At 38.8% G+C, this 144,179-nt stretch overlaps 1 protein-coding gene across 2 annotated transcripts; it reads left to right on the top strand.

Moving 5' to 3' along the window:
- Positions 1-38,939: 38,939 nt before the first annotated feature.
- On the top strand, positions 38,940-141,062 carry CTDP1 (CTD phosphatase subunit 1). Of its 2 annotated transcripts, XM_058832878.1 has the most exons (13): positions 38,945-39,452; positions 54,136-54,219; positions 56,934-57,027; positions 58,500-58,628; positions 59,951-60,101; positions 65,281-65,371; positions 66,474-66,640; positions 68,195-69,277; positions 76,427-76,568; positions 78,837-79,067; positions 85,254-85,419; positions 108,983-109,161; positions 140,024-141,062. In XM_058832878.1, the coding sequence occupies exons 1-13, from the start codon at positions 39,121-39,123 to the stop codon at positions 140,163-140,165; spliced, it is 2,991 nt and encodes a 996-aa protein (XP_058688861.1). In that variant the 5' UTR covers positions 38,945-39,120; the 3' UTR covers positions 140,166-141,062. The 2 variants fall into 2 exon arrangements, with proteins under 2 accessions (XP_058688862.1, XP_058688861.1); XM_058832879.1 differs by lacking the exons at positions 108,983-109,161; positions 140,024-141,062 and adding an exon at positions 88,385-88,415 and having other exon boundaries at positions 38,940-39,452; positions 85,254-85,354.
- Positions 141,063-144,179: the final 3,117 nt, after the last annotated feature.

Below are 144,179 nucleotides of genomic sequence, written 5' to 3'. Positions count from 1 at the left end.
ATTCTGGCATAATTTCATAGACTTCACAGAAATCACATTGGATATAAAAGTGAGAAGCACAGAAAACTCACACCCTGTCAAACCAAAATGTACCATCCCTTTTGGCCAAATGTCCTCTTTCCCCTGCCTATTTAGTGCAGTTCAGAGGCTGGTTTGGAAGCCAATGCCCCCTGTTAATAGGGAGCAGGGAGATAAAGGGCCACATTTTATTCCCACTCAGCTACTTCGGGGTGTCTGAGCAATGAGGCACCTTCTTTCTTTGGCTGTGTGTTTCAAATTGACTGAGGAGATCAGTTCAGTTGGCCAGAGCATGGTGCTGATAATGCGAAGGTCATGGGTTCAATGCCTGTATGGGCCATTCACTAAAAATTGGACTAGATGACCCTTGTGGGTCTCTTCCAACTTAGAATATTCTGTGGTTCTGTGAGGATCAAGTCCACTGTTCCTCTTCTAGATTCACTTTGGGCCATTTAGCCTCCCTGGCTTTCTGTTTCTGTGATTTTCTCTGTTTCCTTGAGGACAACCTGCCAGCCAGCCCTGCCTGCAGCACACAAGGGACATCATTGTCACTCTGCCCCATCTAACTGCTGTTTGCCTCAACAGCACCTGTGAGCCCTGTTTGCTGTTTAGACACCGAGCAGGGCACCTCTAGGGCTGCCAAGAGTGCTTGGTAAAACCTTCCCTGCTATTCATTTAAATACTTGTTGAACAGGAAGCTGCTGCTGGAAAGTTGAGTGCTGGTTTATATTTAAACAAATAGTGGGAACAGGCATGAGTGTCATTTTGTGATGTAGTGGAAAATTAGAATGACTTGCATTATCCCACAAGTAACCCCTTGAAAACAAACCTGAGAGGCTGTTAAGGGCCCTACTCAAACCTGTAAGCTTTTGCCTTGGTAGCAGCACTGAAAGGGTTAACTTGCACAGTTCTTTCACTGCAGACGTAGGCGTTAAAGGAAAAGTGATGCACACGGTGTAACATTGGTGTTTCCCTTGTGATTGAAGGAAAGTAGTTATTAAGGTCAGCCATGCTTATTTTTGGCAGATGTGGAGCCCCTTTCAGCCCGAACACTCCTAAGGAGTGTACTTAAGGTCAAGAAAGTTGCATATTTTGTGAGTGAAGCAAACAAGGGCAGCAAATGTTGGTGTGTTGAGCACCTCCTTTTAGTAGCTGTGGACTATCAAGACGATTATGACTACTTTATGATTTTGATCTAGCCTCTGTCTCCTGCAAAGTATGACATCAGTATTGTCAGGGATGACAGTGAGGTCAGATACAGCTCTGGGGTCTCCTGAAAGTTTGAGGTGTCCAGCATGATGCCAGGATGCAGAGGTGTGGCAAGGTGTGAGAAGCCAAAGTGCACGTGGGTCAGAGTGTTTGAGTCTTTAAATGTTCTGTGAGGGCACAGCTTTGCATTTGTAGGGATTTTCCATCTCCTTCTGTTCTGCAGGGGATTTTTGACTCCTCTGGTCTCCCTGCATACGTTCAATGAGCTGTCCATCAGCAGAAAGTGTATGAACTCTCAGAAGGCAGACGTCTCCACGCCTGTCACCCAGCAATGGGCCATGTGACAGCTACCACAGCATCACTGTGTCTGTTTTACTCACTGCAGGGTTACTCCTCAACAGTGACAGTCACGGCTGTTTACACATCATGGTTGTTTACACAGCCGACAGTTCCTGCCACACTTCACAGCGTAGCCAGGAGAGTTTTCCTGAGAATGCATTTGGAGACATGCATTGGGCTGTCACAGGGACACGTGGTAAGGTGAAAGTGATGGAGAGCCTTACAGTTTTCCTGGGTGACCAAAATGGTTAGGAGCTCTAGTCAGCTTCCCAGATATATCACCATGTTTTTCTAGTCATCATCAGACTTCATTCTTCAAGCTCTCCTATTTGCCTCTCTCACTTCATGGTGACAAGTGCCACATAAACAATCCCATTATTAATAGAAGTAATGTATTATAATTATCTATCTTGATGATTCATACATTGTATAATTACCATGTGAATTCTTTTTTCTAGTTCATGCTTCACGAATGAAGGTGGTTATTGATGACCTAATGGCAAGAAAATACTTTCAGTTCCAATCATTTTCTCATGACGTTTTCTAATAATGTTTCTTATGCTTAGAGATGGACAAGCATTACAATATTTTGAAAGGATGCACTTTTTCTTCAGTGTTAAAAGTCCTCTCCATTTAACATTTAATATATTCATGTCTGTTGGCATGTTAGAGCACAAAAATGCATTGCAAACTACAGGCCAAGTTATTTTTCCTGTGCATGCTTTAAAGCACCAAAATAATTTTCTGGTCTTAGAAATGTATCCTGAAGAGAATGCAAAGTGAATCTCCACACAGTGGGTGAGATGCTGCTAAAACTCCACAGCCAGCCAGCATCTGTGGCTGTACATGACGTGCTTCCTCCCAGCATCCCGAGCAAGCACTGATCCCTTTTCTCTCCAGAGCCCACCCTGATCCCAAGATAGGTGGGTGAGGTCATGCAGCTGCCTTTCATGACTGTGACCCAAGAGGGTGGGGGTGGTTTTGGGTTTTTGGTAAGATTTTGCCAAAACAGAAAGTCAGAATTAGCATGTGCAAAACACATCTAAACAATGGAACACATACAAATTAGAGTACCCACCCACAACGCCTAATACATAACCAGTGAGTCATGCCCAGTGTGAGAAATCTGTGTAGGTGGGTTTTATTTGGCTTTCTTTTTGATTGCAGTGGTGCTTCTCTCTAGCTAATAATTATTGCACTCTGAACTAATAAACATAAGGATACAAGCTTTCCAAGATGTCCTAGTGGTACAACATGTCATTTGTTAGACTTAAAAGCTTGATCCCTGTGGAAAGGCAAATGAGTCTTAGGACCCTAAATTCTTTGGTGCTCATTTGAGTCCAGAGATTAAAACTGAGATAGTAAAGAAGTGGGATGAACTGAGCTCAAGGTAGTAGTGACCAAAACAGTTGCCATCAGCAAGTTACTCAATCACCAAAGGAAAATGTGAAAAGAAATGAACCTGTGATAGTCTCCTGGGGATAAAAAAGACACATGAGAAACATCACTGGCAGCACTGGCTGCATTCTCATGAGGCTCAGCAGGGATGCCAAAGGTTTCAAAGGTGTGGAGCCTGAGCTGCCTTCTCACGCCCAGCGATGGCCCCTCCAGGTCAGGGCTGGGGCTTGCTGGCAGGGCAGCGCCGGGAAGCGCACAGTGCCGCTCCCTCCTCTCTGATCACCCTCTGATAAACAGGGAGAAGCCAGTCCACAGAGACATAAACTTGGCACTTTTCCTGAGTGCTACACTTCAGAAACACGAATAATGAAAGGGCGCATAGAAGCATAAGAAGTTTGTAAATGTAATTTGACTTTCAGGGGTTTCATTTTAATTATCCTGAGAAACAGATTTTTCTGTGCTCCACAATAATGAATATTTTTACATTATGTAGAGTAAGTGAGTTTTCCAAGCAGCCTCTGAGGGCCTCAAGAAATTCCTGTGTGGTAAGTGCTGCTGGGTGTCTTAATGCCACAGACATCTGAGGTTTCCCAGAATATCTAAGTGGACACTAGATGTAATTTAGTAGCCATGAATGTTGTGTGATGCCATTGTTGCAGGCAAACGTTGAAAGAAGGCAACAAAATTCTAAGCTGAGGTTTTTTTAAAGTGTTCATTGCTAGCCTGACATTGCCACCAACATTCATTTTTGTTGCAAGCATCAATGGGAAAGTAATTACAACTTTTTAGGATAGTAAGGCACTTTTGAAAATCCTATCCTGTCCTGCAGTGCTTCCATTTAATTTTCTCCCTTTCTTCTTTATTTCTAATGTTTCCACTTTCACTTTGTCCATCTCCACTTTGATATCATGCTTGCCTTTGATTTTAGTATCTTCTTGCTTTTTTTCTTACTGTCTCTTGGGGTATTCTCCCAGGGTTGTTTTCCTATTACACTCATAACTGTCCATAGATGAGGTGACCGTGAGCCATCCTCACTTTGTGACATGCCACAAAAATCAGTAGTTCCCCCCACCTCGGTTGGAATCTCCTATCCACATGCTTGCTTAACCTTACCTTTTTGATCTTATTTAATTGTTCATTTGATCAACTCAGCCATAAACAGCAATGCATAACGAAGAAGATTTATTTCTAAAGTAACTCTAGAAGTGCAGTTGTGTTCTCAACCAGCTCTTACTCCAGGAAACTTCAGTGAATGGATAGACTTGCTCACATCTACTGTTGCACCAGTTCAGTATTCAATGAGATCAGGCTGTTTGGTGTTTTCTGACCTATGGAAATGTTCATGCAAGACACACAAATATGTTTAGGACCCCTGCAGTTCATGCTTAAGGTCATGGTAAGAACAGCCCAGCTTATCTAGTGGCATGACAAATGCTAAATGGTATGAGTCACTTAGACCCCTGACACCTGCAAAAATGCACATTAGAGGGAAGCCTTTATTCAATCTCTTGGGTTTGTGCAGCTTTTGTTTCTTCCATCCTGAATAGGAACACAGCCAGGGCTGGCTAGTGTTTCCACACAGCCTCCTTAAGTCATGGTCTAGACTCAGCAGTTTTGGAATGGACTGTAGATTATCCTCTGCTACACAGCCCAGCAGATACCACAGCAAGGAACTTGCTGTGTCTTTTAGTTCCTAGCGAGATTTTGGTATTCCAGATGGATTAAAATTCTTCTGAAGCCATAGATCTGTACATCTTCAAACATTTATTCAGAGCATATAAATTCAATGGAAATCTGATAATTCATTACAAGCTATGGAAGCCCCCTTTCATTTGGACATGCTTCACAGTCATGCATTTCCTTTCCTCATTCCACTCTAAGTGTTGTATGCTTTTTAGTCTTTTCTTGGAAAGAAGAGTCACTTGAAAGAAGATAAGTACTTAGCAGTTTTTTCCTCAGGCCATGATAGCTCTTCTGTCCTCATGCAGCTTGTTTACTCATGACCTGCTATACTTCACATATTCAGAGCTCTGTCTATTGTAAAACAGAAAACTGAGATCTCTGTTGAACTGAAAACTTTTAATTTTTTTTCTGTTTAACTACTATTTACTTGGAGAGGAGAAAACCCTAGTGCTGCCTGGAAATCAGAAAGGCATAGGAAAAAACCTCACATGTGTAGCTACACGTGCCAGATGCAGTCCACAAGTAGCTCCATTATTCTTACTTGTCCTCTCAGTAACCTCTTCCTCTTGTGCATAGAAGCACCTGCTTCTCTGACAACAGCAGGCAATTTAGCCTCCAAGGGGGTATAAGAAACTCCCCAGACACTAAGTGGGGACTTACAGTCCCAAGAGCCATTTTCATCTGGAGCACAGTTCCCCTTAAAATAAGGTGATAAGTTTAATGCAATGGTGTATTAGACAGGAGAAAATGAAAATCTACCTTTTTCCCTACATTTGAGGTTTTCCAATTGACCACAGGAGCAAATGCAGGGAATAGGGCTCAATGAAATTATGGAGCGCTACCAAACTATTCCAGTGAAGTGTTTTCAAGATGTGCTGAGTAAGACTTTCATTGCCATTAGCTGAACTCAGAGTTCAGCAGATTGTAAAGGTTCAGATACTACAAGTAGAAAAGTTTAGAGAAGTTTTGACAGTGATGTACAAGGAAAGAGAGCAGGTCCCATATTTGCAAATCACATTCTACTTTTACTCCGCTCAGAAACATTATCAGGGTTTGGAAGTGGTGTGTCACCTGAAAAAATGCTTGGTCTGAGCTTAATTTCTCACATGAACTCCAGCAAGGCCCAGAGCACCCAATCTAGCAGTGTGGGTCTCTCTAATGTGGAGCAGCTCCCCAAAACAGCAGCCAGCTAAAAGGAATTTAGCAGTATCACGTGCCTGTCTGGGCTGCAGTGTCTGAAAACGAGGTGTGCAGAAAAGGACCCGTGGTTTTAGTAATATCACTAGGGATGTGTGATTGAATACCTCACTGTGGACAAATACAGCTGAACCATCCATTTACAGTTGCAAACTATCTTTTCCCAAACCACCCTACAAATTTCTTGGCCTTTCTTGTACGCTGCTATTCATTCCTGTTGTTACCTGGGTTTTATACCTTCCCTGAGCCTGCTTAGAGCCATTTGTTACCACCATGATGACTGCTGGAAGGGACCAGCACAACTTTCTTGACATCTCTTTACAAGATGCCTATTTTGGTCCCTCCCAGTGGGCAGGCTTGGCTACATGCACTGCTGAAGTGTGGAACCCCCAAGTACTTTGCACACTGGTTCACTGGCAGCAGAATAGATGTCACTCGGGTGTTTCAGCCACTTTAACATTGGAAATCCTGTGTTCTGCCACTGTAGTCTGTCAGTATCTGAAACAGCTGGATGTCACTTGTATTTTGATCTTTAAATCACATAAGTTATTTACATAAGTAAATAATAAAGAATTATCATTTAATTGAAGCAGATTTCAAAAAGGCAGGGACAGAAAGTCTGAAGTCAAGAAATGTTACTTTGAGTCCTTCACAGTTTAGATTTTATGGCTTCTTGGTAGTACATGAAGTACTACTTAGTCCAGTAGGGTTACTCAGTTTGTGTCTCTCTGGTTGTTTTCAGAAGGAGCTGAGCCAAAGCCCTGATCATAGGATCTGGGCACCAATCTGTCATTCCTGATGTTCAAGGTCAACATCTGAGCTAGATAACTGGCATCATCAGCTACAAGAATACTTCTGTAAACCAAGATGATGATGTTACTCTGGTAGGGAGAGAATGTGTTGTGCTGCTTCCCACCATCCTACAGAAGCCTTTCATCCTACCAGTGCCAAAACACTGTCTCAGCTCCAAAACACTAGCAAAGTTTAGTAAGCAGAGGTTCACCACAATGCTCAAGCACATTATTTCAGCAAGGTCACATCTTTGGAACCTCCAAACCTGTTGCATCTCCTGAAGAGAAAACCTTAAGGAAATTCTGAGATAAATTTCTTTGATTTTTCAGTCTGCTACCCTTACCTGAGAGCAACCCTTGATGGAAGAAAACTGGAGTTAGGCCTCAGGACTTAGTATGCCCCCTGTGAAAGTCTACCAAGACACTTAGTGCCTCTTATAATGTTTCTCCAGCTGTTAGCCCTCAGGCTCACATTTGGCTAGTCCTGCACAGAGGAACCTCCTACTTCCCTAATTTTCCTCCTTCCTGGGTCCAGCCAGAAGATATTTATTAGGAGATATTTATTAGTAGTCTCTTGTTGCACATCTATATGAAGACTGCTAATCTCATAGGAGGGAAGGATTTACAGTTCCCATCTTTAGGATAAAAATAGAATGAAATAAGGAAAATGCACAAACTGAAGTAGGAGTGCTCAGTGAAAGGGTTTCTTGTCCATTGTCAGTCAAATGCAGACTAAGAGAAAAAACCATGTCAGCTCTGTGCTCACAAATCAACGCTGAGCTGCCACAGTCAGCTACAATTACCCCTATCACCATGGCATGAGGTCTCTCACCTTGGTTTGTTCTGTCTCTTATGACATCTCAGAATTTTCAGAAATACAGTAGATTCAAGGTTCTTTATTTTTCTCCTGTTGCAAGTTAATTAAACTTCCTGCTACCTCTCCTGCAATCCAAGTTAAAATATGAAACAAATGTTAGACACTTCCTGGAAATTTTTAGCTCATAATTTGTTCTGAGTTGCACTTTGCTCTTCACTGGCTACTTCAATGTCATTTCTTGCAGACCATGGCAGGTGGTGTTAAAACATCTTGGTTAAAGCACAATGACAGGTGTATTCTCATGTTTTTTTAGTGTTTGTTTGTTTGCTTGCTCCTTTTCATGGCTGCTACTTTCCAAAATGAATATTCTTTTAAAATGATGGGGGAAAATGACACTTTGGGTAACCACTGAGGACAGGAAGCTTCCTATTTGAACAGAGCTCCCATTCAGTGGAATTTTATTTAATCATGATATACAGTCTCAGATGTGCAAAGAAATGTAAATACCAGCATGATTCTGCAATTAGGGCAAAACTTACATTGACCTGAGATGAATTTTTACCTTCAGAGAAGCTGTAGGGTTTTAGTCTGTCTGTAAAACACATATGGCAGCCCTTTCTTCTTCCCACTTAATTAAAACTAACACAGTGGTCTGAATTCCTTTTAGCTGCCTGTTCCTTCACTTGAATTCAGAATTTTATACATTTTTCAATGGAGATGCTTTAGGCTACCCGACACAGATCTCTCATATTTTACTGTTCCTATAAAAAATACCCGTCTCAGGGATGTTTTGGTTTTTAGAACTGTGATCAGATAAAGCAGTATTGTTCAGAAACTGTTGCTAAATAAAAAAGAATGGGTGGTACCCTGTTTGGCATCTATGCAGCAAGTGATGTGTGATTTACAATTAGCGAGCCAAGTATAAGAGAAGATTATTATATGAAGGAGTCCCAGGCTATGAGCTCTGTCATGCATTTTATTTGCTGCTGCTCCCACATTCTGGAGGGATGTGCAATCCAAGTCCTGGAGCAATTTTGCTTACGCCATGATGAAGTGACCAAAGTGCCCCAGGAATGTGGAGCAGAGAATTTCTTCCTGCCACAGCCCAGGCTGTTTTTCCCTCAGAAATGGGTAACCAGCCCTTCATGTTGTGCAAGTGCATGCAACAAGAAGCATGGAAGGCATATATATGCTAGCTTATTTCCATCAGAGCTCAATCCATCCCCACATTAGCTAAAGTGGGCTTATTAAAAGTCCTCTTAACAGTTATGGTAAGCTTCCTACTGATTTTAATGGGATATGGATCAAGCACGGAGGCCACCAGGATCTGGAGCTAGCAGTAATGCAATGATACATTTTTAGTCTGAGTTTGTGTGCATGCGTGCAAACACGAGCCAGCAGAGAAAGCTGCTAGTGGCACAAGATTAACGCAAGCTTTACCAGTGGGTGAAACATGGAAGTAGTGTCCCGTGGTGATGAGTGTTATTGAAAACTCTAAGACAGGCAGAATGAAAGAAAACACAAATATAGAAAAACAAAGTCTCAGTCTGTGCAATTACTGAATACGTGTTAAGAACAACCACAGAGAGCTGGAGACCAGAGCTGACCCAAAGCCGAGGAGGAAAACACAGAGGCATGGATAAGTGCCATAAATCACTCTGACAGGCCTATCATTACATCTGAGGGAAAGACCACCTAGAAGGCCAGAGAGAGCGACTCACCACGGCTGTCTTCTGCTGGAAAGCATTACTGCTGGAGATACACTCCCTGCTGTAGAACCGCAGCTTTTTTGTACAGTCAATAATAGTGCTTTCCAGTTAGCATAAAGCAGAAATTGTTTTCCATGTGATAGCAGAACTATTTAACTTTGTTGACTGACCTGTCATAACTCAAGAGCAAAGAGTTACAAGATCATTTCATTATCACTTCGGTATTTAACTATCCTGATGAGCTACTAAAAAATTATTAGATGTGTTTTCTCACACCTTGGAAACATAGTGCCTTTTTTCCACTTAAGGAGTGGTTATGACCTCCAGAACGATAAGAGTTTTCCCTGATGGGGATAAAACAACTTTGCTGTATCATGTATCTCAACAGAATTTAAACAGGGCATTTTGTCAGAGAGAAAGACAGAGAATCTGCCTTTTGTCCCAGTGGCAAAAAGTGTATGTGACAAAAATGTCTTTTAATTTTAAAATTCTCTTTTACTCTTTGTAAAAGTTGTATTTCTAAATAATATCTATTGTAACCTCAGTTTGTTTATTTATTTTTTCATTGGGAGGAGGAAGCATTTCTTAAAAGTTCACTTGGGAAAATTGAAACTATCATAATTTGTTTACAGATGGTCTACTGACAACTGGCCAGGCTTAAATTTCATGATTCATCCTAATATGCCATAAATGACACACTAGAGTGTGCAAGGAGACTATCAAACATGGGCTACTCTTGGTCTTTCTTCTTGAGGTGGTTGATAAACCTGGTGTTGGTTTTTCATGATTCTTGAAGGTGAACTATGCTTACTTATGAGCATCTTGCCTCTTTTTAAAAAAGAAAACAAACTGCAAAATGCAGCCAAGAAGTGTCAAAATGAATATTAACCTGATGTTTGAAAAGTTTAATCAGATTCCTTGTGTGTGGGCCATTCCTGATGCCTGGCAATAAAGCTCCAGGCTGGGCTGTATGTGGTTAAGCTGAGTAACTCTCAATTCGGGTGCACAGCAAATGATGAGGCAGAGCTGAGTATTTCCAACTTCCTCATGTGCACATTACCCAGCAGTGGCTTGTTCTGGAGTCTTGTACTAATTGTGACCTGAAAGAAAGGGTAAAGTGGTGTGTGCTGGGTTTCTGAAGCATCAGACCATCAGTTCCTTGGCCAGTTTTTCACTGTACTAAATTCTCTATTTCCAGACTCAAAAAGGAAGTGCACATGACATGCATCCAGTTTTATCTAGCTGTACTAAGTATAATGAGATCTGAAGGACAGTGTTTTATAAAACAGAGATATAAATTTCATGTTCCTTTTACCACAAGTATTGAGAGCTCCATTCCATACCAAACACAAGCCTCCCAGCCAGAGCTGAGCCGTGTGTTGGTGCAGTGCATGTGCTAATGCTGTCACACTCAGCTAATTTAAAGCCAGCTCAGGTGTTGCTGTGCTACACCAGACACCCACAGAGAGATTAAGTGACTGGCAGTTTTTCATGCAGGAATAGAACTGCACCCTGTAGTCTATAACACTCCATTTAACATTGGTATTGCTTCTGCCACTGGTTTCTGCTGAAACTGGGACACTGGATTCGTTGAAAAACCTTGTCAATCAGCACAAAAAGACCCAAACAATAGACACTCTGAAGAGCTGACTAAAACAACTTCCAGCTTAAAGAGACAAATCAGTACGTGAAGTAACTTCTGGTTTTGTCCCTTAATGCTTAGTGTGATGTTGGAGAAAAATGGGCAAAATGCACTAGCTAGGGGGCTGTAAGATCACAATAAAATGAACAGAAAAGGTGGTTTAGGCCACCTAAGTGAACTGGGATGCTGTTTTTACTGCCTATCTTTGCTACTAAATTGTTGTGTGACCCTAAAGAAGTCATATCTCTGAGCTAATAGCTTGAAAAAAAATTGTTAAAGCCTTATTTCAGAGATATAGAAACACATTTAAAGGACCTCTATAGCTAACAGTGATAACATGCTTGAAGTATTTTAAAACTGCTGTCCAGTTTTCTGCTGTGCAAACTGAGTTGTGTCTGTCTCAAGCACTGAAAAGCACCATTTCTATTTGATCAAAGGTGAAAATATTTCCTCATTATGACAGTCCTTGAATTTCATCAGGAGTTACTTTTCCCATTTCATATTAGCATTCCTTTAAAGTAGATGGCAGGGTTTATTCCATGGCTTTTTATCCATGCCTCTTTATCAATGCAGCAATTTCAGCTAAAGACAGACTGCTCTGTCTTGGACAAGCTATAATGTTTTTCCATAGCACGTGATGCCTTGAATCAGATTAAATCCTCCTGTTCCATGAAAGTTGTACCTTAAGACTGTGCATGAAAAATCTCCTGTCATATGGATGATGGTTCTGTTTTCCCTCTGAGTTTCCAGAAAATCCCAGGAAAACAGGATTTATCTATTTGGAGTGTTCGAGGGCAATAAGATCAATGTGTCTGCCCTGCCATCTGCAGTGGTCCTCACAGTTGTACACACCTGATCTGTTCAGCAATAGTACCTCTCCACTGACAGTGGGCCTGTATCTGACTGGAAAGCAGATTCTTGGACACAAGTCAAATCACTCCTCAAAGTAATAGCTACTTCCCTTAATCCCTGTAATACATTAATAATTCTGAAATTATCTTTGTCAGTTACAAAATGGTACTGTCTGGGCTGCAGCTCTGGAGCAAAGCAATGGAGAGTGCTATTAAGCTGAGTGCCCATCAGTTTTAACAGCAGGGAAGCAGTTAAAACACCAAACTTACGCTTCAGGGGGAAGTTGTAGGGGTTTTGTAACCCAGAGAATATCTGTTGCCAGTCACCACTTCTACATGAGGAAAGCTAAGCTGAAACTGTCCACAGTTGTGAAACTGTGTGTTAGTGTCAACAGGTAAATCAAGATGAAAAGAAAAAAACCACAAACCATCAAACAAAAAAGAAAGAAATTAAAAACAGAGATGGCCCAGAAAGTCTGATTTTGGCTGCAGGAGCCATCTGATCTATCAGCTATGGAGCATCTTGGCTACACTTCCTCACCATGTCACCTGCATTCAGCCTCTTCTGCTGGAGCACCCAGACTTCAAACCAGCACCAAACAGCACGTTCTCTTTTCCTCCAATCAATCTGTTGCAAGAACTCTTGTTCTTTTAACCAGATTCAACACCTTCCTTCTCAAAATAATAGCAACTTGAGATTTGGGCAGGACAGTACTGACACTTGGAGAAGAATGACAAAGCTAAGACCTGCCATCTAGAAGTAGATACTAAACAATGAAAAATACCTCTAGTGAGTACAAAGCAAAGCTCCTCTTTCCCCATAAATATGAAGCATTTCATTCTATTTGTAGACTACAATATCATAGAGAGGAGAAAAAAAATATCTTTTTTTTCCTCTTTTGCCCTCAGAGTGTCATCTTTATGGCATTTGTGCCACTTTTCCTTCCTGGACTTTTGACACACCACATTAACCCTAAATCTTGATTTTCAGCTCCAAGAAGCCAAGGGAAGAAGCTCACAATGATGTGGTATTCAGGCACAGTTGGTTCTTGTGCAGAGGCTATTTGTGGTTCCAGCATTCTTGAACCACATGGGCTTTCCCAAGCTTCTGCCAGGAATCCTTGCACCATCCCTTCCTGGATCTGTACACACCACTTCTGTTCCCTTCCCTCACACACATGCCTCTGTCACTTATATATGTTGTAGGGCATGCAGCTGCAAGCGTTTATTGCTGATGTTTATCTCTGTGTACTGATTGTTGCTCTCTTCTCATGTAATTTTATTGTTTTTCTATCCTTAATGCCTGTTATTTGTTGGCAAAGGAAAGCTACTGAAAGAGCAACAAAAAGTGGTCCAGAGGAGAGAAGCATGCAGTGAAAAGAGAGATTGGATGGAGCCTCTTGTTTCCACTCCATGGACAATGGCTTGCAGTCATTTGAAGTGGGGAATTTTTCCCATAGCTCTTTTTCAAAAGCACATCTCGTCAGGAGCCAGGCATGGGTACACTGGCCACTCCGGGCTGAGGGGCAAGTGGGCGGGCACCCTGGTGGCAGTGACACTTGGTGGGAGAGGGTGGCTGGTGGCAGCAACATCCCCCCCAGCACACATAATGCATGTTATTTTCCTAGTGCTTTAATATGTGGGCTTACTCTCTGAATGGCCTGGATTCAGAAATCAACTCCCAACAATTCTTTGTGAGGTCTCACCTCCAGAAAGTCATCAACACCAAAAAGGAAAGAAATTGAGGGCAAAGAATAGTGCATCACCTGACAGAAAGGGAAAATGTACTGCCACACAGCTGAGACTGGTGCTTCTGATAAGGAGTGACAGACACAACACCTCACTGCAGGTATTCTTTTGAATAGCCCTAGGTTACAACGTTTGACCTCAAGCCTGGTCTTTTTTGACATTTAGAGGCAATGTGCTCAAGACCATCTTTGATGTCTCAAGCCTCACTGATATTTTCATCAATGATGTGTTCAAAAATTTTGGTTTAATCTCACCACTGCTGATCGCCCCAGCCACAACCAGTAAATCCTCTCATTGTATGTGTGCTTAAGGGCAAAATAATACACTGACCCACACCCTGCAGAAAGAGTATCTGACTGCATTGCAGGTTTGACGTGTTGGTAGATCAGAGAGTTTCTTGTAGAAGTGGTGGAAGACAGAAAAAGAAAGTTAGAAAAGGGTACTGGAAATTAATATGCAGTGACAGACACTGTAAATCTACTTTATTTCCATTACTTTATACCATGAGATTTAGCTTGCCTCTAATGGAAACGTCTTTAGGTGATGGACACAAAAGGATGGAAATCAGTCTATACCAATAAAGATGACACACTTCCCATAAAATTCCTAAAAAATTTCTGTTCAATGGAAAGCAAATTTCAGAATGAATAGTAACACCACAGCAGAGAGTACTGAACTTTGAAGTTGTCAATAGCAGCATAGTTGTCTAGAAAATTCTTGCCCTGGCTCATTCCACAATTTCCTGCTATAGTTAGGCTTTATGTTTTCTAACAATTTTACTCATTGACTTTATTCTGAATCCCTGATTCAGCCCGATGCTCTTTCAGAGGATGAACCAGAAGCCCTGAAAAAGTCTATTCCCCTTTAACAATGCATTTAAGTACAGGGTTGATATTGAGCATATTAGTAATTTCACGGGTAACAGTACATCAATTTAAAAAGTCTTGGCCATGATTCAGCAACATATCCCTATTCAGCAAAACACTTAAGCACTTTAAATTCTATGGACTTCAATAAGATTTAAGCCTGTACTTAGGAACATAAACATTTACATAGGGTTTTTTTCCTTCTTTTCACAGCAGGAATGACTTACTTAGCCTTTTAGTAATTTAAGATGGAAAAGACTGTATAGCTCATCATAGTCCATCCCCATGCAGGCATGAGAGATTAAACTGGTAGGGGACACAGAGCTGGGATCTAAGTGCACTCACCTTTATTTCACTGTGCTCCAGGGGCAGGAGTCTGAAGCGTCTCTTCCTGAGTCTTCAAGTCATCTCTTCATCATCCAAACACCCCATTTGTCACAAAGCTTCATGTGTCTCCCAAGACCTTGATATAAGCAGAATTTTATTGTCAAAGCCATTTGAAGTTGAGGAGAAGCCATTTCTCACTTTTTTAATAAATAGAGATACTGTTTATATGAATAAAAGTGAAAAGTACTTTCCCTGGATACTTTCGAAGCTTCCAAAAATAGTCCTAACTCTCAGCCAAAGTTACTGCTGCTGAGCTTCCCCAGGAGAGCATCAGTACATGGTACTGCTGTGTGAAATATTCTTGCTGCCAGTTAAATTGGTGAGAAATCACGTTTTGGTGGTTTTGTAATAAAACAGAATATTTTGTGGCCTGGCCCCTAATTCTTGGCTTATTTCAAAAGAAACAAAAGCCTGTTTCCATAGCTACAAAAATAGCGAAACATCTCTGTAAAAAATTAGGCTGCAGTCTAGAACTGAGAAATTTCACAATTTTGTCCATAGCTGAGTAGTGATTCCATCTGCAAATAGAGAACCTTGTTCTGTTTGCAGTAAAGCACTGCACTGTTTGACAGATGTGTTCTCCTCTTGATCAGGTTTGAGATGGGTAGGTGGGACGTGTTCAGACAAGCTCCTCTTACTGCAGAAGCACTCTCTATCACAGGACCTAATTCTGCAGGGTAGGCAGAGTGCTCTCACTTCCCAGTAGTCACACAGAACTTTCTTTTTTAACATTTTTTTATTATTTTGTAAAGAGCTAGGTTTTGGACTTGCTGCTGCATTCCTTACCTACTTGAATAATCCCAGAGGGCAACCAGATAAGGCAGTAAAAGCTGTGGTAATGTTTCTTTTACTTTTGACATAGTGATAACTGTGAATAGGAAAGCCATTCAGACAAGCACTAAGGACCAGGGGACGCAGTCACTGATTCCTGCTTATTATTTTCTGCAATGGAGAGGCTATTTACACACGGTCTTTAAGGCTGGGTACAATGTGGAAAAATATAAAGTAGATCAATATAGCGAAGTAGAAGATCTGCCAGGCACCAGTGTCACTGCCACCAATTTGTTTACAATGACAGAACTTCTAGTGGTAGATAGTCTTTGAAAAAATGACCTCTGTATGGCTTTATTTTCAAATATTTTCAAATATCATACTTATCCAGTCTGTGAAAAATACAGTTTAAGGAATGCACACTCATGTGGGAGTACATTACTTATAGAGCAATAATTTTAAAAATTATTACTACATTCCAGTGTTTTAAATTTTGTCTTAAACATAGCAATGTGTGCTTCTATGAATGGGTAAGAGGCACAAAAGCTATCAAACAATAGCACCTTCATGAAGCCCCAGAGCACTGCAAAGAACAGCGGTGATTCCCCTGTAGAGAGAATCCATGATTACTTTTTCACAGCTCTGATAGTCGCTTAGGGCAGAACAGGAGCTGCCTACTTGAGCCTTCACAAAAGACAGCCTGAGATGATGGGAACCATCTCCTCCAAACCATCCAAAGAGCTTATGAAATAATTTCACACTTCAATTCTGCTTCATTACAAATGGGATTTTGTTACAGCTGCATCACCATAAGTCAGTCCCCGTGCGTGCTTTGGCACGCGACTGCCACTGCACTTCACTTGTCACTTAAGAGAAGCCCCTTTCAGGGAGCAGAAGCCTCCGTTATTGCTATCAGTTCCTGCCTTGTACAATGGCCTGAGGATTGGTTCTAAATCTATTGCTACTTCATATTCAGGACTCTCCTCCAGTAATATGCATCAGTGCATTTTCTATTAGCACTGTGGATGGTAAAATCCGGTGTTGTAGCCAGGGTCACTTACACAATTCATTTACTGCCAACATACAGAGGCTTGAATGTTCAGCTGCTTCTAGCACCCAAGAGAAAACACTGTGTTATAACTGGACTTTAGGTTAACTAGCTTAGGTCCTGTTTTTCCACGGGCCAGGTTTGGAACCAGCACTCAACGCCTGTCTCTTGTGTCCCATCGACACAATACAGACATTTCTCATTGAAGCACAGTAATTAGATTTGCTCTTTAGTACTTTGTAAGGTAAAACAGAGGTTCCGCTGAGATGGGTACATCGAGCTTGCAAGTAAAGTAAGCCTTCATCTTGGGTGCTAACTGCAAGTGCATTTTAATCTGTTTCAGGGGTTTTTATAAGGTATACCCATACTACCCTTTGGAATCAGCTTGTTAAAAAGACAGTCCATCCCTTAGATGATCTTTCTCTAAATTCTTAAAATTAGGAAAAAAAAGAGCTCAAGCAGCGTGTCTGGAAATTTAGTGCAGTTGAAGACCCAAGGTGGCTTTGGCAAATGTTGTCCTGTTGGCAGTCCTTGCTATCAAGCAGAGCTGCCTCCCAAATGCCTCCACTGATGGCTGTCTAGTAGTGTGCTTTGAGGAGAGAGCCTGAATCCAAAGTTTTAAAGGTCAGTACCAATACCTTGAATCCTGCTGGCAGCCAAGGCAGCTCAGAGAGCACTGGTGTGACATGCTGCGAATTTAAGATCTGATTAATATGAGACTGCTGCATTCCTGACTTCCTTCAGGCTCTGAATGATCTCAAGCAATAGCCAAAAGGAAAGCATATTACAGGAGGCTAATCTTGAGGTGACAAGACTGTGAACAAGCATAGCAAGTTTTATTTAGAGGAATTTTTTTTATTCCAGGTAGATCAAAAATTGTGGAATGGAAATTAAAATGCTTATGCACCTTCTGAACTGTAGCATGTGAGCTACGGCTGCTAAGCACATTGAAGTGATTTGATGTTAGGTATTCTGGGGATGGAACGAGTAGCATTTCATTTTTCTACTAGGAGTTTGCTCTGACTGCCTGTATGTACCCTCACACTGTCCAAGGGATTCTAATTTCTGCCCTGGACTGGTAGTGAATGTTCTTTTTCATCTCTCCTGTTTGCAAGATGGTTGCAGAGACATTTGGATGGGTCTCAATTGCAGATTACTGCTATTGTTCCAGCCAGTTAGAACAGACACTCAGAAAATAATATTTTATGCTAACTGACATGTATGTTGCCCACAGCAGTAGATAAGTTTTGTATAGAAAGGTGAACCTTAGGTGACATGCATCCTTTTTGGAATATAATGTCCCACTGATGCTGGCTCAATTCATATATTCATCAAAGGCCTTAATTGTTACAAGATAAATGAGGATTTAAATTTTAGGAAGTAATTTGCTGTCTTGAATGAAAATTAATGAAAATCTTGCTGCTCCAAAAGTGGTAGACAGAATGGTGGAAAAAATATTTAGGTCTGGGACCAATTAATAAACCAAGGGATTATAATGCACTGGATAGAACTGAGCCAGAGATTAATTTGGTCCATATTGCACATATTTTGTGTAATGAAGGATATTAAGCTCCCTTATAATGCAGTGTTGTAGGATTCCTACACATTCAATACTAGCTGCACCAGTTTCCACTTACCCAAAACTGAGACTTTGACAGAGACAGTAGCAGAGTTATGGTGTGTCACTTTTGCTTTGTATTGAATTTTGCCTGTGGCTTTATTTTCCTCTGTAACATAACACTTTATGGCTACAAGCTCCTATCCTTCCTAACAATGAGCAGTATCTTTCTTTATTGCTTTTAACAGATGATTGCACACAGGTGCTGTTTCAAGACCGTACAGGTGACAGAATCCAGTCCTTATATAGGAACTCCAGTTGATCATAACTCAAATGTTGGTAGAAACATCTGCAAAATGCCAAATTATTGCTAAGGCTCTCTGCCCTGTTAGAGATAAGCCTGTTGGAAGGAAGCATGCTTGTTTGCTCTGGAGACCTGCCCCCCAGTGGCAACACACCCTAGCCAGGCTGGAAGAGGAGGAGAACAACAGTGGCAGAGGCAGAAGTCAGATTTCACAGAAGCAAAAGACGATGCCACAATTAAGTACAGCAACATAGCTGTTACATAGCACTAGGTAAAATCCTTTGGTTAGGTCTGTACTCACGTGTACAAGCCATGTGCCAGGGCACACTGGGAAATTACTTGTAGCACATTTTGATCCAAGCAAGTCTCTTGTAGACTTGCAGGCATGTTTTTCGGCCCTAAACACAGACTAGGAACCATTCCTGGTAGGCAATTTGAGAGTGGCCAACCTGTTTTGACTGAAGTATTTCACCATCATATGTTGCAGCATGTTGCATCAGTCATGTTGGTGTCAGGGAATTGGGAATAGCCCATTTTATTATAATTTTCTATTAATATAGAATTATTGTATACTAATTATTCTATGTTTGTACTAATAGGATAATTAGTACAGACACATCCTCAGAGACCTCTCTGCCTCACTTCATTCATTCTCTAATATAAGGATAATAATGTTTGTCTCCCCCCACTGCCTAACAAGAATGCTGTAAAAAAATTATGTTCTATAAATGGTAAAGCTTTGAGGATTTGGGGAAAGGATGAGGGGATGCACATTAAATAGAATTTATACTTTTAATCTAACTTTGTCATTCCTTCTAAGCACGCTAGCAGCTGCTTTTCCAATCTAGTACCCAGTAATTTATATTTTCTGATATGGGGTGAAGGGGAAGAGTCCTGGTTAAACTTATTATGCTGTCTAAGTGAGAATTAATCAATCTAAGAATTAGTCTTTTTACTCTGCTGGACAGCTGCTACAGAATTGACTGTCTTCAAAGGAAGGATGTGGTATACCATTTGCCTTTATGAAGGATTTAACACATAGGCCATGAGCAGAGGGAGAGGCACACGTATTTTATATATAAATACGTGTATATATATAATATATATATATATATAGACACACACATATGCTGTTGTATATACAGTAAGACCTGCTCATGTAAAGGTCACATAAAAACTATCAGCTATACAAAATAACAAGTTGGCTATCAACTGTCCCTAGGGTTGACATTCTCTAAGACCCAATGAAATCAAGTTGGCAGGATGTGAAAGGTATGTTGTTGCTCCCACACGTCTCATGCAAAACTTCAGGAAATTGCATTCATGTTTCTTACACCAACACTCGCAAATGAGATTCACTTTTTCAGTGCAAGGACACTCAGAAAGACATATTAAAGAACTGCTATCCTCATCCACTCTGAAATTTCACTATATTAAGTACTGTCTGGAACAGTGAAACCAAGTATATTGGAAAAACACCAGGAAGATGAAGAAGAGGACAGAGCAATTTCTTTGCTGATGTTGAGAAAAAGAGGAAAGAGGCAGCAGGTCAGTCTGTGCAGACAGGCCCAGCAGAAAAGCCCTGGTGTTGCTCTGTGTCAGAGGACAGGCCTTCTCCAGGAAAAAGAAGGCAGGAGGAGAGCCAACAGGAGCGTGGTCTGTGCCCATTCTGTGTGTAGAAGCTGAGGAGAAGAAATATGAGGTGTTAACATTCTAAACAGGCATCTACATTTCCTAGCATTGCTAGAGTGCTTAAATGTACTGTTGGCTTTGCTTTCTTTTTTTTTTTTTTTCCTTTACAAAACCTCTTATCTAGCTCTACTAGGACTTAAAGGAAGAGCAAGTTGAACATTTCCCCTTCCCAGACTCCACAGATACCTCAGAGGAAGAGCACCCTGTGCAGAGGAGATTATGTAGAGTAGAAGAAAACTCAGGCAATCTGTTGTATGTCCCTCCATTCCTCAGGTCAGGAAATTGTTGATTTCATTAATTCCACAATCACAATTTAACAAATCCCCCTAATGTTGATGCTGCCTTTCTTATGTTTTTATTTTATTCTTTTAATCTAACCTCTTCAGGTAACTTTGATGATCCAGAGGGTAAGTTATGTTACTGAAAAGCACTGTCTGGAAATTATTAGTGGTATGATCCTGTTCACCCTTGGTGGTTTTCTCTTTTGCACTGAAGCAGACACAGTTCTCATATTGCCAGTGATGTCAGATACAGAGTAGTAACAAACCAGTGAAGCTGAGAGATCAAGTTAATCTTCATTGATGATGCACATCCCGTTCCACTACATGGAGGAGGGGTCTTTGCCATGTGAAGTTCCCTTAGTATATGGTTAGCACATGGTTAGCATATACCCCACTGAAACTGCTCTCTCAGTCCAAGGGCTGCTTACACATGGGAGAAGTTTAAGTCTGAAACTATAATGTTTAAGGTTGTGACTGCACAGAGGCAGCAGCTGAGTGCTCCTTGCTCCTCTGCAGATGCCCATAAAGTGCTACAGACAAAGTCCCAGCTGCTTGAACACTCAAGTTCAGCTTCAGTGACAAGGTCCAACACAGAGTATAGGCGAAAACTGTGGCTTAGAGGCCACATGAGATGATGATACTTGTTCCACTTACCTTTCAAAAATTTATTAAATGTAAAATGTTTGTGACCCTAGAAATGCTTTAGGAGATTGACTTGTCATGGAGACTCTGCCTTATGTACATGAGGTAACCTGTGTCTCTTGTTGCTGCCATATATTGATAACTCAGCTCAACCTCTGTCCTAATGGAGCACGTGAGTTGGGACAGCCAGGCTCAGAAACTTTGTGTTCTGTGGCTGAGGTTTTGGGGTTTGGGATTTCTAGGGATGCTAATTTGGAAAAAAAAAATCTTACTGATTGAAATACTAGGTTTCCAGTCTTGGGCAAGCACCTGAAGAGCAAGCTGAAAAAGCTGGTTTATAATTGTCATTTACTGATGCAAAGCTATGAAACAAAACGACAGTGCTGTGTGTTCAGCCAACTGCTAACTACAGCCATGCTGAAAAGAGGCTGAACCACAAGAGCCACGCTTAATTTGCACACCGAAGGAGGCCACTGAGAATGGACTGGGGGAAAATTGAGAAAACAAAACACTATTATTTCCTTTCACAGCTCCATTGTAAAGAAACCGAAAAAGTCACTGCTAAAAGTCAGCTTTGCCTGGTGATTTTTCTCCTGTTGAACTGAGGGTGATGCAGTATAGGGGCTAAGTGACAGGAAGAGGAAGGTTTGGAAGGTGATTCACTACAGTTTTCACAAGCAGAGGCGAGCACTTGGTAATTATGGGGAATATGAAATTAATACTTAGACAGCCTCATAGCTGCCTTTTAATAAAAGTAAGAGTACTTCCTCTGGTGGCATAACACTTTTTGAATGAGCTGTCCTACAAGGAGACTGCATTTTCCTCAGCATTGGGAAAGACGCTGAATAGTCATCACATAGCAATATATACTCTGAGCTTCTGTGCTTCCTGCTCATAACAGACATGAAAAGCAACAATCAGCTAATTACAAGTTAGTAAAGAAGGGATTCCTGCCTTAAGGCCTCTGAGAGCTTAGCTCAAATATAATTAAAAACAAGAATTTAAAGGAAGAAAACCAGCCTTGTCCAGTAAGCAGAACAATCATAAATTTATCCTGTTCATCTAGGTAGATAGAACCTTTCCAGAGTATCTGAATATGCTTAAAGTAAGCACCTAGCAGCCCTACACACACTTAAATATGCTTGGCCACTATCTCCAAGCAGTTCATATTTCAGGAGAAAGGAGTCTGGGCTTCTTGTACATGTATGTGGAAAATTTTCACATGTATGTGGAAACAGTTAAAAATCACTGGAAGTCAGCACTCATCTTTTCAGGGTGACACCATGCCAGTGTTGACTCTTCTTTCAACTTATCTGATCTTAGTCACCACAGTAACAGGGAGGTCAACAGGCAACACCACAGATTTGCCTGATACTTTTTCAGTTCTGCATGCTACAATGGTTCTGTATTTGCTGCCAGCCCTATCAGAGGCCAGTGGTGAGCACAGCTTTCCAAGCAGTGTGGCACTGCTGATTCACAGCCAGAGTGCTGCATGCTGTCCTCCTACCATGCTAGGCACAACCCACACTCTGCCTGGCAGCCCCATACAGCAGCCTGCTGGTTGCCTGGGGAAGTTGTGGATGCCCCCATCCCTGGAAGTGTTCAAGGCCAGGTTGGACAGGGCCCTGAGAAACCTGATCTAGTGGGTGGAATCCCTGATTATGGCAGGGGGTTGGAACTAAATGATGTTTAAGGATCCTTCCAACCCAAAGCATTTCATTATTCCATGATTCTATGATTTACACATCTACACATCTAGTAATGCTAGATGTGAACCCCTGCAATGTGATGTGAAGGCCACATCTTCCAAAATTTTCAAGTTGAAAGAAGTAGTTTTTGATCATGCATTAAATTTGTTCCCATATTCAATTGGCTGATAGGGGAAGGAAGACAGAGGCAACTCCTTAGATACCTGGAAACCCCCTTGCCTCAAACCAGTTGCAACAGGATGGATGCCATTATACAGGTGACAGCCTTTAGAAATGTTTTACCTATTCCTCAGATGCTTCTCATTGACTTCAACTGCTTGATGCCCACTGCTGGGTGCCAAGCAAGTGGCAGAACACTGCAGAGAGGAACTGATCCTGCCCAGCCTGGTTGATTGATGCAGTCAGGTCATCAATATCTTATAGGCATCAAAAGCTATGTAATAGATATGGCAGTGCCTCTATTGAAAGTTGGGTCTCAAAATTACTCTAGTCATCAGTTTTTCTCTGTTAGACTGTGATCTGGTAACAAAGAAGCCCACAAGACTCACTCTCTTTTGTTCACACATGTATGGGAATTCATAGAATCATGGAATGGTTTAGGCTTGAAAAGACTTTTAAGGCCACTAAGTCCAAATACTAACTCAGCACTGCCAGATACCCTACTAAACCATGTCCCTAAGCATCACATCTGCACATTTTTTGAACAGTTCCAGGGACAGCAATTCCACCGCTTGCCTGGGAAGCCTGTTCCTATGCTTGACAACCTTTTCTGTGACGAAATTTTTCCTCATATCCAATCTAAACCTGCTCTGGCACAATTTGAGGCCATTTCCTTTTGTCTTATTGCTTGCTATTTGGAGAAGAGACCAACCCCCACGTGGCTGCAGCCTCCTTTCAGGCAGCTGTAGAGGGCAATAAGGTCCCCCCTAAGCCTCTTTTACTCCAGGCTAAACATTCCCAGCTCCCTCAGCCACTCCTTATCAGACATGTGCTCCAGACCCTTCCCTATCTCCATTGTTCTTCCCTGGACATGTTTCAATACCATATATGCCTTCTGCTTCCTGATTGAAAAAGTAATCCAGAGCTACCACCAATGAACCTGGTCATGATTTGTACAGTAAAAAGTGGCATTGTTTAGATAATCTGACCTCCTGTCTTATCTGGAGGAAACATGGCTTGACAGAATTCGCCCACCCATTGGAAGATGTTTTTCAATTTACAAAATGAACACTAGAGATTTTGTGTAAAGATTTTGTATGTAAAGATGCATCACTGTGATCTTTAATGAGTGTGTCTGCTCTGTCAGAGCCTTTGTCTACTATCACCAACATCTTGAGGTCCTCCCCAATATTATGGAGGGTTTGGTACAATACTGTGAATGCATTTGGTAGGGAAAAATCCTTTTTCTTGTTCTTCCAAATTTCTTTCCAAGGGTCTGCCAAAAATTCTTGAGAATAATACATGGTGATATAGAAAGATCGTCAAATATTGTTATCTGTGTTGTACCTACCCGTACTGGGCACAGACTAAATCTAAGTCTTTGGAGCTGTCAGCTTTAATCACTAGAAGATTATTTATAGAAATTGATGTACAAGGAGAAAACATTTGGAAGAAAGGAAGGAGAAAACATTTGAAAGAAAGGCCTGTTTCTTGAAGCTAATCAATCATTTGCTGGTGTCCTTGTATGCGTGTACGTTCTTTTCCTGTGATAACTGTGCACATGAAACAATTTGAAGTTACACACCTAAATGGTCATCTGCATGGCTGATCTCATTGCCTAATCAATACACTTTCAGACCTAATTTTTCTGCACATAAAAATATTTCCTTCAGCATGTACCTTCCCAAATCACTTTAGATACCTCCAGAGACAACCCATGGCATAGAAGTAATGTTTGTTATTCTTCATAATACTTAAACAGTAGTCATGATGATAAGGGGTTTCAATGGCTCGTGTGCTTATTATATCTTCCCTTTTTAAATTAAAAAAATCTTAATAAAAATGGTGTTTAAAAACCACCAGGGACTTTCCTTGTATGAGTATTGTAGCTTTTCTTACAAAGATGTTTCAGCAACCACATAAAAAACTATTTAGGGAAAAAAAGGAAACAGCATGTTTAAAGCAAGATTAAAATAAGAGTGTGATTGATCTGAACTTCTCTCTTTTTTTATTTTTTTTTTTTAATTCAAAGTTTGTTCTTCCCATATTGTTCAGGAAAATGTGCCCATGTGCAAAAGTATATGATGCCTAATTGGTTCTGAAAGTAGAGTTCATATGTAAATATGTGGTGTGAGAAGACAATGACAAATCTCCCCCATTACTCATCAGGACAGAGCTCTTGCTGATTGTCAGGGCAGTTTCCTGAGCTATCACAATTCTGTTGCTCGAAGCCATATTTCCAGAGTACCATGTATCTGTTTCAGTACTTAATTTAGTACAGAATATTTAGAGCTAGCAGCTGAGTTAAGTCTGAGAATGCATTTTCTCCTCCTGGCATTTAGGCTAGACCAGAAGAAGTGGGGGGAGGAAAGCATAAAAAAGAAACCTTAACCTTTTAATATTTAATTCTGTATTTTAAAAGCAAAACTAGGGAAACACAGCTAACAGAAATAACCAAAGGAATGTAACATTTAAAATGAGCTAAAGAAAGTGGATTTAGTAATATCGTTCAAAGACACTGTAAAGTCAACAGAGTTGAGTATGTATCTCAGTATTGCATTTTTTAAAAATATTTTTAATAGGTTTTCTTATGGCTGAGTCTCTCTCATTTTTGCCCAAATTCCCCAGGGAAGAGTCAGGGCAGTAGGGTGCTGACAGATAGAGATTAAACTCAAAAAGTATTAAGTTCTACTCAATCAAAAAATTGTGTTTGATCCAAACTCTTGTCTGTCTAAAGATACTTCTTGCTTCCAAACACTTTCTCTCAACTCTCTCCTTAGTGGGATAACTTGGGGATGATATAGCTACCAACAGGTTGGTTTCTTTCCATCTATACTTTTTGTAAATGTTCCATTTCATGTAAATTATGAACTATCACCGGTCTAGAAATTGAAGTAGAGGGAAGATAGCAGGGAGAGAGAAGACACTTTGCCTTTCTAGCTCACTAGTCAGGAAACACGGCAAAGTTCAGAGTTCAAAGACCTTCTCAAATAAGTATTTAAATATTGATATTAAGTGGAGCATCCCTCAGAAGAGAGGATGACAGATTCTTCCCATATTAGCCAGTAGACTGGTCACTCAGGCAGTCACCTAGAATACAAGAGACTAAGTGTAAGTCCTAAGTTATGGCTAAATTAGAAAAACCTAGGTTAGAAGGTACCCTTGAGAAGTTCATCTGTTGGCTTATGTTAAGATGGATCTTGGTGTTTTCCTAAACTCTTGTTAACTAGGGAAATGTTACTTAGACAAATTGTGCAGTTCTAGAAACCCACATTTTAAGACATATATTTCATGAAATATATGCAACATTAAAAATCTTTAAAAGAATAGAAATCTCCTCTGAAAAAATAAAGGTTCAATGGGTCAGACAATTTTCCTGCAACTGACAACTATTAATGCTGTTCTGGGTATTCCCCTGGCATGAGGAAGTAACTGTCATCTTGCCACTAAGGATGTATTCATCATACTCACTGACCACAAGGAATGAATGCAAGATACCACTTGGCTACCTATATGAGGAATCTTTATCTGGAAACAACCTGAGATAGATATATGCATATATATAGATAAATCTATATAGATATATACATCCACTAAGAATTAGAAACTCACCGAAGTACTTCCATGACATCATACTTAGCATATGCAGTAGGTGTAGATATTAATTCAGCCCACTACATGCAGATTTGAACCTGGGAATATTTATCAGGAAGGTCTGCTCACTGGTTAATTGTGTCCTGCCAAATGCTGTTAAAACATTTTCGATAATGTATGTAAAGCAAAAAAATGGGGGATGTAATAAAGTTATGTTTAGATTCCAATACTGAAACAAATGACAGGTACAGAAGACTCCTACCATTCCACTCAATGTGTTTGAAATTTAAGGTTAATGTAAAGAATCAAATTGCTATTGGAAGAAGACAAGAAATATACATGTTTCAGCTGATCTACACTTCCACATAAGAAGAAAGATGAGCCAATGATAGGGAAGGGAATGAAGCTATTAGTGGATTGTCAAAGAAAAGAAAGTGCTGGAGAAGAGGTTTTGGAATTAGGAGACTGATAAACATAAGTTCTGGTCAGAAAATCTGGAGGATAGATTTCCTGCTGGAAAACTGACATCTTTCAACAGAGGAGTAATAACTTCAAAACTGTGATCTATAAATGTGACTTTTGTATCTCATTTTGGGCCAGAAGTCCCATCTGCCTGAGGAAGTCACCCCATCAGCCCCCACCTCCTATGGCACAGTACAGCTTCCCCAGCAAAAACATGGCTCCTCTGGCACTATGGGAGTCGAAGCCAGGATGAAAAACTTGCTCATAGAACAGGGAAACCAAGTCACTGCACTACATTTTCTAAATGGTACCACTGTGCCACATTCAAATGATTTTGTCTGGAATACACTGGCTGAAATATTGCATTCCCTTATGTTTTCAGGTATATTTCCTTATTTTTACAGGCATTCTCTACAGTCAGCACTTTCCATGGTAATAAACAAATATTGTTCTAAGGTCTATACTGCACATGCATAAAACCAAAACCTTAGTCTTCCACTGCAAATACATTTTTTTAAAAATCAAGCAACAATCAGATTTAAAAACTACACTCAATAGTAAATATTTAAACACTTCAACTTTTGAAATAATTTCTAAAATGTTGGTTAAGGAGGTAGCAGACTTCATGGGCAGTTGAATCAAGGACATTTCTTGTCTTTCTAAAAAGCTGCAATCTCCATGATGGATCCTTAAGGTTAATCAGTGAAACCAACTTTCTCCCTGATTATCTATCTACCTGCCTGGCATTGACAGAGAGAAGACAAGCCAGAATGTGGCCTCTGAACATCTTCAGTAAATCATGTGCTTAACCCTTAGGCATCACTCTAGCTACTTTGGAAAAATCTTGAAAAAACAGTACAGAAAAGGCAAACCTACTTTTGTTCTATTGACTCAAGCACTTGTACATATGCTACCTCAGCACTGAATATCGTGAATTTGTCATTAAATCACTTCATCTGATACTTGTTTTTCATTGGTTGGAGCTGAAAGCCTCAGTAAGAAAAAGCTTTCTTGCAGAGGTGAGCCTTGCCATTGGATCATCACATGCTGCATAGTGTGTTTTGCAAACATGTGGCTAATGCACAGGCGACAGGAAGCAGAAGCAAAGCTGATATTTGTTTCTTTAATTTCTTACCCAGTTCCATCAGAGAAGCCATCTTGCTCAAAGGTTTCCTCTGGTGTTAATCTCCTGACAGCGTGGTCTTCCCTCACCCATTGATTCATTGGTCCGATTTTCTTCAAATTTAAACAAAGAGAAAAAAGAAAAAAAAAAGTGCTTTCCCATTTCCAATAGAATTCCCTATGCTAGTTCTCTGCCTTTTCCTGTCAGAGGCCTATGGGTTAATACTTGATAAAAGGAAAAAGGTAGGTATTTGTCTCCTGCCTGGACAGAAATTCTTTGCCTCTTTGCCAGGGAAAACATCGGATCCTGTTGCAATGATTTTTCTTTTAATTGGAATGCAAAGATCTTATCTTTTTATTACTCTTTTATTGTTGATAACCACTCCACTTGCTCACTCTCCACAAATGTCCAGCTTATATATACAACCAGGGAAACAGTTCATTTTTCCTCCTTTTTAGCTTTAATCATTTGCCTAACAACTGAATTGTGCCAGAGTGGTTCATATATCCCTTCCTGCACCACCGTCTCTTTCTCAGATGCCTGGTCTGTGTCTGTCTCTCTCTAATTTTCAGGCACAGATTGGCCCAGTGACTGCCTCCTGCTCTATCAACTGCCTGAGGTGTGGGAGACCACTTTATGGGAATCCAGTCACACGGGCCAATGCAAAAATAACAGTAAACGAGAAATTTGCAGTGAAAGGGAAACATTGCATGCAAGTCATACGCCTACTACTCTCCTAATTTAGTTTCTTTGTGGCTTTGCATCGCCATACGTTCTGTAATGTCAGATTAGTGCGTGGGGAAGCAGCGGCCTCATGGATGGAGCTGAGGCGCAGGAAATCTGGGGTTTATTCTCAGCTCTGCCCAGCTCCCGCAGAAGCACGGCTTGACCCATCTGCTTGCCAGCACACAGGGAGAGCCCTGCTGCCAGCTGCCCACCTGCCCAGCTGCCCGGCTGAAGGCTGCTCTCAGAGACATGCCCCAGGAGAGCAGCTGTGGGCACCTCCACAGCCTCAGGGTGTTCACAGCAGCTCCCACTGCATGCAGAGCAGGAGGCATTTGGGGACTTCTTGTAATCAGGACAGCCACAGATGTCTTAACCCTGCCTTTTTCTGTGTGAGACAGTCCCTCTCCTCCTAATACCAATTTTCTGTCAATTCTGACATATGTGTGAGCATGTGTTTGCGTACAAGCAATACTACTTCATCTGTTGCTCTCTGATGACTTGTTTTTTTTAAGAACCTCTCCCACCATTGTAGGTTCTCAGCTGCTACTTTAAGTGTCTTAATGCACTCTGTGTTTCCTGCCCTCCTCCATCTTTCTTCCTCCTTCTCATACTCCTCTTCCCTAAGCACATTTTCAGTTCTGGTTTTTACCATCTCCTCCCCTCTCCAGCCCCAAACTGCCCCTGCCAAAGGAATGTGTTCAGAGTGTGGCACTGCGAAGAGCACACATGAACACACCATTACAGGATTAGTGCTCCTGATAACTGTGCTGCAGCCATGCTACTGGTCTGGTCTTGAAATATTGCAAACCCTCCTGAAGAAAAAATGTCTTACATGGTCTCATAGGACAATAAGCCTACTGGGACTCCCATCCTAGCAGTGATTACAGGGATGCTGTCCCCTTCCTCTTCTGCCCCTAATCCCCCTAACACACAGCACGTCACACCAGCCCACAGCTCATACCAAAGCTGCAGCTGGACCTGCCCACTGCCTGACATGGAAATAGACATCATGACCATCTCTGTGCCACAGGGATTTGGCAAAGTTTCATTCCTTAATTAAGGAATGGGTGTGTGTGGGTGTGGGTGTGGGTGTGGGTGTGGGTGTAGGTGTAGGGGAGTGGGTGGGTGGGTGTGTGACATGCTCAGGGTCTGTGCAGTTCTGAATTTGCAGTATCTCTGGTTTGGGATGCTACATCTGTAAACATAGAATATTAAACGAATATTAGCTGCAACGTTTGTTCTTGAAGAGTTACTGCAGTTGGACACACACATTTACTATGTATTACTGTTTTTATCTGTGCAAGAAGAAAACCCAGATTATACGCCTGGAAAAGATGACAGAACTTTTGTATAGTTCTGAGTGAACAGGTAGATGTTTTTTCTCAGTTCAATTTAAGGAATGTAGCTATATCTCATACTAAATAGCTGTTTCTCTCCATATTTCAGTTATCACTATATCACTAGAACAGACAGAGAAAAATACATATTCTGAAAAAATTAAAAAACAAGAATAAGCTTCTCTTCAGATAAAATGGATATTTTCCTGAAGTTATACTGTAAAGAAAAATACTGGGTTTCAGAAATGTTATGGGTATAGGATGAAGTCTAACTCTCAGTGTAAGAGTAGCACTTCTCTCAGATATGGCTAAGAGTGCTAAGTGCTAACTACAGAAAATGCATTTTTCCTCCATAAAGTCTTCCAGTGCAGGCTGGTTCTGTATCAGATCATATTAGTCATCCCAGAAAACTTCTGAAACATAAAACTGCCCTTTATTGGGAAGGGGAGAAAACAGAACTGCTGTTCTGCTGCATTTATGTGGAGCCTTTATTCAGCATTGCTGAACTCTACTTTTTGTTTATCTCTCAGTGGACAACTGGGACTACTAAACACAGGCACATAAGCTTTAAAAAAGTGGCATCCCTAACTGATAGACACCACCTGAAGAACCCTTTAGCTTTTGTTTATCAAACTCTCTCCAGCAAGAGCAACACTCTTTAGCCATGCAGTCAGTGCAATGCACTAGCACAGAAATTACAAGTATCAGTAAGATGTTGAGAATAAGCGTGTGTGTGTGTATCAGCAGCAGTTCAAAGCAGGATGTGTTGTTTAAAACTTGAATTGCCTGCACCAATGATATAGATCTGATAAGACTTTACTGTATTGCATCCTGACAAAAATGTCATGGAACAAGAAACACCATCAGCATCTCACTGTGAAGACCAAACCAGAAAATAGCACCAGTGATGGCAAGCCAGTTGAATACACAGCCAGCAGAGCCCAGGCCTGAGAGCTTTCTTCAACTCTGCCATCACGTAAAACAGCTTGGGCATGAGGTGCAGCCAGAATGATGATCCCAGGCTCCTTGCTGCCTCCTCTCGCCCGTGCTGGCACACAGGCTGCAAGCCAGACAGGGGACCTAATTAACAACTGTTTGGTTTTGTCAGGTACATTTTCAGACGAAACGATTCCTGATTTGACATGCAAAAAGAAAATGGGAAGGTGAAACTGGAGAGAGAGAGAAGGAAGGCTGAACTGACCTTCAGACAATCGCTTCTAGCTGTGTTGGCAGGACATGCTCTGGGACCACACCGGTAGGGTGTGCCTTAGCACAGAGGCCAAAAGATGCAATATCAGGGCAAGAGCTCCCTAAAGTCAAGAGCCACTTAGAATACATCATGTAAACAATCTTTGCAATACATATTTTATACTGAGGGAGAAGGTGTAAATTAATTAAATAAATAGTCAGCATACAAAGAAAGCTGAGGTTCATTTCTGAAATATGGCAGCATCTCACGTGCAGCAGCAGCATTGTTTTCTTATTGTTTCTGTGTTTTTACAATCCACTCTATTTTAAAGGAAACTAGTATAACTTTGTTTTCAAAATGGAAAAAAGCAGTGCTGGTTTTAATTTTCTGTCTAACTATGCTGTCACACGCACAAGGCACATACACATAAAATTGAAACAGGTTGACAATTAAAATCTTGCACTGCCATCCTGTGGTGAATGTCAGTAAAACATGAGGTTGTTCTGCTCATAGATACAGGGATGATCCTCTCGGAGATCAGGAGGCTATGCAGCAGAGCCAGCTCAAGCACCGAGTTAGCTCCGTGTTAACCTGGAAAGCAGAGTAGAATCTCCAATGACATTATTTCTCATCATTCCTCCAGCAATGCAGTATCTTCTAGAGACCTCTCAGAAGACACACAGTCCATCTCCAAGAACATAGGTTTTTTTAAGGGAAAGTATTCTGGATTAGCAGTGAATAGCACCTATGACAGGCCAGGTGAGGTAAGCACAGATGGGCTGGAAGGGAAACATCAGAAGTCACTAAGAACTTGACAGGGCTTTAACAGGCAGTCTGGCAGTACTTTGGGATTGACTTTGACCTATGAAAAGTATAGTGAAGTTCACTTGTAAATAGGGCAGAAATTCCTGCTCACTGGCTAGATGAATTTTTTTCCAGTGAATCACTTCTAGGCTTAAGAAGAAAAAAAAAAAGGGGGACAAGCCAAAAGGGCACAAAGTCAGCCAACAAGGGAAAGAGAGAAAAGGAGATGTCATGCAAATAGTGTGCAAAATATGCAGTTGAAAAGTAAAATGTTTACCAGATCTTGACCACAATTGAATTCTGTGTGAGGATAGTTCTGACTTGTGCTATTGCACCTGATGCTAGTTTTTCTACTAGACTATGATTTAGCTCCTATAAAAATGTGCATTTAGTATGCTGAACGCTGCCCCAGATACATAACCTGTTTGCTTACTTTTCTAAGTCTAACACATATTTCTCCAAGAACCAGTGATGGGGTGGTTCATCAGTACAATATGGCTTCTTAGCTTACTATATCTCCGTCAGAGAACAAACCTTGTAAACATTTCCATTGTCTAGGACTGCGCACAACAAGAGCTGGCCTCTCCACCTGTGTGATGTAACAAAAGCCATAGAAAGCTGGCAGCTGGAGCAGAGAGGATCCTGACTGAGGATCGCTCCTAACAGTTTCCTCTGTTTTAAAAGTGCCCATCAGCAAGATCAGGGGGAGTCTAAACTTTGTCTTCCTGAGAATAGATTATAAAAATGTCTCCTGCAAAATATCCCTGAATGAGAAAACAAAAACCCTCAGTACCATCAATACAGCAAGTTTTCAGATGAAGTAAAAGGGGGAAAAAGATTTAGCTCTCAGTTTGTGCAGACGCCCACATTGCTTCTACATGTTTCAACATATGATTATGGGTTTATTAGTAATATGTATGGAACCCCACTTTTTCCAGTTCAGAGGCTCACAATTAATGCTACTGCCATAATTTATGGCTGTTAAGATCAGCTTATGAAGCTGCCATGATTGTCTCTTACATGGTATATGCTATGTCTTCTTTGATCATTTATTGTCCTGTCTTCCCCCTTCTTCTTCAGATGTTCTTCTTTTCATCCCTGCTTTGAATTTAAAAAATGGTGCTTGCCTCACTCTCCTCACCTGGCAATGACTTCTGTCTCCAGAATGTCTTTCCTCAGCAAGCCACCAGACCAAATGACTTTTTTGTTGGCCCTTCTATCAGCAGCTCCATGATGGATCATTCTGTTTATCTTCTTTGCAGTACTATGACTTTTTTCTTTGCTTAAAAATCATAATTGACAGTTTCTTTCTTCCCCCTCCCCCTACATAACTGGTTAGTTTTCTGAATTTTTCCTGACCCACAATAAGCAGGGAAGTATTACCTTCAATCTTCTTCTGAACTTTAAATTTATCTGTCCAATTTTGCCTGTGTGGAAGAAACAATATTATTTTTTTCCCCAGTTTAGTAAATTATTTTTCCCTATTGCTCTAAATAAACATTTTCTTTCTTGATTACGTAAGAGTTATCTTACTCAGTATTTTCAATATTTGTTTCTTCTTAAGAACCACCCTAGGGCACTCTGCTGGAACAAGGCAGTGGAGAAAGGCAAGTCCTGCTGGGTTGAGGGAGCACTTCAGCCCCACCACCTGCCAGAAACAGTGCAAAAATTCAGATCTGATAAAAACTTAACTCTTTTTCTTCTTCTTCTTCTTCTTTTCTTTTTCTTTTTTCTTTTTTCTTTTTTCTTTTTCTCTTTCTTTTTCTTTTTCTTTTTCTTTTTCTTTTTCTTTTTCTTTTTTTCTTTTTCTTTTTCTTTTTCTTTTTCTTTTTCTTTTTCTTTTTCTTTTTCTTTTTCTTTTTCTTTTTCTTTTTCTTTTTCTTTTTCTTTTCTTTCTCTTTTTCTCTTTTTCTTTTTTTTTTCTCCCCCAGTTTTGGCCTTCCATAAAGGGAGGGGCAGGTGAAAGTTGAAAAATTTGGACTCAATAAACCTTTCATACAAGTCTGATAAGAAGAGCAGATGTTTCATTATGGCAGGGCTTTTTGGCTGGTTTTCATCTCTATACATTTTCCAGTGGATGTGAGGGGAAAAAAATTTCCCAGCTGTAGACTACTAGACAGCAAAGTGTCTTTCTTAATCACCATCCGTGGACTCAGCAGTCCCAAAAGCCTGCAGAGCACAGGCTGTAAATCACTGCTCTAACATTTTGCAGTCACAAACAGCCTAGGTTATAAAAATTCCCCATCCTGTCTGGTCGATGGCCCAGTCTAGCACTTGAATGAACTTCTGTTGTGATGGCACAGGAAACTTGTGTCATCAGCTTCTCTTCTGAAATGAAAATGTTTAGACATGTCCCTCTTCTGCAGAGGAGGAAGGGATGTTAAGTTGTATGCATCCCTGCTAAGGAAAGAGAGAAGTGCTCATTCACGCTTCCGAGTCATGCACTTGAAAATTATGTGGGCTTCAAACTGTGAAGCGTGACTGTGAAGGCATCGTGGGAGTAGCCCTAACCTAGTAAATAATGGTTTACTTTATGACTAAGGCAACAACCTGTAGGGTTTCCAAGTGCAGGACCAGAAGGATGTGTCTGTGCTGGGGTGTGTTTGGGTAGACAGCCACATACCTGATGATGTACATGCAGTAATCTCCTGTGCAGCTGATTTGGCATGATCCAGTCTTGATGCTGCTATACAGAAAAATGTCCATGCACAAGTATTTGCACTGCTGAAATGCACCTGTGCAGATCTATCAGTGCAATACTAACCCCACTCACAGAAAAGAAACTGCAGGGAAAATGTAACACTAACATTCACAAATGGTTATTTTTTTATATCTTTTTCTTTCAGGTTGCCCAAGAAAAAGAAAAACTGAGAAGCTAAATTAGTCTCTGCTATATTTCCACTGAGGAGCACAGAGCTTTGCTGAAGATATTATCTGGGAAAAAAAGAGATCCTCTGTTAACTGAGTATGAAGATCACATTTTCAGACATTAAGAGACAGCTGACAGAAAAGCTGGTGACAGTGCAATTTAAACTGCCTGTTAATTTATTATTGCAATGCTAAGAATTTGCATTGTCTTTTTTTGAAGGCAATTGACAACATTTCTGATAGTTCAGCAGGAGTGGGATCAAGCTGCAGATATGCATTTTATTGTACTCTGTGTGTTAAAGTCATTCCCTGGGTTGCTTCTGTAAAAGCCAGGAGAAACCCTGGCAGAAGGTCTTTGGCTAAGAAGTCAAGAATCTAGAGTCAGGAAAGGATTGCCACAATGGAAACTACCCAAACCTCTTTTACACGGGGTGCTCACATACAGCACAAGCTGCCTTAATTTCTGATAGCAAGCCCTGCCAAGCTTTTGAGGAGGGTAAAACTTCCCTTCCTACTGGAACTGCTCAAAATACAGGATGAGGTTATTTAGCTTCCTCAACTGGAATCTGTCACTGGTTATCCCAGTGGATACAATGAGGTGTCTGGGCACAGAAGAGATGTGATACCTTTTGAATGTCTCCATAATTTTTCATAATATTTAAATGTGATACCACCTTGCAGACTTCTTGTACTGAGGTATTATATATAAACAGCTATAAACTCCCTGCCATGGGGACTGGCCAATCTGTGACTCCTGAACAACTTCTGCATCACTTCTGAGTAGTTCAGCAACAGCTCTCATAATAACATTACATCACATAATTGGCAATGGGGCTGTCTAGCACCAGGGCGGCTGGCCCATTCAAATCCCCAGCCACAGGGGAAGCCGTGAGTGACTTTGCCCAGACACCCTGCGCTACAGCTGCATGCCTGGGCTTCAGGCTGGAGCAGGGTCTGTGGGTTGCTGGTGAGCTGCTGTCACGCCCTGTCTGCAAACCACCCCACAGCTCTCCCGGGAGAAATTAGGTATGGAGTGAGAGCCTTGTGGCTCTCCCCCATTTGCAGATCTCTGTAAGCCACTTGGAGATTTTGGGAGGTTGACCACCTTGTGTTCTACACACTCCCAAGAATTACTATGGAACAGGTATTAGTGAGGATTAAGTATGCTGCGACAGGCTTACAGCATCAGTCATCAGTCTGAACAGGAAAATACTCAGCCAAGTCATCTTTAAGAGGCGTTATATAATACATTTTGAATTTTCATTAAAGCTACAACACATAAAGCAGGATAACACATCTTTTATTTTAAAAGAAGTCTTAGCTAAGCATGTTTCAACCTTAAGTAACTGCACTGCAGATTATCTTGTTTATCTTCTTGGAAGGCAGCCGTATTTTTTCAATGCATGTATTTTCTTAAATCTATCATTTTCAAGAAGTGCTTTGCCACAAGGCTGTATCTACCACCCCAGTCCTTTCACCTAACAGTTCTATGAAGCTGATTTCTACACCATATGCTTTTGTTCATGCTATGTATTCAAATACAAAGGCGTGGTTAAATTCTGATGTCCTTTTTGAGGGGAAGACTGGGGAAAACATCTGCCTCTTGATGGAAGCCATCTGGTATAACCAGACATGAAGTCAAGCATCCTAATACGGTGTGTTCCTTATGATCCTACTGCTTAATAGAATTACAGATTCTTCCCCTAATGCTCTCATCACATGCATCTCAGGGATTTTCCCTCGCACCTACCTAGGATTGATTGGTGCAATTATTTTGTAAACTTTTATCTCAGTGCAATCAAAGTAACCAGAAACAATAATAATTATTATGTAGATTTCTGTTTTTATTCTCCCATCTGAGCTGTTCATCTGCACAATTACAGGTGCAGAGCAAATCACAAAATAGTTACTGTGGAAGGAGGGGCTGCAGGCTCAGGCTTCCTGAGGTCAGTAGTACTGCAGCATACCTTTAGTTTGTTCCAGAGATAAGAGTTAATGTATCAGAATTGGTAAGGGCAAGTGAGCTCTTGTCACTTCATCCCTTACTTAAAGTGTCAGACTTCTGTCACTCCATCATACCCACCGGTGAGGGATCAAATATTGTCTATCCTTACCCCTCCAAGGAGGTCTGGTATGACAGATATGACACTGAAACATATAAAAGCTGTGTGATAGGCCAGCTTTCAAGAAAATGGCAGGTGTTAATAAAGCTGCATGACCTTAATGTGGGTTTTTGACTGAGGGGGATTAGCAGACAAAAGGCAAACAGAGTAACCATCAGCTTGAGATATGTGTAGGGCAAACAAAGCCAGATTATTTTTGTGCCATGTTTCTGCTCTGCTGCCAAGATTATCTTCTCCACATACAATAATGGGACATTCAGCACCAACAGAGTTTGTTTACCTGAGCTAATCTTCAAACACACAAGGCAAGATTACACTCAGGGAATCTGGATGAAATTGACAGTCTTTCCTGGTTTTCTTAAAGAGGTCAATACCCTGCCATGTGGCTGCCATGGGTAAGAAGCATGTCCATGGCATGTTTTGATGGAGACACACACATACCCTTAGGGACATCTCTGACCTCAGCTCCAGCCAGTTTTTCTCCTCCTTGCCCTGCCAGTGTACTGTGGTGTGGGGCCAGAGCCCAGGGAAGGTGGCTGCTCTGCCAGGCAAGGGTGCTCTCCTTTTCTTCCTGCCCACTGACCCAAGGGAGACCTGGAGAGTGCTGCAGAACTTCCACAGGCTCCTCAAGGCCCAGGCCTTGGGCGGCACCAGAGCAAAGTGAGGTGACTGTCCAAATGTGCTCTGCAAAGGTGCAGCCTCACCTTATGTGCTGTGCGCAGTTTTGGGCACCATAATATAAAATAAAGATATAAAGTTATTAGAGAGTGTCCAAAGGAGGGCCATGAGGATGGTGAAGGGTCTTGAGGGGAAGCTGTATGAGGAGCAGCTGAGGTCACTTGGGCTGTTCAGCTTGGAGGAGACTAAGGGGAGACCTCATTGCAGTCCACAGCTTTCTCCCAACAGGAAGAGGAGGAGAAGCTACTGATCTCTTCTCTGTGGTGACCAGAGACAGAACCAAGGAAATGGCCAGAAACTTTGTCAGGGGAGATTTAGATTGGTATTCTGGTTTTTGCTACGGTAGAGTTAACTTTATTTACAGTTGCTGGTATGGGACTGTGTTTTAGATTTGTGCTGAGCACAGGCTTGATAATTTAGAGATGTTTTTGTTATTGCTGAGCAGGACTTGCACACAGCCAAGGCCTTTTCTGCTTTCCATATTGCCACGCTGGCAAGGAATGGGGGGAGTGCCTGGGAGGAGACCCAGCCTGGACAAGTGACCCCAAATGACCAAGGGATATTCCAGACTACAAGACATCATGTCAAATAAAGTGGGGGGAGGAAGGAGGAATATTTGGAGTGATGGTGTTTGTCTTCCCAACTTGTTACGTGTGATGGGGCCCTTTGTCCTGGGGATGGCTGAACACCTGCCTGCCCATGGGAAGCAGTGAATCAATTCCTCGTTTTGCTTTGCTTGTGTGCATGGTTTTGTTTTTCCTATTAAACTGTCTTCATTTCAACCCACGAGTTTTCCAGCTTTTACCCTTCCAAATCTCTCCCAGTTTCGCTGGAGGGGGAGTGAGAAAGTGGCTGCGTAGGGCCTGGCTGCTGGCTGGGGCTAAACCAAGACAGCTGGTGAAACAGAAAAGGGCTCTTCACCCAGAGGATGCCTGAGCAATAGAATTAGACTCCCGAGGGACGTGGTCACAGCACCAAGCCTGACGGAGTTCAAGAGAGTCTCGGACAACGCTCTCAGGCACATGATATGATTCTCGGGGTGTCCTGTGCAGGGCCAGGAGTCGGACTCGATGATCCCCGCGGGTCCCAACCCGGAATATTCTCCAAGTCCGGTTCTGTGACGTCAACGGGGCCGGCGGGCGGGGCCGCGGGGGTTGCCGGGAGCTGTAGTTCCTCCCCGCGCCGCCCCGCGGGCCGGGCCGCCCGTGCCTGTGCCTTTAAGCGCGGCCGGACGCGCAGCGCGGCGCCTGCGCGGAGCCGCCGTGACCCCGCTTCTGTCGGCGCCACCGGTGACTATCAGGGCGCCCCAAACCACCCCCCCCGGCGGCGGCAGCAGCACCAGGTTCGGCCCCACTGCCGGGCACCTCTGACCGACCCTCCGCCCCCGGCCGGGGCGATGGAGGAGCGGCCGGAGCGGGGCGGCGGGCCCGGCGTGGAGGCCCCGGCGTCGGAGATCCGCGCTCCCGGCCCGCGGCCGCTGCGTCTGCTGGAGTGGAAGGTGTCGGTGGGGGCGGCGGTGCAGATCGGGTCGGTGCTGGCGCTCTGCGCCCCGCTGCCGTCGCCGTCCGCCCCGCGCCCCGCCGGCCCCGCCGCCGCCCCGCTGCCGCCCGTGGCCAGCGGCGCCTCCGCCCGCCCGCAGCGCGGCGGCCCCGAGCGCAGGCTGCGCGCGGAGCGGCCCGGCGTGGTGCGCGAGCTCTGCGCGCGGCCCGGCCAGGTCATCGCGCCCGGGTGAGTGCGGGCCGGGGGCGGCCTTGGCGGGACGCGGCTTTCGCGCCTCTTCCGAGGGGGCCGGGCCGGGCCCTGCTCACAAAGGCCCTTCCTCCGGAGCTCTGCGCTGGGAGGCTGCCGTGCGAGGGGAAGGAGGAGGAAGCGGCTGGGGAGGTGCCGAGGGATCGTGCTCCACTCCCGTGTTTCAGAGCTGAGCCCCTTCGCTGTGAGCTCTGTCTCAGAGAGCTGAGCGTCCCTCCTGCTATGTCGGGGTTCTCCAAACGCTGCTCTTACTGGAAACACTACTTGGAAATCCCCATATCACAGAATGAGTTAGGGTGAAAGGGATCACCGTGAGTTATCTGGTCCAGCCTCGCTGCTCGTGTGAGGTCGCCCTACGGCGTGTTGAACGGGATTGCATCCAGACGGTTCTGGGGTATCTGCAGTGAGGGAGGCTCCACAGTGTGGGGAACCACTTCCAGTGCAGCACAATAAAGAAGTTTTTCCCCGTGTTCAGGTGAAACTGCTGTGCATCAGTTTCTGCTACTGCCCCTTCTCCTAATATACTCTTTCTAGTTAGGCGGTTAGGTTGGTGCAAAACTCGGGGAGCAAAGAGAGAGAGAGCATTTGTGCTCAATAGAAGGAATTTTAATGGGAAACAACAGTGCAGCAAGGCATTTTAAAATTACTGAGTACCTTACACATAATATTGGCAGCCTAAATGTTTTCAATACTGTAGCTGTTTTAATGTAGAAGGCTGCTGCACAAATATAACCAAGATGTTGTAATTGTAACTTTCAGGAGAGCAAGGGACTAAAAACCCTTTTTTTTTCCTGTAGTTTAGCAATGGGTTTGTCTTAATGTTCATCTTGAATGTTCATTGACTTTTAAATTCTTAAATACCTGATAGATAGTGGGCCACTCAGATTTCTATGTTAAATTGGGCGAATAACCTGCTAGCCTGTACTTAGGGAGATTTATTCTTTTTCAACAGGAAACTAGTTAAACAATCTACTTCCTCTGTTTCATGAGAGCAAGCTATTTTCTTTGATTGCAGTTCTCTTGATTTTTAGGTGGGAACAGCCAGGCCTAAATTTTCTTGACTGAAATTCATTAGTATATGCAAAACATCTCTGTATGGGGGTGCTCTCTACGGTTCAAGAAAAAAAAACAGTCTGATGCAGTCTTGTGTATTAGTCAGTCATATAATGTGCTATTGAGGAGGTGCAAGCTGTGTATTCCTTGCTGTAGAGATACCTCTTTCTGAGATAAGACGGTGGTTTTCCTTTTGTGCCCCATCAGCATTCTGCTGTTGCATCTGGTGCAGCATGGACAATTTTTAATACCTGATGTAGAACAAAGGTACTGTAAATGCTAGGTCAGACTAAAGAAGATCTTAAAAGTACAGACTGAAATTTTAAAACACCATATGCATGATGAAATTTGTGTTGCTATCACTGCATAGAAGGGGAGATAACTTTATCTGGTCTTATCATTGTGTTAGCTAAGCACTTGGAAGGAAAACTAAAGTAAAAATATTCTAAGTGAAAAATGTAATCAATTTAAAGTAGTCTGGGTCTCCTGCTGATGTAGCAGCATTTTTGTTTTAGCTTTGCTCAATGTTAATAGACTGGAGTGCACTAATTGATTTGAATTAGTAAGTCCTTGCTTTGAGACAATTAGAAAATAAATGGTGTTCTTTATTACCATTGGTCTTGGCTTCTGGAATATTTGTATCTCACACGACTGAAAGATTGTATTTGATATTGACCATTGCTAGGTGTTACACTAAAGGAATTCTGACTTTTCAGTTAGGTTCCTCTGTTGCATGTTGCAGTGTATTTACTGGATGAGTGCAAGGGAGAAGTTCAAGTAAAGAGGTAGAATAAGCATGACCTAAGGGTAGTAGAACTGGTCAGTAATTGAAGACAAAACTGCATTCTACTGGTCACTTAAAGGCTTTTTTTGGCAAGCATTTAATATCTTGCCTGTGGCTTCCCATTTTGTGGAATTGAAATAATAACATTTCACTAACTATCAACAATATTTCAGTGTTTTAAGATTTTGCAATATTAAAACACAGTTGTGATTAAAGTGTGTAATATAGCTGAAGTTTATTCATCATCTGCAGAAGATGCCCTTTTTGTGATCCAAAGTATCGAGAATGGTAGGTGCCATGCTGGCTTCAGAAAAATGAACTTGGCTGATTTAGCACAGAATTCTTTATGAACCAAAGATATTTACAAGTATTTTTCAGACCCTGAAACGCTGTAGAAGTACTGTTTCTATTCAAAATATTTTTACTTCTCATTAGAACATGAGAAGATAAGCTGATCAAACCTTTTTATTTGAGGATAAACAATACGAGTGGCTAAATTTTCTTCTATGTCAGTTAGGTCATAATAATTCTGGAAATAAAGCCATTGTTTAGCAAAAGTCTATCCCAATTAAGAAGGCACATTTTTAACTTCTTATTATTTTTCTTTCATATCAAGCATGAAGTTCTTTTGCTGCATGATAGTAATTTTGCACATTTATAGCACTTAATTTTTTTGTAGTGTTATTACCTGCTTTTTAGCATTGACAGGGATGCAAACTTCCCCCTGGAGACATCTAAAGGCAGGCAGGCAGTAGGTAGCTTTTGCTTATTCTTGTAGAGGTAGGCTTGCATCATATGTCAGTCTGGAACTTGAGAGAGAAAGGTGTCTAACCTTTTAGGTCTGTAAATAACAGGGATTGCAGGAAGCAGTTAATGAAAGGCCTTTGATGTTAATGAAGCGTCATTTTGATGGGTAGCAGGAGCAACAAATGAAATGCCAAAAATCCTGCACTGGTCTGTGTATTATTAGTGCCAATTATCCATCAAAGTTAATCATTCTGAAGGTGCTGCAGGTATGGCAGGATTCTGGGTTGAGTCAGTATTAATGCTTTATGCAAATATTTACATAAGTGTTTCTGATATAAAATGATACATAAAATGATTTCCCTACTGATGGGACAGACTATTGCAAGGGTATTGTTTGGTTCACTTTAGAAGAGTCTTCTGAAATATTTATTACCTGCATATTTAACCTGGGTATCTTTGTGTCTTACCATATACCTTTAATACCAAAAATTCACATTCTTCTACAGAGTATATTTGTGTTGTAATAAAAGTCTTGTTTAAACTATCTGCATCCTAGTGAAGCAAAACTTCTCATTTTTGGAGAAGATATCAGGAAAGAGGTAGGGATGTGTTCTCTGAAACTGTAGATTTTTGTGTCATGGCTTGATATTTTTTTTGTGCCAGAAACTTGATTATATATTTTTGAAAGAATATCTTCTTTTGGTTATCTAATGTCACATAGGCTCAGGGCCTAGTTTACTGTCCACTTAACCTCAAACCCCAGTACCATGCATTTTACAGTCTTCCAAGGGGAATAAAATGCTAATAAATTGCAGTTTATTTTAAAGTGGTGACACTTTTAACAAACTACAGGAAAAACACCTTGCTCTTTGTTAGATACGAATGTTTTCATAATAGCCTGGCAAATATTTAATGAAGTTATGAGTCTAAAAAAATCCCTCAGTGCCAAACATTGAGGATTGTTGAATAATACGTAACAATCCCAACTTATTTTATCTCTTGTCTAATTCCTTTTTATGGAATTCATCCCATTATTTTTTTAATAAGTTTCGGTTTGCATGTTTTTGACTTGTCTATTTTTTTAAAAAATCTCCCCCTCTCCTTTTTGCCATATACTGTGGTACCAAGAAACACTGAAAGAAGACTCTCTCTAGTGTTCTGTTGAACTGGATAGTGAAAGAGATGCAAGTTCTATATGAGGGGTTTTGTCTTTCATTGCCTTTTCTTTCTCCTATTCCTAGGCACCTAACAAGTTGGAAGCTCATAAGATAGCTCATAGTACTGAATGGTAGAGGACAGAGTTCCTTTTCTTTACCTGGCCATGTTTTCACAAAACTTGTAGAAGCTTCTTTATCTGAGAGCTTAATTGGTTTGGTTGGAAATGGGCATCAGCCTTAGAGTTTAGCAGTAGTGTGGTTGTGGCAACCTCGTGTATGCAGTTTTTGTCAATGTGGCTTTCTTAGACTAAGGTTTCCTGATTGCTTCATGCTACTATGAGAGTTGGCTGGAAGGGTTGCTCAAACTTGAGTGCCTTCAGCTTGCATTGAATAGGGTGTTGGAAATCATGTGATTAAAGATGGCTTGGTTTCTCATCCTTTTTTCTTTCTCTCCTTCCCGCCCAATCTCCTGGAAAATGGTCTGTAGTAATCTATTCCCTCATTTTGTTCAGTTGCTTCAACAGGAGTATGGTGTAGGGAAAGGGGGAGTAATTTATCCTTTCAGCAGTAGCCCATAGACGGGTCAGAGCAAGTGATTGTGTAGATGTCAGTAGAGTCATCAAGGGAATAAATGACATGTCAACACAGGAGAATAACATTTTTGAGGTTGTGTATGTTCCATTTGGCATTTTGTATGATAGTCTTTAGTAACATCCTTATCTTTACAAGATTTCTCCCAAACCATGGCATTTTCGTCTCTTAATTTGTACTGTGAGTTGCTCATCTTACTTGAGCTCTAGGACTTTTTGCTGTGTGAGTGTATGGGCCAGCAGACAGAATGAGATGGCTTGCAGTACTGTTGTATGCATCCCATTGTAGAACTACAAGCAGGTTGTAGCAGGTTTTAAAAAATGTTGGTTTGTAGATGTCTGTGGTGGAAATAGATTGTATTTTTACCCAAATGGTAATGGATTTTCTTTTTTCGTTATTGCTGTTTAGTTTCTTTAGGGTATTTTTGAGCTTTACTTTAATGCTTGAGTTGTTTAGAAAACCAGACTTTTTCAAAGGCAAATGTGCATGTTGTTTCTTCTCAGCAACTGCCACATGGTTTTCTGTAATTGTTCTGTTCTGAAGACAAAACGTATGGACAAAAATGCTCATGGGGAGACTGCAGTGAGACTTTTAAATTTTATGTTGCACAACACATAGGCATTTGTCCTGGGAGGGATTGGAAAAGTTTGAGGAGGGAAGAGAGCGACAAAACTTCAGGTTTGAATTGTTCTGAAAGTTTGTCTTGACCCAAAGAGGTTTTTTTCTCTTGAGCAATCTCAGTACCACAACTTGCATGCCTACTTGGACCTTTCTGATTTGATGACTGTGTTTGGTGTTAACTTAAGGGTTTGCCCTAGCAGGGATTGCAGCTGTTTGGATTTTCAAGGTCAGATTTACCTAGTGGAAAACTCCCCTTAGGTGAATGGCTAATGAAACATTCGAACTTGCTAAATAAAAGTGAATATGGGGTGATGGTACTGAAAATTATTAAAAATCATTAAGAATATAGAAAAATATTTGCAAATGGGACATCCTAGCCTCAAGGTTCAGTAAAGAGCTGCCAACCTTTAATTTTTGGGACTTCTTTTGGAAAATGATAATAGACAATTCATTGTAAGTTGTTACTTTAAAAATATTCTTATGGATATCTCTTCTGTGTAGTTTAAAAAATTGAAGGTTAATTTAAGGTCTTCTACCATATACAAATAACTGAATTGGCAGTAGTTGCCTTTTTTTAAGCATTTAGGGTAGCATGAAATTACTTCCTGGAGAGCAGGTAATGCATTACAGGTTACAATTTAAAGATCTTGATTATACATTTTGTCTAGGTTTGGCTATGCTAAGTTAGGCCTACAGAATTGGAAATAGGGGAAGGATAGAACTGTCACCAACAGGAGAAACTACTCATCTTAAAAGGACTTTGAAGGATGGAAAGGTTCCCCCAGTTTTCTTTAACAATGTGTTGCTGTGTTAAAGGAAATGCTGCTTTTTTTAAGGCAAGAGTTGGGATATTGTCAGGTCACTATTGCACTAATATCTTAAAAAAATAAACCAAAATGGCTTTTCTACAACTGTTCTAAGAAAAAGTGTGGCATAAGGTAGTGATTTTGACACAGTAGAATTGAATAATGTCTATTTGTTTGCTTTCTAGTGCTTCCTAGTTTTAAAATTACATCTAAGACTTTGCAGTATTCAAAAAGGTGTGGAAGGCAAATGGTGTTGGTCCGAGCTTAGTGGAGTGAATGCTGTGGATTCTCATTCACAGAAGGGCTGGGGGTTGGAAGGGGGGGAAGTGGCCCTAGCCAGGGAAAGCATTCCTTAAGAGGAGAACTTCATTAACTTTACAGCTATTTATTGTCGCTAGAGGACACAAAATGATTCACACAAACACCTCTCAGTGTCAGAACAGAAAAAACAGCGCCTTTATTCTCTGACTCCGGTATTTATAGATTCTTGACAATGACCAGGGATTGGATAGTTACCACCTTCCCAAGCACACTGGTCATGAGAAACATCCGTCAAAAGACATTTCTTAGAAGGATTGTGATAAACAACTTATGTTTTTGGAACTTTCATGGGAAACTAACTAAAACTATGAAAACATTATCAGAAGGCTTCAATTTCCAGGGCAATAATTTATCACCCTTTTCTCTTAATAGCTGAGCAGCTTTCTAAGCTGTTTTCCTCTGCTCTCAGAGTGTGTTGGGTCTCTGGGCTCACATGATGCTGTTGCTGTCATATGGTTGTTGTCAAATGTGGAGCTGCTGCACCTCGTTTGAACGCTGTGGTGTAACTTAGGACAGTTTGGCTCATAATTGCTCTTGAGGGTGTTAAGAGTTGTTAATTCATGTGTGTTCATTTGGTTTAACAGCAAGTCCCAGAGGAGAGCAGGCAGGATGTAATGTCCAGAGAAGTTTGCCACAGTATCCATAAAGGGAAAGGACAAGAGGAAGCTGTTAGATTTGAGGATCGTGCATCCTGCAGTAAGCCTCTTCCGGTTCTATTTGTTTTTTGGAAGTAACAGACAAAGGCACTGTGATTGCCTAAGTGGTTTCAGTGAGAAAGGTGATGAAATGTTTGGAGAAGATACAATATTCTGTTAATAGATGCAGCTCTCCAAGGCAAAGGGGGAGATCTGGGATCCTCCCAGATTTCTTTGCACAGGAAGAAAAAAAGTCCATGTTTATAGCTTTGATGTCAGTTCTGTGCATGTGTGTGTTTGAAACTGTCTCTTTCTCAGTCACCTTTCTCTGCCCTGGTGTCCAGGCTGTTTTGGTGCTCATCTGTTGCTGTTTCTCTAGATAAGCGCCTGCAGTTGCAGGAGGCAAACCAGATTTGTTCCGGTAATTACAGGTGATCTTGACTGTGCTGTAGGAGGAATGCAGTGGCGAATTGGTCTGACATAAGAGGAAATTACATGCCTTTATCAGAAGGAGAGGTGTATGCCTGAAAAAGCAAAAATTAGCTGTGGGATTAGCTGTTGGCTGCATTTGCAGCAGTTCATCTGTGAGTACCATTCTTTAGTACCTGATGTGAAAGTTCAAGTGTTGTTTGAGAAAACTGGAGGTTTAGGTTAATTCTTGTTCTGTCAATTAGAAGGCTGTATAGTCACTCCTCAGTCACTTCAAAATTTTGAATAAGTGCCACTTAGATTGCCAGGGTTCATTGTATAGTTTTGGATTGCTATGATTCTGCTGTCAGATGGATGTTCCTCAACTCCCAGGGGGAGTTTTGCAGTAGGTATTTGAGAACTGCCTCATGACTGCTAACACTGCATTCAGAGGGAAGTGGCAATAGAAGAGCAAATGCATAAAAGTAATGTTAGCAGTTGACAACAATAATGGGGGGAGTGGGCTGCAGAACTGTTTATTGCTTAAATGAATTACTGAGATATGACAGCCTGTTTTCTTCTGTGATTATTAGAAGTATTTACTGCTAAAGAATAGCAATAAGTTATATAAATAAGTTATTTATATAAGAGTTACCGGCTTGATCTTTCCACTTCTAAATTCATTCAGCTTCATTGTTTTGAAGGGGTTCCATGTAAAAGCAGTGAGAACTATTTTTTTTACCTTTTCTCTTTTAAAAAAAATCAGTCTTGAATTCTCCTAAATAATAATACTTCTGGTTTAAAATGTTCTAAATAAAAAACACATTGTAACTAATTACTAGAACTTACACAAAGGGAACTGCAAGCCCATTTTGGGGTGTTTTTGTACCTTTTTATTATATGTTGTTAACTCCTAGCAGTGGCTTTTTGAAACATGTAAGAATCTGATCACAGATGCCTGCATATAAGGTGAAAGAGGGTTACCTCCTTGCTTGTAATGTAAACTCTTCACTAGAAGTAAATGGAAATACTTAAAGCCTTGCAAATCGTGGAAATAGACTTGCTTCAAGCTTAAAATGTTTTTTTGGATTATAAATAAAATACTGAAACTCTAGGCCTGTGTTTCTCTTTGCATTTATGACCTTAGTCTAAACCTGAATAGGTATTTTGCCTAAAAGTAGAAGAAGGAAGTTCACAACACTTCAACTCCTAGTTGTGAATAGTGTGTATTTAACAGAGGAAAAATAATCTCAAGACCGGTAATTTCCCCATTAGCTTTGGAGAACTGAGATGATGCCTTGCAGTGGGAATTGTGCTTTCTATGAGCTATTGCTCGCAGCAGTTATTACCTAGTTGGCTAGGTTAGGTATGGGGGTTTTGTTTGAGTTTGGGGGGATTTTATCAAAAGGCCTGACTTGTTTGGGTGAAGCCTTTAGGGTTCATGCATATTTGAAATGCAGCTGTCTGTGTTTGCTGTCCTTGAGTGTAAGTCAAGTAGCTGTAGTGGACATTTCCTCCAACAGCTTGAAGAGGCTCAACACCTGTAGTCCACGTGTTGCCTGTAGCAACAAGGGCCATGTGTTACTGTGAATCCTTGGTGTTTTTAATCAGTTTTTCAAGGACTCTCTGCTTCCTCAAAGATATTAATGAGGGTTAAATAAATAAATCCAGTGGTTAAATACTCTTACATGGCAAGACTAAGGTGATTCAGGCTTCGAAAATATCCTTGCTACAAAACGAGTCCTGTGTAACAAAGGCTGTGTTTTGATGTAAGTTGGTCATAAGGGCTCTTCGTAGGGGTTTTAAATGCTGCAGATACACCACAAAATACTGTTCCTGTATAAGCAAACAAAAATGTCAGAAATCTGACTAATGGAACTGTAGAAGCAGGCTTTAGGTTGATTCTGGCTTTATCTGACAACTAAAGGATTTTGTGCTCATATTTGTTCTAGATTGGTTGGTTGATTCAGTAGTAGTTGGTATTAATAATAATTGATCTGAAGATGTGTTCATTTGGTATTTTTACCCCTTGACAGTTTGCCAGTAACACCCCTTGAGCATTCTGCTGAACCAGGGCAGCGGCTTCTGTTCACTTACACACCAGAATCTCCTTTTTCTGCATTGGTATACTTAGACATCTTCTAATGCAAATCAGAAGGGCATATGGCATCAGATTGAGGACAGCAGCTTTAAGCTGTCACAGTGACAACTCAGTCTGTGTGTTTCTTGTGGTATTTGAGGTCTTTCTTTGTACCAAACAGATCTGAGGAAACCCAGCAATGGCTTGGCTGCCAGCACTCACATGAGATACAAGTCAGTGCAGGGCCGTAGCTTTGTGTAAATTTGCACTGTATTGCACTGTATTTTCAATGCCAGTGCAGGGTACCTTGAAGCAGATTTTAAGATAATAAATAAAACTTACGTTTCCATGACTTGGACTTCTCCAAACTAGTCCTTACAGATAGGAAAGATAAATGCTAGCGAAGTGGCCTGGTTACTGTGGAGAGAAAATGTGAGTTTCTCAATCTGTGTCTGTCTTAGCCTTGTTTGTGAAACATTTGCATCTTTGATCGGTCACCCTTGCTGGACTGCTCTTACTAGCTGCTTGACTCTAAAACCAGCAGAAAACTTGGTTAAGACTGGAGAGTTCAACCTTGCAGGGTTCTGAGAGGTTCATCTGGAAGTGCCTGAGGAGGGGCCAGGCTTTCAGAGGAACACGAGGGTGGGGAGTAATTGCCTTTCTCTGGCAGCATGACATTGGAGCTGTTGCCTCTGGAAGTGAAGCCAAGCTGTAATAGAAGGCCATGGTTAATGTACAGTCAGGTTAGACTTGTTCTGAGTAACAGAGGGAGCCTCTCTATTTCTGTGTCATGCTGAGTATCCTTCAGATACAGTGGTTTACGAAGACAACTACAAAGAGATCTCATGGCCATTGTACTCGTGTGCTGCAGCTGGCCAGCCCCTCCTTTAGTTGACTTATTATGGAAAAAACATCTCAAGATGTTCTTGCTTCTGTTCTCTTGTAACTCCTGCACTTGCTGCTGGAAGTATTAGATGATGCTTTAAAAAAAACTGAACAACAAAACAAAATTTAAGCAATAAAAAACATTTAGGGGAATGCTTTTTGTTTGCAATGGGTTCTTCTTAGTGAGAACAACTACAACTGAGGTGTAGCACAGATATGAGAACTCTGTTGTGGCTTTCCAACTTAATTCAGTTACCAGGAACCAGTGCCATGGTCTATGCTTGATACAAAGTTCTTCCATTTGAAGTCAACAATAGTGACCAGGCTTTAGGATTAGCATAGGCATTTACTTCCTCTCTTAATAAAAAATGTTCATATTGGATTTCATGAAAGCTTTCCCCCTTTTTTTTTCTTTCTTTACTATGCTGCTGAATTAAAGCAGACATTATTAAAATACTTGGTTTAGAAACAGGATGTAAGTGTGGAAGTACTGAGAGGGCAGTGATGAGCTTATGGTCACCTGCATCCTCAGGCTGTTGGTAGATACCTGTTCCTATTCATGACTGTGACCACAAAAAATAAAATTTTACCTTAATGGCACACCTAATTTCTGTGTTGTTTACAAGTACATCTGGAAGGAATATGAGTAAGGGCTCAGAGTGGGTTGTCGTATTTACTAGTTCAAGTTTCATTGTACCAAAGAAACCATGTGGGTAGTTTGTGGTTCTGTTGCAGTCATTTAGCTTTCAGGCTGGGTATTGGAGTGATCTACCACCTCCACAGTTGCTCAGAAAAAAAGTTCACTTGTCACAGCATAGTGGTTCTTACCCAGTTGCTTTGCCTGTCCTATCTGCACAGTTGGGACAGTTTGTAAAACTAGGAAAAGATTTTGCATCTTTTGTGGCAGTTTTCTCGGAATGCTATTGTTGAAGTAGCCAGTTAGCTCTGCTTATCATCCTGTGGATCCTGAAGAAGATACTGTTACTGTTGTCAGCAGTAATGTGCTGTAGTTCCTCATATTTGTAGGGGGTGGGAGGGAGAATAGAATCAGTTTATTCTTTGTAGGAACGGAGTCGGGAAAGGCTCTGTTCTTCTAAGTGGGTTTCACTTATGACACAGAGAAGAGAACAGGCAGAAACCTGAACCTGTATTTGGTATATGCAGCCATTTAAAACCAGACATGCACACTTTGATTCAGCTCACTTTTGTCTAATAATTTTCTTTGATCTTGGCCATTACATTTTCAAAATCCCACACTTCAACAGTAAAAGGAGAGTTTCCAGGTGTGAAATCAAAAAAAAGTCATTTTTACTGAGGTCTGTTTGGTTTTTTTTAGTAATTAAAACACATGTGCTAAAATTTAAATATGCCTAGGCCTTAGTAGAGTTCAGGCTTTCTTTCTGCAGCACTAAGTATTTTTGGGATATTTCCCTGGGAGAAGTCTGCCTAAGATCCTGACAGTTGTAATTGAAACTTGACACTTTGGTTGTATGTTGCTCAGAAGTTTATCAGGGCTCTGGATTTCTTCCTCTGTCCTTTGGGTTAAGCATCACAGAGAACAGTATGACAGAGGACTTTGTATCATGTTCTTTTTATTTTATCTCTAGCACATCTAATATGGCCAGGAGTTCTGGTTATGTTTAGATTTTGCAGGGGCAAAGCTGCTATTTAGTGGTCATGCTTGGTATAAGGTACAGAGGTGCTGTTTAGGAACAGTATCAATGAATGATTTAGAACTCTTTCTTATAAAAAGCTTTGCTTCTTCATGTCCATTTCTGAATCACATCTCAGCCCAGGACTATGCCAACTTCTCCTGTTGCATACCTGGAGTGTGAGGTTACCTTGACTGCAAAGTAGAGAATGTCTAGAGATGCTGTGGCTTCTAAGCTGGCATTGAAAGGCTTTTTTCTTCTGAACTATTGAAAACCAATTAATCTGGGGTATAAACTCAGTCACTGTAATCTTTTAAGCATATTTCTGTATCTTGTACCATGGGGCAGGTTTTTGACCTTTTAGGTGTGTCTAATTTCTGATTCATACATTGAACACGTGGTGAGAATGAAAAATTCTGACATGGTCATTAGTGTGCATTGTTAGCCTAAAAAGGAGCTTAGCAGTGAATCAAGGTAAAGGACAGCAAGTTAGGCATATTGTCAAAGGGAGTGGGGAGAGAGTCAAATTAAATAATGCAAACATAGAGGGATGAGAGGAGACCTAAATTCTGTGAAATCCGTGAAATAATCACACGGTGAATTGCCACTAGTGAAGGGCCACTAAAATACTTTATATTGTACAGTTCTTTTAAAAAGCCAAGACTGATAATTTGTTTTCTGTGAAATAAATACCATGTTTAAAAAAGAGATGTAAGATGCCTACACAGGAAGAGGTGTAATTTCCAAGCAGATAATGACTGCCAGTGAGAAGGGCATAGATCTGCACTTTTGTAAATGGGAATACTGGTGGTATGATGACTTATTGTGAAGACTTGTTTTGAAACAAACCTGACTGGAATCCAGTTTTTGCTCTCAGAGAGGAAAATAATCCTCATTGCAGGCATGAACTGCAGTTTTGTTAGTAGAGTCATCCTTTTTCTGGTTGTTGAAAAACAAGTGTCACATTGCAAGTAAGCAGTTGCAAGTATTATTTAGAAACTGGATTTCTGCTTGGAATTTCCAAATGCTTAGTAGTCAGATATATGAACGAGATATTTGGGCATGCAGAATTTTCTTCATGGTGCAGTCTGCTTATTGCAGTATGGGTGTGAAGCCACACTTTAAACACTACAGCCAGTTTATAAAAGAGCTTGGGTTATGTTGGTTTTTTGCTTTTTGGTTAGGTTTTTTTTTTTACCTGCTTGACTTTTTATTTTTTTTTATTTTTAAAAATAGGGAGATGATGTAGTTCATTATCACAGAGTTGGTGAAACTTTGTAGTGACTGAAGTGTATCTAGTTATTAGAATTTTTTTAAAATAAAAAAAGTCTGAAAGATCAATGTCTCCATCTGTAATGAAGAAAACAAGTCTCTTAGAGTGACTGAAGTGTTTGAGAGAAAATAAATGATGATATTTTCAAGTACCTGAAATTTTGATAACTGGATGAGGAAAACTTTAGTTAGACTATTCAGCTGAAAAGTAGAGTTTGTCTTCTAAAGAGTTTGGCATAGTGAATGTCACACTTCTGTTTCCAGCTCTAATTTCTGGTTTGGTTTAGCTGTTGCCGCTGAAGATGAACAGATCACACGGACACAGGTCGAGGTGTGGTGAAAAGAAAGAGAGCGTTTATTTTTCCTCCCAGGATTTATAGGCTTCTGACCATGGCCAGGGATTGGATGGTCAGGATAACACTTTCTCACTGCACTGGCCAGGAGAGATGCCCATCACAGGACGTATAACAGAAGGAATGTACACATATCTATGTTTACAGTTACTGTCCTGGGAAAGTCCTTAGAAAACCATGTCAGCAAGCTCAGAAGCTGAGTTTTCAGGGTGACAGTTTAGCCACTGTTTAAAAGAAAGAATAAAATATCAGTTCCTATGTCTTTATTTTAAGATGTGGTGAGTCAAGACTTAAAGATCAGAAATTAAAATATTTTTATGAGAAGATTGAAGCAATAGAGATCTGCCTTGAAAATAATAAACTAAGATGAAGTTGGTATAGAACTTGTCTGCCCTTGTGTTTGGCACTGGTGAGGCTACACCTCAAATACTGGGTTAAATTTTGGACTTCGCAGTACAAAAAGGACATTGACTTCCTGGAGCATGTCCACAGAAGGGGAAGGAAGCTGGTGAAGGGTCTGGAGCACGTGTCTGATGAGGAGCAGGTGAGGGAGCTGGGGGTGTTTAGTCTGGAGAAAAGGAGGTTCAGGGGGGACCTTAGCACTCTCTACAACTGTCTAGAAGGAGGCTGTAGCCAGGTGAGTGTTGCTTCTTCCAAGTATCAGGCAATAGGAGGAGAGGAAATTACCTCAAGTTGTGCTAGGGATGGTTTATACTGGATATGAGGAGAAATTTCTTCACGGGAAGTGTTGTCAAGCAATGGAATGGGCTGCCCAGGGAAGGGGTCTAGACACGATCCCTGAGTGAATTTAAGACATGGTGATGTGCTTAGGGATATGGTTTAGTGATGGGCTTGGCTGTGTTAGGTTAACGATTGAACTCAGTGATTTTAAAAGAAGAAAGCCTGAGCTGTTCTGTAATGTTGAGGTTTCTGCATTTGGTTTTCATAACTGTGTAGCTCAGTGTAGGGTATTAATGGGGAGTTGTATCCAAGTGAATGTAAACTGTTCCTGGACAAACAATACTCATTCTCATCAAACTTCCTTGCTAAACTGTAGTTAGAAACTGACCTTAGTCAGTTTCAGTCAGTTTCTTAGTCAGTTCAGTGACTTCTAAAGTTTTGAAAATTTAGATTTAGATTTCTTTTTTTACCATGTTATGACAAAAGCATGTATCTTAAGGGGCTGACCTTCAAGTTATAACCAGAATTTATTCTTTGAATTCATTCAGTCTGTGAGTTACTAATCTACGTGTCTGTAATCTGCCTTCTGTCATTGGAATGCCTATGTCTTTTTCAGGACTGTCCTGGTGAGACTGGAAGGATGCAGCCATCCTGTTGTTATGAAAGGCTTGTGTGCAGAATGTGGCCAGGATTTAACTCAGTAAGTACTGTCAGCTCTTCTATCCAACTTCTACTTGCTTCTGATTAGGCATTCAAGCTCTTCCTTCTCTCATCTAATAGAGTCATAAAATATCCTGGGCTGGAAGGGACTTGGAGGTCATCTAGTTACAATTCCCTTGCCATGAGGAAGGATACCTTCCACTCAACAAAGCTGCCCAGGATCCCATCCAGTCTGGCCTTAAACACTTTCAGGGATGAAGCATCCACAGCTTCTCTGGGCAAGCTGTTCCTGTGCCTCATCACCCTCACAGAAAACAACTGCATTCTTATAGCTGATTAAACCTTCCCTTTTTGTTTAAAGCTATTCCTCCTTGGCCTGTCTCTACTCATCCTTGTAAATAGCTCTTCTCCAGGTCTCTTTTAGGCCCTTCAGGTTGCTACAGGTTGTAAAGAGAAGGCTACTCTGAGATCTGCACTCATTTAAGATTTAAGAACTGTGCATGCTCTTTATTCATGGAGGTAATGTAGGGTAACTTAGATAGAAAATGTAAGAGGCATGTGTAGAGAGGTAAATTCTCATCACACTTTGCTTTCCATGTACTCACCACTGAGACTGAGAGTTGCATGGTGTGTCAGCAACAGCTTGCTTAGTAAACCTGAGTAAATCTGTGCAGGTGCAAGTAGCTGAGAGGTAATAGCAGTCTCATTCAAATGACCTTGCTTCATTTGTATTGTGTCTGAATGGGAGCTCTCTTGTCTCCAGTGCTTTCAATTTAAGGCTTCGTAACTGTTTTCAATTTCTTGTGAAATATTCTGCCATGGAACTAAAGGAATTTAGGCCTTAGGCGAAGAAGAAAGCAAATTCAAAAGATGATTGTATTTCTCCTTTGCTGTGTCTCATTGCTTGGTAAAGGGAATGTTTCTTATGCATATCAAATTACTAATTCAACAGCTGTTCCAAAACAAGCTGTATAGTTGCCTGGATTTTATAGATTAATGTTGCATACTCATTTCATTTGGCTGGAAATACCTTGGTTTCATTTTAATACATGCTCATTGTTAAGAATTGTTTTATGAACATTATCCCACAAACCAGTGCAAGTGAACTGAATTTTGGGAGTGCTATGCAAGAAGTAGCCTGGTTAATATTTGGACATAACATTTTATTTTAAGTTAAATGTTGATAGTTTGTAAACAAGTATTATTTGGCAAACCTAGCAAAGTTAGGATAATCATGAATAGGGCTTTGTCTGTCCTGAATGAATACTTGATTTGAGGTTTGAATATAGTCGCATCTAAATATTGCTCTACTGCTGTCGTTTCATACGAGAAATACAGACAAGTCCAAGGTATCTAACAAATTGAGGTTTTTTCACTTAATACTTCTTACTGTGTCTTATATCTGTGTCTTCATTTTATACAAAATGGCTTATACATCTGAAATATTGTGTTATGACTGCTGAGCCTACATCAGAAGACAAGTCAAAAACATTGATGCTTTTCTTACGTGGAGAAAATCAAGTACAGCATTCTTAGTAGTCATACAACTAATGGTCTGAAAACGGTTAATAATTTTTAAAGGCTCATTTAAAATGCCACTCTGTTATAGATTAAGTTTTCTGAACTCTGAAGCAAAGGATGCAAGATGCTAAAACGTACTTGTAAGCTTTAGACCTAGTAAATACTTCTATTACTGGACATTAATGCTGCCACACACTGTGGTACAGGGAAAAAGTTACCTGTCTGTGGTTGTGTCTGCCTCAACTCAGCTCAGCACACTTGTTCCTCAGCAGTTTGCTTGTCACAAAGTGAAATCTGGTTTATCTCGTGTTGTAGATCTGATACCAAATCCGGTCCTTGATAGGACTGGTACATGGGAGAATTAAAAGATACTCGTGTGTCACCTAGGACAAAATCTGTATGCCAATATTTTTTAAAATTGGTGACTCCTCAGTTGGATGTCAGAATTACCAATAAATTGACTGATGTAAGGTAGTGAAAGGGATCTTATACAGGGTTACTTGATCCATTTTCAAGCAATGTTGTACTCATGTGTGTACACACACACTGTCTCACATATGTGTACGCACACAAGGGTGGCACCTATTCTGTGTTGATACCTGTATATACATACATCTGTATACCAGTAAGACTGTGTGTATAATTATACACATGAAAAAATAGACACAAGCATACAGAGTTCCTCACTCTGTTTTCTGCCAATGGGAAGAGCATGTAAGGAGATTTTTTTGTATGGTATTTTTGAAGTAGCAGTCACCTGTAAGTAACTCTGTGTGCAGAGAGTAACTTTGCCTATCCTTTGCTTATATTTTTCATACTCTGGCTTGTAAAACAAGTAAGCTGAGGGATTGCCAAAAAAAAAAAAGAAACTGAGTAGTTTTAAATGTGAGTGGCTTGATAGTTATATCTAGTTTATAGCTTGTTTTTTGATGCAAATCAATACATAGATGTGTTTCATCTTAGTGTCATGTGTCACAAAATAATTGTATTGAAGTATAACTTACTACAGTGAATTTTTGCAGGGTTTTTTCTGGTGAGTTTCTTTGCCCTCTATCCATTTTGTGTAGCAACTTGGATTAGCAAGAATTTGAAAGAGTGTGTTAGTTAAAATATCTCTTTTTAACCATTTTTTTGGTGGTTTGGATTAGTTTGAGGCTACATATTTTAGTCTGTTTAACATTTCACTAAACTATTATTCTCTCATGTCATCTTTCTTTTCCCCTATGTGATTAGGATACGAAGCAAGAATGGAAAACAGAGCATGCCATTATCCACAGCAACTGTATCGATGGTTCACAGTGTCCCAGAGCTGAAAGTCAGCTCTGAGGTAAGTACCATCATGCTTTCTCTTTGTTCACGCCTTTCACAGTAGCTCCACAGTTGAGAAACTTAATTGCAGTAGTTTTGTAAATGTTCTATGTACTTGATACAGGATTTTTGGCTTCCCTTTGAAGGGGAATTTGGGGTTAAACATTAGTAGCCCAGGGATTTTGTGAGTTTGTCTCAGTGTAGATTGATTTTTCTCATGGGTTATACTAGGTTTTTTTTAGAGCTGTATACTGAAAAGATGTCACTTTGACAGCAGCCTGTAAACCTAATAGTTGAACATTTTTGTCACTAAGACTGAGCAGTTAGTGAAAAATTCCATTAGCTGAAATCTGTTGAAAGCTTCAGTGTCTGAAACCTAGCTTTGACCTTCACCTTGAAATTGACCCATTTGATATGGTGAAGCTAGTTTGCTGCAGCTTACCTGTATGGTAAAATTATTTCATTATTTTTCAAGTACTCCAAGTATTCTGAATTCATGAGTATTTCAAATATTCATCTGAGTTACCAAAATATGCTTTTTTTATCCCTCAGTTGGTGTAGGGGGAAGGAGCATGTTTTGTTTTGAAGATGAACATTGTTTCTCTTCTTTATCAACCTGATCTCCTTTTACTTTTTTATGTTGCTGCTTGTTGTTTTTTTTCTGATAGTTCTTCAAAGAATGTCAGTGAGGGGAATTGTGAAGATGTAAGCAGCTAGAGGTGCCCCCATCACAGAGGAGTGTTTCAAAGGGCAGTTTACACTTGATCCTTTCTGCTTTATAATGCTCCAACTTTACTTTTAAGTTCAGTTGTCTGGAGGGTAACACTACAACTTGCTATCAGAAGTGAATCAAGTGAGCACAGAGCTTCACATGGTACTTGGAAAGTTTGTAAATACGCACAGGAGGAGTAAGCTTCACTCATATTTACGGGATTATAAGGTCTTAATGTTAGAGCCCATGTGGCACTGCATAATCTTAGCTATTTCGGTCTGAATGCATACATTCTGTAATCTGAAGTTTGCAGGTATCATTTCTATCACCAGCAGCTTCAGTTACGTACTTAATGCGGGGTTTTCTGACATATTATACTTTATGATGCAAAATTGCTGGACATAGCAGTCAAAAGTTCTCAGACCTCCTGATGAATTTTCCTTTGTGTTCAAAGCTACTGCTATTTCCTGTCAGGAGACTGGGTCTTAAATTAAATCAGCGGTTACTTATTTGTTACATTGGAAAGTTTTGTGTTGAGTTTTTGAATTTTAAGAGTCACAGTAGTGTCCCAAAGATCTGAGAGTAGACTTTGAGGGCATTTTCTTTTCCTGTAAAAAAAAATGCTCCACAGTTGCCATTGCTACAGTTAATGTTGAGGCATCATTTCTTGTGCAGTTAGTTTGTAGCAGAAGGGCTTCTCACATGTAAGGTACAGAAAAGGCAATAAATCTAATTTATTTCTATGAAGCTAAGCTTATCAGTGAATATTTCTGTTACAGCAAGCTGAGCAGCTGGGAAGAGAAGATCAACAGCGACTACATCGAAATAGAAAACTGGTGCTCATGGTAGATTTGGACCAGACATTGATCCATACTACAGAACAGCACTGTCAGCAAATGTCCAATAAGGTATTTGGGGTTACCTTTCATTCCAATGTAACAACAGGAATGTTTCTAACAATATTTAAATGATGATTCTTTAAAAGAACATTCTGTGGTTAGGTAAAATTATAGTTGAAGGATAAAAGAAAATGAGAAACAAGCCTTCTGTAATATGTTCCTTTTTCTCTACATTCAGATTGACGTTTCTTTCTTCCATTCATGCTTTCCTGCACTTTTCCTTTCTAATCATTTTGAGACATGTCTTCAGGCAGCTTTTTTTAATCTGCTTTTCTTCCTCTGCAATTCACAAGCTGAGTTCTCAGTAATGAGACTATTTTCCCTCCAAGTCTGAGGCAGATACAGTGAATTACTGTTCAGAGTCCCTTTTTGAGCAATCCTGTGTGTTTCTATGTCAGTCATTCCATGAGTATGTGTAGGGATTTTTTTTAAATCTCTTTTAGAGGGGAGAGGTTCTGTGTTGTGGTTTAATTTCTTCATGGTTGTTATTTAACTGACAAGGAGTATTGGCTTGTAACATTTCTAATTTGGACACTCTAAAACAAGAAACATGTTGAAATGTGTACAGTGTCTGGAACAAGAGGATGCAAACTCAAACATCAATATCATGCAAACTATGATCACTTAGTTTTTTTCTTTCCTCTTGCCATTCTTGCATGTCCAGTAGGCTTGGCATATGTTCACAATTGCTAGGAAAAAGCAAGCTAGAAGTGTACATGGCATTTAACAGGAAAGGGTACCATGAATATTCACCTTAAGGATTAAAAAATCCTGTGTGTCTGAAAGGCTATGCCTCTATCAGTCTGAATTCATTGTTTGAAGAAAAATAATTCAAAAAATATTTTGAGGTTTTTAACTGGGATCTTTATCTGCAAGCTTCCTTCCTGGTTTGCTCTCTGATGCTATGTTTCCATAGACAGACTTTCTTGGATGAAGAAAATACTTTCTCTGAGCTCAGTGCATACTGAAATAAGTCTGTCAGAAGTTTATTGAGAGGCATTGATTGTAGTGAGATCCTGAGCTTCTCTGAAACAAGCAGGTTGAGAAATTTCTCAGATTGGTTTGCCATAAGTAAAGATTTGAATGAAAGCCACCTGCATCATAAATTTTCCAACAGTACAGCTTCCTGCATTTGAAAGCCTTATTGTTGGACAGCCTGGCATACAGTAAAAATATGCTTTGGATTTTATTTATCCACATAGTCTTGTGGCCAAAACTTGCTTTGATTTAGTAGGACCAAATAAATTTGAAATGAGGAAAGAGGATAGCTCTGCAATGCTGGTATTTTTGTTTGCCTATTTTGATAATGTTCAACATGGTTTTTCTTCTAGGGAATATTTCATTTCCAGTTAGGTCGAGGTGAGCCTATGTTGCACACACGTTTGCGTCCTCATTGCAAGGAGTTCCTGGAAAAAATTGCCAAGCTCTATGAATTACATGTTTTTACTTTCGGCAGCAGACTGTATGCACATACAATTGCAGGTGAGTAGTATGTTACATTTAACAGTATTTAGCTACCCTGCCTTCGTACTCATATGATTCATTTTCTTTATGCAGTTGTTTTCAAGTATTTGTTCTTTGTTTTGTGCAAAGCCACCTCCTAAATAGTCCTGTAAGCAGAATTCTTAGCTTGTTTACAAGGCAGTGCCTCTATGGCCTGTAATTTTGGAAATAATCCTTTTTTTCCCCATCAGATGTGCTTTGCTCTGTTGATGGACCATAACAATAATCTGCAACTTTACTTCTCTTACAAATCTAATGTAACTGTTCCATAAAATTCCAACAACGTGACATCATCTCATCATGTGGGGAATGCCACCCCCCCTATGGTTTCCTTTCACCAAAGAAAGTTCTGCTGCTATAAATCAATTTACAGCAGTTCTGTTTGTGCCATGGAGCTGAGGTACACTTACTTCATGAAGAACAGAAATAGCAGTATTTTCACATATTTTTCTCAAGAATTTAAAAATGCGTTCTACGACTGAGTGAAAACTTGTATTTGAATTATAACAGTAGTAGTCTATTGTGTGGGTCACTGGCTGAAATGTTTTCTTTTTTCTGAGAAGCACAAAAGAAACCTGCCCTGTTTATGCAAGTGTATGGGTCTGAATCATGTTAAGATGGACACCATGTGTTTAAACTATCAAGATGGGGTAAAAGCCAATTTTAGTCTTCCCTGTCAGAAGAGCATTTTCTCCTCAAACTTCCCTTCATCAAATCTGTTGGTCTAAGATAATATGTTAATATAATTAACAGTACTTTAGATTATGACTCTGTCAAACTGTTCCATGTTCCATCATGCTGTTCCATGTCTCCTAGCTTTTTATTAAGTTGTCTTTCACATTTGCTTTTTTTTGTGTCATATTGCCTGGAGTGTTTTGAACAACAGTGTCCCAGTAATCCCACTTCTTGGCAAGAAAGGGAGATTCCAAAATAGTTTGAGAGCTAGCTATCCTAGTTAGCTCTAAATCACTTTAGAAAAAATATATAATCAAACAATTCTTTGTGCATGTTAAATGCTGTAGAACAGGCTTGTAATGACAATAATAGGAGACTTCTGAATGACAACATACAATATTTCTGTAGTCAGAATGTGATGCTTATTTGTGGTCTCCAGCTAATACTCCTTGAAAGGTTTGAGGCATGTCCTGTCCTGCCAATCCAAGTGAATGTTTCTATGTCACTCAGTCTTTGAGCATAGTTTGAAGAATCTTCCTAAAGCTTTGTCAGTCTTGCTGTTGGATTAAGTGTTGTATACTGCTAATGCATGAATAATTCTGTACCTCTCTGTCCTTAGGATGTATTTTTATCTTCTGTGGCAAAAGAGGAATAGTTTTCTTAAGCACTAGGTTTAAATACATGGTAGTCAGAAATTGAGAAGGCAGTCTTCCTCACCTGGATCTGTGTGCCTTGATGTGGCCTAAGGTCAGAAGCTTCATGCCAAATGGCCTTCAGAACCAGGGAGAAGTTGCAGAGGTAAACTCACAGTGTCTGAGAGCTTTCCCTGTCTTCTCTCAATGTGTGATTTGGTCCTCTGCCCATTTTAGTCTCTGAGCCCCAATGTGGATTACCCTGCAGTCCTTGCGCTGCCACAGGCTGACACTTACTGAGGTCGTCATACTCAAACTACCCCATTTATTCCATAGTAGGAATAGCCACCAAATTAGCAAATTAGGGTATTGCTGCTTCCTGTCACCTGCAGACTTCGGGATTTCTGCCTGAAGCTGTTTAACCTCATCAAAATCATTCAAACTGCAGGTGGGTTATTGGTGCAGTGCTGGAGATCATTTTAGCTGAAATCTGTGGACAAACATGGGATACAGCCTTTGGTCCACCAGTGCAGCCAAGATGCAGTTCTAGAGAAATACATAGCTGATACATACAGAGAACACTGGATGGCAGTATTGGTTAAATGGTTTCTCACAGAGCTGTCAGTTTGATACTTTATTGTTATTCCTATGTTACATAAAGAAAGAACTTGTAATAAATGCTGGGCATCTTTTTTATGAGAAAAAGGTTGTTTGCTTAGGTCCTCTGTAGACATCTATATGTCTTTGTGAATTCTGAACTCTGAGCTGCTCCTTTCATGTCCTAGAAGGCTTTTGAAAAGAGATGACATCTTGTCAGTTCTTTTCTCTCATCTCAGCTGACTCTTGCCATCTGTTAAGTGGGATTAGCTGATATTTGTAAACACCATTTATATCTGCTGAAATAATTTATCCTAAACTCTTTTTTAGTTTGACATGTTTACAAAGTGATATCTGATAGTATGTTTATGAAGATGAGGTTTGGATTTTATCATCTAGAGCTCCCTGGAGTATTTCTCTACTAAATAATTCTTTTCAGCAGTTGTTGCTTAATTTCTTTTTCTGCTCTGTATAAGAGAAGTTTGGTATATTTAAAGCCGATGTTAGCTTAAAAGCTAGTTGTAAAGTGCTACAGAGGATTTTGAGTTCAGAAGCTATTAAGCAATAGTAAAGTAATGTGAAATCACTCCAGATTTGCAATGAAATTTAGAAAGTAGGACCAAGTTGAGAGCATTCATATATATGGTTTGTTACAGCAAGTATATTACAGAATGTGTACAGTGTGTGTGTGTATAATCACCAGTGTCTGAAGTTGTCCCAGTTTTTGAAAGATTGGGTCAACAGCTCTTTCTGGGTTGTAAAGTAGAATCTGAAGTAGAACTGAAGGTAACCTGATTCTTCAGAAATTCAGTTTTAGCTTTATTCATAAAACAACTTACTCAAATTCAAGTTTGTTCCAACTGTTACGTAACTTCTCCTGGGAAATGCTGTTTAACTCATTCTTTCTTTAAGATTTGAGACATCCCCAGAATGAGTTAAGTTTTCAACATTGCATCTTCTGATGGTTTTAACTTAATTTTTACTTACTTACGACTTTTCTTTTTTAAGAGAGTCTATGTAAGAGCAAGCAATACAGTTTGGTAAGTCTGTGTGCAAAGAGCCAGTCTGAGATAATGGGAAACAACTGGGGTAATAATCTGCTAGGTGAGTCTACTGGATAGTCCTTCGTAAATATGGTGAAGGATAATAATGGTGTCTTCAGTTTTTCAAGAAACTTGGGGGCATACCTAGCACAGTGCCTAATTTATGAGACTAAGTGGGAGCTCAGTTTGTCAGCTCAGTTTGTCCCAATCTCTCTTGGTCCCTATCTCAACCCATAACATTCATAATATTTTCTTCATAATATTTTCTGTCCCCTGTCCAGCAGCAGAGAAGAGTGAGAGAGTGGCTTTGGTGGATGCCTGGTGTGTTGAAGAAAACAGATGGTGTATGATGAATGAAATGTTACCCACCTTTTCCTCAAGATGTGAAAACATCAAATTGTTTGGTTATATTGATTTAGTAGAAACCAAACAGTTTGACCTGGAAATAATTTTCTAAAAAGAGACTAGTGCTGTTTTATGTGCTGTTACTCAGGTAGCTTAGCTTCAGATTCTCCTAAGGTGGGCTTGTATCTTTGCGGATGGATTTTTTTATGAGCTCTGTCCTCAGTGTATTTTTAGTTCAGCAAATTCATTCATTACTGTGAAGCTTTGGAATGCTACCTTATCTGTAATCCCTGGCATCCAGGCTTTCTGCATTTGGACTTTTTAAATTCAACTTCATTTTTCTTGCAGTTTTAGCTCAGCAACATTGCAACTGAGTGCCTCATTGAAGTTTTGCCATGTAATCAGTATGCTTCTGTCTAATTCAGTGTAGAGAGTTCCTGTGTATTCAGACAGTTAGCAGAAGAGAATTCTGTTGGGGAGAACAGCAACTTGTATGACAGTTTTTGTAGTTTGGCAAAGTATCTGTGTGTACAGCAATAAATCTGTGTAGCTAATTCTCTCAATTCATTATGCCTAGGTACTGCAAGGGTCTCACTACAGGGGATGATTCTACGAGTTTGCAGCAATTCTTAAGCATAGTCGGGTGAGTTAAGGTTGAACCTCTGTCCTTAACTCAGAATTTTCTTGCTTTTATGGGTTTTAAGTTATTCCAATTACACATCAGTATTAATTACATGTAGGATCAACTTTCAGAAGTGATGACTGATTTTTTTAGTTTTTTTAAAGCTTTGTTTTCCCAACTTAAGGTACTCTTGGGAGCTGGACTGTTAAAAGGACTTGAACATAAGTTCTGTGCAAGTGTGAGCTCCTTGAAAGAAAATTAAACTTGTTCCATGGAGTTTATAGTCATTTTGGATTCTGTTTCTGATTATAATATGGCCATCATTTAAAGTAAAAGGCAGTAAAACTTGAAAAGATGGTTCCCAAGTAAGTATTGACTGCTTTGTATTATTCATAAGAAAAATGAGAAGTTGATACTAGCTTCAGTACAAATTCAGTAAAACAAAAAATACAGGTTAGCATGTAGTATGCCAGTTTCTTTCTAAGCAATTAATGTGGCTGTGATCTGTTCATGAAGGTAAACTTCATTATTGGAGACTAGGTTCAGAAGCACGTGCATGTGTGTTTGTACACCCAACTCATCATTTTCCTAAATAATAGCACTTTATCTTGCTTTAAGATCAGCTGGCACAGCTTCTGTTTTGGTTTTGGGGGTTTTGTTTATTTGTTTGTTTTAAAGAGCGCAGTCAGAACCATTACTTCTACTGGGCCTCAGTATTTCTAGAAGTCCCAGGATATATTCATTGTGTGTAAAGTATTGAAGTAGTTGTTAGAGGTACAACTTAAAACCTACAAATGCAAGAGCTCCGGCTGGAACTGTCCCTTAACTTCCTACTGTGCTTAAATATTGCAGCACATTGCCGACTCTTGTGAGACTTCTCTGCAGTCCCTAGGCATAATGAGCTAAGGAGAGCATTTAGCTTTAAAGTCCCAACTATAGAGAGATAAATGTAAGTTGCAAAAATCATGTATCTGTCACCTGCTGTATCTCTTTCAGCCTTATTAATTTGGCTGTCACAAATTCAGTTTTGTTGCCATCTTGAAAGAAAATTAGATGGAATTTTTTAATTAATCTCACTGAATTAGCTACAAATACTTGATCCACTGTACTTTCTCCCATCTGATGTCATGCCTTAAAATTGTCTGTTAAACTGCTGTTGCACAAATTAAAATAGCAGAAGTATACAAAACATAAGCAAGGAACAAACATCTTGAACTTAACTTTTTAATTTCTTCTTCCAAAAGGATTTTTGGACCCTGAAAAGAAGCTTTTTTCCCATCGGATATTGTCAAGGGATGAATGTATCGATCCATTTTCTAAAACTGGGAATCTTAGGTATGTATATGGGTTTTAGGCATTATACAAAACAGAACAGCAGAGGAAAAGATGCTAAATAAAATAAAAATTACTCCTTCTGCACTTAATGTGTTTATTTCCTTCTTTGTGTGCCTCTTAAATATCAACACCATCTCAGTAAAACTGGTGTGTTGGGCATTGCAGCATTCCTTCTACTTAAGGGGTTCTGTGATAGCAGAGCAGCAAGTGTGATGCCATGGCATCATGTTTCCACTTCTTATTCTTGTAGTAACAACCATATTTCCACTTTATCTTGTGATCTTGTATAATGACTTTTATATTGTGGGTTTTTTTTAATTAAACCACAATTCTCAGAGTTTAATTCATAATTGAATACCTAGTATTCTGGCTTTCAAATGTGCTAAAAGCACCTTCTGTTCCTAGTGTTTCTTGAAATTGGGTCATCTAGAGCCTTGAATTCATATTCTAGTCTAAATTCACATTCTGATCTTTTTCAGAGCATAAACCCAAGATTTTTTCTAAGACAGATAAGTTTAATGCAGCTTTATGAAATACTAAGTTACTCCCCCTCCACACCTGACTGTAGCAAATGAGAAGCTTTTTTCTTTTCTTGCTCTTATTTTTTTTATGTGCATCTTAAGTACTCCACCTCCTCTTCCTCCTAGGTGATGGGTGATATCAGTACTTCTGTTTCCTTTATCTTGGACTGAATGAATCTACTCTTTAAAAGCTCTTCTTGTGTCCTTTACCTATCTATATATAGGTAGTGTATTTACCTTGTGAAAGTTGACTTTGGGCTATTGGTTGACAAAAACCAGTGAAAACTAGAATGAAATGTTGTAATTGTTTGTTCTCACAGAGGTTTCTTGTTTTCTACCTTTAGCCTTTGGGATGCAGATTTTGAAAGAGCTGTTTCCTTTTTTTCCACTAACTGTAATTTGTTCAAAGCTTGTATTTTAAATTCCATCATTTTAATATTGCTGACTTTTTGTAAGTTTCTTTTGTAAGTTCCATGTTCTGCAGACATGTTCATAATAAAACAGAGCATCAATAGAAATTGCTTTCATTGTTATATAGACTTCTAAAACTGGCTTAATTTATCACCTATTTTGTCTCTTAGAGATCTCTTTCCTTGTGGAGATTCCATGGTTTGCATCATTGATGATAGAGAGGATGTTTGGAAGTTTGCTCCCAATTTGATAACTGTGAAGAAATATGTATACTTTCAGGGGATAGGAGATATTAATGCACCTCCTGGATCAAGAGAAATGCAAATGAAGAAGAAAGGTGATAGATTGTTTTTAAACTGTATTTATATAACTTTGTCCACTTTTCAAACATGGCTGATGTAAGTCACTGAGATGGTCTTAGTAATATTGCAGTGGTGCTCAGATGAGAAATCTCAGACTATTGAAGTTGACAGCACAAATGTGAGTAGCTTGGTAAAACTAGACTGTTTTTACTGAGAGAGTTCCTTTCAACCAGAGCAGAAGTGAAGGAGTAATAAATGTTGTGGTTCAGAGCTGACCTGGCAATGCACCAAACTGTTCAAGAATATGTAGAGGGGGACAGTTTCTCCATCACACCCCCATGTACAACATGCTGACTTTTCTTCTCTATAGGTTTCACCTCTTCAGTCCCCTTCCTTGCCCTTGGGACTTGGAGGAATAGGTAATAAACTCTGTCCTCAACACACTGCTGGAAATTAATGTTGAAATCTGCTTGCTTCCCAGTCTGAATTGTGCTAATACAATTAGTGTGAATTTTTGCCACCTAGTGAGCATGGTGTTCTGGCATTTGACACAAGAACCTTTATGTTCAGCAGGCTCAGCAGTGAATGCACAATGGATTTAGAAAGTACACATTACTAGATTGGGAATTATTTGGGGGCAAAATGTATTTGAAACACAATGTCATAAGAAAGAATTGACAGGCTTTTTCCAGTTTAGCCAGGGCTTTGGATTTTTTTTAATTTAATACTTGTGACATTTCTCTCTTTCCCTTGTTGAAACGGAAGTGACCAATACAACAACAGAAATAGTATGATCAACCTGAATCGGGCCACTGTGATGTGGGACCACTACACTTGACTCCTGTTGTTACTTGCTGGGCAGGAACATGCACACAAAAGGGAGACAAAGTAGCATGATTTCACACAGCGTTCCAGTGAATGTTTGTGTGCAAAGTTTTGGAAGTCTGTGGTTTCTTTAATTGTCTCTCTACTTCTGCAGACACATCCTAAAACTATTCTGCTGCTTTTGACTATTAGCCTTTTACTTGCATTCCAGTAGTCTTAAATTGAGCTTGAATGGCATCTTTGTGTGGCAAAAATACATATATCTTTTCAAGGACTAAAATTGAGTTATTTTGTTATGAAAATTAGGTAACATGAAAGATGTAGCTGTTTATTTATAAAGTTCTTATACTGTAGTTCTGGATAAGGACCTTACAAAGCAAATTCTGCCTGTCTACCCCTTGTTTATTTTCGTTGCTCTAAGTTGTAATCATAAAACTTACACTACAGGGTAAATCCTTCAATGCTTGCAGAGTTAACAAATAATTACTTATGACCTGTGATATACAAGCAGCTTATTTTTTTTCTTTACAACTTCCTTACAAAAGTAATGTTTGTTAGGTTTGACGGTCCTTTCTAGCAATCATTGACACCTAGAGAATTTTAATAACTTTGAAAAGCCTAGTGATCACTTCTAAGCATAATGAAATCTAAGTCCATGTGTAAACTCAGTGTTTAAGGTTGATGAAAATAAAATCTTGGTTAATCTTAAAAAAGGACAAAAAAGGGAAAATACATGTATGTTTTCTTTCTTGTCCATGTCTTAGCAAACAACTCTACAAAATCTGAGGCATTGGATTCAGCAGTGATTTCAGCAAAAGATGTTGAAGAAATAAAGAATGTTATTTGTGTAGAAGAGCACAGTAACGGTCTCAAGAAAACTGCAAAGGACACTTGCACTGCAAATGGGAGTACTTCCGTAAGGAGTGAAACATCTGATGGGGATGTGAACTCTCATGATGAAGTTAATGCCCAGAACTCCTTAAATGATAGCTCTGGTCACAAAATGGACAGTGAGGTCACTGATGATTTGGCAAATACAAAAGATGCTCAGATTTTTTCAGAACAAGTTGATACAACAGTTACAGAGAAGCAGCAAACCCAAGAGAAGTCAAATGACTTGGACTTTGAACTGTCTAGTGACAGTGAAAGTGACGATGGATTGGATACCAAAAAGTCATCCTCTTCTGTATCAGATAGTGAGAATGAGGAAAAGAGAAGTTGGAAGAAATCCAAACAACCTCCACAGGATGAAAATTTGCAGCAGGAGAGTTGCACTGATGTAAGTGCAAAAAAGGATGGTCTGGTGAACCATTCTGAAAACACACGGTCTTTACCTAGTGAAAATATCCAGGACAAAATTGATCTTGAAGCACAAGAGGAAAGTGAACAGGAAAGCCTTTGTGATTTAGGAAATGGGTCTGGAAACAAGCAAGAAACTGAAACAGAATCTCAGATTAGTGAACAGTCTGGAATTACAATGGGTGAGTCCTTAGACCAGAGCATGGAGGAAGAAGAGGAGGAAGATGATACAGATGACGATGACCATTTAATATACCTCGAGGAGATACTTGTGCGAGTTCACACTGATTATTACACAAAGTATGATAAATACCTGAAAAAAGAGATTGAAGAAATTCCAGACATCAGAAAAATAGTACCAGAACTAAAAAGTAAAGTCTTGGCAGATGTAACCATAATATTTAGCGGACTCTACCCGACAAACTTCCCTATTGAAAAGACACGGGAACACTATCATGCCACAGCACTTGGAGCTAAAATTGTGAAGAATCTCGTACTGAGTGCTGATGATCCTGATAAGGCAACACATCTTATTGCTGCAAGGACAGGTAGGTATTTGAGCAGCTTTTAGTCTGTTAGAGTTCATGCACTGAGCTCTTTCATATAATCTACAGACTTTAATGTAACTGAGATTAGAACTGAAATGAAAGGAAAGATTCTTCCTAAAAAAATTTAGCAGCCTCTTTAAAAGGGTTGTTCTCTTATTTTTGTTCAAATGTGACTTTTAATTGTTAAAAGTAGAACCCACTAAATATCCTCTGATGTAATGTGTCCGTGTCTCAGTTTTTTATTAAGAATTGGCCATACTAATAGTCAAAGACATAAAGTTGTTGAATATAAATTTTTAATATTTGTGTCAAAGAAAAGTTTAAGGTTGTCTTGCTATAAAGGTATAGCAGTGCTCTCTTTCTCAGTTTTTCAGATTCACCTCTTGTGGTTCAGTTTCACTTGGTATGGAATTCAAACAAATTATTTTAAAAGACTGCTAATACCCTGCCACTGCACTGTGCTTAGCTGGTATTGTTTTGTCAAAAGAAATGTAAGAGTTTTGTGTAACTTTTAGGTTGTGTTTGACAAAGCTGCCTGTTTTTTCATATCTGTAATGGATAGGAATGTACCATTGGCAGCTGCCTTAGAGGAGCTACCAGTCAGCAACTCTGGCTTTTAGCACACTTTTTTTTTTTCCTGTGCGCCCTGAAGGTTGGTTCCCTCGTTGCTGACTTTTTGAAATTACATGGAATCTAAATACCTGATAGTCAAACCCATGAAATCCAAAAGTAAAACTGCATGTTTTAAATTATCTGAAACTTACAGGTACTTTTAGAACATGCCTAAGCATGTCATAAACATACATGCATGTTCATGTCATAAACAAAGAAATACATTATCTGCCACCTACTGGATGTTTTCTTTTTTGACTGCTGTTCATGCAGAGTTTTAGTACATCAGAAGTAGCTTGGTTTCATTGGCTTGCATTTTAAAGAGAGGGTACTTTCCTCAAAAGTATGTATATTGAGAGGCATTTAAGTTGTAAAAGCATATGATATAAATGGAGATAGACATTTTAGTAGTAAAAACAATCTAAAGCTCAGGAGATGGAATTAGATGCATTGAAATTAGCTGGGATTCTGGGTTTTGAATATGTGATAATGGCAACAGTGAATGTGAAGTTTTGAAATCAATGGGTGCATCAGTTTGGGACTCCATTGTTTTACCACAGTTGCTGAACAGCTGTTAAAACCTTCATAAATAGTAATACTTATTTCAGCAAGAAATTATGCAAGTTCATCATACTTCATTGGAGACATAATAGCCATCAATATAAGAGGTGCTTTTCCAATTTCAAATCTTAAAATGCTTCATTTCAAAGTTGCTTTGTTTGTCTTAAACTAGATGACTTCTGAATATAGTCATACATCAGATGCAACTATTGTGTGATGGGGTAAAATTGATAGGATAAATGTAAATGAGACCCTCCTAAAAATACATATATTTCTCTAGAGTGAAAAGTGTTGAAGAACACAATAAGGTACACGTCATGTGATAATGAGAAGCAGTTGACTTTTTATTTGGGGTTTTTTGGAATGTACCATTTGAGGGTTTTGTGTTTATGTAAATGCATATATGCATCCTTGTGTTCTATTTTTATAAGTAAATTATTTGCCACCTGCCCATTCTTAGTGAATCATACTAAAGTACATCTGAATATGAAAAACTACTTTGTTTTTTTATTAAATTGCATATCATGCTAATTCTAGATGAGGTAAATTGGAAGTCATTTCTGTCTAATGGGCAATGCCATTGTCTTCTTTGATCATCACTTAATAATTATTTCTGTAACAATGACAATGAATTAGAAGGATTTAGAGTGAATAAAACTGTATTCTTCAATAATCCTTTGTAAGATCCTTGGATTGACTGGTTCATTTTGTGATGTTTTGGGGTCTTTTTCAACTTGAGGCTATTATTCTCGCCTCTGGAAGGTGGGAGTAGTTGTGCTGCATTGTTCCAATTCCATGAAGGAAACTTCTTAATCAGAGATTTTAAGGATATAAATTTTGTCCTGTCACAGCTGCATTTGTGCTAATTCATCTGTCAATGTGATTTTCATAGTGATTCTTTATGGTTAGAGAGGAAATTTTTACAAGCCTTTTCCTGAGAATAAGCCATACAAACATTGCATCTTTGGCTCCCGTGGCAAAAATCTGAAACACTGCTTGATGTCTAATTGCTGGTGAAAAGGGGGAACAAAAGCATGTCCCTTCTTGAGTTTTATTCAGAAGTCAGTGACATGAGACCAGGCAACATTGTTATCTGTACTTTTATCTTTTTTTTCTTTTTTTAATGTGTTTGTGAAAAGTGATTCTAAAACACCTTTTAGTTCAAAGTCTTTTTGGGTGACACCATTAACAGTGGCAGACTTGGGACTCTGACAAGCAGCTGAATGTGTGTGTTTACTTTGCACTAGCTGAGATGTAAGGAAAGCCACATACTTGATCTGCAGCAGTGCTTGGGGGTAAATCCTATTAGCTTTATATTTTTGAAGTCAAAGGAAGAATTTGGCAGAGGAAGTAAAAGGGAAGAAGTCAGTGTGAAATAAGAGTTACCCCTTAGGTGTGGAAGTGATGGGGTTTCCCCTGTAAAGTGACATCATCATAGCTTGGAGCACTAAAATGAGCAGCTACTGAGAAACATTTTAGGCTGTTTTTACAGCATTCTTCCCAGCCTGTAAGAGTAAATAATTTAAATTTATTTTATTCTTTATATATACTTGTCTCTTTCTCTGCAGATAGGCTGTTTCCCTGTAGACACAGGTACTCTGAATTCTGAAATTAAATAAATCCTTGTTCTTGATAAAAGTAGGACTTTTTTCATTATGTAGGGCAGAAAATACTCTCTGCCTGAATTACTATAAAATACAGGATCTTTGTATCATCTAATCAGCTTTCATAAATCTGAGTGACTGAGAAAAGGCTATCCTATAGTCCTTTCCACTTGTCCATGGGCTACATAAATCTTGTTTCAGTTTTTGAAACATCTGCTGTTTGCTTTAAGCATCAGTAAACTGCACTATAGGATGAGTTTTTATAGCTGTGTACACACTTGGCTAAGCAGTTATCACACTGTTTCATAAATCTTATGTTCCTTCCTGAACAGGTGAAAGACACTGTAGTAGATTCTTGTATTGAGTTTTTGCTGGTGGAGCAGATAGAGCTATTCATATCTCTCAAAAATTGTTGTAGTGTGTTAGGAATGGAAATACATCCATTTAGGCCTCAGATTTTTCTTTTATTTTTCAAAATATGCTTGAGTCCATGCCATTTCCTATGCCTGTGGTGTGTCAACAGAGCTTTTTCCCTGAAAAGTATATTCAAGGGCTGTGTCTTTTTAAAAAAATTGGGTTAAGCATTGCTCTAAACTTGGCCACTGAGCAGGTAAGCCTGTTGCTTTTGTTGGTAAAGCACAGTGCAGAGTTAAATCTGAACTTTAGGCATAGCTTCAGAGCAGCACATTTGTCATTTGTTTTAGGTTGGTGTTTTTGTAGAAGAGCTTCAGGATTTGATTATAAATCAAGATCTGTATATAAAGATTATCTGAAGAGAAAGAAACTTTTAGTGGTCGTATTTCCCGAGCAATGTCTGGCAGCCTGGTTGCAAACTGCCATAAGGATATGTTGATTTTGGTGTGTTGGAATCAGGAGAGAGTTCTGCAAGCGCTGCTGGTGATTTCTCCCCATCATGTGCTTTGATTAGTCCTGGCACAGCCTTGACCACTTGCACAGAGTTCTCATGGGTGAGATTGAATCAGAGGCCACAGTTGGCTGAGCACTGTTTTCAGTAAGTTCAGAAGTAGAATTGATGAGCACCTTCCCCAGCTTTGAAAATAACATTTTCTGATACTATCTGCTTCAGATTGTATCCATCAGATATCATGTGATGAATTTGGCCCCAGTTTCTTCATGTGGAATATCTTCTCTACCTTTTAAACTTTTTGGAACAACTTTAGAATTTGAAGTAGGGAAAGGTGATTAGATGACAATAATGCAAAAAAGGTAGTCTGGAAAATCATTTTTTCTCTAAGTGATTTTCAGCTCAGCTGAGTAATTCAGATGTTTTTAGCTGTGACAGAAGTACTGTTGCTTGGATGGATTAAAATCTTTTTGCTGTTTTGTCTTAACAAGCATAATTCAAAAAGGAGAAGTTAAACTGGGGAAAGGGAGAGGAGACAGCAAACATCACAGTGCTATTTCTCCTCCCAGTTAAATTTGGTGTTTTACCAAATGTTGCTTTAAGTACATTATACATGTGAAATCTTCATTTGTGAAGATGTCAGCTAGAAATAGGAAGCCCTCCCCAAGAGGACGCAGTTGTGTTCCCTCGTGCAGTTTTCAGTATGCTGGAGCGTGCAGTAGGCTGCTACACTTTAGAAATGAGTAGGAGGCAGAAAACCTTGATGTCATGGAGGTGAGAAAGGTAAGACTTCTGACTCTTGGGAGGTGGGTTTGGTTACACACAAGTACCAACTTTCACAGAATCCTAGAACATTTAGGTTGTTCGGGACCTTAAAGGCCATCTAGTTTCAGTAGCAATTTCATACAAAATTGTGCTATTTTGGCTTTCATGTTTAAGTTTTCTGTCACAATCCTGTCAGCTAGAAGAATTTACATAGCTCCTCAGTTTACATCCAGCATGAAACCCATCACATATGTGTGAATGCACAATGTGAGGGTGGGGAGGATGGAGTAGCAAGATGAACCACCTGATATCAGTGCAGAAACATGAGTTTGAAAAACAGTTGGAGAAGCCCATCTCCTCATGTAACTTCACAGATTTAACATGAGGTGAAGGTGCAGTTTTACAGTTTTGTCACTGTTTGCCTGATGAAGTCCAAAAGGAGCAGCGTAGTCCCATCTATCCAACATCATCACCAGCTCTGATTAACTGTTGTGTGTGCTCACTAGTGAAACCAGTGCTGTTGTATTCAGTTAGCTCCAGAGCTGTTATGTGCAGGACAGTATTGCTAGCTGTGTCTGATATTTGATTCAGTATCTAATACCTGGCTCAGGTACCTAAACTTCTGCCAGACTTCTTGCTCTTGTTGCTTTTTTCTGCTCTATGCTTATGAACCTGATTTTAGCATCCTCTTTGTAACAGCAGTCTTCTTACTGGTTTGTTTTTCTGATAGTGTCATTCCTTTTCTCCTTTATTCTCAAAAGAAAGCAATGTCCAAGCTAAGCCTTAAACTTCTTCAATCTTTTTTTTTCCCAGATCTCTTAAACTGATTCTCTTTCAGAACCTTTGCTTTATTTCCTCTGAAATATACCATGTTTATAAATTAACTACAGCTTTATACATAACTGTTTCTGACTGCAGGTATTTCTACAATTCCTAATGAAGTTAATTAAATATTAATAATACCTCCAGTCAAAGCTCCTTCTGGCACTTTAAACTGGCTCATTTCCAGAAAATGTTGCATTAAATTTTTCTCAGTTGCTTTTGTAGCTGATAATTAATGGGAAAACAGATTTCTTAAATCAGGGCATGTATGATTTCGCGGAGTACATTTACCTCCCTCCCTTATTAGGGTTTTATGTTTTAGCCAGTTAAAACCTCTTAACTGCAAAGGTGTGCTAGGTTTAACACAGTTTCAGTTCTAAAATTACTTTCACTTTAAATTAACTTTTTTTTCCCCAATGATACTAGTGTGGAGTAAAGCTTTATATGTATAGTTCTTATGTCCCGAACTGTGCAATTGGTTGTATTTACGGATGAGAGAAGAAGAAATGTATTTGTGCACACAACATTTTTTTGTCTGTCAATCTAAATCCAAAAAAAACATATGTGTATCTAGAGAAAAATGTAGCCCTGCTCCTGTATGCCATTGGGTTTGGGGGAATGAAGGATAGGGAAACAGAGGCTTCCAGCAGTTTGATAAAAGACAGTTATCTCCTGCCCTTTCTGTTTATTTAGTCTTTTTATCTTACAGATATCTTAAACTGAGCTGTCTAACCAACTAGTTAGGTCAATCCTCAAGTGCATTTCAGTTTATCTGTCTATCCCAGTTGATTGTAGTTCAGGTTGTACAAAGAGTATTAAATATTTGAGATTAGCTGCTTCGTTTCATCTTCAAATTATGTGGAGAAGTATCGGTACAAGATTTTAATTTAAACCGAAACAAGTAAAATCAGATTGTTAAATCACAATCATGAAGATGAAACTCCAGGGAACTGTGATGAAAACATCAAATTAATTTACTGTTCTTGCTTCCTTGTCAGAATTGTTCTGAAACTTGGTTTTTATTTTTTTTTCTGGAGGCTTCATTGTTCCCACGTGTGTGAAAACAGACAAGGGCTTATATTTTTAGTATTATTATATTTTACTTTGTTTCATTAGCTGTTGTTAACTCACTAGTGTTAATGTTTTTCCCCTGATTCACCTTCCCATCCCACTGGGGTGGTTGGAGGGGTCAACGAGTGGCTGGGTTAAACCACAGCACTGATTTTGGTGCTTTTTGGCAGATTTATAGCAACTTTACTGAGTTTCTCTCTTGTTCTGGTATCCCGAGAGGGTAGAATGTGAGATCACCTGTTAATTGGTGATCAAAAGCTGCACTGTTGATGGTTTCACATCAGGCATGTTAGCCTGCCATGTTTAACTTCATATTCTTTGTTCCAGTTTCAGTACAAAGGAATTCTGTCTGCTTTGCCTCCCCTTCTGGTATATGGAGGTTGAGTGGGTGACAGCCTGTTAAAAAGTAGCATGTTATATAACATTTTTTACATGTGTAAAAAAGTTAATATAAGTTAGACAGGCTTCAACAGCATTGAAAAGCTGCTTCTTCTTGGACTATTAACAAATATAAGTGAAGGAGATGTTACACAAAAGTGCACTTGTTGCTTGTTGGGCTAACATGCAGAGAAGATGCAGAGATTTTCTGTCTAAAACTAAGTGGACTCCTTTCGTGGTGCCAGTTCTTCAGAAAGTCACCTTCACCTAGCTTGAGTCTGAGGTACTGCATCTCATTTAGATTCTCACTTTTATTAGCTGTGATTGTTTTGTTGCATTGGGAAGGAGTGTTGTTTTGGGTTTTTTTGGGTTTTTTTTTTACAATTGATGACAAAATGTTCTTAGATTTAACTACACGCTGGTTTATCTTTTGTGTTTGTGGGAACACTGTTATTTTTGATTCTGTAATAGGCACAGAAAAAGTACGGCAAGCTCAGGACTGCAAGGATCTCCATGTTGTAAACCCTGACTGGCTGTGGAGCTGCCTGGAGCGCTGGGACAAGGTTGAAGAGCAGCTCTTTCCTTTAAAGGATGACTACATCAAAACACACAGGTAAGTGCTATTCCTTGAGGCAGTAGGGGCCATGAAAACAGATCAATTGTATAGTAATGCTGATTTATTAATAAATTGGTTTCTGAAAAGTTCAGAATGGATGTGCAGTCCTTATGGATTCTAAGGAAGAGCTCCCTGTTTTTGTCCAATTTTTTTTTGCTTAAACTGAAGACTATCAAGGGATCAGAAGGCAGTTCAGTAACTAGTACAGTCAGGAGAAAACTGACTGTAACAGTTGCAATAACATTGGTTTCTTGAGCAGTTACCGTTGTTGCTCTTTTAATTTGGAGAAGTTGCCCTTTTCAGTTCATCCCTACGCTAACATAGGGAATGCCACCAAGGCACGGGATCATTCATGTTGCCAAAAAATGTCCATACTTAGACTACATGAAGAACTAGTAAAGTATGGCATTTTTTGGTGAAATTTGGTAGTGATGAGAAAGAGAGAAACAGAAAAATGCCATAGGAAATTCTAAGAAGAATTGGAAGGCATGAAGATGGGAGCAAAAACTGGAAGAAAGGAAGTAGTGAGAGGTTGTTTTGGGATGATAAGAAAGTGCTGAAAGAGAAAAGGTAAAAAATAATCAGTGCATTAGGGTTACAGTAAATAGAAGAGGCAGGCAAAAACATTATCAGCAAAGAGGGAAGTTGGACAGCTATCAGTTAACAGTCCCCTGCAGGATAGTGGCATGGCTAAAGTAACTCAAGACAAGGTACTGCTAAGCCAGCTTGACACATCTTGCAAGCCTAACAGAGGATCTTCCCTTCCACATTTAGACAGGAAGGAGCACAGCATAATGGGGTTTCTGTATTAAACTGATACTGGTGGGATTGACTATGATAGAGATTTATTTTCTACGTACAAGATGCCTTTGAAGATACCAAAAGAGGGAAACGTGGAAGTGAGGGCATTCATCAAATGTGATACTAGGTTGAGACATAGGATCCCTGTAAGTTAGGAAAAGATGTGTAGCCTGCTTATGGCTTGACAAGGATATTTAGTCTTTAAAAAGTACTTACAGATGGTTTTTAATCAAACTTTGGAATATTTGCATGGGATGCTTAATTTGTCTCAGAGACCTGGCACTGCTAAGTTTGCAGTAGAAACCTGGCTTGTGAACATTGTTTTTTGATGTCTAGATGAATGTTAATCTTTGTCCCTCTATTAATTTACTCTTCCATTTTACTGAAACATGATAATTTTTCCTACTTCTGTGTTTCAAATACAGTATATCTTAACTTCATATTTCCCCCCACCCAAGCTTCAGTTGGCAAGATATCTATCTTAATGCAAATACTTTAACCCAAAACATGCAAAAGTTTCCAAACTTTGGAAGAGATTTTCTCCTTAATGAAGCTGCTTGAAATAGTGATTACAGGTCCAAAGCACTTACAAACTGGGGGGGGGGGGGGGGGGATCTGAGAAAACATTTGCATGTAAAATAAACTTAAGATAGCAAGAAAAGAATAGGTAAACTTGGGATTGGTTTACTGGGTAACTGCTACAAGACTACTTCAGAAACACCCATAAAAGCATCTGGTAAAAACTCCAGTTTTGTGTCGCTTCTAATATTTGTTACAAATTAATTTAATCTTTTTTTAACATATTGCTTTCATGGAGCATAACATGCTGTTATAGTCGATGATTTTTTTGAAAGTATTCAATTTGCTTGCCTTTTTTTTTTGTGGCACTTCATCATAATTGGATATATAATAATGCCATAATTGTGATTCCTGCAGACTGATTTCTGAATCTTTCTGCTGACACTTCTAAAGTTATGTTTTTATAATGCAGCAGGGTGATCATAGGCAGTTCAGTGTTTTAAAAAATCAGTTAGGATGATTTGCAAGTTAATACTATGTGTTTAATTTCTGTCAGAACAAATTTGGAGAGCAAATAGAAAGATTGATTACAACAGCCTACTTTTCTCTTTATTGCATATATGCAGATTATCATCTTGCTATGCTAATTTTGCTGTTGTTACTACCTGGAAGCCATTTCAGTAACTTAGTGTTTAGACCATTTTTAAGACACACTTATTAATATTTTAGTAATTTAAACATGACATTATCTTGTATTTGCAGTTTTCTGTTTTAAATTCAGTGAGACTTTAATGAGGTGGAGGAAAAGAAATGTTTCTTTAGAGATTTTCCAAACCATTTCCCTCTTCTGCTTTAGAGGAAAAGAAAATGCTCGCTTTTTACATTCTGGTTAGATAGCTCATTTAAATTTCTAATGCAGTTTTTTTTCTGAACTCTGTCTAACAGAGAAAATAGCCCTGCCACATTTCCTGATACACCCAGCACATTTCAGACAGCTCTGTTTCACCCAACACCCATCCATCCGAAGTCTCAACCTGGTCCTGAAGTTCGGATTTATGATCCTAACACTGGAAAGCTGATCAGGAAGGGCGCACAGACATCTGGGCAGTCAATGTACATCCAGTCTCCAGCTCCTCCCATCACCTTGCCAGTCCACGGTGAACACTCGTCCTTCAGGTACCTAAAGCATATCTAAGAGTGATGTTATCTTCATTTTTAGATTCTGTAGTAAATCATCCTCTCATTATCCTTTCATTTGATCAAATTGGCATTTTTGCTTTACTTTGTTTGCTTTCTCAAGAGCCAAGAAAATGAGCAAAAGTGGATAATCAGCTGAAGTGAAGTGAAAGTGCTACCATTCCAGGTGCTTTTTCTGCCTTACTGAAGCAGAACTGGAAACCTCAAACCAAAAAAATTCAGCGTGTAGTTTTGTGTAGTCTAAAGAATGTTACAGTAGCTGATCTCTGAAGTGAGGCAGCTTATGTTCTTAATGGGTCTTAGAATACTGGATTGGTTTTTATTTATAAAATATACCTGATTGCATTTGGTTCTTGTTTATAAAATTTTCCTCTTCACCTAATTCCTTCAAATGGGGCATTAACTTTGAGGAATATCTGAAGTGATGGAAGAGGTGTGTAGCTGACTGAGCATTGTGAAGTAAGGCAATATGGCTGAGTGCTCGTTACTGATCCTTAGACCACTAAGTCAAGACACAAATTCTGGAGGAGGGAGAGGCAGTCTGCTTTTTGAAGTACAAAGGCTAGTATCTATCTGGACTTTTGTCACAATTTGTGTTAAGCCTCAAAAACACCCCTTGTCTCTTAAGGATGTGTAAAATATCTAGAAGTCATCCCCAGTTATCTAAATGAAAGAGTTGACTTTCTGGAATTCTAACAAGCTTAGCAAGGCTTGTTCATTCCAATGGTAAAGTATCCAGTTAAAGGCAAAGCTTTTCTTTGTGAAGTGTGATCAACATTCCGTTGCACAATGTGATCAGAGTACAGCAGTTGTTACAAAGAAGTTCAGTTTTCAAAAAATATAAATCACAGCTATAAATGCAGGTTTTTTTACCTTTCTTCTCCCTTCCCTGCCACTTCAGCAGTGTTATCACTTGTAAAGATTTAGTATAGTAGTGTAGCCTTTTACATTTCCACTCTTTCTGTTGTTAAAAATTTCAGCCTGTTTTCTTCCAGTTGTTATGTTTGTAGCCTTTTTCTTATTTCAACTTTCCTGTTGTCAACACAGGTTTTTTGTGTCTCTCTTGTTTGTGAAGATGTCCTGTTTTTGCTTCCTTTTTAAGTGTGTCTTTTAAAGTCTGGATTGGTTTAAAGTCTGGTTTAGCTTACTATGACATGGTAAATGAGCATTAGAAACTTTAAATAATCAAGAGACAGCATGTATCTGGAGAGAACCTGAGAAGTTTTTGGGTTTTTTGGTTAGTTATTGTGAAAAGGAATTTTTCTAGAAATAAAACTGGGAATGTTTTACCTGTGTAAATTGTCATGACGCTTGTAAGGTGCTTCAGTATGATGGGTTTTGCTGATATTAATACATCATTGAATGCTTTCAGAATAATAGGTTTTAATGGTTTCCCTGCCTTTGTCAACAGCTTGATAAAGAGTTTTGCGACACCTAAGCCTATTTTTCCTTAATGCTGAAGTGCTTCTTAATTTGAGTTTTCTTATTAAAAAGGGGAGAAATATACTTCAGCTGTCCTCTGAGTTTCATAGAGCTTCAGACAGGTTTTGAGGGTGAAGTGAGGCTGTCTCTCCTTTCTACTCTCCCTACTTTTATTTCAATTCAGTGAGGTTTTTTTGTGACTGTCAGTGCTCAGAATTGACATATTTTAATCTGACTGTGAATCCAATTACTCAGTGCTGCAACTTTTCCCCACAACTAAACAGCTGTAAGAAAAGACATAAGCATAAGGTCTATGCTGAGAAAAAATATTTTTATTCTCATTTCCTGTTGATTTGGTTCTAATGGTGAAGTTTGTGACCTGTAAACTCTAATCTCTTAATTGGGACATATTTCTATTCCTCAGAGCAGTTCCACCTTCTTGAGTTAGGATCCTGAAGAATGTTTTGGCAAAATCTAGGAGAAAAGTAAAATAGTGTTTAAATACCACAGTGCAGACAGGGCAGGAAGGCTGTGAAGAAGAAACAAAAAGCCAGATAGAAACAGCTTTGCTGTGTCTTGGCTGAGGAAGAGCTGAGGCAGTACTGTGAGCTTTATCTTAACGCATGCATCAATGATTGCTTTTTGAAACAGCTTCACATCCACTTTAAAATTTTATATAATACTTGTCTTAAGAGAAAACTACATTAGTGCAGCAATTTATGGGTAGAGAACAATGTATTTTGTGTCTTGACAGACTTAATGTGCTCCCTGGTTCACATTCTACAGAAAGAGGGGAATATTTGTAACTAAACCATGGTTTTTAAGCAGAGTTCAAGTTGTTGGCACTCACAACTGCTCCTTTTGTGGGTGGATGTAGTCAAAGCCTCCAATAATTTTCTTTGATAGTTTCTCAAATCTTCATACAATTCTGAATTTCAGATAGTGGGAAACAGAATTGCGCTGCTGTGAGTGGAAGCTCTTGGGGGGACATGGTAGCTGCATGTTGCATAGCAATGGTTCTTGGTGTCTTATAGACCACCTTGTGCTTAGGAGAGAACCTCTTCCTTGCAGGGCTCTTTATTGCAAAGGGCTTCAAGTTACCTGAATACCATTTCATAAGAACTGTTTCAGTTTTAGTTTCTTTCTGGGATTCAACTTGAAACATAATTTAAAATTTAAAAAATTATTTAAAAATTTAAATTTAAAATTAAAAAAACCCCAAAGTTTAAATTTGTACATCCAATTTGCAATGAAACTGTCACCAGTGAATTACAGATGGTTCAGTTAATATAGTCAACACTTCAAGCAACAGGTCTTGCCATTGTGCTCACTCTGATACTTGAGCATCTGCTTTTTTATCATAGCTGTTGCAGCTCGTGCGGAGGAGTGAAAAAAGTTTGCAGCTGTAGTAGAGGGAAACTAAATGCAATGCTGCTTGGGGGCTGCTGGGGGCCAGCAGCACTTCTTTGTCTGAGAACAGGAAGGAGTCCTCTCTAAAAATAACCTGCATGTCACAGCTTTGACATGCCTTATGCATCTCAACAATTTGCATTTTCATACAGAAACATTATTCTACAAACATTGCAGTAAACACTAAAGTTGTAACGGGTCATGAGATGTGTTACAGTTTGTAGTGTTCAAAGTAATGCAAAATCTAATGGCAGCTTGGACTAGAATAAAAAAATGTTACCCTGCAAGTTATATTTTAGTGAACACTAGTAATTTGCTAGCAGATGAGGCAAAGCTTAAAATACGGGTGTCATTTACATACAAGAAGTTAAAAGTGGCACCCTGTTTTAAAATAATGCTAAGATACACTGGATGCTTGGTTTGAAGAGGTGTGTCAAGCAGATGTTGGTGGCTTAAGCCATACTTGAAGATTTGTATACACTAATTTCACTTACAACTTTTTTGTCTGAATTTAGATGCTCATTGTTACTATTTTTCCTACTTAATGTTATCGGTGTTATTATGACAGCAAAAGTATGAAGTGCGTAGTTGAACACGTGACTGGAATTTAAATATTTTTAAAGCTTCCATGATGATAATGTTATTTTAGGCTTTACCCTGATGTATCAAGGAAAGTGCTTGTTACTTCCATAAATGTTGAACCCACCCTGCATATATTTGTCCTTGTGCATGTAAGACTGGTAAGCACCAACCAGCCTCTGCAGGGTTGAATATGTTTATTCATTAATTCAGGGTTGAATTACAGTTATTTTTTAAAAAGTACTTAGGAATCTAATTTAACTAGAAATAAATGTAAATTCCTGCATTTTTATGTCTTTATTTTTAAATATATATTTATATATTTAAATATAATATATTTATTATATATTTATTAATTTTTATTCAACTTTACAGGCAACTGAAAATGTAAAAGCCTAAAAAATGTTTTTGAAAAAATAAAAAATGTCTTACAGACCTTTAAGACTTCATTTTGCGTTGCTTTTGGAATGTTTTTATGAGAAAGCCCAGTGTTTCTTATCTAGTAGAAGTGGGAAAATACTGGGAAAAAGATCTGACAGAAGCCTTTAGAAGCTATTAATACAGTTATTTTACAGTTAATATTTGTAATGTAGTCAAGTATGATCTCACACTGTATTCTACAAAAGGAGAAGTTCTTATCAGCTGTATGGCAATGTGTTCTTAAAAAATATGCTAGATTTATTTTGATTTTTCTAGTCTAAGAGAATCTACTTGGCTGTCATGCTACATATAACTTCTCTGTAATTCTTGGAATGGTCAAGCCTGTCATATTTTTAACAGAGTCGTGTGAGATGCCTGTAGCTTTAGTTTGGTCATTCTCTGTTTTGCTAAGAATGTAAATGGCATCACCACCTTTCCTGCCTAGGTTACATATCAAAAAGGCAAGGAAATCATACTTTAAAAGAACCTTTTGGAAAACATAGTGGAATGCCATATTGTTTTTGTCATCTGCCTATGAAGATTACTGTCTGAGAGCAATTTAATAGCAAAAGAAAACTGTGATCTTTAAGAGGAAACATAGTAGAGGGGAGAAAAAAACACCCAAGCCAAAAACTGTTAGTGGTGAGAAACTCTAGCAAAAAAGCAGTTTGGTTAGTTCATTTTCACAGCATCCAAATTGTTTAAGCTTCACAAGAAATTCCACTGTACAGGAATAAGACTACAAAGAGGCACATGTCTGCTGTGCTGCTGAGTTGCGCTATGCTGCTGGGGGTCTTCTGCAACATCTGGTGCAGGTCTGGGTAGCATGACAGTGGCTCAGCTCTTTTCCCTCACAACCTCCCCTTCAAAACAAGATTTCAAATTTCCTGCACCCATCCATGGGATCTGAGAAGAGAGATGTGTATTTACGAAATATGAGCTGTCAAAATGAGCAAAATTGACAGCTTTGTATGGCTTTCAGATTTCATACATTCTGGAATTTAAGTACTGAAGTAAAAAAACCCTTGATATTTACAATCAAAAAGCAGTTGTCAATTCGCAAAAGGAGAAATAATTTTGTAGGACCTTACCTATGGTAGACTGGATTTACATAGGCTAGTAAAGACTTTTTTTGTAGGGGACTGTTGGTCTAAAGCTGATTCTTGTAAATCCTGGCTTGATGAGAATTAGCCATTCTACATCGAAACTCTTGTCCGCAGAGACTACACTGTACCCTTTTTCAGACACAGTCGCCCTCAGAAACAGGTTAATGGTCTCCCATCTGGTAATTGCAGCTTGAAATTACTTGTGATTTCAAGTACAGTCACTTTTATACCTGCTTTTGGTAGTCATTCTCCAAATACACAGTCTTCTGGCTAACATGAATCTTTTTGTGACTCATGAGCTTTATGACCTTTGAATTGGATTCTGGGTGGTGCTGAGCTGCTGTAATTTGTTCCAGGAGGCTAATGTGGCAGACCAGTACTGGTAGTTAATCTGTATTGTATAGTAATTGAAGCTTCTAGAAATCTTTAGTACTTAAGTAATAGTCACAGAAAAACGTACCCAAGGAAGGTAGAAGTCTCCTGCTGTTGTTGCACTTGTAGTCTACCTTTTTATTACTATCATAAAGCAATTCCCAGGAAGCTATGATTGTTTTCTCCATTTTAATAAAGATTTTGATATTCCTTTTTGTATCTGCATGTTTGAATTAAATACAGTAATTAACAATGTAATAGAATACCTACTAAAAGAAAAAGCTACCATATTTCAATGCACTGGCCAAAAAGAAATATTGGCTGTTTTGCATCTTATCCAGGCTTAGCAGGTGGGAAATGTCTGAAGATTGACACTGCAGAAGTGTTCTTTCTGCATGCAGAACTCTTGTCTGTAAGGTTGAGAAATAGAAGGATATACTTAGAGACTCAACAGCCTAGCATAGATCAGGAAAAAATGCATTAGAACGTAGGCATTGCTTCTGGAAATATAAATTTGTCAAGTGATGGAGAAACTCCACTTGTGCAGGAATATTAATGTATTTTAAGGGCAATGCATGTGCAACTACTGAAGCTCTTGGCAGCAAGAAAGGTTTGGTAGTTACTTAAAAGAGCAATGCAGAGGCAGGAGAGACCTTGTCAAAGGTAGAATAAAAACTTTAGCTGTCAGACTGAAAATAAAAGCATTAATCAGGAGACTTGACTGACCTGTTGATGAACACAGAGCTTTATTAAGTGAAGTTGGAGGTACATGGCAGACATAAATTTTTTATGGGATTTTATTTGTAGCTCTAAACCAAGTAGATCTTTCTTATGTGAGACCCCTGAATTTTTTCAGAGTTGTTCAGCCGCATCAACAGCAGATGTTTGAAGAAGATGACCTACCAGCAAGTGAAAATGAAGAGCAGCCTGGTCCATCTAAGAGGAAACGCCAGCCAAGTATGTCTGAAACAATGCCCCTGTACACTCTATGTAAAGAGGATTTAGAGAGTATGGATAAAGAGGTGAGCTTAACTAATTCTGACAGATTTCTAACGTGACATAAGTTCTAACTTCTGTTGAATTATGCATGTCTGTGAACTGACCTTGTATGCCACTACAGTAACTTTAAATACAAGCCACAGCAGACAAAAGTAAGGCTCAGGCTAAAATGCAGTTATGTTCTGCAAAGCAGAGCAGAATACTGTGGTGTGTAAGTAGACCTTTAAAGTTGAACTTCATTTACTTTAAAGTAGAACTTCATTTAAGAAAAGGTTTTTTACATTAAACATGTTAGCAGATTAGCTCTGTGGATTGCTTTGCCATGTGTCACTTTAGAGTTGTTTTGCTTTGCTTTTTTTCATAGTAAATCTTAATCTGGACAAAATAAGTGGTGGGATGGGAGAAAAGAGGTCTGCAGATGTAAAAGGCACAGACTGTATGAAAGATTGGGGAGACAAATGAGAGCATGAGGCCTCATTATCCGTAGACATGTAATTGCAGTGTTAAGTCATAGCTGTAATTGTTTTGCAGGTGAAGGGAGCTTTCTCTTGCAGAGTGAACTACATATCTTTCATACAAAAGCACATTATTTGCAATTCATTGTGAACCTCTCACTTTTCACTTATCATTCTATGCACTTTTTTCAAATGAGCCACAATCTTACATAATATCAAATGATACATAGAAGAAAAATTACCCATCATCATACTCATTTATCCTCTGTGTGACTTTACTATAAAATCTAGTAACCCTGGAGCTTGAATTCTTCTTCAAGCTTAGATAGTTCATTGGGGTAGGGACAGGAGCATATAACTTGCCATGTTCTTGGCAGTAAGTTCATTCCAAGGTTCTAGCTATAACAGGCTTTGAGTTTTCTTCAGAAAATGAAGTATGAGAAGAGAAACAACAAAAGAAAGAGACTGTAAATGTACAGTACAGGGTGAATTTGAGAACTTAAGCTGGGATTCTGGGGAAATGTCCCATAACTTTGAACTGCTTTGATGATCTCCTTTGAATTTCAGGTGACGTCAGGCTTTTAACTTTACCTGGTGACTCTCGGAGTTGACAGCTTTTGATTTCTTTTGCTTTTTGTTATGAAGTATTTTGCCCATTTGATCTCAAACTTTCCCATAAATAGTATTTCTTCTTGTCATGGTAGCAGTCCCTGAATCCACATGTGCCTTCCCATCTGTATTATCAGTGTTACTGAAAGACAATTGATACTATGAGTTGCCCTAATGATTTTATGTACTAATATTTTTTTTCTAATCATGTGGCTTTTGAAAAATATTAATGAATTGCTGATGCAGTGTGCACTGAGTCAAAAGGAAGTGTGCATGTTTTTCAGACTCACTGCATAAAGTATTTATTGTTCTGTTTTTAAAGATACGGTTTAGGAACCTTGTAAAAAGCCTGAATCTTTTGGCACCATTTGTTTTGTGATTGATTGCTCTCTGCTGCTACATTTATGACTAAAGAAATTAAAGTTTTTCTACTTCTTCTACAACTATAAACATCTTAAATTACAATGATTTGTTTTTAAATTGTGCTTTTGCTTAAGCAGCATATTGTGCTTGGCAACTAGACTACATGAACTTCAGAAAAAATGTAGCCCAAATTCCAATGACTTTTTTTTTTTGTAGAAAGTAGGCTTAGCTTTGATTCCAGGAGTATGATTTGAGGTAGAAGTTGCTGCCAAAAGTTTTCTCTTCCACTAAATCTCTGTTCCTTGGGCAGCTGAACCAGTAGAGGGGGGTATGTTTGGGGTTTAGTGCAGCAGCAGGGTGGAATTTTTCTAGTATTTTAGCTTCTCAATATGATTTTATCAAGGATCAAATATTAGCACTGAGACATGAAGGAAGGGTGCCCACAGAACATATGTCAAGGAGGTTGAACTGTACGTGGTAGTGCCAGCAGGTCATTATCTCCTGGAAGCTGACTATAAAAGACAGGGAAGGAAAACTTGGAGCTGCTAGCATCACCTTAGTAAAGGTATTGTGTTCATGTAGAAGAATTACAATGCAAGTAATTAAGCAGGATTTTATGGCATTGTGTGGGAGTACACTTAGGAAACAGATGATGTGTGATAACGTAGTCTGTAAAATATAAAAGTTTAGTGGAGTGTACACAGGAGAATCTTCTGTCAGGAGTATTATCAAATAAAGTGAAAATAAGCTTCATTAGCCTTTCTGGTTGGGACTCAGTTCACTTTGGTCACACTGTGACTACTTTAACGTCCAGAGAAAAGTGTTTGACCCTACTTCATTCTTTATCAAAACACATTAAAGGTTAAGAACCTTTCTGGAATCAGTTTGTCACTAAGAGATGAGAAGTTTCTGCTTTTGCCACAGAAAGGCTTTTGCTTCATTTGTATATGTTCAAGTAAGCTATGGCAGCCACAAGAACTGCAGCTGACTGCAGACTACCTGGGAAGAGTGAGGGAGTGTGTTCCAGTTGCAGCAGTGATTTCTTGATCCACTTCTTGGGTGCTCATGCTGAGGCCGATTTGATTAGGAGTATATGGTGCAAGGAGGGGGGGAATGCAAGTTCCAGCGGGACTTTGCTGCAGTGTAAGCCAGTCCAGGCTCAACTGCTGTGTCACTGCCTTAAGCCACTTTTGGTAATCATGGGACCCAAAGGCAAGTCAGCTCAGGGAGGTGGTTAGGACAAAAAAGATTGTTTCCTGATTAATCTTCATCATTTCCAACTTCCTGAAATAGCCCACCATTGCTGCTGCATGAGTGCTAGTGCCAGGAGCAGGCAGAAGATGGGAAGAGCTGAGAATAAGAGTGAAGGCAGAACTGTATTTTAAGCTTTAAAACTGCATCCTCAGTATTTCTACTGAATTCCTCACAAATTCAGATAAGATCAAAAGGAGTCTTTCAGTTTTAGGCACTGGGATTTTTTCAATGAAGTTAGACAGGAAATGCAAGCATTCATGTATACTGTTTCTATGGGTATAACTAGCGATAAATAACTCCTTTGCAGTTAACATCTAAAGAAAATCTTGCTCTTTCTTTGCAAAAATCTGTGGAAGGCCACACAGCCCCAGGTAATACACAATTTGCATGTAGTTTATAAGTGTGAGAGTTTTGTTAGAAGTATCAAAATGGAGGATGATAAAGAGAATTTTATTATTATATATTCCCAGATTAAATCCCTTTCCTTCCTTAACCTATTTGAAAGTGTGTTTACCACTTTTCCTAGTAAAAAAGCTATAGCTCTTCTACTGTTCCATTGGGAAGAGCTACTGTGGATAAGCATCCCTCTTAAAATTTGATCTTATGTAGATTTTTTTATCTTCTCATATTTTTTTCAGTTGTAGTTGTGCTATGCATACCAAGTAAATCAAAGGAAATTAACAGCATTTTAGCTATTGAGTTGCAGTTTATGGTCACTTAGCCTTTTGTATCTTTTTCAGTGCCAAAGATCTGAGAGATCAGATCCAGTGGTAGCTTCCCTTCCCTCTGACATGAAGGACTGTTAGAATTTTAGAGAAGTGGAAGCACAAGAGTGTTCAGTGTAATAGAATTGCTGTTCAAAGGGCAATTGCCAAGTCAGAGTGAGTGCATAGGGAATGTATCTGTACTTGGGAAATATGCAGCCTCCTGGTACTGCTGCCTCACAGTCGAGAAAATGTTTTCCCCTTTTTCAGTACTAGCCTGATACAGGTGCTTCCCAACTAATTACTGCTGTTTGTCTCCATTATGGGATGGTAAAGGGCAGCAGAATTAAATGCTGCCAGTCAAATTAGTGTTTATAGTCATTTCTACAGGACTGGATAATTCTTCTAAATAACTGGTTATCTGCTACATAACCTGCAAAAGATCAACCCATAAAAATGCTATTTGTATAGAATTGTATCTAGTATGCTGTAATCTTCACCAAAGAAAAATCTCTAAAGAAATGTTTTCCAATCAATTAAATGCAATCAATAACTAGAAACCTATTGTCCCTAATAGCTGTTCCAGGATGGCTTTTGTTTTCTCTAGATCAGTTCTATCACTTTACGGGGAAGTTACCTACTTTTACTTTCAGTGTCTGTGTTGGAAAATAACTGTTGCAGAAGCCTGTCCCGTAGGGAGAAGAAGCCGTGCTGTCTGCAGCTCTTTTTCCCCATTTCAGCAGGAATGGACTTGTTCACCTGCAGGAGCCTTTGTGTGGGACTGTGTGGTATTGTCTTCCTTTGCGAGGGATAAGTGGAAGTTCCTGACCTACCAGTCACTACAATGTTGTGTGGATCTGCTGTAATTTACTGAGACAAAACAAAGTGGAATCCAAGCTTGAAATTACTTACTTGTTTTTAGAAATAAGATCTTAAAAGCAAGCAAGTTGCACAGAGGAAGGGAGTGACCTGCAAACCATGTGAGGACATACACGTGTCTTTCCATTCATAACTGATTATCTCAGTTCAGGATGCCATGTAGCTCTCGTTCCCAGAAGTTACTCGTGGATCATCTTGTGAGCCTGTTTCTTCAGAACTGATTGCTAGTTCCTTTTTATTAGGGATCATTTTCTTCTAAATTTGCATTCCTAAATTGTATTGGGAGAGAGCCTTACAACTGGGATATGGTTACTTAGTCAAGTTGATCTAACAGTGTTGTGTCCTATGTGTTATAAATAAGCTGTTTGTTTTTGTACTAATTGCTTCCTGATGGACCTTGACTTCGCTTTTCTGTAAAATGTATTCTTTCTTCATGGGTATTTGTTGCTGACACTGAAGGTGGTTTTTAGCCTTGTGCATCGTGCTAGCTTCTTTTAAAAATTGAGTCAGCTTTATATAATCTTATTTTCCTTTTTTTAATAAGTGTCCCTTTCATAATTAGGTTTACATTCTTGTGTATTATAAATGACTTGACCATGAAATAAGTAAACAAGGTCAAGAGTTTTCATTTCTGTCTTCCTTTCGGCTACAAATTATTCTCATCTGTTCTTTTAGAGCTATGGCTGTCAGTACAGTTCCCTTATGTTATTTTTCAGGCGTTTTCTAATCCACCAGTCCATGTAAATAGTAGAAATGCATAGCAAGAATCTAAAATGCTGCCTTTATAAAATGTCAGTGATATAGGAAAAAGAAATTACCCTGAGCTGAGCTCAAGATCGTGCTCTCAATTGCTCATATCTCAGCTGCTGCTACATCCATGGTAACAGTAGAAGGCAGACAGCCATAGGACCTCATATGTCTCAGTGCTTTCAGGACTAGTCCTCGACAGATGCTAGTATGGGTTTCACTGATGGGGGAAGGAAGCTGAAAAAGAACTTCCAGTAAGGCAGTAAGATTAAATAAGTTCAGTTAGGCAGGAAGATTTCTGTTTGTTCTGCAGTACCTTCTCATCTAGGATGGCCTGGGATTACTGACATCCTGGAACAGCTGTGCACACAGTTTACTAGCTGTATGATGCTTAGGCTTTTGTATTTGTTACTGTGGTTTGGTCACAGTGTTTGAGAGTAGCATCTGTGTCTTGTCAAGTGTCACCATCTCTGCCATCTAAGGTAAAATATTTTGCTGGTTTCAATTCTTCTCAGTTTGGGACTTGGGACATGGGAAGAAAGAGAGTGAATATGATACCAGTCCAACCTCTAGCTTTCCCATCTCTTACTTCAGTTAGTGGAGCTACAGAGATTCCTACCATCTGGTTGGGATATGTGGTCAGCAGCTGCAGAGTGACCACATTGCAAAGATATGTTCTGTGCACGAGTGCATTTAAGTATACAGATTTTTCTTGAGTGGGAATTGCCTAATGAACTACTTTTGCATCAACATGTTTCTGTTGATTTGGGACGTATTCTGCACATTCTTTTCCTTTAACTAAGTCGTAATTTATATGCCATATACAAAGACTGAAATTACAACATTCTGCTCTTATATAAGACCACTTATGCGCTTACATTTTGTCACTCTGCATTTTGCTTTTATCTAAGCAAATTTATCCCTTAATTCCTGGTTTTTATTTCAAGTTAGTGACTGTACCATGCAGTGAATTAGGAGGGAGTGTTTTTCCCCTTCAAATTGTTGAAAACTATTATCTCTGTAAGTGGTTAGCCTCTTGGTTAGTTAAAAAGTACTAATTTAATGTGGAGGATGTGGTCTCTAGAGCAAATAATAGCTGCCTGTGCTCCCTTGGACAATTATCTTGCATATTAACAGTTCATTGAATTTCCACAACTGCATTTCTCATACAAATATTCTTTTTTGACACCTTAGGATGTACTATGTACAGATGCTAAATTTGGTTAGCTTCTTATGAATTGTACCTTTTTTTGAAGTAAAAAGAATAAACTTCCGTGTACATTTGCTGTTGTTAGTGATTGTCATCCAGGCCTCTTGCAGCTGATGGGGTCTTGGCTTTGCAGTTGTCAGACAGTTTTCTCTCAAACTGGGTTGTAAAAACAATTTGAAGTAACTTAGTGAAAGTACGCCTACTGAGGCGTAAGAAAGGTAAACATGCTGCTCTTCATCGAGACAGTAAGAGACTGTTATGAAAAGGATTTGCCAAAGCATCTTCTGATACAAGCAGAACAGAGGAGACTCAGATTGGCTGGTGTTGGTACATTGGTGCTTCCTGGTACTGTTTCCTTACTGACAGCCATATTGTCACCTTTCTTCATGTGCTGACTCTTACATCCCCTCTGGCCCCCATGCTCTGGACAGCTTTTTGTTTTCACTGTGCAGTGCTTATTCACCAAATGGCTTTACCCAGCAAGCCTACATGTGTTGCTTCTTTGCTTTCACTGATGAGATGAGTTTTTTGGAGAGAAATGGTGAGGGTGCAATGCTAGGAATCAGGTTGCTGGTTTGTCTTCATGAGCAAATGATGGCTGACTGATGCACAAAGAAATGCAATGTGTTTTTTTTTAAAGAACATAGTTTGAAACAGTTGTATAAGAAGGAAAGCATATTTACTGCTTCTCCCCTGTTCTACAATTTTGACATTCACCCTTCTCTAATATGGTTAACTAATGCAGAAGTAATTGAGCATTAATGTATTATAATGTTAAAGCAATTATTTCACCCATATCTCATCTGATTAGTAGAGATAACTGAATAAAGTTTTCCAATACTATTTTTAATAGTTTGGCAGTGAGAATCATCAGGGTAGAACTAAGATACCGGTACAGTGCATTGGAGAGAAGAAAGAAGAGCACTTAAAAGAAACTGGCCATCAGTAGTTTGCTTCTGCCTTTGTTTGTTTTGTTTTGAAGAATCCACTTTCAACCGGAAAATGGAAACTACTCTAAAAAGCAGCTATGCTTTTCTCTTTTGTTTTTCAGTTTCAGAACACATAAACATATATTTTTTAAAAAGTTGGTATTGGTTGTGCTTAAATTGTAAATCATCCTGACCAGAAACTTTGACGCTCTGATTGTTATTCACCTTATAGAAAGAACACCAAAATACATGTAGTGCAGATCAGGCTAGGGAGATTCAAATGGATTATCAAAATGTGAAACATATGTTTGCCAATTTTTTTGGTCTGATATTTCTCTGCAGGCCATTTTATGCATTAATTGCATAGCGCTGATTGTCTGATAGTTTTGTTTAAGAGGGCATCGTGGTTCAAGCTTGCTTAGCACTTTATAGAAGCGTTTGGAAGGAGACTTTTTTATGTAACACCATGTTTTACAAGGAGACAATTCATTACTGAAGTAGGAAAAGGATTTTTATTAAAATTGATATTATCTCAAGTAGGCAATCAGTTGTGGATCACTTCTGTTTTTCTGCACAGGTTGCCTAGAAAATACTGTTTAAACACAGATTTTTGGTGTACTTGGATGTCTTACTTTCATTTTAGAGTTATTTTTTTTTAATTTGTATGTCATGAGAAAATATGGGAAACATACTGTAACCTTTTGGCATTCAGATGACACACAGTATAAATATCTGTGTTTGTAGATAAAAATGGAGACTACCTATATATGTAATAATCAGCTTAATGGCAGTCATAACAAGTTGTTAATTAAAATATGATATAAGACTTTTGAGCAAAATTAACATGATCAATCTAGTTCTTGGCTGATCAGGCTGTTAAGGAGAAAATAAAAGCAAATGTTTCACAGAATAAGCTGAGTGGGAAGGACCCACTAGGATCACTGAATCCAGCTCCTGGCCCTGCACAGCACCATCCCCAAGAGTCACACCATGTACTCAAGAGCGTTGTCCAAACACTGCTTGAACTCTGTCAGGCTTCATGCTGTGACCACTTCCCTGGGGAGACTATTTTAGTGCCCAGCCACCCTCTGGGTGAAGAACCTTTTTCTAGTATCTAACCCAACCTCCCCTGACATGACTTCAGGCCATTCTTTTTTATTGAGACCTCACTTCTATTATGCTTACTTTATTCATAAGCTAAGTACAAATACTTGTGCTACAATAGATATTAGTAATGGACTGCACCAAGTGCACATCAACTAAATAAGTACCCATGCTTGCTTCAGCATTAACTTCTTTTTGAGGAATCTGATAAAATCAAAGTAATCAGATTGATAGATTGTCCAAGGAAAACAGGGAAATCCAGGCAAAACGTAATTAGTCCAAGATCGGTTCTATTTACTTTTCAGCAAAGATGCTTCTGACATCTTTCATAGTCTTAATACTTTCCTGATTCAATAAACAGTTGATTGAGATCTTATGCCATTCTCCCAAAGATGTTCACAAAACTGTTTCATTGTAAGCTTGGGTTTTTAGGAGAGTAGCTTATTTTTCCATGTTGCTATCATTCTGTTAAGCATAGAGTAAAAATTATGCAAATAAGGATAAATCTTGAGCTCTGTGATACTGCAGATATGAACAACTTCTGGCTTTAAAACTATACCTGATTTTATAGCATATGAGTTATTCTGTTACTCCATATGAAAAGAAAGGTTGTTCTATGAAGCTTCTACCTCTAGAATGTATATCCAAGGTGTTGGTTATTCTGTAAGAAAGAAGGCTTTTCCATACATTCTGTGAAGGTTTTTCAGCTGACTCTGGTAGTACATTATGTCACTGCCTGGCCTTAAGGAGAAGCTGAAAGCCTTTCTCAGTTGTTTGTTTACCCAACAAAATGGGGCAAAACCTCTTTAAATAGAGTTCAATAACCTTATTTTAACATATATGTCTATCTCCATATGCTAAGTGAATTGCAGCTAGGCTGTCAACACTAATTGGCCACAGTTAAAAATGAGTTGCATGAGCCGTGTTAAACAATTTGTAAGCTGATCCCTATCATAATTCTGAGCAGCTGCATACAGGGCCTGATTGAGCCTCATCACGAGTCTAACATGTTTTTACATTTAAATTTGAGCTGTTACTCTCCATGATTGATATTTAAAGGTGTCTGCTCAAGTCCCAGTCTAAGTCTGAACTGTTCTTTTATAACTGGCTTTTTTTGTTGTTTTATCAAGATCTTCTGATACTTGCATTTCAACATACAAAGAAATATAGATATGCAATATAGCATAATGTATGCTGAGTGCTTTGAAGAATCTTTGCAAACATTTTCATAATGCTAGTCTGCTAGCAAACTTAATTTGTGGTTGGAATTCTGGGATGATAAAAATACAAGTCCCTTTCGGATGCACAAAGTCTGGGTTATTTCTACATACAGCTTTGAAGGACAGTTTAGTTTGTACTATTAATCAGCTGATCTTGATCATAAGGTGACTTACTGTTAAATTTAACTTATGCATAATTGCAATTGCTTGCTTCAGAAACATTTTCAAGGGAAAACATCTCTGCTTTGATAGTCTTTGTTCTTTCAGCTTCAGGCACACTGAATACAGTCACTCTGTGTCCTTCAAGTGTTCTAGCTCCTGTGTTAGCACCACTATTTCCATTCCATGTATAATTTTAACAGAGGTCAGGAAAAGCTGCAGAACTAGAGCCCCCTATTGATGTACAAAATTCTCTGCAGTGATTAGTTGCAAAATGACTAATTACCCAAATGGCTGTGCTGCAGTAACTTTTTCATGCTTACAGTAGTGGCATTAATTTTAGATCTTGAGAGAACACCACTGTTCCTCTGTATTGTAACAGGGTTTGTATATGAGCTTGCACTTTCTAATTGCCAGGGGTCACAGTCAGCTCTGGACTGTCAATCCTTGTAGAAAATATGATGATACTGCTTTCTCTGGGATTAACACAGACAGCTGCCTATCCCAGATATTTCAATGCTCCAACATCAAACTTGCTTCATCCCAGAGGTATTGAGGACTGAATATAGCTGCCATACCATGATAGAGAGATCATATCAGAACTTGCATGGTATTCAATCACCTTAATATTGAGCTTGTTGTAGAAACAGACCACTCTTCAGCTGCTGGGCTTATCTTTCACTGTATTATGGATTGCTTCTTTTCTGTAATGTACTCCATGCCTAATTGTGGCTATTGAGTAGGCTAGTTACACAGGATGCTTCCATATACACAGTGCTCATATTTTAGCTCTACTTCCCTTAAAAGCTACATGCTTGTCTGTACAGAGTCAAGCAGTCCCATTACCCAGTTCAGTAGAAACTGTTTCAAAACTGCTCTGTCTTCACTGTCATCCTTAAATTTCTCATAAAACCAGAAATAGTTTTCTCCAATGCTTATTATTTGAGGTGGTTATGTTAGCTTGAGCATACTGATAGCTATCTCTTACTTCTTGTAATAATAAAACCAAGCTAATCAGGCTTATTGAAGAGGGAAGTTCACTGACAAATAATGCTTCATTAAGCCAGCTGATGTCTGCCAATGCTAAGTTATAATAAGCAAATCAAGGCAGATCCAAGTTGGCTTACTCATCTTAGGGGTGGGTTTGTTCATAGTATGTGTGAATAAATCTATACTGAGCATGGCATATCAGTGTTTTTACAGCAGTGGTTTTAAGCTAGTAAGCCCTGCTGTACCCCAGTTGCTCTAGAAAGCAATTGTTTGAGTTTCTTTGCAGCTGTGTGATAACTGCAGTAAGCTTGTGCATGCAGGTAAATTAAAGCAGTTTTTTTTGCCTGTCTTTTGTTCTCACCATAATGTTTTCCATTTTACTTTGACTGTGACTTCTGAACAGCTTTATATCCTGCTAAACAAGAAGTAGAGGAGTTCAACCTCTGCAAAGGAAAAAACCCCATATTTTCCACTGAAATATGAATGTAGTGATGAATATTCAGTCCCTCTAAGCAAAAGCCATGCTTTCAGTTAATCTTGTGCTGGTGAAACCCAGCGCTATGCTAAGAGAGAATGTTGTTAAAACATGTGATAACAACAACTCATTGAGAGAAAGCTTTGAAAGTTGAGATGCAAAAAAGAGGAGGATGGTGTGCATATTGTATCAGCAATTCTTTTTATGCTTTTATGTATCTTCTTTTTAGGGTGAGGATTGCTTGGGTTCTTATATCTTCTGAAGTCTATAATTATGGCTGTTCTACAACATTTTCTGATTGTGTTAAAGCAATAAGACTGCATTTCTGACTGTGCAATAAGACTGCATTTCTGGTTGCAACATTTCAGAAGTTTAGTGTTTGCCCCTGAGCTGAAGCACATTAGAGCCTCAAAGGTAGTTTAAATAATCTGTAATTCAGGTTGAAGTGTTTGGAAATTAGTTCAAATCAAGTTCAGTTCCCTCCCACTCTTGGTTTTCTCATTGTAATGAAATAACCAAATGGGTTAAGCCCTGAATGCTTCTCAGCAGTTTTTAAGGATAATGTGCTAACTATACTTGCAGGTTGGCTACACTATTAACTAATACCTTTGGGGATGACTTCAAAAAAAATATGTAAATTAGTGACCTTGTACTTCTTTCCTAAAAGCTGAGATTTTCTGTTCAGAAATGCAAGCTGCAAAAACCTGGATCACATCCCATATTAGGAAAAAAAGTACTGTTTTAAACTCCATCCACCAGTTCAGCAGGTATTTCTAGATAAAATAGTGAGTATGTGTTGAGAAGTGTCCCATTCTCTTTTAAAAACCATTTGGGCTGTTAAGCTGCATTGATGAAGCAAACCTGTCCATTCCTTTTCAGAGCTGCCTCCCTGCATCAGCTGGGCCAGAGGGCGAGTTTTAGCAGTAGATGACACTTCATCCTAGCTGACTGCCTAAGAATCCCATTGCTTATTAGGTTTGGTCCATCAGTATGCTATCCTCTACAAAATGCTCTTGGAGAAGAACACTACAGTAGGTGTGTTCAGCATCCATAGATTCTTTTGTGCTTTGAAGTGAAACTACATGAGAGCAGATACCATCAAGAGATCACTTGGGAGTATTTTGATGTTCAAAAAATAGCTCTAAAATGAAGTTTATGTCCAAAAAAAGGCTTGCTTTGGGGATTGATTAGAAGCAGTACAAGTGGACTAAGTATTTTTTGTGATAGATTATTTTTACCCAAATATCTATGCCTTTATATAACCTAAATAGTATAAAACCAGGTTAGGAGCTCAGAAATTGTATAATTCCTTGACAGTAACATACTGCTATCATGCTGCCCTCAGCACTTCATTAGCAGAGACTGCTGATGTCTCCCCTTGGCAGTGAAGTGTCACAAAAGATCACTCAGAGCCTAGACTTTGTGCCCTCTTTAATTGCAATGTGTCATTTTTAATAGAATGCTAGGATTTTTAACTTAATATGTCAGTGGTATTTTGTGACAGTATTTAAACAACTTGTGCAAGTGTTTTTTCATTAGCAAATTAGATTAATTTATTTTTAAAGAAATTTAGATTGTGCATGTCTCTTGCTAAATCTCTGGGAGTAAGAAGGAAGTTATGAAAACCTCTGGCAAAACTGTGCTTCATTTAATAGCCATACTGACAGTCCTTGGAGTCTTGCAAAATTATAAGACAAAGCTGTTCTTTGCAGTGTATCAGCAAGGCATACTTTCTACTTTAAAGGAGGGATAGCTTTGGGAACAAAAAGCGATACTGTCTTTTTTTTAAACAGGCGAGCAATAAAGCTGTAGGCTGCTACAGCTTTTTAACCTGTTACTATAAAGTTTTGCAAGAGCTGTAGCGACACATGCATGCAGCGAGCTGAAATCCCTGAAATATCCACCTGTGTTAAATAAAAAGGGAACAGATACGGGTACTTCTAGTCTTTACCAGGCCTTTTTTGTTGGCTGTGAAAAGACTACAGTGATGTTAGTCTTTGTTCATCTTGCACACTTGATAGTTTCTGTGAATTAAAGAACACCAAAGATGTATTTTTAAAAGAATTTTCTCCTTGTTCCTTTCTCTTCCCTCTAGGTTTTTATGTACATTACTATTCTGTTTGTATAACATCAACAGACACTCCTAGGTATTCCAGTCTCTGGATATTGAGATAGTCTTTTGCCCTCCAATTCTTTTAGATTCTTTTTGTAGAAATAAGTGCTACCACCTGGTGACTCGCTCACTGCCTCATTTCTTTAAGGTGAAGGTTTGCCTAAAGTGAAATCAGAAAACTTAGTAAGATGTGTCACTTGAACTTGAGCATGCAGCTTGAATTCCTGATCTGTTGCAGGTTTGTTTTACGTTTTTTTTTTAGGACATGCAGGTAGAGGTGAACTGGAAAGATGGACCAGTGACACAAATTTTACTCTTCAGAAGAGAATTTGCTGATAATACCAATAGGCTGCATGGTTCGGTTCATCAGATTATGAAATTCTGTATTGGTCACAAAAGAGCATACAGTAATACTTTTAACATAACTTCTCCAAGCCATTCATCTGTTGCAGTCTTCTGCTGCTCCAGTTGTGGCTACAGATTTAATAGAGATGCTCCTCCAGAGTCTTTTTACAGCTGCTTATTCCTGCTGTGGTGTACTGTTACTGCTTGTGTGTTAGCGTAGAGGTAAAATGAAGTGGGACAGGGAAGCGGTGTAGCTAAGCAGTAACCTACCTTAAAAAAGCAGTTGAAGGTCACTAAGCTGCTTCTGTCTGAGATGTCCTCACACAATGAGCAAGGAGATAGTTTTGTTGCATCACTCTACAGCAGGACACTTGAAGTGTCAGTCCCTTCTGCCTTCTTGCTTCTGCTCCTCTTGCAAGACCATGAGATCTTGAAACCCTGTGGTTGAATTTAAATGTATCATCTATTTGTTGAAGATGAACTCAATTGTGTTTCTGCTCGATGATTAGTAGTGTTACACAGGGCAGGGGAAAAACTTCGGATAAATCTAAATTAATTTTCCTTTTTCATGCTCAGTTCTTGTCCTGTAATTTCAGAGTTCTTACCCTAGTTCTCTGAGAAAAAGGAAATTATGAGTTTTGAATTTACAAAAAAAAAGCTAAACTCTAGCATGCCCTGTAATGGTTTTATTTCCATTATTATTAAAGGATCAACCCTTCAGAGATCAGAAATGAATGCTTAATGTTTAATGGTTAATTGTCTGTCCTAGTAGAAAAAAGCATGCTGTATTAAACCTCTTGCCTAGAGCTCCCCCAAGATCCATACTAGCAGGTTTTCTTTAAAAAACGTGTACCCTTTTAAACTCATAGCAACTCATTAAATGACGGTGATGAGACGGCAGCTGTCAACAACAGCATGAGAGTTTAAAAAAGACAAAGGAGAACAATTCCCAAGATGTGCAGTGATGGGGCAGGAGACAGCAAACACTAATTGCAACAAGGATTACTTTGACTCTTAATAATGAAAAACCTTCTTAACTCAAGGGTAATCAAACTTTGAAAGAAGTTTCCAGGAGTGGTCCTAGATCTTCATATTTGAAGATATTTAAAATGCTCCTGTACAAAGCTTGGAGTAACTTTATAGAGCTGGTCTGACTTCAAGCAGGGAGCAGGATAAGCTGACCATCAGAAATCCATTCCAACTTAAATTATTCTGTGATTGTAGGTGTTTACAGACTAACAGACTCAGATTTCCCATAAGATGTTTTTCACATAAAGGATGGGCTAATTGAGATAGGAAAAGCAAGATTGATATTTTGTGTAGTAGAAATGCTGAGCACTCAAATGGTTTCCATTTCCTTCAAGCTTGCAAGTATTAAGCATGTTTACTAGTCAAACCCTGTGGTTTTTCAGTGGTGGAACTGATACTGAAGAGCATGCCAGTTCATAATTGAGTATATAAATGTATAGCCTTTTCTGACCAGCTTTGGTTCCAGGAGAATGCATTTTAATTTACATGTAGTCATACAGGTCATACAAGTCAATCTCTAAATTAATTATATGTGAAAGAAATCTCATTAAAGCTTTTTTCAAAGGTTTGGTAATATTCCTTAAACTATTTAGAACAATTGTTTTCGATTTGCCAAAGTAGTTATAATAACACTACTACAGATTTGATATTCTAACCTGAAGCGTGCCTTTAAGAAAATCAAGATAGGACAAAGGTAGTTTTCAGTGTATGGAGATGTAAATCGAGGAAGAGTGCTTCTTCTGTTTAATCATGAACAAGACTAATAATTTCTGATATTTCTGATTCATTACCTTCTCTGATGAGCTGGTGGTAATTGTGGTAGAGTACAGTGAAATCTATACTTGAAGTGTTTGAGACACTTGCATAAATGCATTGGGTGACACTAAAAATTGAGTCAGAAATTTGAAAGGGGAAAAAAGCACTCTAATGCTAAAGCAAAAAAAACCAGATGAGACAGAATGTGAAAGACAAGTTCTTCTGAGGTTACTCAGAAGAAATGGGACTGAGTTACATCACACATTATCCCTTAAATTTTACGTACTGAGGGACAATTTAACCTAATTCAGACAGCTTGCCCTTCCGGTGACATCTTTGTATAAGAAAATCTTTTGTTTCAAAGTGACTTAAATTCAGACCAAGTCTCTTAATACAGACTGTGTCTATTGTAGGACAGTTTAATTGTTCACATGCATTATTCCCTAATATAACCTCTCAAAATTTCATGCTGAAATACTGGCTAGCTTTTTTGAAGACGTGGGTGGTAATATCTTGCTCCTCAGTTAACTGTATGTAAACATTCAGCTGGCAGGAATAAACATAAAAAAAGTTTTTCACTTCATTGAGGAAAAGAGTGAAATGAAAAGTTTTCATATACAGAAGAAAAAATTAAGGTCAAAGCTAAACTAAAAGTTATTAGATATTTCCCTATTTGGAAAAAGATTTGTGGTGTGAAACTAAGTGGATTCTTTTCTGTGCAGTAAGGTCATGGTGCAAGCCGCAGTTGCTTATAGCTATGATAGTGACCTGAAAAGTCATTTGCTGCGGAGGAGACAGTGTTCTGTTCACCATGTCAGCAGAGGATTGCTTCCCTGCAAAGAACCCCAGGGCAAAACTCTTCCAACTATTTGCTTCTTTGCCTTACCTAAGGCCAGAACTTTTCATAAATAATGGTCAGCAACAGACTAAAAACACATTCTTTCTTTGAAGGGTGGCTGTAGATCATGCTCTTACTCACTGGCCCTTAACTTACGTTGTTGGAGCCTTTTCTGGAATTTTGGCATAGATATTTTCAGCAGTCTAAATTGAAGAATCACTGCATTTAGCAGCCACAGAGCTCTTATGTATGCTAGGGTGTCATTGTTTTAGAAATGCTGCAACCAAAGGAGCAGAGGGCTCCATGCTTGCTGTCTCCTGTGGGCTCAGACTATCTCTCCTCTTCCAGCCATAAGCTGATGGGGAGGGAAGGTGAAGTTCAAATGCTGTTCTTGTTTTCAAGTGGTTCACATGAAGTCTATCCTCCCGGATAGGTGAACAACTGTATTCTGGCCACAGCTACTGTGGTAATTTTTTTTATCTTAGACTTCACCCTTTGAAAAAAATTACAGAGAAGATTTACACTCCTATTGCTATTTAACTATCTTTTGGCAGAGGATTTCTTTTGAAAACAGAATAAAGGAAAAGAAGATTAGAGTTATGGATGACTTTATAATCAGAAAAAGCCATAGCTTGCAGGCTCCAGTGATGTCCCTGACTCAGGAAGGCTTTAGAGAAATGATCTTATTGTCTCCCTTGAGACATTTTCTTTATAGAATCTTTGAATTAAAAAATTGTTGTGAATATTAAAATAAGTAACTTCTAGTCCATGTGATCTTAATTTAAAATTCACAAATTAGTAGTTAGGAATGGACCTTTTCCACTTTACAGCATCAGTGAAGTGTTACAAATTTAATGAAAGAAAGCAATTTTCATTATACTAATAATCAGAGAATCATATAACGGTTTCATTGGAAGGAACTTAGGTCATCTCGTTCCAGCCCCCCTGCTATGGCACTGAGATCATCTTGTTCCAACTTCCCTGGCATGGCCAGGAACAGCTTTCACTAGATCAGGTTGTGCTGAGCCCCATCCAACCTGGCCTTGAACAATTTCAGGGGTATGGCATCCACAGCTTCTCTGGGCTGTTCCAGTGATTCACCATCCTCACAGGGAAGAATTCCTCCTGATACCTGATCTAAATCTGTTCTCTTTCAACTGAAAGCCGTTCCCCCTTGTTCCATAATAAAATGTATGTTTCAGAAGGACTTCTGAATCCTTAAGTCAGCACTTAATTAATCAAGTTGTATTTGATACACCCTAATTATCAAGGAAGGATTGCACCTTGTTTCTTTTAGCAGTTTCACATATTTGCTCTAGGCATCTTAAGAATGTTTACAAGGTTTCCACTCAAATCTAGACACTGCTCTCCAGCTGGGAAATTCAAAGTTTTAAATGGCATTCTTTGAAGAACCAATCCCATTCAATTGTAAACAAGGACACAGGACAGTGATTGGTGTTGCTTTTTAATAATAATATTGGTATGCAATCTGTGACATTTTATTTCATTCTAGTCAAAGTATTAACTGCAGTAGTAAAGCCCAAATATAGAGTGCAGCTGTAGTTGCAGTTACCTTTCCTTTTCATTTGCAGAGGTCAAGTGGTCAGATTATCAGAGGCAGTGGGTTTTGTTTTTTTCCCTTCAGATCCACCTGTGAGGAGCACAGTCTATTGCCCAGGGCTGCAATTAAAACTTGTGATGGCATTATAGCCAGTGCTGTCAGCAACGTTGGGAGCTCCAGCTATTTGGGCTGCACTGTTGCTTCATTTCCCATCAGGGTCCCAGTGCAGCCTCCAGGGATTGCGGTGGGGCTCCTTGTGAGTAACGTCAACATGGTGTTTTTAAATTGCTGGTTTTCAAATTTGTGCGTAGCAGCTATGCTCAGCATCGAGCCAAGGCTTTTTCTTTTCACATAATTGCTTTTCATCCTGAAACTGAAAGGTTATTACCAGGAGCTGCTAATATTTCTATGTGCAGTTTGATAGCAGTAGGTGAAAATAATTCTAGACCACGAGTGCCAGGGAGCACAAGTTACAGGTTTGGTTTTGCTCTCATTCTAAAGGCCTGACTTTGAATAGAACTCAGAAATCTGTTTACTGCATAAACTAAAAAATGTTACCCATGGTTAATGCCCCTTCACAGAAGAAAAAGGCAATCACCTCCCACTGAAAAATATACCATAAAGTCTTTAGAAAAGCAAAATGTATTTTAAATTATACTTTTTAAAGAAAAGCATGCAAATCTCTTATTCTGGGACTTCAGCTACCAAGGAACAAAGCAGCAATGTCTTTATTTCATTAATACTTGTCTATTACAAATAGACAGTAAAATGTTGTCATGTTTCTTTAATTGCAGATGGAGAAACTACTGGTAAATATCTTTGGGGGTGTCTTTTTGTTGAAAGGTAGACACAAAAAGTGTTTATGAATATAAATACAGTAAGTGATAAAGATTACAAAGAAAAACACATTCCCTTATTTTGAAGCTATTTGGATATTCTGAAAGCTTGTCATAAGACCACTTTACACCATTAAAACCAGATCCTTTGTTGAATTTATTCACAGAGTAAATAACTGCTCATCTGTGATCATTAACACGAATTCACTTGAATTCAGGTACTTTTTCTTATTCTAGGAAAGGTTTGCTTTGTTTTGGAATTTCAGTTGAATTCTGTCTTCAAGTACTACTATAATTCTTTGCACATTGATTTTGCATTTTTGCTGTTTGGCTTCACTAGAAATTAAGAATATTTTATAAGTATGTTGTTGATCTCAGCCCTTTTTATCAAGGGAACAATGCAACACATATATGTATAAACTAGATTAATGCTGTATTCAGTAGAAGATCCCATTCAAGTAGGCAGCTATCACAGAAACTTTACTCTGACATATAAAGTTGCATAATTAGCACCTGATCTTGCTTAAGTTTGACATATGGGCAACATCTGTATCATGCTGTTTAGCACAGAATCCAGTGGGGTTTGAAGTTAAGAGGGCTGCCCACAAAAGTTAAGTGACCCAGCACTTCACTTTCTGCCTCCTGCTCCTGCAGGTGCTTTGTCACTCCTGTCATGGCCTCTTGCTCTTCTTAGCCAAACTGTGCTTCTTTTATGTCGAGCAGTGAAATTTTCCAAATCAGTTGCACAAATATCAGTTCTTCTGTCCCTCTCTTGATAAACCTTTCCTTGCTCTACCAAATGCCTGGTATATGCTTAGAGGAGCTTGAGGAAAGAGAGGACAAGCATTTGTGATTGTGCCACAGAAATTATTTGTCAAGTGATTGTGTGCACTGTGTAGAGAGCACTGTTGGGTGACCTCTTGTAAGCTGGGTTATGGAAATAAAACTGCACCTGCTTTAGAGTTTTCGGTGCTGTATTAATTCCTGCAAATTACTTTCTAGTGTGGAGTTAATAAACTTTTACAGTATTATTTACCTTTATTTTGCCACAGACACAGCAGTTTTATTTTCACACCTCTGCCCTGGAAGGTTTGAAAATTCAGTGTTCAGCTCCAGAAGGATGAAGCCACTGCTCTCTTTAGTTTGGTTTGCAATCTAATACCACCATTCACTGTTAATTTCACATGCTCACAAGTGCTGGTTAGTTTGTAGTTTTCACCTACCTCCTCTTGGTCTTCTCATTTTGCTACTCTTTTAAAGTTTCTAAAATAGTTGGCTGATTTCTGTAATGTATTAAAAAGTAATAGTTTAGGACAAAGCAGAAGGGAATGTTGGAAGGGGAGCCTAGGATAAAGATTACAGTATCATCTTAGAGTTATTCTTTGACTTTATGTACCACCGAAGGGGAGCGGAGAGGGGGGGGGGGAATATAAGGTACATATTGAAACCTTTTGACACATTCAGATAGCAGACTATATTCGTTTTTGGAAGTTCTTCCTAAAATAAAATACTTTCAACACAATCTCAAAACAAATGGTCGGGACACACAGGTTTTATGCTGAAATGGAGCTGGATTTTAGCTGTACTTACTGTCAATACAAATTGCTTGCATTGTTTACAATGAACAGCCATTTTTGTGGCAGTAGAAATAGACCTAAAGAACTCCTTGTAAATGCTTGGTGGCTTTTTCTGTTTCTCGCTTAACTTACACAATCAGTTGGAGCAAAAGTCTTTTTGGAAAGACTGGTGAGGAGGGGCCAAAACGTGTATCCTTTGTGCAGTACTGGAGCACAAAGTCTACTGCTGTTTATGAAACCTATTTGTAGAATTTTTTCTGTAATTCCAGTAAAGAGGTGTTTCAGACGATTGTACTGCTTTTAAGATCTTTCAAGCAGTTGCAAGTGTTGTCCTGTTGGCTGTCTAAGGTAGCTTCTCAGTTCTGTTAAAGCTTGCTAAAGTACTTGCTAGTTGAAAAACATGAATTAAAGTTTATTTACAGCTCATTTTTGTTCTTAAATATATAGTTTTCATTACTGTGTATATAGTAGTTATTTCCAAAAACTGTATCATGATAGCCTCCATCATATCCTTAAAGCTGTATCAGAACATTGCCTGTAACTTAACTTCAGGAAAAATTGAAGTTACTCATAGGAGTTTATTTTCTGGTGTTTTTCTTGGAGTCTTGATTAATTTTGAGTGTGTAAACTCAACTTCTGGAGTAAAAACTTTCAGCTGATCTGGTTAGTTAGTACTGCAGAAGGCGTTGACTCATCAAAGCTTTAGGTACTTTTCAGCTCTTAATTGGAGAATGAGACTAAAAATCTCATTGTTCTTTGGTCTTTATACTTTGCATGAGTGTATGCTCTGCTCCTCCTGAATGAGAAATAAAATAGCTTTGTCACATAAGGACCTTTACTGGCTTTTATAATTGAGTGTTTGAAAGAGTTGTCAGGCTTTTGATTCTATTGCTGAATTGAACAAGTTTGTCATTTTCAAGGGATGAATCATTTTTATTTTTCAATGTTAATCATTGTTGCTGGGTTATAAAAGTCTATTTCAAAGGCAGCTGCTTATGCGTGTTAAAGCAGTAAGCATCCCTTCACTGTATCTTATCAGTAAGATTTGGTGTTAGCTGGCATTTTCTTCTGAAGTGTTATATGTTCCATTTATATTAATCATATAAATCCAATCACATAAGCTGAAGCTATAGTTGGTACTTCGTACATCTGTATCTGTCATGTTCTGAATCAGTTTGAAAGTTTCCTCTGTTCTTTGAACTTTCTTATTTATTCATAGTTAGTGATAGGTATAGATATATATTTGGTGTGTAGACATTAATGAAGTTGTTTTGCCTATTAACTTGTTCAGATGACATGGGCTGAAATCTCACTGCCTCAGTGAAAATATGGCTTGTTTTCCATTTCTTCTGAGAATTGTGGAAGATGAAGATGTAATACATTTTTCAGCACATTTGCGATTTATCCAATAATTAAGCAGGAATCAATGTTTTGGTGGCCTTTCTAGTTAGAGATTTGTAGGGACCATCACACATAGTTTTCATAGGAAATTATTTTTGAAATTTTTATATATTTCTATGATTTATACATGCATTTTAGATGGCCTTTCAGAGAAACAGTATATATATGTGTACAACTAATTCTGCTAATGGTAATATTAAATGGCATTTCAGACATCAAACAAATAATGTTATCATTGTACAGGATGAAAGAAAAACAGACATGGCAATAACTAGACTACTAGTCTGTCAAAACTGTTCACACAAAGTAGATTTTAAATTACTATCAAACTTCAGATTGAGAGAGGTATCTGTAATACTGGATATCTATTAGCCTGACTTTATCCTTTTAAAACCTTAACATATTTTGTAGTGAGAACATAGTTTTAAACATAAGACTTTCTGGAGAAGTATTGCTTTGGAATGAAGGACTGTAATTTTAAATGACGTGCAGGAAAGGAGTTATTAGAGCTGTGGATCTGTGCTGTCAGTCACTGGCCATGTCAGCTACCTGGTGTGTCTTCTACCAAAGCTATGCAGGTAGGGTCTTCCTGCCATCCCATCCCGAACTGTAACACTTTAAACACTTGAGACTTTGACTGCGTTCTGTACATACAGAAAAATCCCCATCCTGTGTGCTTGACATTCTCCTCCTTGGTTCACTGTTGGCTTACCTCTAGCAGTGCTTTTAGTCTTCCTGACCTTTAATTGCATCCCATGATTCTTATTTGCCATGAGTATGACAACTTCTGCTCACAGGAAAAACATTTTTGGACTAATGTAATTTGATTTGACACAGCAATTCCTACAGTTTTTACCTGAAACTGCCATCTGGATTTAGATGCACTAAACTGGTTTGCAGTTCCTTTTAATGAGCTGAAGAAATTAAAGGTCCACTAATGAATGACCAGATATAACTTGACTTTCTTACAGCTTTCTTTTAGCTTTTGGATTTATTCATGTAAAAGCAGAAGATAAACAACCATTTAGTCCATTTTCATATGCAGATATTTTTCTTCTCGATAAAGCATATGTGGATTAGTGAAAACAAAGAGTAGTAGTGAAGCATATTTAAATTCATGTTGAGATAAGCTGCTTCTAGGAAAAATTCTTAAATATCAGTAGAGAAATACTCACACATGACTTATTTCCATGTCTTCTGCCAGTCACAAAAATTGAGAGACAAGGGGAATCTTCACCTGTGTTTTCTTATGTTTTCATCTCTTTCTGAAGGTTGAATACTAACTCAAAGAGAATATAACCTTTTGAAGCTCATTAGGATGACTTCATAAGTGTGACTTGCTTTTAATGATGGTTTCAGCAGATCCAGACCTGTCACAGCAAATTCATAGATTTTTAGAGGATTATCAAATCCTTTGGTAACTTTTCAAAAGTAAAGGACAAACAATTATTTAACAAAATATGTAAGCTTTTGATAGATTTGTCCTTAATAATTAGCACAATCGGACAGTTGGGTTAAAATGGGGTTTGTACACATTTCATTCATACTGTATTATTTAGAAATAGACTTCTTTACAGTTACATATGTGCCAAGGAATACCCGTAAATATAAGAATTCTTACCAGAGATTTTAATATGCCCAAGTGGTTTGATATGTTATAATAATATAAAATGTATCTAGTAGAAAGTATGCATCAGTAAGTTATGATAGTAAAAATCATCTATCCCTTTAATTTCAGAAGGCAGCATTCTTTTTATAATAGTTTCTTGTGTGACTGTCATGTATGTGAGTATATGTATATCTGCCTTAAGCTAAGCATAGAATAAATAAACTTTATTTGAATAAAATGTTGCTAGAGTTGTTATAGAAGCTGTGTTGAAGACATTGGGGTTTAATTTAAATTTTGACAGAGAAGGCTAAGGAAACTTGAAGCATATTCTTAATGATTATTGAAGATTGATCCAATAATTGTGAAATATTAATACATAATTAATCTGTTAGAAGATAAACTGACTCCTCCACTCTTTGGCAGGTGGATGACATCTTAGGAGAAGGCAGTGATGAAAGTGATACTGAAAAAAAAAAGCCAGAAGACGAAAGTGAAAAACCTCAGACTAGTGCAACAGATAATCTAGGGAGGAAGGCAGATCAGAGACCTGGATCATCATCGTCATCATCAAGTGAAAGAAGTTTAACAGGCAGTGTACCCAGGTATGAATTTTTCAAATGTAAGAAGTGTTAATGATGTTTCATTGTGTTTGTTCACAATGAAACAGCATGCTTATTTGCAATCTGATGCTAAACTATGTGTAAGCAACTTTTTCTTTTAAGTCTGTGAAGTTGTCATGCTTATCTCTGCAATGTTTTGGGATTTATTTATGGAAGGGGTCTTAATAAATGTCTTACTGGGAACAGGGTATCACCTGCTCAGAAAGAACTGAAGGCAACTGAACTGCACTTCTTTTAAAGTCGTCTCAGTCCTGTATCATATAGAACCATGTCCTCTTCAGTGTTACTTGAAGTAAAACAAAGCATGGTTTGGAAAGCTATGCCTTTTTTGTCCTGAATTTTTGGGATAGTTTTATGTCAGTCATTCATAACAATGAGGTTGTTGGGATGCTTTTCTGTTTAGAAAGAAATTTAAACGTGGTAGTCTCATCTTCAAAATTGATTTTAGTGTCCCAGCATTGACTGTTGGATAATGACTATAAACCAAGTTGCTAGTATGCTAGAATTTAATAAACTAAGTGCTTATGTTAAATATGTTAATGAATGGTTCTCAATTTGCAGCCTGTTATTAGTTTTTAAGCTTAACAATTTAGAGCAAGCAATATAAGATTTTAACTAAGAATTGCAGGGGTCATCATTCTGTACTACAGGGTGCTGAAAGTGCAAACATGACTCAGTGTCATGACTACTGTGTGTTGTAGTTCCTTTCTGCTCTCCAGACAAACTGTTCCCAGCCATAAGACTTTGGGCTCTAAAACTTTTACCTTAATGAGGATTATATAAGTAGTAGGTCTTAAGCAACTGGTTTACATTATTTTAACTTTTCTGAGCTTTGTTCTAGCACACAAAGAGGATATCAGAGAAGCTGCAAAAACTGCCACAGAATGTGATATATTAATGTTTATGGAGACATTCTGATTAGGGTAATAATGTTGCTGTGTGTTGGGTTTATTGAAGAAACAGCTACAGGGGAAGCTTTTGCATGGCCTTTTAATTTATCATGGCTATTTCTAATCATTGAACTTCTTCAGAAAAAAAGTCTGAAAGTTATGAGAATTTGATTTGTCTCAAAGGGATAGAAGAAAAATTTTCTCCTAGATGAAGTTTGTAAGAGGAAAAGCAAACAAATGATTAATGTTTTAGAACACAGCTTGAAGCAGCAAGGCATGGTGGTGGCATGTAACTGTTCAGGCATCCTGATACTGTGATGTTTTATTGTGTGGAAGACATACCAGTTTTTGGAAACCTAAAGGAAGAAAGAGTGACGTTAAGGAATGTTGCTAAATACTATTCCCCAAGTATGATGTAAAAAGATAGAGCAAGTGCATTTGTAATTAAGTTTTATTCTATATACAGGAGGGTTTTTAAGTAAGCTTGGCAATACTTCTTCACTAAGAAACTATATAGACATAGTAGTGTTCTTGCTGGGATAAAGTCTTTAAGCAGCTTCTTAAGTAACTTTTCTATTTTCAACCTCTCCACCTCTTCAGAGTTTCCTTGTCAGTTTGCTAAATTGCATTCAGGATTGAGTTTGAATGGCATGCTGGAAAACATACACATAAAGTGCTGGTTCAGATGCTGACCCAGTGTCTACTAGGCAGGAAATTCTGCTTGATAAGAAAGGAGCACATCATTCCAATTACATTTTAAGTTTGAAGCTTTAACTTGATGTTTTCCTGTTCAGTCAGTGTTTTATGTGCTGAAGAGATACCACATAAAAGGGATATATGGTAATGATATAAAATATATGATATAAAAGGATAAGAACAATCTCTGAAAAACAGAAAATGACCTTGAAACAGTCCAGATATGATCCAGTACTCCTGTGATCTGGCTCAGCTCATTCCTATTTGAGATGAGGCCTACAGAGACAATAAGTTTCTGCAGCTTCTCTACACTTTTCCAGCAGTTACTGATACTGGAACCACAGTGCTTACATTTAATGTTAGTCTTCAGTCTTGAAACTTACAGAATACTTTGATCATTTCTCTGATTGGTGCCACTTAGAAAATTCTCAGGCACGGAGAAAAAAATAGTCTTTGAGAAACCTGATAGCTCCTACTGGAAGGGAAATGCAGCCTTTCTCCTAGATCCATTGCTAATTCGTAATCAAGGAAAATTGAGCTCAGAGCCTCAGAAATCTCTCAACTATCTTTTCTGTGCCCATTTGCTTTTAAATGGAAGAATTTTAAAAGGAATGGTGATATTTTGATTCCTAAGTGTTTTCTTTCATACATAATAGTAATTCCTTACAACAGCCATTCTTCTAGAAGACAGAAATTATAGTTTTCCTTTCTTTTTTACTGACAGAAAAAACTGCTGCAAACTCCGGTGCAAGATTTTATTCATGACATCTTTTATCCCAGTTGAACAAGTACATTCATTGTCACTGTAACTTTATTCCAGTTCCCAGTCTTGAGACATTCTTTGAGAATCTGGGGGCCTAAGTATTTTGCAGCTCAGTGCTTCCCAAGCTGTCAGACTCAGATTTGTTATAGTCTGGGATATTTTTCAAAAACAATTTCAGTGACAAACCATTCAAAACATATTAAGGAACTCTCTGGTATGTGGTCAAAGTCTTCTTGAAAGTACCCTTAATAGCCAGCAGCACATCTCAAATATGGCTGACAGAATGATCGTAGAAATTCAACCATTTTGCCAAAGAATGGTGGTTCCTCTTGATTTCTTACCCAGGCAACTCACTGCATTGTTTCACTAGTACAGTTGTAATGTTACTGCACTGAAAAGTCTTCCAGAATCCCTTTCTAGATGATGTGAGTGCTGTTGATTTGATTTTTACAGTATAGAAAAGCTAAAGATCTAAATTTAGAATTACTGGTGATTTAAAGTCATCATTTCCTGCCTCCTGGATCATTTGTTGCATTAGCATAGCTCACTTAATCATCAAGCAATCTGTCTGTTAAAGAGCTTCTGTGTAAGGTCACACCAGAAAAAAATATATTGCGTGAAGTTAATTTTAAGAACTAAATCTTTCATTATCTCCTTTCCCTTGGAATAGATTTTATTTAAGGGGACACTCAGTGATGTCTAACTGCAAAAGGAAAGGGGATCAAAATTTCTGTATGTGATCAGTGCTTGGATGTTCAAGAAAACATTAACCTTAAGTCCAGAGTGAACAAATTTTACAGTAAACAGTTGCTTGTAGGTAATTGGAAACTGTTGTTTGTCTGAAGAAAATTCAAATTAATTTTGCTCTCGTTGATAGAGCTTCCCCCACATAATTGTTTCAAACTTATAATCTGAATTCTGTGATGTGTGGTTATTCTAAACTACTTACATTTCTCAAGCCATTAGTGTTTTGCCATGCATAATAGTTAGGTGCTTGTGAAAATCTCTTGTTCAGACTCCCTCAGTAAGGACCGGAGTTCATTGTTGGAATTGGCCAGAACTAGAGGATCAGGTTGGTTCATTTCTAAAACTGCGCTGTGGTTTTGGCTGTGGGCCTGCTGTGTCAGTGGCTGTGGGATTACAGAGGAACATGGCTCATTTTAAAGACTGTTCCCTCAAAGATTATTCCCTCTGTCTTCGTGTTGCACTTCAGTTCAGTGTTGGTGAATGAGGTTGAATCTTGAAGCTTGTTCAGGGGCTTTACGATCTGCATAGAATTAAGATTGTTGAAAAACTACAGAAAGCAAAAGCAGCCCATTTATTGATTTAGGCAATGAGATAATGAATCCCGAATCAATTGAAGTATGTTTGCTAGGAGAAGCAGTTCATTGTTGTTCCTTGATGTAATTCAGTAAATAAATGCAGTTTTCCTACTTGAATGCATTTAATGCATTTTAATAAGTGTCTCACTCTATTTTAGAGAGATCCAATATGTCTCCTTAACAAAGCAGGAAACCCACTCAGCCTTTAAGGAGAATGTATAATCATTGAGTAAGGGATAAACCAGACCTAAACTCTGCAAAATTAGAGATCCTTGACATGCAACCACCTCCTCACCCAGTTGTGGAAAAGACTGTTTTGTTTTAAGAATTTGCAGTGATAGGTGGCATTTGTCAGTTTGAAGATGCTTCCCTGGAAATGCTTTTCTTAAGTTGAAGCAAGTTAAGGAAGCTCAATGCAGATTATGTGATGGTTCAGATTTTACAGATTATTACACTTACATTTCAAATTGTTTGAGTCTGTTTCAGAGAAGAGTCCGAATTTATCTCCCATTATTTTTTCCTGTAAGTTCAGTCTCATTCAGCATTCTAAATTAAACATCTGGGAGAAGAGAATATCCTTCAGGTAATAAGACAATGTGACGAATATTTTTTAACGTAACCAAATTCTGACTGATTTTTTGCAAGGTTCCTCCAAGTACTTTTTTCTTGGGTTTAAAACTTAATTTATATGGGTAATGCAACACCTGAATTGGCCAGCATGTTCCAAGTCTGTACAGTACTCTTGTGATGAGGTTAAGTGGCTATTCAGAGTGGCGTTTTGAGGCGTTAAGAGCTCAAACTTTCACCAACCTCATTCTTCCCAAAACTATTGATTGCATTCAACCTCCAATGTAGAAGTTTTTCTTGATTCCTTCTGGTACATTTTTTTTCCTTGCCATAACAATTGTTCTCATAGTTACTGCAAGCTGAGAATATGTTTAAATGACTGAACTTCCTTTGATTTCTAACATTTTGGAAATAAACAGATTCCTTGATGAAGTCCACTAAGCAATTAAAAAATTACTGCAGTTTCAGTGAAGTTTTTTTCTCAGAAGCAATGGTGAAACACTCCTGACTGAAATCCAGGATCAGCTTCTAAAGAGAAGTACTTCTGTTGGCAGCACATCTTGCTGTTTTCACATGAGCCGGCTGTTCTGCAAAATTTTAATGTCATTCCTGTTTGGAAGTGATTTTGATGAAGACTCTAAAATGGAAGAGGATTCTGGCCATGCAAAGCATAATTTGCTTCTATACTCATATATTAAAAATAAGTTTTCATATAGGAATGTTTTTATTTTAAGATCTCTTGTTACCCAAAATTTCCAAATGAGAAAATCAATTCTGAGGTAATAACAGCTTTTTGAAGCCATTTTAATTAACTTTTTTTTTCTCCAAAGGTAATTTTTCTTTTTCAAGTATGTGTAGTCCCAAGTACTCTACCCTCTGCTACATTGAATCAACAACTTACTTTCATTTTGCCAGCTAGGAAATTGTAGATCCAGGTTCTAAAGTATTAAGTAAATGGAGGCAAATGCTGGATCTCAGCTGGTAGTTTTATGTATCAAGGGTGTGCCTTTTTCAGACCCTCTTGAAAATTGTCCAAATGTCCTGAAAACCAGGAGTCCTTCAGTTATTATTTTTATCTGATAAGGTTAGGATCTGATTAGTGGCCACCTTCAAAACTTCATTAGGGTTGCTTTAGGCACCTGAGGTGCATCTCATCCCCATTTAAGCAAATTCTTTAGGTTATTAAAACATTGTTTTTTTGACAGTTGGTACTTTTATTTTTGGTGTTCTGTTTAAGTTGATTCTCAGCTTTTTGTCTTTGTCTCACATATTTGTGGTAAAATTGACCTTTCCTAATTTTTATGTCTGAGCCAGTTATTCTATCCCCTCTTCTTCTCAGAGTAGAAGTAGTTTGGAGAGATATGTTGTTTTGCTGACTTGAACTTTCTTCATCTGTTAAATCCCACCCTTTGGTCCTTGTCTTAGTTGTAAAGCACAAAAAAGATTTTTTTAAGAGTGAGCTGTGCCAAGGACATTTGTACTTGGAAAATGTAGTGACAGACCATGCTTTGTTTCATTTGAGTAGCTTTTTTTCACAAAGACTAGATTTGGTTGAAGTGAAAGAGTGTCCAAGCTCTTAAGCGATTCCTTCCTTATAGCAATCTTTTTCATAAACCTTCAGTAAATACTGGGGAGTTATTCTGAGTTTGTCTTTACTCCTTGATCTGTGGAGCTTTTGCTGAAACCTGAAAACTAAGGGGTTTTTAAATCAGAAGAGCTCAACAGTATTAGAATGTAATTCCATATATCTAGAGAAGTCACTGACAAACTCAACTGTTCCAGTATCATATTGGATACATTTTATAATTATCAGTGGAGAATTAAAAAATGCAGTAGGAGGAATTAGGAACTGGAAATGTTACTATTCCAACTGTATCTACATGCCAACATGTGTTTGTTTATAACTCCAGTTATTATCTTTAGATCCTTTTTTTTTTTTAAAGATGCCAGTCATACCATTTCGCTGTAAACATACTTTTAAAAAAATCATTCTTATACTATGGCCTCACAAATATTCTATATAATGAGTAGTGCTTCATTTGCAAGTGGAGCAACATACCTTGCTATGCTTTCTTTTGAAGGAGTATTTGAAGTCTTTTACAATAATAAAGAACAAGCATTCAGATGGCTATGCAGTGCAAGTCCTGTAACCGCGCCACTAGAAGATAGATTTTTCTTCTCGCTAATGAGGTTAAGCATCATTAGGTTTTCTTATAAAATGCTGAGTTACTCTGTAATTAATTTAAAATTATTACAGAATATGGTTTTTAAGCTCTCTGATAAAAGAAACTGCCTGGGTTTTTTTTTCCTTCTTATTAGAGCAGGATGGGGGATCCAGCATGACTTCTGCCCTGAGGAAGCTGCTGGCAGTGCTTGTCTGTATGTTTTCTCAGACAGAAGGACAGGGAAGAGTTGGGTTTTTTCCTATGTGAAATAATTTTTTTAAGAGGAAAACTGCTTTTTATGTCTGCAGCAACCTAAACAACTGTGAGGCTTAATTGTTACTCATGGCTCAGAAAGCAATTACCATGCTGGCCACTCGCTGCTCTTTGGTGTCTCCTCATATGAGAAAGTTACCAGCCATCTTATGTTAAAGAGAATTGTTGTGGGAAGTCACTTAGTCAAGTGAGGGGAAAGGAGTGCTTCCTGTGGTGAGGAAATGCAGAATTCTACTTTTCTTTTTCAGCTTAATATGCCAGTGTTTTTCCACTGGGGAGATACCTGCCTTCTAAAACAGCTATGAAACGGTTTATTTGGATCTTAATATTTGCTCTTCAGTGAGGTTTGCCAGGCTCACTCAACAGGGTTAACAGTATGAAGGATCCCTAGTTCCTTAGGTGCCTTCCAGCTGGTCAGATAGTATTTATGGAGTATTATTCACTTCTGTTTAAAGTCTGGTTTTGTTCTGGAGGTTTTTCTTCTCTGAGAAAAAGAAGTACAAGGAACACACAGATTTGGTCAAAGTCACAAGGCATTCTCTCTTAAGGTCTACATTTCAGGTCATTTAAGGTTTTAAATATATTCCATTCTGTTTCAAAGCTACTTCACTAATTGTCTTTCCATAACATTTCAAGGAATCTTTTTGAATTTAAGATTGAATCATCTGACTCTTTTATACACAATATTTGAAATGATGGCATTTGCAAAATGGCAGTAATATTCTACTCATTTACTGTGTCTGAACTGGCTAATATGTCTTTGTTAGATGCATTGCAGGGGTTTGTTCAGATGGATGTTGTTGGATGCTTTTTAAATAGCTTTTCACAAAGGATTCAAAATCCCATTGTCATGAAAGGATTATACCAAATTTACTCTGCTTTTTTTCTGTATAATCTTCCTAGAAAGTATTAACTAATGGAAAGGTCTCTGTAGGTTTTCCAGTGCTAAAAATGTGATTTTCAAGGGTTTTTTTCTCAATATTAAATTCAGTTAAGTCTGCATTCTGCTATAATGAATACCCTATAAAACCAAAGCTATGAGGTGTACCTATGGCATGTTAAGCCCAGAAGACTAACTTTAAATCACACAGAAATAATTGGGTTGAAAAAGGCATGTATGAGAGTTATTTCATGGTTCTGTGTCATTGGTGTCAGGAGAAGGTGAAAATGTAGAGGGATGTTCTGCACCCTTGTAAATCTACAGTAGGGTAGAAAGATGCTGGAAGTACTGGTAGGTAGGTGTGTTCTAAAGAGTATAAATGTGTGGTGCTATTTTCAATACATTATTTTGTTTGATAGTAGGACAAAAATGTCTGACATGCCTAACTAAATAGGTTGTTTAGGGGAATATTACATTTATATTTAAAAACAAAGAAAAAATAATTTCTACAAATAAAAGGGTATCTGGGAGATCTGTCACAAGAGGGAACACTGTTAGAAAGGAAGTTGGAACTACTTTTTATTAAAATTGAATGGAATTCTCAAATACAAGTAAAAAACCTCAGAGCTGGTGAAAAATATTTCTCTTCTTCATTTGATATTCTGTATTATCTGATAGAGTGGACTGTTTCCATGGGGGGGGTTGAGATAAAATCTATATCAGTTTGTTAAGTTTTTAAAGAGAAATTATCTTTCCATTAATATCTTCCACATCTGGTCTGTGTGCCCTTCACTTTTAGATTTTGTGTTTAGTTTGCTGCTGCTGAAACATAAAATAAATGGATGTATTATTTATTTCAGATTTCCTCAAAGGTAAATTAGAGAGGAAACTATAGGACATTAAGTGGCAGATGTTTGAAAGCAGTTGTGAGAAATTAAGGAGTTTTGTGCACCATGTACTCAGCCAAGAAGCAAATGGTAGCAGTGAGGGTGCCTTTGGTACTTGGAGATTGTACCTCCGTTAGTGTTTTAGCCCAGGTGAGCAGTGTGCCTTTGAAGCAATGCTTTGGTGTGGCTCCCAAAGGGATCTCAGAGTTCATAATTTCTTTTAGGTCAATGTAAGCTGGGGTTTCACTCCAAGAGCTTGCTGGCCAGCCATTAATGCACCTTGCATTCAGAGAACGAGCTGAGAGCTCGTCCAGAGTAAAACCTTATTTCTGCCTTAATCAGCTGTAATGCCTATGTGCATGAATGCCAAGTGTATTGTCTCAGTGCATACAGTGTCAAGAGGACAAAAGTAAAATAGTCACTGGCATTACTCTGTTTAAACTTCTATACACTTACAGAGTTGGATTCCTTTTTTTATCTCTTGATATTCATGTATTTATACAGTGAATGCAATTTTGCAGCTATTTCTTGATCATTTAAATGTTGGAACATCACAATACGCTATTTTAAAATTTCAAGTGGTTAAATTACTTAAATTATAAGCAAGACACTGATAAATGGTAAAAACAGCTGTATAAGCAAATGAATGCATGGCTCAGTTTCTTTATGAAAGCACTTAAGTAGATGAGTCATTCATATCTTCAAGCTTGTTAATGATTTTAATGGCCTAAAGTTTCAAGCTGTTACTGAAAATAGACCTACTACAGCTTCAGTTAAGTTACAGACTAAATTACAGTTGTGTTTCCGGCTGCTGATTAGTCTTGTTGGTAAACAGTGTGCATCCAGTTGTTAAGAAAACTAAGAAAAATACTTGAGAAAAGGAATCTGAATGTTCAGTATGTAGGGAAAGAAGTTGTTACAGTTTGCCTTCGGTTTTTTTCAGAGAAGTCTCCTCTGCAATTTTAGTTGGCTTTACTCCTGTAATGTTGTCTGTAACACTCTACTGTCAGTTAGTTACACTGAAAAATTACAATTTATATTGGAAAGTCTTCTCTTGGCTACGTATATAAATTCCATTAGCAACCTACAAGACTTAGAAGCGAAAGGCTGCAATAATTAGAAGTCATTTCTTCTGCTTAGGATGCTTAGGAAAGCAAGCAGCCAAACAGCTTAATCATATGTAACGTGTACAAACATTTTCTTACACACTCAGGGAAGAGTCTAATGGGCAGTATGTACCATCCTCAGCTTTAGATACATGAGCCACTGCATTGAGAAAATCATAAAATTGTATGTGATTCATGTATTCACTCTGTTCTCAGTAGAGTTTTGGTCATTAATTACCATAATCTCAGTGTTTTCAATGGTCATGTGGTGTTTTCTTGCTTGAAATTGTGTTTTATCCACATACAGAAATGTAGGCACAAAACCAGACACATTCAGATGAACTGAAGGAAGTTGTAGAAAGCAAGCCTCTGGGATTCTATAGAGTTTTTTCCAGAAACCTTGAGAAGCCCCTGAGAAGCTTTTGCTTTTGCAGAATTTTGCAAAGAACAGTCTTCCCAAATACATAACTATACAGATGACACTCCAGAAAGTCTTCCAGCCAGCTGTTCATACTTTTTCCTCTTTTTTTCTGGTATTCTGACTTGTCTAGGGAGAAGGAATTCAAATTTTCAGCAGATTTGCAGAGATAGATCACTTAATATCTTGTCTTTATGATGTATAGCCTGGGTTTGTTTGGCTGTGGTCCTTTTTGCTCTGAGAGCTAATGCATCAGTATGTAAAACACTAGAGTATGCAGTGATTGATTATGACCATCACAGCCACACCTGGGAAGCAGTGGATTGGGTTTGAGGAAACAGAGAACAAAATGAGAGAAAAAGCAGATCCCATTATAGCAAGTCTGCCCATCTCTGTGTTCTAGTGCTGTGGTGGTGGAGGCAGGACCAGCATGCTGCTGGGTTTTTTCCTAAAAGTTTTGGAATATATTTGGTGAAAGATGGGAGGAACAGGCAAGAGTAATGGAGTGCTAGTTGTGTCTCCTCAAGCTCTTCTGGCCCTCAGATGCCCAGGTGCTCAGCACTGGAAGCAGCTCCCATAACAGAGAAGATGAATAATTTCATATCTCTGCAAGCCTAATCTAGCATTTGTTCTGCATCAGGGTCTTCATGTGATTGTAAAGTTTCTGGTGTTTGAGAAGCATGAAATACTTGTGTAAGACATGAGTTTTTAAAAGAGTTAGAGAGGCAAGGTGATAGTGCTGCAGGTTTTAGTATCTCCAAGGACAAAGCCTCCACAACCTCTCTGGATAACCTGTGCAGTGCTTAAGCGCCATCACAGTGAGAAATTGTTCCCTGATGTTTAGAGGGAACTTCTGCATTTCAGTTTGTGCCTGTTGTCTCTTGTCCTGTCACTGGACTCCACTGAGAAGAACCTGGGTCTATTTGCTGTACACTATCCATTCAGGATTTTGTACATGTTCATTAGATCCACACTCCTCTCCTACATCAAGAGTGTCTGAGGATCTTGAGACACAGAACCAAAGGCCTTAGTGAAGTACCCTCTGCTTTTCCTTCATTTACCAAGCCAATCATTTCATTGTAGAGGTGTGTCAGGTTGGTCAGTCAGTTTCCCCTTGATGAACCTATGCTCAGCATGACTGATCACCTTGCCCTTCATGTGACTCAAAATGGTTTCCTGGCTCTGTTGCTCTTTCACCTTCCCAGGGACTGAGGTGAGGCTGACTTTCCCTTGGTCCAGCTCCTTTTAAAGGTAGGAGTGACACTTGCATTCCTCCAGCCATCAGGCACATCTCTCAACCACCATAATCTCTTAAAAACTGAGAGTGGCCACACAATGGCATCGCCCACCTTCCTTGTCACTCATGGGTGCATCTCATTAGGGGCCATGGAGTCAGGTATGAGGTATGACCCATTTGCTTAAGAGTCCTTCCCTGTGCTGATCCTCTTCCACCAAGGGTACCTCTTCCTTGCTGGAGTCTTTCACCATCTTCTCTGGCCCCAGAAGATTTATCTTGCTAGTAAAGAAAGACTGAGACTAAGGAAGCACTATTACCTCGGCCTTTTCCATGTCTGTGTCACTGGCTCCCATGCCCCATTCAGCAGCAGGCACACATTTCCTGTTTCCACATTTTTCCATTTCATACATACGGTACAAGACCTTCCCGTTGTCTTTGACAACATCAGCATCTCATGGTCCTTGCAGCTAAGGCTGCCTTCAGCCTTCCCACCCCCAAGCCTCTCCGTCGTTCATGCCTGCAATCCAGAAGAGCAGCTATCCTCACTGGCTTCTCTGTTGCTTGGGATCAGCACTGTGCAGTGCTGTGACAGGAAGGCTGAGGCCATATTGGTGACTGAAGGAGTGGAGAACATGGAGTAAATATCTGAGCAATGTAACTAGGAGCTGGATACATACTAATGGACACTGAAATGCTGGAGCTGAGCTTGTACTAATTCATGTCCAGCACCTCCAAACAGCACAACTCCCAGGCAAGCAGCTTCTTTTGTATAGCTTATAAACCCTCCAGAATTGACTACAAAAAGGATGCATCCAGTGGGCTATCTCTGAAGTGTTGAGTGTGAAGCCTGAGTGTGTTTTCCATTATTCTACTGCTTTTGCACCCATCTGGGAACATTCTGTGAAGCTCAGTACATAAATCTGGGTCTTGCAGTGCCCTAGCTTCTATCAGTGGGTCTAAATTTTGTTTGCAGTCTCTTGCAATGTGCTCATGTTGCACCTGATAATACTCAAATAAGATGAGTTTTCTGTTGTCAAGAATAATCCAGCTTATCCTGTGATACTGCTCTGATCTTTGTATATCTTGCTGGGAAGAAAGGGAAGGAAATTATCCTCCCCACAAAGTCTTGTTGCCTGTTCTGTACGGGTGTAAAAACTAAGCCAGTTATTAAGCTGATATATAGCCAGTTATTAAAAGTTGTTCCAAATAAAAACAGCTTTCTCTAGATACTATTGACACATTGCATCAAAGTGTGGAAGAAAGAAGCAGAAATGCCATGTTCTCTTCAGCAGGAAGGCTCATCTTCCAAAAGAACACAACAACAGTGACATAAACTTTTATAAGCCTTGAAAGTTTTCCTTCACTGTACCAATTAAAATGGCTTTGATAATTGCTGTCACCTCCTGCAGAGTTTTAGCATTGCTAAATCTCTTTACATTAAAAATAACCCCTCAAACTGTTCCCATTGCCTGTGTTTGTGAAGTTCTCCTTCCAGCTCTTCATGGATTTAACCGCCTTCACAGTTCATAAAGGAAAATAAATGAGCTTTAAGGTGATACTTTATAGCAGAAGCTTAGAGCACAAGTATAAGATGAATATTCGAGTGTAATGCCTGTGACATCTATATTGCTTATCCAAGGAATATCTTTTTTCCCTTTGCAAAACACTTTGCAGTTCTTTTGAGCCAGAGAACCCTTCTCCATTTCATCACTTTTCAGTTTTTACATGGTTGCATGTCTTGGTAAAAAGGCAGGTTTTTCTTGTGAGGATGAGGGAGAATTTGAATTAGGGAAGGTAGAAATTTTAGGGAAACTAAGAAAAGGTGTGTATTGTCAGGGATGATACCTTGACATAAGGGACTGGATAGTTCTGGGGGATCAGAGGAAAGACAACCAAGCAAAATCAAATCCTAAGGACAATAGAGGGGAATATTTTCTTGTTCTTGTAAATATATGTTCTTGTAAATCAAAATTAGGTGCTTTGGGTGTAAAGCGCCACATACCTCGCGTGGCAAAGTCATCACTGGAGTTTCTTGCTGCTGTGGTGTACCTTTCTGGGAATGGTACAGCCCTTTCAGGGATAATGGGATGATTGCATTTTCTTTTAGATATGTGGCTCCCAGTCTGGAGGAAGAGAAGTTTCTGAATCACACTATTTGAATGTCTTAAGAGTTTGGGTACAGGAGTGCCTATCTGAGATATTCTGTCAGTTACTCCTGCTGGTAGTGTTTTACAGCTCTGTAATTGGCTAGACTTCCCATTATCTGAAGCCACTCTTCTAAATGAATATGCCATAGTATCTTTCTATAAATAAAAATGTGAATGAATAATTCCCATGGGCTGGCTGAGGCTTTTATACTCCCTGAATTCCTAAATGCCTATTCAACATCATCTCTCTTCTTTCATCATTCTCTTCAACATCATCTGTCTTCTTTTTTTCCTTAGACTTCAGAAAGTTGTCATCTGTTTCCATTACATAAGAGCTTTTAAATAATCTTAAGATTTCTGAAAGGACAATTGATAAAACCCTATCTTGATTTTAAAAGGAGACTGTCAAGTCTATTATGCCCTTCAGACGACTTCCTTTTAGAAACCAAACGTCTTACTGCATATGTTTACACTTATGTATGTCCCAATTGTCATTCCTGTCTGGGGATCATAAAATACAATAAATAAAATCTATAGAAATTATAATATATATATATGTGTATATATATATAATAAATAAGAAATAATTTCTTAGGCAGCAGGGACAAAAAGCTGTGTTCCACTAACAAAAAAATTCACATTACAATCTCTATAGGAAGAAATTTTAGGTGATTGTTGTCTCATATATGTGTTGAAGATAAAGCCTTTTAAAATCAATAGTTTTCATATTGGAAGTTACAGATACTGATAGAAAGATATCAGCTTTTGATATAAATAGTCATAGCTTCTCTTTCTCTTAGACAGTTACTTACAAAAATTGAAAAGGGGATGGAAATGGGAAACTCTCCCCAAAACGTAGGCATCAGTTCTGAGGGATAAGCCTGTGTGCAATGGAAAGAAATCTGCAGTTCAACATGGGCAGTTTTGCCCTGAAGACTTATCAATGAATCTTGTAGGAAAATGACTGTGTGTTCTTACTGAAATATATTTCATTTGCTTATCTGGAATATAGTGTTGTATATTTTTTGTGGGTCTATCTAATGCCTTAGAAAAATATTATGAATATTATTAAAGTCAGGAGATTTAAGAAAGGTATGCTATGTGGTTAAGCAAGCTTTGTAATTCCAGTTCCATTTAGGAATTATTCATTGCTTTAGTTTTCTTTACTCTCATTCTTGATGGTGACATTTAAGAGATTAAACAACAATGTTGACAGCCTGTAGCCTTAGGTTTCTTTAGAAATTGTCTGATTCTGTGAGGGAAATTAAAGCAATAAGAAATTCTTCATAAATGCCTTATAGAATACTTAGAAGATGCTGCGTTCCCCTACTTCACATTTGTGCCTACTGAAGTATAACATGTTTCAGATTAAGTTACTTAGAACTTATTTGACAAATGGGAGAAATGTGTAGATTTCAATAATCTTCAAAAGCAAAGCAGCAAAAAGAATATTGGTCACTAGGGAGGAGCCAATGTGAGGAAGCACTCATCGATTCAAAGTATACTTTATTTTTTTCCCCTTTAAGGTATCCCAGGTTTTTCCAAACAGTTTTCAAGGAAGAAATACAATGTTTTTAAATGAAAATAAGAAGGTGATGTTGCAGATAAAAAAACTACAACACACACGGGGCTAACTACTACTCATATTTGTACATTTTTCTCCTTCATGGTCTTAATCCTGCGGAAAGCAGGAAACTTGTAAACTAATTTTCAGAGAGATAAAACCCTCAGAACTGCATAGTACATTTTCTCTCCAATCCTCTTTTGTTTTAAAAAAAATGTTTTTGTAGTTATAGAACATACATAATAGTGTTTCCAGAGGGAAGGCATGGAAAAAGTAATAGCCTAGCTTTGAAAGTACTTTAGTATGATGAGCAGATGAAAATGAGCTGCTTTTGCTGTCCTGAGTTTGCAGTGTGAAGCTTGAATTCTGTTTTGCAAGACTCTGAGGATTCCAGCACGAAGGTTGTGGTAGGTAGAACTTACGGGGGAGCAACATCTTCCTCGTGTTCTTCTGGTATCAGTTACTTCTGTTAGTTCAAACTTGGGGTCAAGACTTTAACAAAGATGTGTTTGAATAGGTGTTCTTCAGTAAAGCTTTTCAGATGTGATATAATTACCTGAAAATTCAGTTTTTCAGTTACTGCACTAGGCTTACAATTCCTGTCAAAAGGGAAAAGCAGTTTTAATTCTACTCTATATTTGTATCTATATCTCTTCTTGCTATATTCTTACATGAAATGCTCTTTCTTCTTTCTACTTGTCAGAGATGTATCCTGAATTTTTTTCTTGATAAAATACTTTCCTGTGTTGAAGTTATTAATGTGCAAAGAAAGGAGAAAGGGATTGCACTGTGCATGGGAATGTTTAGATACTCAACTCGTTCAATCTTCATTTACTGCAAAATCAAAATTCAAAATCACTGGAAGATTGTTGAGAAAATATAGGTCTTACTAGGTGTGTTGCGTGTTCAGAGATGCATAAAATGCATAAGGGAACAAAGCCATACTGATTAAACTACTGAAGAGGAAGGTCCTTGTTCTAGGACTCCTGGGAAAAGTACGTCATTAATACACTAAGCACAAGTGTTAGATGCAAAGTTTGCTTCAGGAAAAATCACAGAAGGACATTGTTCACTTCATTGCTGTTCTGACAGGTTCTGAAATACTTGGAGTTACTGCAAAGGTCTAATATAATATCTGTTAAAGAGGAAGAGACATTTTGGAAAGCCTCAGATCATTAACTGGATAAGGAAAAAAAAATCACATAGGAGAACTGAGAGTGTGAACTTTCACACATCTAGACTATTAACTGCAGCTAAAATTAACCAAAGTGATGGTTCACATTTCGATCATGAGACTTCAGTCTTGGTCTCGTATTTCTCTATATTTCCTACAAGGAGCAAATGCACAGCTTGTGCATGTTTGCTCAAAGTGTCAAGCTGCTAAATTTCCATTGCAGGTTTTTTTTTTATCTTTTTTAAAATGGAGATTCTTATTCTCCTAAAGGCTTTTAGAAAGTGAACTGCACAGTCTAAAAGTTCTCAGGTCCAACCAAGCAAATGTTGGCACAGAATTAATGTGCACTGTGAGAGCCTGGGTTGATCTCAACGCATCTCTTTAAAGTATACCTGGACCTTTCCCACAATACTAAAATGACCAGAGTGGTAGGTATGCCTATTATGTCCATATTAGCTGTCCTAAGAGGACTGACTCTGCTCACAGATGCAGCAGCAGAATGGAATACATCCAGTGTGCTGCTGACTTGTTGCCTGGTCAGTGGTGCTGATCTTGTCCTTGTAAACAGCAATATTATCAAATACCTGGGGATTTTTCATAAGTCTTACAAAGCAGGTGCCATAGCTGAAGTTCAGTAGGGCTGAATGACTTTTGCTGATTTCTCCTAGGATGAGTCTTTTTTGAAAAGAATATGTGAGCTATTTTTCTTGTACAGTGTTTCTAAACAACTTGAATAAATGGTTTCTCAGTAACATTTATATCCACAAAACATAAGGGTTTTTTCACATCAAGTCTATCAAATATAAACAGCAGTTGAATTTTTAACCTTCTTTCCTTTTTGTAAGAGATTTTTTCCAAAGCCTTTCTTTGTAGATATGATGTTGCTTCTTTTGGCAAGTTTCTTTAGCATTTGGCGGTATGAGGTGTTCACCGCTTAAACTGTTAAGTTCAACCTAAATCTATAAAGTTTTATGTTAAGAATAATGTAAGTTGTTTTAGTTCTAAAAATATTTTTTTCATTGTTCACCAAAAAGCTGAACAGTAGTGCTTTGAACTTGTGCAAGATACTTTAACATAATTCTGTGGTATCTTTATGTTTCCCTCTACAGTATGTAAATTGCCAAAAGACATACAAACTGCATGAGACTACTTTTCTCACAAAGCAGTGGGTTATAATATTTGTGTTTGTGTTAGACCCGATCAGATGGGAAGCTTGAAAATGCTTTGAAATACAGCATGGTTAGAGTGACCATCTGCCTTCAGCTTCTTTTGCTGTCTAACTGTGAAAATACCTAGAAGTTGTTCAGATGCAATAATACGCTATTATTCAGTCCATTCGTGTCTGTGTGTGCAGTTATTACTTGGCTTATGCTAATATTATGGTTATACCTGCTAGTTAATATGGCAATTATGCATTTGAGATCAGGAAAAGGAGTGTCTTTGGAAAAGTGAAAAATAGCATAAAGTTCTCTGATACTACTTTCAGTATTGTATTTGAAAGCTAGCTTGTCTTAGTGTGTTTTTGATCAAATTCTCTATATACTAAGTTATCAATGCCATTTATTGGTCATGGGTTTTCCTATTTCAGTACTATGTCGATTAAATGTGCGAGTCTGCACGACGCTACTTTCTAACAGTTCTAGTACTTCAGGGGAAGGATACACAAGCAATTAAAAGTCTGTAAGTTACTAGTATGTTATGAGAATTAGGAAAATGCAGTTAAAATAGATCCTTACTTTTCTCAATTCACTTTAAGACTAAATAGGTTTCACTTGTGCTTTTCAGTAGAAGTGTGATGGTTTCTGTAAAATTAACTGGGGAATCTAAGTTGCTGTTTTTTCCAGGGGCAAAAGTTTGGAACCATAATATAGGTCATCAAGCAGGAAAGTATTTGCCTTGTTCTCCTTGTTTCCTTAAATGTGCTAATAAATGATAACGTATGTGCAGGAATTGCTGTTATTCTTACATTTCTCTGTTCTAACTTTTGCTGTCTATAATGATTCAATGACTCTGTCTATAACTTAAGAGTTCTGAGTGAAGTAATGTAATTGATTTCTCACTAATGCGTCAATGTATTTGAAATAGAAGTCTTTCTGCAGTCATTGCCTTTTATCATTGCAGAGCCATTAACTAATAGCTTCCATCCTGGGACGATGGAGTGACTAGAGCCTGAGGGAGAATAATTTTCTATAATATATCTGCAAGAAGCACCAGTCTACAAGAGCTGGATTTTTGTAGAAGCAGACTTTAGAAATCAATTGTTACAATCATTTTGGGAAGAGTGAGGGCTGAAAAATGATGAGAGGTATTCACATAATCAGAAAGAACAGAGAAAAGAGATGTGCTTTCTAGCAGAGAATTCTTGTTTAACTGTGAAGCTAGCTAAAGAAGAAAGTACAAAGCAATGAAAAACAACACTTCAGCTTGGAGAAGAAGCCATATGTGGTAGGGATGATCCTGGCACCCTTCCAGGACCCCAATGCAATGATCAAGACTATCATGAGAAGAAATTAGGTCAACATGTTTATCTTTTCATTTAGCTCTGTTTTCCTTGTATTTGTGGAGTAGCGATGAGTTTGTCTCAGAATCAAGAATGAGTGTTTTGTTTGCATTAATTAGTATATCACAGTTAAGTGATCTGTAAAATCCACATTGCTGAGATTGAAGTTGAAAGAAAGTGCATGAATTAATTGCCTGGGAGTCGGAATAGCCCTGAGAAAGTCCTGGGAGCCTACAGCAGAGTAGGTGCTTGTGGTGAAGAAGGAAGAGAACTTGTGTTAGTGAAATTCCAGTCTAACCCTAGTCCAGGGTACTAGGAGCTCTCTGACCCTGTATGAGAAGCTTCCATACACAGAGAACTCTTGATAATGTAATGCTACTCCTTGAGCTTCTAGGTTGTGGGAGCGAAGAGTTTTTCAGAACAATGCATGAAGGGCAGTTACCTGATGCTGGTTACTCCAGCCCATCTGGGAGAGATGCTATTATGTGAAACATTTCATTTAGGTATTTGTAGATCAAAAAAATGCCAAAAGCACAATTTAAGTTTGAAGAAATGAAGGATGCAAGAAACTAGGATAACAGGAAAAGAATTTGTGAGTTACTGACTTAATCTGCTTAATGGTCTGCCACCTTGAAGAATGAGCAGCCCCAGCTTGGTTTATGTGATTGCCAAGGCAAGAGGGTGAGAACTAGAACCCTGAGTGAATTTAAAAACCTGATCTCTTAGTGTTCACTCACAAAGGGAGGAGTAGGAAAACCATTTCATTCTGTCTTCAACTTCAGAGTACTTGTGACACAGAGGGTCAGTTCCTTTCTCTGATGGAATCTGAATTCTGGTAAGAAACTAGAGCATCAGATTGTTTTGGATGTATATCTGTTCCTGCACAGGAGTAATTAACAGCACCAGGTTCCAGTATCCTGCTTCCACTCACATAACAGTTCTCCCAACACTGTGTGAGTATTTATGCACTTAAGACCACCAGCTCCACTAGCCCATTCCAGCAGTCTGTAGATATTGATGTTGTTTGGTATCTGTGGCTAATGGTTTGGGATAAGAAAGATGCAAAGCAGAAGTTCAGGGTGAGGCAAGCCGTAACATACTGCTTTGTTTTGCATGTTGGTGAGAGAGCTGCACTGGGAGCTGAAGAATAGCAGGGGGTTGCCCCTCAGGTAATTTAGGCAGCATTTTTTCCTTTAGTCTGGCTGAATGCTTCAGTGCAATTTATGAGCTATTAAACAATTTATGTTTTTCCTTAGTAAGATATGCGGATATCTAAATATCTCTTGAGGATAAGGAAACCAAGAAGTACATTAAGAACTGTCAGTGAAGGTTTTTAATCCTTCATTGTGTTGAGACCTAGGACATTAGCGGGATACTGTAAGGCAACATTGTTCCGATCAAGAAAAATAGCTCTAGTTTCCCTAATGAATTCTAAAAGTACTTTAAATTCCACATAATAACTAATGTGCATTAATCTTGATCACTGCAAGTCTTTAATGGCTGCTAAACAGCAGTGTATATCTTCAATTAAAATGCCAGCTTGAAGCGTGTGCTAAAAATGCTGGTAGAAGAGAAGCAGTGCTGCTTCTTAAGGAAGGGAGGGAAATCTAGGAATCAAAATGGGTAGATATTCCCATTTCCATCTGGTTTATTAATCATTTGAACTCCTAATAGATTCTTCTATTGGGAAGAACAAAATCAGATATTTTAGAAAACTTGAACTTCAAAGTTCAAAGGCTACAAAGGACTGTTGTATTAAGCCAGTCGTGGAGATTTGTCCCTGCGTTGTTGTCAGCCATGCACGTGGAAAGCAGAATACGGATGTTTTAGTTCTCCACACCACAATAGATGTCACAGCAGCAAAGATGTCCTTTACTGTGTGACCCAAGCATATCGCCACTGCATTGCACAGAAGCGGTCCCTATTTGCTGTGGGAAATGTCTCCTGTTCAGAGCTTCCTTTTGCTGTTTCTCAGACTACCACTGTGGCTTGAGTACATCGTTAACTATCCCAGTAAATATTTACTGGAAAACACAATTGAATACCTGACAGTATATGTTTTGCCAGTTGCAATGAAATAACCCAGCAGACAAGCCCATCATGTTAAAAGTTCTTGCAAATTATGTTCCTGCTAGGTGGAGAACCTGTAAAGCTTGCAGATTAACAGAAAAAATGTGTGTCTCAGGTGATGTTGCTGTTTGCTTCAGACCACTGAATGGCAATACCAGAAAGCTTTTAGTGTCCCAGGTGTTAGCAGGGGTGGATAAACAGCATCTGAGCAGTGGGGCCAGAACTGCCTGCAAGGTTTTGATACGTGGCTGGGCTTCCCCTCTCTGCCAGGGCTGTGCCCATGCGCTGCCCCTCACCCCTGAGGGTCACCTGTGCAGGCTGAGAAGGAGACGGGTATCTGAGTGAGGTTAGCTGTGAAATGTGTTCTGACAGTCTGGGAGAGAGCCTGTAAAGTGGGTTTGTTCCTAAGGTCAGAGAAGAGTCTGGTCCCCTGCCTGGCATTGCAGACCTTGCTCCTGTCACAGTGTGGCTGTCTCATTCTCAGAGTGCAATTATAAAGAGAACAACTTGTTGCAGTCTCAGTTTTTGTTACATGTTTGAAGTGCTGTGTCTGTCTAGTCGTTTGGCGCCCAGAGAAACACCTTTTCCCATTTCTCACTTGTGCACATCCATACATCCAGGCGACTTAATAATTGTAGGGAGCCTATGGCCAGTACCATTACATGGATAATGTCATGCTTTAACTCCAGACACTAAGAACCACACAGCCACTCACTTGCTTCCCCCTGCCCTGTGTGGCAGAGAACCAGGAAAAAGCAAAAAAACTATGGCTTGAGATAAGAACAGTTTAATAATTGAAACAAAATCAAATATTTTAATAGCATCATAATAATTGTAATGAGAAGGAGATAGGTTTAATTTCTCTAAGGGAAACAAGTGACACACGATACAGCTGCTTGCCACCTTGCTGCTTCTATCTCAGCAGCAGTCAGTCTCTCTTGTCCAACTACCCCCAGTTTATGTGCTGCACATGATGTTCTGTGGTCTGGAATATCCCTTTGGCCAGTTTGGGTCAGCTGTCCCGGCCATGCTCCCTCCCTTGTGCAGCTCCTCACTGGCAGAGCACAGGAACCTGAAAAGCCCCTGGCTCAGGGTAAGTACTGCTGAGCAATGACTGAGCCATCAGTGTGTTATCTACATCAGTCTCATACTGAATTGAAAACATCACACTGTACTGGCTTGTGGAAAGAAAATTAACTCTCCAGGACACAGGTTCAGTAGCTGCCTTTTACTCTGGACTGATAAAAGATAATGAGCTGCTGCTTCTTCAGATGCCTTCTTCATTAGTGGTATAGGGGAGACTACAGCTGAATAATCACTTGAATCTGGGTTTTGGACAGCACCATCAGAAAAATTGCAGCTTTGCGTCAGAAAGTACAGATCAAGTATAAACTGTCTTTGCTAGTTCAGATTCATTCCAGAAATATCGACAGAAAAATTGTAGAGCAGACTGTAGAGGGGATCAAGACTGTGAGGCAGGAGAGCTGCGATCTGCTGCACTGGGTTGTTTGTCACATCAGAGCTGGTGTGAAAACAACAGGTATGGGGAATTCTCAGCAGTGTGATTCCATTTGGCACATAGGCTGGGGGTTGGCACATGCCTTTTCATCCAGATTGAATTTGTGATGCTCACTGACCCAGTATTGTAGAGATCCAAATTTAATGAATGCAGACTCACTTTTTGGGGAGTTTGTTGGAATTGCACACTAAAAGAAAGATGGGTGGCATTCTGTTTCAGATGTATTGCATGTATTTTTATGCTGTATATATCATTTATGCTAACCTTATAAAACTGATGTAAAAGTCATGTGATTCTGGCATATATTCTTAAAACCTCGATTCAGATTTTTCTTACTTGTAAACCAAGCTGTGACACTACTTTGTTTCTAATGGAAGCCTAGCAGTTTCTAGACCAAATTTCTAACATATTTTTGAAAATTTCTTGTACTGAGAAGTAACTTCCTGCCTTGATGTCATTTCATTTTGTAATTTACTAGCTTTCCCAAAACATCCTGTAGCAAAATGGACTGTCTGAAGTCGTGTTAACTTTTTAATGCTGATAAATTATTTTGTAGGTTCTCTATAGCTTTGTATTATAATGCAGTTTTGTCTCCAAAACAGTCTTCCAAAACGCGTTTTAATGCATGAAAGAATTACTTATTGTGTACAATTTCAACAAATAAATAAAGAAAAATCTAAGTTGTCAGGGCTTCAGGAAGAAGTGAGGAGTGCCAAGATATCACGTCTTGCCATTGGAATAAAGAAATAAGTAGTAGAGAAATGTAATATTGCAGGAAGATGTTGTATGAAACAGAGAACAAATCTTGCAGTCCATTGCTAGATGGAGCAATCTGAGTTGCAGGTGCCTCAGGGTAACCCACAGCCCCACAACAGCTCCAGTTCCCCAGCTGTTGTGCAGGAAGGACTCACTGGAAGCTGACTATGGAGATTGTGGACAACTGGCTTACCAGACTGTGAGGCAGGCAACAGAGTCAATAAACAGGGGGATTATCCAGTTAAATCACATATCAGTGTGAGGAGGATGAAGGTCTGGCCATTTTTGGCAGGAGTGAGCTAGTGCATTTCATGAAAGAATATACCTCTGTGGTAAGGGGGTGTATATTTTGGTCCATAGACCACAACATTTTAAAGGAATTTGGGTCTGGTTTTTGTGCCTCAGTGGAGATGACAGTACTACCAATATCCGTATAGAGTCAATGATGTGTTTTGTCTTATTTTCAGTATTTTGTGTGATGGAACAGAGATGTTCTTAGTTAATAATTTTGTGAGCAAAGCAGTGAATTAACGTCCTAGAAGGATGTTTGGTTTAGTTATTTGCAATTTAATCTCATTTATTTATTGAAAACAAGGACAAAGTAGGAGAAAAGTTAGTATAAATCAGAATTGAAGGCTTTGGCAAAATCATCTTTCAGTATAACTTGGTGTAGTCCGTAACACACAGATTAAGATCATCTATGGATATCTAATTTTAAAAGTCACCATATACCAAATCCTACTTCCAGCCTCCTTGGTTAGCACAGTCAGTGTGTTATCAGCTAAATATCATCTTAACAATTTAAGAAGACAAATAATGCATGTTGAAGAGTGTTCTCAGTGCTTGTGAGAGATGGTGGCAAATCCAATCAGGATTCCAAGCATTACTTTGCAGTTCTGGGGGGTCTTCAAACTGGAGTTGGCTCTCCATTATATTGGCACAGGAGTACTTCCATATGCACATTTTGTTCCTGTGAGAAAAATGAAGGCAATTGGACTTTTCTCAGATAAATCAGATTATTCCAACTTCAGTTGGAAAACCAGTTGGAATACCAGTTGGAAGCCATCAGTTTCTATTCCAACTTCTTGTTTTGAATTTTCTAAATTGCCCATACATCTTAGGTTTTTCGCCCACTTTTCATCTTATATTTTTACTGCATACAACCATTCTTTAAAACAATGACTCATATTTAGATCTCTAATGAGGACATTATTCTTCATCACTATCTGAGACTGTCGCCTTCCTATAAAAGAAATTAGTTTGAGGGACTAGTCCATTTTCAAAAAACTTTTTTCAAACCAAATCCCAGGAGAGCTGCTGTACAATGCCCACCCAGGCACTGGGAAGGAAGGCTTAAAACTTCCTTTGCTCAGTGCTGAGCCTTGGTATATCCTATTACAGCTTCCCAGAGTTACCCAGAATCTCTACAGAGCTATACAATTACTGCCTGATTTTTGTTGTTAGAATAAAGTAATATTTTTAAACCAGAAGAAGCTAGAAAGAGAATTGATGCAAACAACAAAGGCCTGGTTTAGCTTTCAAACAGGATTAAGAAGTGATATGCCAGAGTGCATCTGTGCATTTTCCCCTTATTAAAGTCTCAGGTAACAATCTGGTATTCCACACTGTGAAAAGTATATTTAATTTTCTGTTGTCTTCTACATGTCAATGACAAGATTATTTATTGTGTGATATAAAACTGCCACTGTCACCTTTGCCTTTTGAAGAAATTGTCATATTGCATGTTGTAAATGTCTTATAACTACATGGATTATTTTTAAACAACTTGAAGTTAATAACAAGTAGTATTTTAGGGACACAGTTTATATTTCTGTGATTTAATTACAGAAGCAAAGTTGTAGGTTCAACTTTTCATTTTTCCATTATCCAATTTAATTGTTATCTATACCTAAATTAGTTCAGCTCAGAGAAAATCACACAGCGTTTAATTTGAAAGTTTTATTGCTACACTGTTTGGTTTTGGAATATCCCAATGTTTAACTATAAAGAAATCACCATTTTCTTAAAGAAAACATTAATGTTGTTAAGAAACCGCACTGGGGTGATGTTATTAAACTTTTCCCTTGATCTGAGTACTAAGAAAACACAGGCTCATCAATGGGACAATTTTAGCAAAATCTGCAAACTATCCTTGTTAAATCCAGAAATTGCTACAGTGTGTTACTTTAAATTTTCTGTGATTTCCTGATTTAAAATACTCTTAATGTAGATATACATTGAGTGTTTAGTTCAGAGAACTACATATAAAGCTGCTGTAGGATGGTTTTCAGTTTCCAGAAGTTTCTCACCATTGGAATTGTGCACAGGTGCGCTAAATTTTACAGCAGAAAGGCACTGAGGCTGTGCATAATTTAATTAGCTCTCACTTTAGTGTTGTGTTAGTTAAAATACTCTTTGAAGATGTCAGTTGGAATTGGTGGGTGCCTAGAAGAGGTTTTTGTGAGAAGCATTGAAAACACTCTGTTCCTCCAACTACAGGGGCTCTCTCTGCACCCTGAGGCTGTGCAAGGAACATTCTCAGTGCATTTTTCTGCATATTAGATTTCTGATCATCCTGTAATCCTGCAGACAGCATTGGATGAGTTCTTGAGGAAATATATGAGGTGTCTGGCATTTGTTACTGCAGCAGTAAATAGTGTCCTGTTTATCCCAGCACGAGCATAAAGTGAAAGCACACTGCAGCTTGCCAGTAGTGCTGGGGTGATGCTGTTTGTTGCTCCCACGGCTGTGTGCCTGGCAGCGTGCTGTGCTAGTGCCAGGGAGCAGCACTGGGACAGAAAATCCAGTGTTCCTGCACAGATGTATGAGGGAAATTGCCAGAGGTTAGACACCTGCGTTACAGGCAGGCTATGGACAATTGCTCACTCTTGTATCAAGTGTACATAAAAGGGCATAGAATCAGAGTTTGGCTTGGAAGGGACCTTAAAGATACTGCCATGTATCCCATGTTAAAAAAACATAACTGCAAAACTTGGAACATCTCTCTGAAAAATTAACAGTCTTGTCTGTCTCATGTAACATATTAATGCTCCCAACATTAATTTTTGGTTTGTGTGTTCTCAGAGCTCAAGGCATTGAAGCTTGTTAGCCAAGTACTGGGCTGGCATCTTCAGAATGGGTTGGAGAAGAGTTTTACTGGATAACCAGCTGGATAACCAGCCCTAATTCTTCCTAACTGAAGAATATTGCCAGAGAACTAATGTGTCTGAATACTTTGTTCCCATGGTCAAATTCCTGTGGAAGGAAGTCAAATCCTAGTTACATTACCAAATGCTACATCACCTTCTTTCCATTGTGGAAGGAGTTTAGAGAAAGCTGTGGTCTAGGTGTGTTTGGAAATGAGGACAGATCTTCCACATGGAGCTTCAGAGGCGTGCCAGGGGCAGTGTAGGTTGTGTTGCGGGGTTGTGATGATGTTGGAAGGCAGTATGCAGTTTCAAAATGCCTTTTCCAAGCCCTTGCCTTCCAAACTACTTAACGGTCTGTGTGAGTGTTCTCATTAGAGAGAAACTTGGCTGTATTTGGTAGCAAATTGAAGTCCTAATTTATAATGTCAATGCTGTAAGCTGATTGCTTGTAAAAGACTAAACACATTTAGTCTGCAGACTCTACTTTGTAATTGTACTGATTTTAGGGGCTATTGAAAAAAGTCAGGTCAACTTGTAAAAAAAATCAGAGGTTTACTCATTATCAGAATAATGATGGGGATTGTGGGTATTTGAAGTTAAAGGATATGTGAATGTGTATTTAAATACTTTCTGTAGTTTTCATTTACAAGTTTAAAATAAGGTTTGGAAAAGATTTGTTTTGTTTAAAGCAAGGGTTATGTTGCCCTTTGAGTTCCTTTGCTAATTAGATGTTTCTATTTTAACGTGGCACTGTATTTCTTAAAGGGGTGCCATTGGGATGCAAAACAAACCAGAGACAATCTGCTTTTCAGTTAAGAAGAGTGATTTTTCAACATTATTTTCAGCCAATTACAAACTAAGGCCTTAAAATAATAGAAACAAGTAATACTTGACTTATTTTACTTTGTTCCTTATGGCTCTCTTAGTGAATTAAATTTAAAGTGAATTCATAAGAACGCAGTTTTCATTTGACCTGTACATTGTAATCAGATTTTAGTGGTCATTTTAACTGATCAAGAGCTAAATAAATTTTCATTTTCAGTAAATTTTTCTGTGCTATTTTTGTAGGCATACGCCTTGTGCTATTGCAACTTTGTAAACCTGTCTCTTCATTTGGAATATCACTATTTCTCATTAACATTCTGTAGATGAAATTTTCCTAAAAACTACTTTTATATTATTTAATTACAAATGTTTTTTTTCTTTTCATTTTTAATATTGTGAATTACATTTGTAGTTTATTTAAATCTCTTGACAATTAACTTAAATACATGAGAGTTTTTGAATTGTAGTTCTCTTTTGAAAGGATTTTTCCAGCAAAATGAACTGGTGGGCCTGCTAGTACTGAGTATTACAAAGGAAAAATACTTAATGCAAAGGAAATCTAGAGTGTAGTTGTTTTTTTCATAGAGTTGTCAGATACTTAAAAGTTCTGCATTCAGTGTTTTGGCAGTTGTTCATATGTGAGGTGAAAGATACTCAGTTATTATCGACGTGTTTGGCTTTTAATAGCAGTCAAGCAAAATTCGTTATAAAAATGCAAATTAGGCTAATGGAAGCCTGCAACGGTGCTGAATCATTTTCTCTAAATAGTAAGAAGGAATCCTGTATGAGCTTAACTTTTCCACTCAAAAGTGCTATGCAGTATGGCTCTGAAACTGGAAATGACAAAGAATGGGCACAAAACAGTGAGGAAAATACACATTTTAAATCATTTGTTATGTTAATAGATGTGCTGCCACGGCGATGTACTGCTTTTTCTCTGAAGGCAGAAATTTTTAACAGAATGTTATCTCTCTTTTCGGAATTTGCAAAGAAAAAATGCAGCTCTGTGTTCCCTGATGTCCTTCCTCCACACTTCTGTCAGGATTAGCTTTTTATTTGATATCATAAGACTCATTCAAATGTTTTTTGAATACCTGTGAAGCTGCAGTTTACAGTACACAAATACTGAAAGATTTTTATATCGTAATTAAAAAAATGCTAGCATTTTGGATAGATTTTTTTTTCTTTTTCTATAGAGAACTAGTACTTACCTCTGTTTTCTTTTTGGTTTTTTTTCCATGTTTTTTTTCTCCCCATGAGTGACTAATATTTCATCTCAAGATTGAACAGAGCTGTCATTCTAGCCTTGCTGAAATAACAAGAACTGACAAAATAGATAATGGTCAGGCTTTTGGATTTGTAAAGATACTGTTTAATACAGCTGAATGAGGGATGAAATATGGGAGAGGCATCCATTAAGGTTTCTGGAAAGTCTTTTTGTAGGCTGAAACTTTGTTCTTTAATTAATTAGTCACACTGAGTATTTCAGATCTCTGTATTTTGTTGATTGTCTTCACTGAAATCTAGTTGCTGTGAAGTACATTGAGATTTAAAAAGTTACTTTCTTGCATAAATTAATAATTTTGCTGGTATTTGCTGTAAATATTTAGTTAATTAACTGTTCTGCATTTTCAAGAAATAATGAACTGGAAGTGATATATTATTTTAGTGAGCTGTTATTTTTTCATAGATCCTTTTTTTTCTTCTCTATGAGATCTGTGCTATTGATTTATGTCCCAGTAAACTTACAGTATTTGGGCTGGCTCTAAAAGCCTGCTTGTCCTGACACATCCTTTAATACAGTATCTGCAGTTGTGTGTACATGTTTCATACGTGTAAATGACAGCTGTCAGCTTGCTAATTTCATTTTTCAGTGGGTAATACCATTAGATTCCATGGATGCAGCCTTACAAACAGAAGACTACAAATGTTTTCAGCTGTGAGCATTGTGGTATAGATTCCCTTCATGACTTTGATTCTCAGTTAGCACCGCCTGTGTACTTCTTACCCACTACTGGTTAAAGAACACACTAGTTGTTTCTTTTGCTGAGTAAGACTGTTTGAGGTTTCTTTAATTCCCAATTAGCTTTTCTTCGCTAATGGTATCATTAATGCTTGAAATAGCACTCTATCTCTAAAGACTGAATTCATCACAAAGTCAGCAGTTGTTGATAAGGCTCCACACATTTGTATAGCTTTTAATGAAGATGTGCTGAGATTTCTTCCAACTGGGCATTTTAAGCACAGGAGCTTCCTTGTCCAAACTGCATGCTAATAGAGGCTGTGTGGAAATAATCACTGTTATGCCTGAGAAACTGCTTTTTATTGTGAATTAGGCTACATTTAGTGCCCTGAAACTCCCTCAGCATGCCACATTTGAGTTTCAGTAGCAAAGTATTCAGGTAATACTTTTACTTCATCCCATTTTTCCTTGTTAGGGATTTAGAGCCCAGAGTGTATCCCAGGGTTTCAGTCTTGCCTCCCAGGAATATTACTTCTACCACCCTATGCTGAACTGCAAAACCCACCTGAGTGGGAGGATGTGCTCTGTAAAGCAGCAGCAGTGTCTCTTTGTCCCACAGCTGCAGCAGAAAAGGAACATGGAACATAGTAATGCTCACTTCCCATTTTGATTTGGACTCCCCTTCTGACTTCCCACCACACCTTGCCATCTCCCTGAAAAGCTGACAAAGGGCAGGTCAGGTGTCAGTCAACCAGCCCACAAACCAAGCAGTCTGGGCTAATAAGTATTCCCCTGTATTGGAAAACAGCAATAAAAGTGTCATATAAATAAAAATTGCTGTCTATTTCAGCACTGCTTACAAGCTCACAAGTTTGACTGTTAATCTTTGCCTTTATTTCTTTTGGATATGTATAATCCATGCCAGTATTTATCAAAGGTCTGTCTTTCTTGCTATCTTCTCCATGCTCTCAGAAGTAATGGGATTATTGTTAAATTACTGCTTTTAGCTAAAATAGGTAGATGATTTTATTAGTTTTTCATGACTGCAAGTGGATGCATTCTCTTCTTAATGAAACCCCACCCAGTAAGGGAAGTTATTTGAGAGATGCCTGCCCATCTGCATATATTTTTCTGCTTGAAATTTGAACACATTAACTAGAAGGATTTTGAAGGTGTTTCTACATCTCATTATGAATTCTGTGCAATGCAAAAATCTCAACTTTATTTTTGTCTCAGAAGTACACGTCTGATATAAAATTCCCTTTGGCAAGGAAGAGATTTTAGGATTCCACAAATCCAAATTCTTTATATTCTTATGGCTGCGTCCCAGTTGAAGCGTTAGATTTTCCTTGGAGATCTTTCAGAGCCAGGAACATGATTCTTTCAGCAGGGTATGGTGCACATCAGTTTCCTGTTTAAACTGGTTCATTCTCCAGAGATGTGAAGAAATGTGTTGTTCAACCTGGCAGTACTAATCCAAAGAGACATAAAAGGGAAGGATGGGACCCCAAAGTTAGGAAGCGTGAAAGTGTAGATGCTGGTGCAGTGAGATTTGGTTAATCAGTTATGGTTTTATTTTTATAAAAAAAGCAGAAACTTGAATATTTCAAGATCATATTACAACATTCGTATTTTGGTAGTATCTCTTTCACACAACGGCTTTCTTCTTAATTTTGGGATGCAAGAGAAACATAAATCATTCTTTTCAAACAGTCTCATACTTTCTTTAGAAGAATGGAAGAAACAAATTAACACTACTTTGTTCTTTACACTTACGGCTGACAGTACATAACAGCAATTAAAAAATTAATTGTGTGAACTGGCTACTGTTAGTTCATGAAAAAGCAAGCACTGTACTTTTTGTCTAGGCCTGAAAAAAGAGGAGTCCTTTAGCCTCAGTTTTTCTCATGTTGAATATGGATCTCTCAGTAAGCACTTCCATTCATGGGCCTTGTCTCTGTCTGTCCTTCCAGGGGTCACAAGCGCAAACTGGATGAAGATGATGCTGCCAGTGAATCCAGTAAAGAATCCAGCAATGAAGATGAGGAAGGAAGCAGTTCTGAAGCAGATGAAATGGCAGCAGCACTTGAAGCTGAGCTGAACGACTTCATGTGAGATTCATGCAGAACACAGAATTTGTAATTTTATTTTACTTCTCATAAGCAGATTGGACTTCAGATGAGCCCCTTATGTCAGTACTCAATGTTTTTCCAAAATATGTGTGTATATTTTGCAAAGCAACTCAAGAGGTGATACATTATTTTACAAAATCAGAAATAGATGTTTTTAAGTTGTTTTACTAAAGGAATATATACTTTTTTAAGCAAAAAAAAAAAAAAAAGTATTAAATGGAACATGGTGTGCTATGCCAAAGACATGTTAGGAGCTCTGCAGAACTTTCATGTATGGGACAGTGGTACAAAGATTTGTGATTAAACATACATTGGTTTCTAAAAATACTGTAGGCTGTGGTTTATGGGTTACAATCTTCAAAAAAAGGAGGAGATAAAGGAGATGGAATTGTCTGGGTAGTACAGCAGGAATCTGACAAACTGGTCATCCTCTTCCACAAATAAAGGTATCAAATATAAAAGGATTTTTGAAATAAAAAATGACTATTTATATTTGTATAGAAACAGAGAATGTGATATGCAAGCTTTGTGATTTCTGCACTTGACCCACTTGTCATTTGCTTATAAGAGAATACATAGTGGTCAATGTTCATGGTTTTAGGTTACTTTGTTGAATAGTTGGGTTTTTTAGAGACATCGTTTAGATTTTTAACTTTTCTTCTCTGTAACCAGAAATTTAGCACAGCAGACTATGTGGTCCTGTAGTGCCACAAGATGCATATTCACCCATTCGTGTTGTCTTGGAAAGAACAAGTGCTACTTCAGTCTAATAGAATTTAATTTCTTTGACAAGAAATCTGATGTAAAGTTTTTGTATATTCTATTTCATATTTGACCCACAAAACAGATTTTCTTTCATTTAATAAAGGTTCATTTTGTATGCTTTGTTTCTCTTTCCTTACATCAAACATAAGGCACTTTTCTTTATTATCTTTCCTTTATTCTGCATGAAAATTATGAAAAACATTGAAAGCAGGTGCAAATTTGTAGATTCAGGAAGGTAGATGAAGGATAGAAGAGAAACACTGGCTCAGAAGATTCATGGACTCTAACATCTCATTTTTCTCAGGTCTCTTTGATTGGCCTCTGAAATTACCATAAGAGTTGTTGCTCTGGTTTTGAATTTCTGTGGCTAGGACTATGGTTTATTCTCAATTGTTAGCACCTGAAGATTGAATCCTTTTAACAATATCTTTGCAAAAGAAGACTCATTAGTTTGTATGTCATGGTTAAAAGGAAGTACATTCTGGTGCAGAAATACTTAATTTTCCCACTTAGCAGTAAAACAGAACAGTTCAGTAGAATCTCAGCTGGTTTACAAATAGCACTCTATTTTTAAAGTTTCATAATGACAATAAAAGGAAGACTGAGAAAATACAAGAGCCTTTTCAGATTAATACCGCTTTTCCACTTCAGAATGTAAAGTCAGCATCCACAGACAAAAATAGTGGATTATGTGGGAAAATGCTCTATTTCCTAGACTTGTACACAGGTTCCATACAGCTGGATGCTACAGTATCCTGCCTGCTGTCGCTCTCCATGAAAACAAGCAGGATGTCTCCAAGTGATTTTTCATCATATAACAGAAGAAAAAGACTAATGCTTGTAAAATAGCAAGTCAAAATACTTCATTTTTTTTCAGCAACCTGAATGCAGCATCCTCAGCTACCAGAGGATGACTGCTTGCAATTAAATACGAAAATGCCAGGGGTTGTGGGGCATGTTTTGTGTTTTCTTAAAACCCCACTTGAAATAATGTGAAATAACATCAGCTTTCTGGGTCACTGTGATGCTGCAAATGACTTGACAGCGCAGATTTCAGCAGAGACTTGTTCTGGCTGATGGTCTTTGCCAGTCACGCAACTCTGGGGCAGCATTTAAGCTCTGAATATAAACACAGCCAGTGAGCAAAGCTGGGCTTTGCTGGGTGCTGCATCCCAGGCACCAAAGCTGCCTCACAGTGCTGGTGGGGGGATCATTTGTGGGGAGCTCTGGTGAGAAAAGCTGTATCTTCCTCCCAGTGTTACTTTGTGGATGCTGGTATAACTGGTGGGAGGGAGTGGTCTGGGCAGGAGTCCTAAAAGCCATCAGCACTTCAGTATCTCTTAGCAATCCCTGCCACTCTCCAGTCCTTGGAGTAGGGGAGACCTAGCATAGGGAGGATTGAGAGCCACCAACACATTGCTCACTGCCAGAGCAGCCCAGAAAGCATCAAGCCTGCTCTCTGCTGAAAAATAGCCTCCTGCTCAGTCAGGTGGCTGTGCTGAGTGTACTGGTCACCAGTCTCTGCACAGGTGGGAGAGAGAAGTGGAAACTGAAGATTTAATAGATGGTAAGTTAAATGCCCATTCTAACGTGCCAGCAAGAAGTCTCTGGATGTATGAAGTTGTCACTCACTCCCACTAGCTTACACTTTTCTGAAGGTGCAGGAGCATCCTAGGAAAAGCAACAAATGTGCTTTGTGAAATGAGTTTAACTCTTCATTAAGTGACCTAGATATTTTGACTGGGTGTTTTATCCTGCCTTCTTGCCCTACTTCTGTACATTAGGTCACTAGCAGGGACCTGCTGCCAGTGAGGGCACTCTGACAGCTGAAGCAGAGACCAGATTCCCAGTGAGGCTGTTGAACTCACTGGGCACTACTGGTTTCTGAGAGGGTGGCAGGTGTGGAAATGAGCACAGAAAGGGCACCTTGCTTCATCAAGCTTTCTAAGCATGTCCTGTCACTGCTGGCTAGGAAAGATGGCTCCTAAGGGCTCATGGTTGTTTAAGAACTAGCAAGAGCCATCATTTTGATTTAAAGACCAAGGGTTTTACTTTCTCCTTGACTTGCCCCCACCAGTTCTTAAGAGAATGAGAAGACATCACAGTTCTGATGAGGATCATAGAATAGTTTGGGTTGGAAGGGACCTTTAAAGGTCTCCCTACAATGACCAGGGATATCTTTAACTAGACCAGGTTGCTCAGAGCTTGGTCCACACTTGGCCTCCAATGTTTCCAGGGACAGGGATGTAGTGGGAGCTGTGATAGAAGCAAAAAGCATCGTGTAGTGGCCAAGCTTTTCTCTTGTGCCTGTGTTGGGGACAGGGGAAGACGAAGGAAATGTTGCTTAGCACTGAGAAGCAAAAGCTCCAAGCATGCAGATACTTTCACATTTGTGCATATGTGAAGTAGGCCTTGAGTTTTCTCAGTGTTAGATAGTAACATCCTCTGTGAAGGGTGGGAAGTCTCAATTTTCCTTCTTGGCACTACTGCCTGCAGAATAGGTGACTGTCTTACAAGTGTGAAAATACACATACACAAACCTGGAGCTGTACCTAAAGATTTCTCAGTTCTGCCTAATTTTACTACAGTGAACATTGCAGTAGGTGACAAGTCAAAGAATAAATACATAATGGTCTTGTTAAGGAAGTGTATCTCATCATGTAGCTGAAAATTCAGCATGAGAAGACTGCCAGTTCTCACTACCTGCAGGCAAGCTTTTTATACATTTGTTTTTCCTATCCAATCCCACCTTCTGTTGTCATTTCAGAAGTGTTTGGAGCCCAGCACCCGGCTTAGCCTCCTCTCCCTTCCCACTCCCAGAAATAGGAGGCAGCAGTATCCAATCCCCCAGGCAGCATCACCTACAGCATGCATACATACCTGTACTGATAGGCTGCAGCTGCATATCCTGTGCTCCTTCTGCTGACCTGGCTTTGAGAGAGAGAGAGAGACAGAAAATGATCTGTAGTAGCAGCAGTAACAAATAGTACAGATAAGTAAAAATACTGCCTTTTTGTAGGCTGGGTGTGACTACTTCCATGTGGAAAAAAACCATCTTTCTTCTAGGAATTTATTCCTCATTGTCATACAGTGCTCATAAGTATAAATGGAAAAACCTTTGCTTCTGGTCTTGCCTCCCATGAAGATCAACTCAGTCATTCCCAGAAGCCATCAAGTCATTGTCCCCAAGAACCAGGCCATCTGCTTTCCTGGATCTCCTCAGGGCCCACAT

Source organism: Poecile atricapillus, chromosome 2 (assembly GCF_030490865.1).
Source record: "Poecile atricapillus isolate bPoeAtr1 chromosome 2, bPoeAtr1.hap1, whole genome shotgun sequence".
Classification (NCBI taxonomy): Eukaryota; Metazoa; Chordata; class Aves; order Passeriformes; family Paridae; genus Poecile; species Poecile atricapillus.
This window is presented reverse-complemented; position numbering and strand designations above follow the sequence as displayed.

Coding starts and splice junctions, on each gene's coding strand:
- CTDP1 (XM_058832878.1), top strand. CDS start 39,121: ATGGAGGAGCGGCCGGAGCGGGGCGGCGGGCCCGGCGTGGAGGCCCCG. Junction 54,220..56,933: donor TGTGGCCAGGATTTAACTCA/GTAAGTACTGTC, acceptor CTATGTGATTAG/GATACGAAGCAAGAATGGAA. Junction 57,028..58,499: donor AGCTGAAAGTCAGCTCTGAG/GTAAGTACCATC, acceptor TTTCTGTTACAG/CAAGCTGAGCAGCTGGGAAG.